At 49.6% G+C, this 129,955-nt stretch overlaps 6 protein-coding genes across 7 annotated transcripts in view; 3 read left to right on the top strand and 3 right to left on the bottom strand.

The window, feature by feature from the left end:
• CLEC4F (C-type lectin domain family 4 member F) overlaps positions 1 to 9,602 on the bottom strand; it is a 9,959-nt gene extending 357 nt beyond the window's left edge. The window contains exons 1-7 of the mRNA XM_033125464.1: positions 9,274 to 9,602; positions 7,848 to 7,964; positions 7,446 to 7,541; positions 5,246 to 6,364; positions 1,872 to 2,023; positions 853 to 971; positions 1 to 69 (exon numbers count right to left, since the gene is read on the bottom strand). The exon at positions 1 to 69 is cut by the window's left edge and continues 357 nt beyond it. Of these exons, the coding sequence (XP_032981355.1) occupies positions 1 to 69; positions 853 to 971; positions 1,872 to 2,023; positions 5,246 to 6,364; positions 7,446 to 7,541; positions 7,848 to 7,964; positions 9,274 to 9,349 (1,748 nt within the window). The 5' untranslated portion in view covers positions 9,350 to 9,602. The remainder of the gene's footprint in view (positions 70 to 852; positions 972 to 1,871; positions 2,024 to 5,245; positions 6,365 to 7,445; positions 7,542 to 7,847; positions 7,965 to 9,273) is intronic.
• A 3,210-nt stretch (positions 9,603 to 12,812) lies between these two features.
• On the bottom strand, positions 12,813 to 18,208 carry CD207 (CD207 molecule). The gene is made up of 6 exons (XM_033125137.1): positions 18,116 to 18,208; positions 17,898 to 18,014; positions 16,116 to 16,490; positions 15,185 to 15,336; positions 14,097 to 14,215; positions 12,813 to 13,624 (listed from the first exon to the last, which is right to left on the bottom strand). Exons 1-6 carry the CDS (start codon positions 18,189 to 18,191, stop codon positions 13,474 to 13,476), a joined length of 990 nt encoding a protein of 329 aa, XP_032981028.1. The 5' UTR covers positions 18,192 to 18,208; the 3' UTR covers positions 12,813 to 13,473.
• A 37,106-nt stretch (positions 18,209 to 55,314) lies between these two features.
• Positions 55,315 to 84,539, top strand: VAX2 (ventral anterior homeobox 2). Its single transcript, XM_033124216.1, has 3 exons — positions 55,315 to 55,552; positions 73,098 to 73,285; positions 84,081 to 84,539. Exons 1-3 carry the CDS (start codon positions 55,315 to 55,317, stop codon positions 84,537 to 84,539), a joined length of 885 nt encoding a protein of 294 aa, XP_032980107.1.
• Positions 84,540 to 87,113: 2,574 nt separating this feature from the next.
• On the top strand, positions 87,114 to 112,189 carry ATP6V1B1 (ATPase H+ transporting V1 subunit B1). Its single transcript, XM_033124936.1, has 14 exons — positions 87,114 to 87,316; positions 94,399 to 94,454; positions 103,848 to 103,946; positions 104,118 to 104,211; positions 104,807 to 104,884; positions 105,814 to 105,953; positions 106,895 to 106,996; positions 107,617 to 107,714; positions 108,761 to 108,884; positions 109,048 to 109,198; positions 109,446 to 109,528; positions 110,318 to 110,422; positions 110,622 to 110,751; positions 110,842 to 112,189. Exons 1-14 carry the CDS (start codon positions 87,199 to 87,201, stop codon positions 111,003 to 111,005), a joined length of 1,542 nt encoding a protein of 513 aa, XP_032980827.1. The 5' UTR covers positions 87,114 to 87,198; the 3' UTR covers positions 111,006 to 112,189.
• Positions 112,190 to 113,982: 1,793 nt separating this feature from the next.
• Positions 113,983 to 120,068, top strand: ANKRD53 (ankyrin repeat domain 53). Its single transcript, XM_033125425.1, has 7 exons — positions 113,983 to 113,993; positions 114,358 to 114,546; positions 114,763 to 114,997; positions 115,326 to 115,525; positions 116,782 to 116,946; positions 117,356 to 117,476; positions 119,328 to 120,068. The coding sequence occupies exons 1-7, from the start codon at positions 113,983 to 113,985 to the stop codon at positions 120,066 to 120,068; spliced, it is 1,662 nt and encodes a 553-aa protein (XP_032981316.1).
• A 1,355-nt stretch (positions 120,069 to 121,423) lies between these two features.
• On the bottom strand, positions 121,424 to 129,224 carry TEX261 (testis expressed 261). Of its 2 annotated transcripts, none has more exons than XM_033124968.1 (6): positions 129,191 to 129,224; positions 127,558 to 127,637; positions 126,225 to 126,378; positions 124,323 to 124,390; positions 123,521 to 123,623; positions 121,424 to 123,356 (listed from the first exon to the last, which is right to left on the bottom strand). In XM_033124968.1, the coding sequence occupies exons 1-6, from the start codon at positions 129,207 to 129,209 to the stop codon at positions 123,241 to 123,243; spliced, it is 540 nt and encodes a 179-aa protein (XP_032980859.1). In that variant the 5' UTR covers positions 129,210 to 129,224; the 3' UTR covers positions 121,424 to 123,240. The 2 variants fall into 2 exon arrangements, with proteins under 2 accessions (XP_032980859.1, XP_032980858.1); XM_033124967.1 differs by lacking the exon at positions 129,191 to 129,224 and adding an exon at positions 128,521 to 128,705.
• Between the last annotated feature and the right edge of the window lie 731 nt (positions 129,225 to 129,955).

Here is a 129,955-nt window from a genome sequence, read left to right as displayed (position 1 = left end):
ATATGGACACAATCTTCATTCTGCCCATCTTTGTGCCGCCAGTTGTCTGGTTGATTATCATCCCAAAATCTGGAGGGGAGAGGGCTCTATTCTACTAGATGAAGAAAGAGTCCCTTTCCCCCACTGTGGCATAAGGAGCTGAAGTGACATGGGTCCCTAATCCCCTAGTGGCCCCAGGATGGGGATGGAGCTGCGGCCAGAGTCACCAGGAGGGTATCTCTGCTGAGGTTGGCCTTAGTTACTGAAGATCAAAGGACAGGAAGGGTGTCTGAAGCTGCAGCCCCCACCCCAGAATTCACATTCAGATACCTTGTGATCAGGGCAGGGCCCCTTGGGACCAGGCCTATGCAGGATATAGATAGGCAAAAACAAACAAACAAACAAAAAAACAGGAAAATCCACTCAGGCTGCCTGCCAAGCCTGGAACATGTCCTCTGTGGAGAGGTCCAGGCAAGGATCACAACTATGCCCATTTATACTCCCACGCATGCACGTGCATGCACACACATCATACACCCATCACACACAGTTATGCATACACACTCTGCACACACACCATACATATATCACATCATACACACACTATACATACACATCACGCATAACTACACACATCACATCACGCACATACACACGCACACATCACGTACAATCATACGCATACCATACACACACATCACACACACACCATACACACATCATATCACACACACATCATACACGTATATCACACACACGACATTAACACTTACTGGGCAGGTTTACACAGACAGGACAGGGACACACAAGAGCCTCTAATCAGACCTGCCTGAGACCATGCCTGGGACAGCGCCAGGCAGTGGCTGGACTTACGCTCTGCTCTGGGCATAATTGAATGGTGTCCCATCTACCCAGTGCCAGGAGCCCTCAGTTTCTCTGTCAGTGAGGCCAATCCAGTGGTAGGTAGTACTTGTGAACTCTTTCAGATATGCCTGTCAAGAAAAGGCAGTGTTGTTTGACCTGTGCGAGGAGCTGGTTCTCCGAGCCATGTAGAAGAGGAGTTCAGGTCATCCCCTGCTGGTCCCGGGGGCATGCGGACCACTCCTCTGAAGGAGCTGGGTCCCTCCCTGTGCCTTCCATGGTTTGTCCAAGATCTAGGGAGCAGCCAGGTCCCCTGAAGGGAAGTCCAGCTTCTCCCATGTTGACTTGATGAGGACTGTGGCTTTCCTGGGAAAAAGAGACCTGGCCACAGTTTATTAAGAAAATTTGTTTTATAAAATAGCATGTCCTTTGACAGACATACAAGAACAGTCGGGAGAACCACCAGGATGGGCAGTTCTGTTAGTTGAATTAGACTAAACCTGTTGTGGTCTTTTGTCAATAACCCTAGTAAGTTCTGATAAGGACCTTCAGCAGACGGGCCACCCAGGGACTATATGGACTTCGGTGGTCCTCAAACTCCTATGTGTATGTCTGGCCTTCCCAAGAAGCCTGGGTCTCCTGCTCGTGGGCCTTCCACAGCCACTGAATTAACTGACGTGAAAATCAAGATTGACAACTAGAGAAGCTGCTGAGGGGTTAAACGAGGGGATGAGGAGGGAAGTATACTCCCCACACTTTACGGGAAGTCATCTGGTGCCACCTCCCTTGGCCCTTCCTCACTGCTGACATCTGTGGGCCTCTGGGGGTCTACCTCATTCCCTGAGGACATTGGGGTTTGCTGTCAGTGCTTCTACTTCCAGTGCAAGATGCTCATCAGAACTCAGTGAATATTTGCTCTCCACTGACAGAAGTGACATGACGATCTCTGCCATGTGTGCTCCAAGAGGGAGAAGGCCAAAGCACCAAAGTCCTTTATCCCACCAGCACCACACCAAGCCCACAGCTCTGACCTGCTCCTCTGCAGAGGTCACTGAGGCCAGGTGGGCTCCCTGGGACACACATGACTGCTCAGCCTCGTGCCAAGACTTCTTGACTTTAGAGAAGTAATATAAGTTGCTGCCATGGGCCCTCCAGCCTTGCAGGATCAGCTGGAGAAGTTGATCTGGAACAAAGGTTGGGGAGGAGAAAGAACCAGGGGCTGGCTGTGGATGTCCAAGAGCTGGCCTTCCTGGCCTCTCCAGGGCCTGGCCACTGAGAATCACAAGCCCATGCAATGCTTGACCCCCAGTACCCCAGGGACGAGGCCTGGGAGGCTGCCCCCTCAGCCCACTACCCAATACTCCAGGAAGCTACAGCCTAAGACACCTGGCTCCATCACTCCAGGGATCCTCAGACAGCTTTTCTACCCAAAAAACATTCTCTTTCCGGACTCCTGCTTTCTGGCTCGACTCCCCTGTTTCCCAACTCATTGCCATCCCTTGACGGTCCTCTGCACCTCAATTCCTGTCATGTCCCTGGGGGAGCTGTCCAGCCATCCCATAACGTCATTCATTGCCTTGACTTCATCTCCGTCCACTTCAGCTGCCCACACCTAGGACCATACCTGGAACCTTGTCGTCACCTGGTCTGCCTGACCTCACATTTTCAGTTAGCTCCTCCCCCGAGCACCGTCCCTCCCTGCCCTGACACTCTGCTCTTTAACATCATCTAAATGTCATTTGTCCGAACTGGTGCCACAACAGACTCGCTTATCCATTCATTTATTCTTTTGTTCAACTTTCCTTAACTTCTACTAACAATGGACTATTATACGAAGATCAGTAAAACAGGATTCATGCCCTCCAGGAACTTCCAGCCTAGTAAAGAGACTGGTGTAAAAGAGGGTGTTGGAGGTGCATTGATTGACGCCTGTCAGAATGGAGGCAGGAAGGAGGTTATGGTCTATTTCACCAGGGCTAGAAGTGGGGCTCAGGAAGGACACCCAAGGTGAGATATAACTTGAGCTGAGTCTTAAAAGACTAAGGAACAGTTTTCCAGGTGGTCAGGGCCAAGGAGAGGATTCCTGGCAGGAGAAAGAGGAGACACAAAAGCATGAAGGTGTGAAACAGCAGAGCATGGCCTGATCTGTTCAAGTATTTGGTGTGATCAATACACGAAGGATAGGAGACGAACTTGGACGGGCTCACCAGCACTAAATTGTACCTCCATTGTGAAGGAGTTTGGGATTTTTCTCCTGTGAGCAGTGGGAAGGCTGATGGCTACTGGTTCCTTTCTCTCACGTCAGATCAAGCCTATCCTAATCTAGCAAAAGCCTCTCAAGGAAGTTCACCAAAATGTTAGCAGTGGGTTCATATAGAAAATATAGAAATTTTCATGCAAATGCAAGTGGTTATTTTCTCATCTTTCTCTTTTTCAACATTTGCCACATTGTCCATAATTAATACATAGGTTTTATAATGTAAATATTAATGATACATTTTTTAAAATCCCTCCCTCTACCCTGCCATCCGCTCACCTTAGCCTCATCTCTCTCCTCTCTTCTCAGCCGAGGTCCTTAAATGACTGGTGCACCTGATCTTTCACTCACACCCCTGGCCACATACCACTCTGCACTGAAACTTCATTCCAATGAAGTTTGCCCAGAGTCAGTGAATGTTTATTGGTTATTTCACCTAACCTCTCTAAGGCGTTTGCAGGACTAGCCACTCCCTTCTTGAAATCCTGCCCTTCTTTGGCTTCCCCAATAGCACATCTGCTGGTTCTCCTCTTGCCTCTAAGATTGCCTTCTCCAGCCTCCTTCAAAACCACCCCTTTCCCTCTTGCCACCTGAAGGTTGACTGCCTGTGTCCACCCTCAGCCTTCTTCTCATGAAGCATTTCATCTCCTGCAAATCCCCCACCGCCACTCCCATTGCCACAACCAGAACCAAAATACCCAGGATTCCCACATCTAGGTCTGCAGCCAAGGCCTGTCTCCTACACTCCAGACAGCCTGCAGGTGACATCCACGGGAATATTCCTCCAGCATCTCCGACTCAGCGTGTCTAAATCTCCCTGCCCTTCTGCCTATTCTATTCCCCGTCTCAGCAGGAGGCCTATCTACACAGCCTCCTTGAAGTCCTTCCATAGATCCTCAGAGGCCTTCCACATCTAGCTGGTGTCTCGCCAGGTCTGCCGACCTTTCTAGCATAGTGTTTTTCAAACTGCAATTATCAACTCATTAGTGGGTTGTGTTGAGGTGTTTTTGTTTTTTAAGAATAAATTATAAAACATCAGAATGCATTCACGCAGTGAAAGTTTAGTTTTTTGAAACGTGTGTGTGTATGGGTAGGTGTGTGTCACATACAGAATTATACTGGGTCACACTGTAAAATGAATTGCATGCTGTGGTTACATTCAAAACAGTTTGAAAGCCACCATTCTGGCCCCTGCCTACTGTCCTTTCAGCCTGCACCTCTTCAACTGCACTCTTGGCCAAAGTCCAGTCAGAGAGACCTGTCTCAAGTTTCCTGAACCTCGTGGATCCACGTCTCCATGCCTGTGAACCTGCTGCTCTCTTCCCCTATTTGCTTGGCAAACACTTACTAGTTTTCCAGGACTCAGTTCAAGGGCCATCTTCTCAACCAGGCATTTTTTGATCTTTTGTCCCCCAAAAGATTTTCCCTCCCAAGAAGATCCCTTCTCTACACCAGAGAATGCCAGCCCTCAGAAGGTCCCTCCTTTCCATTCTTTTGCTCTTTCCCACCCCCAGTTTCTAGATTTGCTCCTAACATAATAACTCTTATGCCTCTATGCATGTGTTTCATGCAAGGCTGCTCTACGAGCCTGTAAGCTTCAAGAGTGGGCATCACATCTCATTCATCTTTATGCCCCAGACATATAATAAAGCCTCCAAAAATTTTCTCAGAGGAATGCATGAATGCTGGGTAGTTTGTTAAATGTGTTAACTCATTTGATCCTCACTGGGAAGCAAACACTATTGTCCCCACTTTGCAGAGGAAAAAAGTGACGCTCAGAGAAGGTAAGCGACTTGATCAGTTACACCCCTTGTGACAGCGGGATGTCAGAAATAAGGCTGTCTGGTCCCACTAGCAGCCGCTGTCCTTATTACACACCTTTACCATACGTAGTTTGTTTCCCAAGTGTTCATTTTATGACTCTGGCCAGGTGACGAGCAACTTGAAAGAAGGGTCTATGCCTCCTGTGCCTCTTGCACCGCTTCCTCAGCACATGGAGGTATGTGGTGGGGTTTGGCCCCTCTCCAGCCCTCGCACTCGTTCCCAGAGGGATGTACGGTGAAGTAAGCAACAGGCCAAAGCGACAGAAGACTCTGCCCTCCCAAGAGACTGCACCTTCCCCAGGTCAACCCCCTCCCTCCCACTTACTTTGGGTCTTCTGTCGCTGCTCCTGTGAAGCAAAGGCCGCGTGGAGGGTCTCCAGGCTCCTTTGCGCCTCCTGGATTTTCGTAGTTAGTGTTTTAGAGTTCTCTAACTCGCCTTTTAACTTCTGGATCTCAGCGTTGGCCTTCTGCAGGTTGCTCTCTAACATCCGGGTCTTAGAGTTTAAGGCCGCAGCCCCCTTCATTCCTTCTTTTAGGGTCTTTATCTCTCGGCTGGCATTTTTCAAATGATCATTTAATACCCGGATATCGAAATTTAAGGCATTGGCATTTTCCAGCTGTGTTTTTAATAGTTGGATGTGAGCATCTGTCTGCTCCAGGCGGCCATTTGCCATTTGGGTCTGGGCAGTGGCCGTTTCCAAACCTCTTTTTAACAAGTGAATCTCATTGCCAGCCCTTTCCAGATGACCTCTTAATAGCTGGATCTCAGCACTGCTGTTGTCTAAACTGCCTTTTAAAAGGGTCTGAGTCTGGGAATTTACAGCCTTTGCATTTTGCAGGCTTTCCTTTAGCTTCTGAATCTCAGTATTGGCTCCTTTCAAACCATTTCTTAAAACCTGATGCTGGGCCTTTAAATCATTGACACTATCCAGATTGCCTCTCAAAACGAGGATCTGAGCATTAGCATGCTTTAAACTACTGTTTGTCAACTGGGCCTGGGAGTTCGCCATTTCCAACCCTGCCTTCAAGGCCTGAATGTCAGTGTTGGCATTTTCTAATCCTCTGCTTAATACGCCGAGCTCGAGACTGGTGTTTTCTAAACTGCTTTGTAAGAAAGTCTGGGTCTGGGAATTTAAGGCATTTGCCTTTTCCAGATCTCCCTTTTGCTTCTGGAGCTCAGCACTGGCCCCCTCCAAGGAACTCCTTAACATTTGGGTCTGGAAACTCAAGGTGTTGACATCTTTCCGAATGCCTGTTACCATCTGGATGTCAGCACTGGCATTTTTCAGATGACCGCTGAACATCTGGATCTGAGAACTGACATTGTCCATTCTGCACATCAACATCTGGATCTCCACGCTCCAGGTGCTGGAATTCTCCACATGATCTTTAAACATCTGGATAGCCTCTTGCAACTCTGCCACCCTGCCAGAGTGGTAGGGATCTGGAGGGAGGAGATGGAGAAGGCAGCCAGAGAGGCCCATTACATGGGGAATTATCTGGGTCCCTAAACTTCCCAAGGGAATGTGTACGGCACAGCCCTGAGTGCCCCTCGAGCAGCCTGCTGCTCACTGCTTCCTGAGTGTCCTGTGAGAGGCCCTGGGGACGAGCCACCCGGGAATGTGGGCCAAAAAATGAAAGAAGTAAATGCTTACTTAGCGATCCCACACAAACTGAGGGGCAAATCACATGACTGATAAAGGACCAAAAAAGAGTACATGCTCTATGAGCCCTTTTATATAAATCTTTGGAAAAAACCAAGTGATCTATATTATAGCCATTACAGTGGTCGCCTGGGGATGAAGGGAGGAGAGAAGAGGCAAGGACGAGAAAGGGTACAAGTGAACTTTGAAGGGAGGATGGTGGCTCCGTTCGTTATGTTGAGTGTGACAATGATTTCACAGGTATATACGTATGTCACAATTTATCAGATTGTACGCTTTAAATATGTGTACTTTAGTATGTGTCAATTATACCTCTATAAAGCTGTTTTTAAAAAAGATCATGCCTCTTGAGAGTATAATGCTAAGAGAAACAAGTCAGACAGAAAAAGCAGAGAACCATGTGATTTCTCTGACATGTGGTATATGAACCAAAAACAACAAAAGAACAAGACAAAAAATGAGAAACAAAACTCATAGACACAGACAATAGTTTAGTGGTTACCAGAGGGTAAGGGGGGTGGGGGGTGGGAGATGAGGGTAAGGGGGATCAAATATATGGTGATGGAAGGAGAACTGACTCTGGGTGGTGAACACACAATGGGATTTATAGACGATGTAATACAGAATTGTACACCTGAAATCTATGTAACTTTACTAGCAATTGTCACCCCAAAAAACTTTAATTAAAAAAACAAAAGGAAAAAACAAAAACAAAACAAAACAAAGATCATGCCTTTCTGTGAGGAGAGTGGAACCCATTCAGGGGCCGAGGAGTGTGAAGGGAGAGGCTCCTCCTAGGACCTGAGCACCCGAATGCCCCAGCTCCCTCCCCCACCACCCACCCGCGCTATGGCTACTCACTGTCAAGTTCCACAGGTAACTGCCCAGTAGTGTTGTCTCCTGGAAACTCTTGGGAGGAGGCAGAGGCTTCTGGTGTAGGTCTTTGGTTCTGTAGAACTGAGACCCCCCATTCCTGGGTCAGCACAATCCCTCAGCACTGAGCCTCGGGGAACAGGCTGCCCCACCCAGCGGCAGGGTTCCGAAATGAGGGAGATGGCACCAAGGACTCCTCAGTTTCCTTCATGGGCCTCTGCTCTTGGAAAGCTCCCCTTTGACAGTGGTCTTGGTTGGGTCCCAAGAAAGCTCTTCTTTGGGCTTGGAGGCTAGAGATGGACTGACCCTTCTGGGATCAGGGTGTGTGTGTCTAGCCTTTATGCAATAAGGAGAGAGAGTCAGTGGGGTTCAGATTACCTAGGAGCTTACCCACAACAAAGAGAGCCATAAGAAAGGTGATGATGGTTACCACCATAAATGCCAGGGTGGCCCAAACAAGCCTTGACGTCTTGGGGGCCGCGGGAGACACTGCTGAGGAGTCCGGGCCTGTAGGAGAGACACCAGTGTCTAGGACAAGGCTATGCTGTGCGACCTGGACAGTCAGCCCTTCAGGTTCAGTCTCCTGGCCTGTCCGATGGAGATGAGAACACCTGCCACACTTATCATGGAGAAGGGAGCTTCAGTGCTTTGAACATTCACCGGAGCTCATGGGGGCATATGGTGGCAACACAAAGGCCAAGAGAAGACCACAGCCCAGAACCTGGAGGAGGTGCATAAGGCACAGAACCCGGCACAGACAAAAAGGACAACAGATGTGTAGTTTGAATGAAAGCAGAAAAGAGGGAGGGTGGAAGGGAGAGAAGACGAGACAGAGCAGGAACCCCGACCTCAGAGTCTCAGGGCCAGTCTTGTCCATGAAGCCTGACCAGAGAAAGACTCACAGCCCTTTGGGGCTGCTGCCGCCCCGCCCCCCAAACTGACATGGGCTCAGTCTCCCTCTGCTGAACTCAGAAAGGCCCCTGTGGGTGTCCGAAGGGCTGTGTCTGGGGGGCTGTGGTTAGGGATAAAGAGTATACAGAGAAATCCACTCAAAGGTGGAGAGACACCAGCCCAGCGCCCCTGAGACCTCACAGGGTCAGCCCAGCGTGCAGAGATGGAATTCAAAACCAGGACCCTCTGAATTCAAAGTTCACCTTCTTTCTCTTACTAGGTTGCCAATGTCAAGGAAAGGGTCTGGGAGGGGCGGCTGGGTGGCTCAGTTGGTTAGAGCACAAGCTCTGAACAACAGGGTTGCCAGTTCGATTCTCACATGGGCCAGTGAGCTGCTCCCTCCACAACTAGATTGAAAACAGTGAGTTGCCACTGAGCTTCCAGAGTGACAGCCGATGGCTCAGTTGACTAGAGAGCGAGCTCCCAACAACAAGGTTGCCAGTTCAATTCCCTCCATGGGATGGTGGGCAGTGGCCCCTGCAACTAAAGATTGAAAATGGCAACTGGACTTGGAGCTGAGCTGCGCCCTCCACAACTAGACTGAAGGACAACGACTTGGAGCTGATGGGCCCTGGAGAAAAACACTGTTCCCCAATATTCCCCAATAAAATAAAATAAAAAGATTTCTCTGACTAGATCTTTTTAAAAAAAAAAGAAAAGAAAAGGGTCTGGGAGATTTCATGTGGAGACTAAGGGTATGCCCTCACCCTACCACCTTCTGTCCTTGCCTGTTTGTTCTGGAGGCTGAGACAGAGATGAGCAGAGCTCTGGCCTGCCACGGAGGGGCTGAGAAAAATGGCAGAGGGCTGGGGGACAAGCAGGCCAGTCCCTGACTGAGGATGGGCTGAGCCTCCAGTTTGCTCACCTGGCGGGTGCAGGGAGACATTCTGGTTGTCTGTGCAGAAGTGGACACTGTCACCATTCATCTCGGCTTCCATCATCCTCCAATGCTTCTCGCTGCCTCTGCCCCTGAAAAGTCGTGTTGTAGGCCAGTAGTGGTGGGAAGAGACGCTGACATACCCCGGACTTATATGCTCCTGAGCAGGTCCTGACCACCCCCAAGCTCTGCCTCCTTCCCCTGCTGACTCTGCACAAGCACCCCAGTGGGGCCCCTCCCCTCAGGACTCCAGGCACCAATCCATCCAGGCTCCCTGAGCGTTAAAAAACCTGCAGCCCACTGCACTGGTGGAGGAACCATACTGAAACTGCTTCCTCCTGAAGCTGGGCCAGGAGAGCAGCTTCAGTGCAGGGAAGCCTGCCTGGGTCATGATGGCCACTGTTAACTCAGATTGAAACTAGCCAAGTGCACAGCTGATCTGCAGAGTGAGGAAGGAGTGGGTGCCGACACCCAGTTCATGATGGCAGAAAAGAAAGGGTGTGTACTTGGTTTCTATTTCCCCACACACAGGAAGGGCTCAGGCCAGGCCCACTCAAGAGCTGATTCCTCCTAGGGCCTGAGAAGCTAAGGAAGCCTCAAAACAGAAATTTAGGCACCCCCTTGTCCAACTAGAAGGGCTGAGTCTGGGCCAGGAGAGGGGCATAGTCCTCCAGATGTGGTGGCCTCAGAGGGTGATCAGCGGGCCTCTTCCTCTAGCCCCTTCTTCCCGGTTCCCATTCCCCTCCAACGCCCAGCTCCAAGCTTTCACTTCTCCCACAAGAACACCACCTGCCAGCAGGAAAGAAATGCCAGGAGCCTATAACATCTTTGCCAAGAGGTCTCTCTGTTCTCTGGCCAGAAAAAATCAAATGGACATTTTATACATTAATATCAGAACCATTCATCAGCTGGGAACTCTCACACATTCGTTTTCCCTATTCCTACTGAAGGGTACAGTGATCCTAGAGATACAGACCACTAGCTTCAGGCACCCCGGAAGTCTTTCAGTCATCCATGTTAACCCCTAACAACACAGGGTGGTCAGCTGTATTCCAGGGAGTAGCGAGATCCGGCAGTTTTGACGGAAAGACCCACAAGCAGGGGTCCTTAGTAGCTGAGAGCTAACAATCTCCCTTCCTCCGGCATCTGTCCTGGGATTTGTCTCGAGAACGACCCTTCCCTCATGCTCAGTCTGGTCGGTAGGGGTGAGGCTGAACCCATACCCAATTCCCAGCCCCAGGAATGAGCGTGAGGCTCCATCAACAGAACCCACTTCCCTAACCTCCATCATTACTTCAGAGATAAGCATGTGACCCAATGCTGGGTTTGACTGGAACTGTTGGAAAAGGGACATTCTTTTCTCTGAAGTTGCAGAACCATGAGGTTGTAAGTGTGGAGCTACCAAGATCACCACGGAGAAGCTTGCATGGCACTAACTCCAAACCAGAGGCAGCCAGAGGCAGGGCAACTTCATGGCCTGATGGGAGCACCTGTACCCAGGTGCACAAAGTGTCTTGACACCGCACATTGAATCCAACAATAGCAACAACAATCGCTCACACCACAGGCCGCAGCGCAGGCCACCATGTCACCTGGTTTTAACTCAAGTAGTCTTCTAACAGTTCTCCCTGCCTCTTGTCTTGCCTCCCTCAAGCCTTGTCACCATATTGCAGGCATAATGACCTTTTCAAAACATAAGTATGCACACACACATTACCTAGCTCTCTCAGCCAAGAAGAAGCAACAACGCTCCAATAGCAGTGGCTGATCTTGGTTTCTAATACCATTCTCCGAAAACAGAAACCAAGTCTTTTTTAGAGAAATGGCTGATTCTAGGATTGGAACAGGAAATACACAAACTGAGTCTGGAATATCTTGTACTGCCAGAAAGTGAAAGAGATGCTTTAAAAAAAAAATGATGAAAGTATGTCAAAAGGACACAGGAGACAGCTGAAATGGTTCCCAATGGCCAAAGCTGGAACAACTTGAACAAGAAAACACATATAGTATTATCAGGTTATAACGCAAAGTATAAAATCTATGAATTCGGGGGCCGGCCTGGTGGCTCAGGCGGTTAGAGCACCATGCTCCTAACTCCGAAGGCTGCCGGTTCGATTCCCACATGGGCCAGTGGGCTCTCAACCACAAGGTTGCCAGTTCAATTCCTCGCGTCCCGCAAGGGATGATGGGCTCTGCCCCCTGCAACTAAGATTGAACACAGCACCTTGAGCTGAGCTGCTGCTGAGCTTCCGGATGGCTCAGTTGGTTGGAGCAAGTCCTCTCAACCACAAGGTTGCCGGTTCAACAAGGGATGGTGGGCGGCGCCCCCTGCAACTAGCAACGGCAACTGGACCTGGAGCTGAGCTGCGCCCTCCACAACTAAGACTGAAAGGACAACAACTTGACTTGGAAAAAGTCCTGGAAGTACACACTGTTCCCCAATAAAGTCCTGGTCCCCTTCCCCAATAAAATCTTTAAAAATAAATAAATAAAAATAAAATCTATGAATTCATAGTGATGTAAATAAAAGTTTGACTACATAAACAAATAGAGAAATTCCCCACGCAGAAAAATTCCAAGTAATTTCTGTAGATAATCCATCCTCAAGAAAGTACAGCATAACTTCCACTCGTTAAGTGTGGGCTACATACAGTGCCTGCTATGGTCTGAATGTTTGTGTCCCCCCAAATTCATATGCTGAAATCCTAACTCTCAATGTGATGGTATTAGCAGTTGGGGCCTTTGGGAGGTGAGGAGGTCATGACGGTGGGGCCCTCATGAATGGGATTAGTGCCCTTAGAAACAAGGCCAGGAGAACTTGCTTGATTCTTCCACCATGTGAAGACGGCAGCATGGACGAGAGCCCATTTCATTGAAAGACAACGTCCTCTTCTCAGGACCCTAATAAATGTCCTAACGAGAATGCTAACGAGGCAAGGGCCGCTCTGCCGAGCCCACCCCTGTGCTCACACCGTATTCCTTCCTGCTCCTCTCTACTTCCCTCCTGTCTGCTGCCACCTGGATTCCTGCCTCAGCCACTGGACTGGGATTTGGAACCAATACCCATGAATAGGGTCTCCGTGAAGAGACCTGAATAGCCTCCCCCTTGGTAGTAAAGCCAGAGAATAGAAGATGGTCCAATGAACATCAGACAGGAGAGACCACCAAGAAAGTCATGACACTGCAGACCTCACTCTCCTTCATTTCAATAAAATCAGGGGTAAGCACTGCTTGTATTCTGTGGCATTTCTGGAGCTGGAAGTTCCCTACTCCTTGTTCATTTTAAACCGTCAGTTGGTTCCTGAGGGTACCCCAGAACTTCGTGTCCAACCAAGCAGATGGCCTTTCCTGAACATTCACCTGTACACCCAGGAATAAAACATGCACAGAGAGGGAGGCCTTCACCCAGGGAGCACTTTATTCTAACGAAGCTTGGAAGCTTTATTCTAATGAAATGCTTCAGGTACTGAAGACCAATTCCCCTGCACAGGGTATAGGAAGAGAAGACATGAAGAAGAAAGAGGACGTGCAGGGTGGTGAGGCTGGAGTGGGAGTGGGGCTTGCTGGGCCTCACAGGTTACGGAGTGAGGGGGAGGGAGAAACAGCCCAGATGCTGGTCCAGCTCTAAACGAGATGGGTTTCCTGACCCCATCCAGGGAAAGAGGAAGTTCAGACCTCAGAGGATGCGGATGAAGAGGATGAAGGGGACATGGCATGCACAGGGTCACTAAGAGCAGAGCTCTTCCCACTGAGAACATGGCCATCTAAGCAGGCAACTGGGAATACGGGGGCATAGACCAGAAAAGCACTGAGTATGTATCAGAATTGCTTGGGTGTCTGACGCAACTTTCATGTGATGAAATTGAGGCTTCTCTGAAGGAACGAGAAACCCCAGGGTGTTGCCCCAAATTATGAGTCCTGATCCACCTTACTGAGGCAGTTTGGACTTCTAAATCCTCTCCACCCTCCACTCCCATTTTAACCTGAGGTCTCCTTTCCATTGAAGCTACCTCTGTGGGGTCGGAGAACGCCCAGCCGAGGCAGACAGATTCCAGGATGCCTTTGCGACAATTTTGAAGCAAGCAAAATCAAGGTGCAAAGTCACCCAGGCGTATGGAGGACAGAGCAGCATTTCCTTGAGTTCATCAAGCGCTAGAGCTCAAAGTGCCAGCTTGGGAGCCAGTCCTGTCAGGGTTCTGATGGCTTATAGGGCCGTTTACAGATGAAAAGGAAACCTGTGTCACAGGGGGCATCATTCCATGACTGAAGAGAGGGCATCTTCAAATTGGTACAGTGTTCATTGTGCCCATAATTGTTGGGCTCACCTGGAATCCAGAACCTACCACAGGAAAATACAAAGAAAAACTTATTTCCAATGAAGAAATGAATGACTTCAATTCAAGCTTTGGTCCTAGGTGATAGCATCACAAGTTTTTGCACCCAGGCCTGAGAGAAAGGGAATTGGTGAGCTGTCAACCTCTAAGCCTGCAGTCACCCCCCTACCCCCAAGTTAGGGCCAAACCCGCCCACCTCTCTCAAGACCCTACACAAACCCACAGTTCTGAGATGAGACTTAGAACAGGGCCCCTGCTGAAACCAAACCCCAAAAGGCAGAGAGGCCACAGATTTGTCCCCAGTCCCACAGCCCATTAGTGGCAGAGAAGAGCTGGATTTTGGTTCAGGGCTCCTGCCATCCGTGGACAGGGAAGAATCACAAACTCTTTAGTCAGAGGAAAATATCACTCCATCCTTTGTGCCCTGGCCCTGGCCCAAAAATGTCTGGCTGGAAAGGAAAGCGCCAGATGGCTTACCTCCTACTCAGGACCTTGTCGAAGGGGGTATCATCCACCCATTTCCAGGTCCCCTCACTCCCTGCTTTGGTCAGGCCAATCCAGTGGATAAGTCCACCAGCTGTTTTGTACAGAAACTCCTGGAGGGGAGACAGAATGAACAGAGGCGCTGCCATCACTTGCCGTTGTAGCACCTGTCTGTCTGGGTCTTCACCTGTCCTCAGTGACAGCCCACAAACACACTGGGCACACTGACCTCTAAAGCCTCTTCCCGTCCCTGCCCAGAATCCCATCTTCCAATTTCTGATTTGTCTCTGCTCTGTAAAAAACAGACTCAGGGCTCAGGCCTTTCTGTCGCTCAGGAAGAAGGTGCTGGAGCACAAGAAAGATTCAGCTAAACCCCAGAGCAAGAACCCCAAGAGAATGGCCCAGATAATAATAGCTAAATTTAGTAAGTACTTAATATTTGCAACTCACTATACATTTAAATGCATTTAAATGGTTTTTTCCTCTGAAGTCTGAACTATTGTCATATGTGTTCCATCTAGGACTACTTAGAGGCAGGATTGGGACTCTAGACTCTAACACCAGAGCCCATACTCAACTGCGCTGCTAGAGCACCTCCCAGATGAAAGGCTTGTCCAATATTCTGCCTCACAAGAAGGAGACTTCTTGGGTTGTGTAATATGGTTAACGCTGTTTACAAATATTTCTGTTTTCTGGGCACACAGAAAGATTGTACCTCCCTGCCCTCTTTGAAGCTAGGAGTATTGGGTCAGTTGCTTTGCAAATGAAATGTGAGCAAAAGTGATGTTTGTTATTTCTAGGCAGAGCCAACATACAATTTTTCATGTTTCCTTTTCTTGCCTCAGCAATTATGGGAATATTCATTGAGATGAAGTCTCCTTTGGCCTAAATCCTTGAGTAAGCACAATGAGTAAAACCCCTTGTTGGCCCTTATTGCACATGTAGTGTAAGTGAGATATAACCCTTCACTGTTAGGTCACTAATATTTGGGGATTTTTGTCACCACAACATAATCTTTCCGATCCTGCCTGATACAGCTACTAATATACCCCCTTTCTAGAGCCTATAGGAACAACACTCACCTGTTCACTCTCTGAGGTCACTGAGGTCAGGTGTGAATCCCTGTATGTACAGAACTGCTCGGCACTGTACCAGGTCTTTGAGACACGAGAAAAGTAATAAAAGTTCCCCCTGAAGTACTTCCAGCCTTGAGAAACCATCTGTATAATGTCATCTGGAGAACAAGGGTGAAATGTGAACACTGGTGTTCCTCTTTTCTCTGGGTTCTGGCTAAGTGGGGGCACTGGAGTGGGATCCCACAGACAGCAGTGAACGGGGCTGGGCTCTGGGGTCCTTGGGTTCTAGTGTGGACTTGGGGACACTGTCTCAGATCCTGAAAGTCGGACTGAGATTAGTAGAGTCTCTGGTCTCAGAGAGGGGAGAGTGAGAGAGGATGGATCAAGAATCTGTCTCTCGTGGCGGCCAATTAGCTCAGTTGGTCAGAGCACAGTGCTCAGAACACCAGGGTTGCTGGTTCGATCCCCGCATGGGCCAGTGTGAGCTGCGCCCTCCACAACTAGATTGAAACAACTGCTTGACTTGGAGTTGGTGGGTCCTGGGAAAACACACCTTAAAATAAATAAAAAGTTTAAAAAAAAAAAAAGAATCTGTCTGTCATGAGAGAGAAGCAATTCTCCCCTGGCCATCACAAGTGGCTGAGCCCCTGGGCTTTAGGTAAGAAACTTAATGAAAAATGGCTCAGTTTGGGCCAGGACGACTCCTAATGCCTTCATAGTCTGTGTCTTTGTGTGGGAGCCCAAGCTTATCCCTGGTTCCCTCTCTTCTGAAAAGCCCCTGAGTCCTCCCTAACCCCAATGCTGCGCCCTCTGTGCTTGCCTTTGCAGTCACGTCTGCTTGCCTCCACAAACACCAACCCAAAGGCCTCGTGCCTGAGACTGGCAAGGCCCCGTGGGCCACTGATCAGTTTTCCATGTTCTTTTCTGAGTCACTTACTTTGCTGTTTGAGCGACTTTCTGATATTCTCCAAACTGCTCTGGAGTCCCCGGACCTTCTCATTTAAAACACTGGCTTTATCCAAATCTCTCTTTAACTCTGGGATTCGGGTGTTTAAATTATCGACATCCTCCCAACTTTTTGTTAATATCTGGATCCGTGCATTGGCTTCTTTCACACTAGTTTCCAACCTCCGGATATAAGAATGCACGCGACCCAGGCTAGCATTCACCATCTGGACCTGAACGCCAGCTGCTTCCACGCCGCCTCTGTTCCTCTTAATTTCAGAACTCAGGGAGCTGATGTTGGCCACACGAGCTTTCAGCAACTGCGCGTTGGTCTTTCCGTCTGACAGCGCGCTCATAAACCAGGGATCTGGATTTGAAAAAATCCAGAAGTCAGGCAAGGGGATCCCTCGGGACGGGAGTGGGGGTGTTACCAGGGTGATTCAAGGAAGAAGAGGGAAGGGAAGAGACAAGCTCCAGCTTCCCAAGGACGCAACCCAAGCTGCCGTTGCCTACCCTCCATTCATTTATAATCTCTTCATTCACCAAACATGCAAGGACGCCTCCCATGTGCCAGGAACCCTGGTAGAGTGGGGAACGCAAAGATCGATAAACACAGGCCCTCTGTCAGAGAACTTCACAGGCGAGCAGAAGCAGGGATTAAAACCCAGTCCAAAACTTTCTTTGAGTGTTCAGGGCACATTTGATAAAGGGATGCCCTCGACCACCCCCTTGTCACTCTCCCTACATCCTCCCGGGCCCCATCACTTGATTCTCAGCCCTCTCCTGCAGTGGCCATCAGCGTGGGCAGCACCACCCTTCCCACATCTGTCCACAGGCTCTCTGTGACCATGAGAGGAGCCAGCCATGCAGACTTCTAATCTGTTCTCTTCTAATCCAGAGAACACGCAAAGGGAGAATTATGAAACCATTTCACCTTTTTCCTTATCCCTCCCACTGTCACGTTCTGCTTGGGCCACAGGCTTAGTGACAGAGAGGAGACCAAACGTAAACCAAGACGACTCCAAGCAGAGGAGACTCTGCTGAGAGGCTCAAAGTCTGAGACCAAATATGTCCCGAGGCCATGAAGGCAGAAGACAGACGTTCCCTCCCTGTTTTCTGTAGACCTGGTGAGAGATGAAGGCTCTGCCAGCAGCAGATGCTATAAGCCTTGACAAAGCTGGAAGAAGAAGAAGAAAGATAAGTCACACATCCAATGAAGAAGTAGGAAGTCTCCCTTGACATGAGCCTCGCGGGAATAGGAGAATGTAAAGAGCATGAAGGGGTCCTGCTGAGGGGAGGAGCCATGGAGATGTATTGGCTTGGTCAGGCTCTCCATCTAGTCGGTTGGGACTGAGGATACAGTCGGGACTCCATCCCTCATGGGATCAGGAAATACCTCATTCACTGTTGGGGGCTGCCCTCAAGGTTCTGGATCAATGGGGTGCAGAGCTCAGAGAGGGAGGCAAAAATGACACAGGATGAAGAAATAGGTGAGCATTTCCTTGGGGCAGAGGAGTATATCTTTGAGCACAAGCATTCAAGTGCTGATCCCATTTAGGAAAATCTCCCCAGAATTGGGAAGGAAAGAGCAGCAGCTCATCTTCCTGAGGACAGGGACCCTGTGACTGCACGTGGAAAGAAGAGAAATGAGACCAATGAAAACGCCATAGGTGGGAGACACCACTGGAGAGCAGGAGAGTGAGGGTCTGGATTGGAGGGAGCTGACTGACCCTGGAGAAGCACCAAGCCCAGCTGATTCACACAGAGGACTTACAGAAGACGGCTTGCAGCAGGACAGAGGCGAGCAGGACCAGCGTCAGGAGAATTACAGCAGCACGGACTGTGCACATTTTCCTCAGAACCAGAGATGAACCCGTCTTGGGAGGAGGCTCTGTCAGAAGGAGAGAACATTTGTTGAAGGACCAGCAAGGGATGGGTGATGGGTTTGTGCGTGGAGCCCTGAGCGGGTTCTAAGCAGGGACTGGGGCTTACCTCGAGGCCAGAGGGAGATATTCTGTTTGTCCACAGTGAAGTGTGCGTCAGGGACCTCGCTCTCTGCAGTCTTCATCCTACACCTTCACCCTTGCAGCACAGATGCTTCTGGTTGGCTGCCCAGGGAACTTTATCTACAGGAAAAGGGAAGTGAGTCCCACAAGAGGTCGTCATGTATCCCAAAGTTCCCCATTCCTGCCTTAGACACCTTCTCTGGCCTGTGTCGTGCCACCGCTCAGTCCTCTCTTCCAAGGTCGGAGCTTTCAGGAAGAGGCCATTTGTCTTCTTCTCTGGAGGAGTCTGTTACATGGACACTTCAACCATCTTGTCCCAAGGCTATCCTACTTCTTTTATTCCCCTCATCCAGCATCCCTCCACCCATCCCTTTATCCCACAAATGCATACAGAGTGCCTTCTAGGTGCCAGATATGGCGCTAGGACTGGGCCACAAAGATAAATACTCACAGTCTTTGCACTCAAGCCGCTCACAGTCCAGAAGGAAAGACAGAGCCAAGCAAATCAATTACAATACAGGGTGATGATTATAACAATAAAAGAATACGCACAGTTCAAAAGAAGTAAAGAGAACGGAGAAAGGGTAAAAAGTTCCAGGTAGAGGGATTAGCATATTTAAAAGACAGCATGAGTGTCTGGCAATTGGAAGCAGTTTGGTGGTGTTGGAGTGTAAAGCGTGGGACAGGAGCCGAGTTCACGGAGCTAAAGAGGCACCTGGGGTCAGAGCATGAAGATCCTTTGGAATCATGTTAAGAAGCTAGAACTCTGGCTTATCGGTGACATGGAGGCAATAAAGGATTCCAGGCAGGAGAGATAAGGACAGGGACGTTGTAGAAAGATCGTTCTGATCATGGTGAGAAACATAGATCAGGGTGTGGAAAACCTGGAAGCAGGGAAACCAGTAAGGAAACCACTTATTGCCGAATATTCTACTTTCTGTTATTAGGGCATCTTAGATGATACAGTATCCCCTTTATGAAGTGGGACTTGGAGATGCGAAATTGAAGTGTAAGACTTGGGTTCGTCTCCCTGTTTCCTGTGCTTGTGAGCTTCTTAAAGTGGGGAGGCTCAGCAACATCAGACCAGGAACTGTTCTTTCATATGTGGGAGTTCCTCAGAGCAAAGAGGAGATGATTAGGGCTCAGTGATTTAGGGCTCACTAAGTTTCCTCCTGGGCCACTTCTCACGCTTTGAAGAAGTCTGCCAAATCTGAGAAGCCTCGTATGTAACAGATTCTAAACAACTATTTCTTGGAAGGTAGAAAAGAGAGAAGAGAAGAAAGGGGGAGGCGGGGCCAAAAAAGAAAAGGAAAGGAATTTAGTCCAGAGAATTGGATGGATGGATGGATGGATGGATGGATGGATGGATGGATGGAAGACTGATGACTGGATAGATGATGGATGGATGATCGATGAGTAGATGGATGGCTGGATGGATCGATCAATCGATCAGTTGATCAATGGATAGGTACATGAAAGATAAATGAAGGGAAGAATTGCTAGCTGATCATTTCTCAGTTTTGAAACCTACAATCTGTGGACTGGAATCTATCATCCAGAAGCTACTGCTTCTTCCCACTGTCTCCAAAAATTCTCATTCATTTTCATAGCAAAAGTATAAGGGAAGTGTGATTGACACCTTACCCAAAATGCAAAAAACACTTTGGCCATGGGACTGGAAAGTTAGCTTAGCCTTACTGAGACTAAGCCAGTAGAGCTGGATGGCAGAGCAGTGTCAGGGACTTGGGTTAGAAACTAAATGAGCAGGGCCAAGGAAGCAGCTACCTAGACTTTCAGGGGGCATTTAGGAGAATCCTACCTCCCTGCTTAGCCCAGCCTTGTCTGGCCAACCCACAGTTCCTACAGGTCTCTTGCTGTTCTGTTTCTGGCTGACGAGGCCTCAGAATGGAGCTGCTTCTCAGACTGGGTGACAGAACCCAGGGAGGACTCCACATCACACTTCCCAAGTGCTGGGAAAGAAGCTAGGTAACAAAGATGGTATCCCATTCATCCTATCTCATCTCCTCCCTACCCACATTCTGTCTATAGCTTCCAGAACGGCTGTCTGTTCTAACCTTTGACATTAGTTAATCATGCAAACTGAAGACCTCACTCTGACTCACCACCTATGTGAACGTTTATCACTATATGTACCTGTTTTCTTCAGGTTGCTCATCTAGTTGCAGAGCCTTGGTTCCCCTGGTTAGAACGTTCTGCTCCTGGACTCTCGTGCTTGATACCCAGTCTAACCCTAGTCATCTCAGCCCTTCTGTACCTGGCTCCTGGCCCTCTGTTCACAACTTATCATAGTCTAGGGCCTGTGAGTGGAAAAGAATCCAAGTTACTCAAGACCCCGTTGGGGTCTGGGTCTCTTCCTGAGGCATTTGAGAGAGAGAAGCTGCCACGTAACACAACTTGGGGGTATCTGGCCCCTTTCCTCTCTGTCAGAATGTTGACTTTTCCCAAACCTCTGCTGATTGGTAGCATGAGTCATTGATGGAAAACCCGCATGCCCTCTCATTGGTCCCAGAAAAGAATCCAGAAGTCTCACCATGCTGACGCCCACTGTGGAAGAGGGAGTGGGGTTGGGGAGCATTTATCCAAGTGATAGAAATAGAGGCCTCAGATAGATATTTTGCTGATTTCTGGGCAAAAGGCTGATCCAGCATGAGGAAGCTAAACATGAAGCAACCAGAAACCTGGGCTGTGGCCCTGTGGCATTTCAAAAACAGTGGGTATAAAAGTCCCAGCTATAAGGAGTTTCATTTCCCATTCATAAGGAAGGAGTGAGTCACATGCTGTCTTCCTATGGCCAGGCCCATCTGCAGCTGTTTACTGAGCACGAGCAACCCTCCCGTGCATCCCTCTGGGGGCTCTATCAGGCCCCTGACCTAACAGTCTTGGAGGAGAAAGGACAGAGCAGGAGACGAGTGCTTCAGGCACACTTGCCAGCCAGAAAAGTGAGCAGTTCTCCTGGACACGCAGGAGATGGCAGTTCTTCTAAACAGAGGAGGAACTGTGGACAAGATCAGGACTGACCAAAAACCAGTGCTGTAATGAGAAAAGGAAAGTCCGTGATCATTTTTCTGTTTCCCCACTAGTCACACTCCTGAGGTTCTAAGACCTTCTCTGGATAAGGGCAGAGGAAGGAAACAGTTTGGCCAACTTTCTCCCTTCTCTGGCTGGGACCCACCTTATGCTTAAAGGTGGGCCGTGGATATAATCAATGAGAGTGGAAAAGAGACCTACTTGTTAAGAAACTAGAATGGACAGAAAAATCAGGGAGAGGGAACTGGGAGACAGGAAGAATGACTATGAAGTGAGAAAGGAGCTATTAGAGCTGGTCAGGCTGGCCACAGGCCTCGGAGAGAATACAATGTGACGGGAGATTTGACCAGCAGACCCCAGATAATCGAAAGATTTCTTCCCACCCTATGGATGTGTGCTTTGGGGATAGAGGATAAGGCAGAGACACCCACAAAGGAGTGGTGGGTGGGACAACTCATTTCCCTTCCCCGAGAATGCCTGCTCTGCCCCAGGCACAAGGAGAAAGTCCGATAGACCCTGCCTGCGGAAACAGCATTCCTCTTATTGGAAAAAAAATGCTTATTTTTTTTAATTCTAGGGAGAAGGGAAGAATCTCCCAAGACTGAAAAGGAGCACAGAGACCGCAGGGAGCCTCCCCAGGTCTCCCTTGAACCTAAGAATGAGTTCCTCTTTTTTAGAACATCATGGGTAAGCAGGTTCCTCTGGAACAGTGACAATGGGTCAGAATAAGCCCTTACGTCTGGTGCCATCAGTTAAGTATTATGGTATGGATATGGTGGGCAATCTGGCTGCATGGAAGGGTCGCTGAATTTCAGGTAAAGGGAGCGGCTCTGAACTATGCAAGTCAAAGAGAGCTTGCCTGTGGTCTTAGTGAGAAAGGCAAATGCGTGTCAGAAAAGTAACAAAGGGCTCTTGGAAAAGGTATGCGTAGTTCTTTTTAAATCTTTTATTTCTTTATTATGTAAATAATGATATTCGCAGAGAAAAAAATCCAGATAAGCAAAAAGAAAAAATTACCTACTGTAACAAAAAAAAGCTATATACCAGTTCATTCTTCCTATCTCTGGGTACATATATCTCTACATCTATATCCATAGCTGTATCTAACTATAACTGTGTATATTTATATAAGTATCAAATGGGATAGCTCCTATTTATTTTCCCCATCATCCTTCCCATCCCCATTTCTGATACCAAAAATCCCCTTCTTTTAAGAAATTGTTCCCCCTTTTAAATCCCACCACTTCTTGGCTCACAGCCAACATCAGCCGTTGGAGTTCTTAACCACACCCCATCACTGACACTTAGTCTTCTGCCTCCGGCTTCCACTTTCAGGACTCTTACATTGGGCCCCACCAGATAATCCAGGATCATTTCCCTATCTTAAAATCAGCTAGTTAGCAACCTTCTTTACACTTTGCTATAGAACTTAATATACTTCCAGGTTCCGGGGATGAGGATGTGATATCTTCACAGTCATTACTCTGCCTACCACACTTCTTCACCATATTAAGTTCGGGTGGCCTTAATGGAACGATTCAGAAAGTTTGGTATATGTCCCTGGAGTTAGAGATATCAAGTCTGGTACTTGACACGTGAATGAAAAGTCTAAGGGCTTCAGTAGGTGAATGGATAAATAAACTGTGGTACATCAGGCAATAGAATATTGTTCAGCGCTAAAAAAAAAAATGAGCCATCAAGCCATGAAGAGACACGGAGGAACTTAAATGCATATTACTAAGTGAAAGAAACCATCCTGAAAAGGTTACATAATGTATGGCTCCAATTATACGATATTCTGGAAAAGGCAAAACTATGGACACACTAAAAAGATGCTTGGTTGCCAGATGTTATAGGGGAGGGAGGGATGAAAAGGTAGAGCACGGAGGAATGTTAGGGCAGTGAAACTATTCTGTATGATACCAATGATGGATACATGTCATTTTACATGTGTCCAAACCCATAGAATGTGTAACACCAATAGTGAACCCTAACGTAAGCTATGGACTTTGGCGGATGTGATGTGTCAATGTAGTTTCATCAGTTTTAACAAATGCACCCCTCTGGTGAGGATGCTGGTACTAGAGGAGGCTGAGGGCTCGGTCAGGGAGTATATGAGAACTCTTGGTACTTTCTGCTCAATTTTGCTGTGAACCTAAAGCTGTTCTAAAAAATAGTCTATTTAAAAGGAGGGGCTGTGAAATCTAAGGCAAGACACTTTCGCTCGCTACTGCCTTGGGGCAGCAGGATGGGGAAGAAAGGCAAAATTCAAAGGCAAAAATCTGCTCTTTCAGAGTTTGGTGGGGAAAAAGATGTTTGTCAATGGACCAGACTTGGGGTCCCCCTGGCAGGAAGCTATTCGTAATTGATTAAGAGGGGCTGTATCGATAAGGACCACCTGGAGGAGTGTGCAGTGAGACCACAGGAAAGCAGGGGCTGAGGTAAGCCCATAAGCAGACAGCCAGAGGAGGCATTGTCTGTGCCAAGAGAATGGCCAGTGAGAGATCCACACAATGCAGGTCTCCTAACAACCCCCAAAACACACCTAAAAAAATGAACTGGCATTTAGAACATGTTCCACCTTGACATCATGAAAACCAGATTTCAACTCTTCCAAGCAAAGAACTCCTTTCTGCCACCTGGAGCGAGGTACAGTTTGGTGTGGGGGAGGGTAGAAGTAAGGAGGAGAGCAGGGAGAAAAATGTGACAAAAAATCAGACCCTCCCTCCACCATCTCATACTTCCAAGACTGAGGCTGGGCAAGGGGAGAAATGCTAATTCAATGAAAGTCTGCACTTTTGTGATTATTTTGACTGGATTTTGGGGGAATAACAATGTGATCAGAAAAGCTGTAATACCTGCCTGAGGTTCCATCCAGGTGTAAGGAAGAACAAAAAAGGAAAGCAGGCTTGAAGGGGAAATGATGCGAAATCACACAGATGCTTGCTAACCAGTGTAGCTCATTCAGTAAACCAGTTGTAGGCTAGTTAACTTTTAGGAGTCCCCAGAGCTCTAGAGACCACAGACCCAACAGGGGACAAGAATCACAGCCTCTCTCATCCACCCCGCACCCCCAGCCGTTCTCAGGATCATACAAGATGTGAGCTCCTGTGGAGAAATGCCCGCTATAGCCTTGAACAGAGAAAAGGACAGAGGTGAAAATAAGTGATGTCTCAGCCTTTGCGGGAAAGTGATGTCATGGAATACCCAGAAGGGAATCTCCAGAATCAAACCTGGTCAGAATTAGCACTAGTTTCTCAGCAAGGAGGAAGTGAAGAACTGACCATGACAACGGTGTAATCCATAGCATGTTTGATAATTCATTCATCCATATTTCACGTTACTCTTGGGTTCCCTCCCCTAGCATTATGGGGACAAGGGTAAGGGCTGAACTTTCACCTCCACACGTAACACGTAATAATGAGTAACACACAACTTAAATAATAATCATTTAGTCCTTGACCGCATGGATACTTCTTGGCAATTAAAGTCAAGTTCCCAGTGCCTGGAATGAGTAATACCCAGCAAGTGTCCAATTCTGTCTTAATGGGACTTTTTTGTGCTCCATGTGCTATTCAAACCTATGCCCAAACCCACAAAAAAGAACAGGATCTCTGGAAACCCCAATCCTAAATAATATCTCCAATACCAAAACAGGACATTCTGTCCTCGACAAACTAAAATCATTAAGCCAGTAAATTACAAAATCCCAACATATGCCCATATTCTAATAAATCATAACACAGTTCACTTTATATACCAATGCTATATATGCTTCCCTCTAGCTTCCTTTTTCAACTTTAAGAGCAGTTTTATTTTTCCAAATACTTTCATTTTGCTCTTTTTCAGAAAGTAAATGAGATAACTGCTTTCAACTGCAATTTTATGCTTTTAGAATTGGTTTTTGTGGGCAGCCAGTTGGCTCAGGTGGTTGGAGCCCTGTGCTCATTGACACCAAGGTTGCCAGTTCAATTCCCACATGGGCCAGTGAGCTGTGCCCTCCACTAGACTGAAGGATGACTTGGAGCTGATGGGCCCTGGAGAAACACACTGTTCCCCAATATTCCCCAATAAAATTTTTTTTTAATTGTAGTTTAAAATGGTGTAAAACATGGCATTTTCCCAAACTACTTCTATTTAAAACACAATACAGAGACATAGGTACAGCCTTTCATTTCCTGCAAATGAATCTGTTTTTGCAACATATGTGACTCTGAACTACATGAGAACTACATGCTTATACTGCCCTTGCTCAAAGCCCTTCTCTGGATGGGGAGAATGAGAGCTACATGTCTAGGGCCTGGTGCAGTGATCCTCAACGCTCCGAGCACATTTGTAAAAATGCCAGCACCCCACCCCAGAGATTCTGACTTAACTGGTGAGGGTTGGGCCCAGGCAGCAGTATCTTTAATAACTCTTGAGGTGAATCCCCTGGGCAACCAGGACTGAAAACCACCAACCCAGTGGAAAAACAATGAGTCCTGGGACAGAATCCTGGCTCTGCCACACCACGGTTGGGTGGATGATTTAGGGGACCCTCCATCACCTGTGTCAGTTCAAGTGAAGAAAGATGGATGTATGTGGAGACATCTTGCCCAGTGCTGCATAACAAGAGTTGCTTAGTTTAGACGATTGTTGAACAAAAATGCCTGGCAGCATTTGTCCAGAGTTAATGATCTTGAACCGGAAAGAGAACAGAGAAGTGAGACATCTTGTGGCCAAAAAAGCCAAACCTCAAGACTCCATAGCTTAACCGCCTTAGGGCTGCAAACAGTATTTGAGAATAGGAACTTGAAGAGAGCACCCCACGTCAGTCACATGCATACCGTGTTTCCCGAAAAATAAGACCTAGCCGGACAATTATTTTAGTATAATATAAGACCTGTGTTATCTAACATAAGACTGGGCTCTTATATTAACTTTTGCTCCAAAAGACGTATTAGAGCTGATTGCCCAGCTAGGTCTTATTTTCAGGGAAACACAGTAGAACACTGAATACAGGCACAGAGAATCAAGAACACACCCAGAACTTCTCACCAGAGAGTCATTCAACAAACAATTATTGCACACCTTCTCTATGCCAGGCCTAAATAGGTGGTGAGCAATAAACATTAGAGTTTTCAATAAATAGAGCACAAATAAGTACATCACATGCTGTGTTAAGTGACAGGAAGGAAAAGTACATGGAGCACTCAGATCATGTAAAAGAGAAGCTGACTTGTCTGCAAGGATAGATAAGACTTCCCGTGAAAGGGACATTTGAGCTGAGAACTGAAGGGAAAGTGGGGGTAAACGTTTGTGTAGAGGCAAAGGCATTCCTGCAAGAGTAGGGTTCAGAGGGAGTGTGGCACATTGGAAGAAAGAAGAAAGCTCAGAGAGACTGGGGCAAAGGGATGGCACAGCATGGTACCTGAGAACAAAGGCTCTGGAGCCAGACCACCTAGGTTCAAATCTGGGTTGGCCACTTTCAGTGTATAACCCCCGGGCAAGTTACTTTCCTGCCTCATCTGTAAAATAGGTATGATAATGATATCTACCTCATACGCTATTAATAGAGATTCAATGAGTTAAAACAAGCACAAGTATATACTAAGCACTCAGTAAATGTAATGATTATAACCATTATTAATAATAACAATACTCTTACTTCTTGACAGCTAGGGGTGGGAAAATTCACCTACTAGTAACATGCTGCTTACGTTGAACCTTTTCCATCAGGAGTAGGATAGTGATTTGGCCCAAAGTGTGAAAACATTTTTATCCCACATCAGTACTCACCAAAGCCCCCTAGAAGACACTCTCAATAATCCGTGGGCCAGATGACCCTTCTGTGGAGGAGAGTCAGACCCTTCGCCCAGCCTCTTCTGTGATTGCTCAGTGGACTCGTGTTCAAGTGTCATGTATTGAGACTCTGCATGGACTCAACGGCATGAATTCTCCTCTCCAGGGCTACCTACCACTGCTGAGTACCCAAACTACCAACACAGCAGCTAACTCTGAGCTCTCAAAATAATACCATTCCTTGGGTGGATCAAAGTGCCACCTAAGAGCAGATTGATTGTTTTGGATCCCTGCCATCATGGAAGGAACTGTTTTGTTTTTATTACCAAAGAAACTTATTCTGAATTTGGGTTTGTTCTCACGGCTTATCACGCTTCTGCCAGCAAGACCACCCATAGTCACTTAATAAATGTCATTGCATCCCATATATCATAGCCCTTTTCTAAGGAACTCACTTTAGAGTGAAAGAAGAAAGACAATGGGCTTGTACCGTGGGATTTACTAGACTTACCATGTATTCCATCACCCAGAGACAGCTGGCCTTGTAGAACAGTGGACTAGTCTATTGAAGAGTCAGTTATAGTATCAGCTGGAAAATAACACCTTGAAATACTGGAGTTCTTCTGCAGCAGGTAGCATCTGCTTTAAGGGATCTTTCTTTTCAAAAAAATCCACAGGTACAAAGGAGTATAAATAGGAAGTGATAGGTCAGACTGTAAAGGAACACGCATGGTCAGGCAAGTTAAGAAAGTTTTTATTGTAAGAGAGCAAGAGTTTATTGACTGAGCAAAAGATGGCTATAGCCCAGGCTTCATGTCTAAAGGAGACTTGCAGCCCCGAGAGAGGGGGTCAGGAGGGTTTTATAGCTGTGCTGACAGGTTAGCATTGTTTAAACAGAAAATGTTGACTGCCTGTAAGCCAGTAGCTGTTTTGTGGCGTTTTCTGTTATCACAAGTTCAGCTCTGTCTGCAGGTGCAGGCCCACAGACATTTTGTTGTTTTCTTGCAGACATGGCTCTGTCTGTAAGTCAAGGTCTCTGAGACCTAACATTCAGAGACCTAACATTAAGTCAAGGTCTCTAATATTCAGAGACCTAATAGGAGTATCTCTCACATTGACTGTAATGAACCGTCGTCAAGGGTTTCATTTCCTATTTCTGAAACTGGATCTGCTGACCTAAGATACCCAGAAGAGAAATATTTCCACCAAGAAACACAACAATTATTCCCGTAAATTAGGAGCTGAGACTGCTACCAGGCTATTTCCAACATCTCATTATACTGGGAAAACAGGTTTTAAAAAATGTTCATAGGTATGGCAGTGTTGCAGACTGGGTTTTTCAAAAGCAGACACTGAGATGGAGTTTGGTGTACAGGATATTTATGAAGGACCAACATCTGTGGAAGGGAATAGGAGAAGAAAGGATTGGGCAGAGAGAGAAGCTGAACTGTTGAACTGTAGTGCAGGCCCAACAAATCTCAGACAGCCCCAGGAGGAGCTCTGGAGCATATATGAGTCACCGGACTTGTCCTATGTTGCGCCAAAATGGCCAGGCCTGATTAGCCCTGGCTCCATCATTCATTGGGTCTAGGCCACCCAGGGAAAGATATGCCCTTAGGTGAGGAGATCTTTGTAACTGAGGCTCCCTGAAGGAGCTGACAGCTGGAGGCCATCTGCTGACAGCCCTCCAAACTGCTGGGGCAACAGGTCCTTTTTTGAAGGGGGCTCTGGGAAGTGTATCTCTATGTCCACCACATAGGATGATTGATCCTGACAATTAAGGGAAGAAGGTCTGCTGACACACAAATGGAGTGTGGTATGTAGTTTCTAAGATGCTCCTCAATGATCTCTGCCTCCTGGTATTCATGTCTTTGTGAGCTTGGAAGTATGAACCTCCCCCACGAGTTGATTCTTCAGATGAGACCACAGCCCCCGCTTGGGAAATTGTCATAATGGGGAAAAGGATATTTATGGATTTGGGACTGTAGAGATCGTTTTCTTTTTTGGCTATACAGGATATAAATACCTTTCTTAATAAAAAGAAATCTCAAAATCAGTGGTAGACAGGACCCCATCTCCAAGTCAAATGTCTAAAGGGAATCAGACATTTCTTCTTCCCAACTACACGACAACTGAACCTCAGGCACATCGCCCAGACTCATGGAATCAGATGTCATTACCTATGTGACTGAGACAAAACTGCACTGTTTCAGAAATATCTGAGATTCTTCAAGGGGCATCTTGGGAGTCATCTCTTATGCCCACCCTTCTTTGGTGCTACTCCACATTTTGTTTTCAGATTTTATTGGGGAAGGGGAACAGGACTTTATTGGGTAACAGTGTGTACTTCTAGGACTTTTTCCAAGTCAAGTTGTTGTCCTTTCAATCGTAGTTGTGGAGGGCACAGCTCAGCTCCAGGTCTAGTTGCTGTTGTTAGGTGCAGGGGGCGCAGCCCACCATCCCTTGCAGGAGTCAAACCGGCAACCTTGTGGTTGAGAGCCCACTGGCCCATGTGGGAATCGAATCAACAGCCATCGGAGTTAGGAGCACAGAATTCCAACCACCTGAGCCACCAGGCCGGCTCCCTGCCCCACTTTCTAAGCCTCCTCATTGAGTCTGAGAGCAAGTGGTTACCTTCCCAATAAATTCCTTTGATGCTTAAAGTGTGCAGACATGGGCTTGTTTCCAATCAAGAACACTGAGTGATATATCCACCAAGGTATCTCCTTTCCTATTAAGACTGATCCAGTTTCTCCAAAGTGCGTTACATGGGACACTAGTCCAGAAATATGCTTTGCCCAAAATAGGTTCTAAGATTAAATAAGTTTGGTGAATATTCCTTCTATATGCCTTTTTTAAAGATTTATGGTAACTACGATCCTATTAAACATTCCAAGAAGTCCTATGTTAAGACAATCTGTTTAACATTGTTTATACCAGAGTTTCCATTATGGTTTTTCGTTTATGCTTATTTAATGGGTGATCCTTCTCTCTCTGAACAACACTGGTCTGAAGCCAAGAAAGGAAGATTCAGAGAGAGACTGCAGTTCCCTTCAAGTTCCAGTTTACTCTATGAGGTTTTGCCACTTCCCAGGTTGAACCACACGAAGAATCATCACCCCCGTCAAAAGCGTCCATGTTACCCACAGAATATCAATGCCATTCCGTTGAGTAACCTGTATTTTTCCCATTAATTTCAGATGCTTCCTTTGACATTAACAGAGTGTTTTATTCTGGGGTCTGCTAACGGTCTCTCTATTCTGTTTCATTGATCTTCACATTTTTTTTAATATTACCAAACTAATAATTGCTTTACAAAACATCTTAAAATATGGCTGGTCTGCTTTTTAATCTTTTTTTTAATTAAATTTTTCTTCGCCATTCTTAACTTGTTCTTTCAAATACCTTTTGGCAAGTTACAATAACAAAGTCCTATTGAGATTTTTTTTTTTTTTAATTTAATTTTTTTTTTTTATTGGGGAAGGGGAATAGGACTTTATTGGGGGAACAGTGTATCAATCTTAGTTGTGGAGGGTGCCGTTTAGCTTCAAGTTGTTGTCCTTTCAGTCTTAATTGTGGAGGGCGCAGTTCAGCTCTGGGTCTAGTTTCAGGGGGCGCAGCCCACCATCCCGTGCGGGAGTCGAACCGGCAACCTTGTGGTTGAGAGCCCACTGGCCCATGTGGGAATCGAACCGGCAGCCTTCAGAGTTAGGAGCACAGAGCTCTAACCGCCTGAGCCACCGGGCCGGCCCCCTATTGAGATTTTAAGTAAAGCTTAATTTTAGTAAATTTAGTAATTTCAGTAAAGCCACAAAATTTCTTAGGAATACTTAATGTCCTTAAAATAGTCTTTATACCTAGATGCACATGTTGTCTCTGTACTTCCTTTATATCTGTGAGTCAACATTTTTTGGTTTTCTTCACGTAAGTCCCAACCTTCTTTTTTTTCTGAAGGGAAGAACACAAAGTTATTATTATTTATAGATGATATTATTTTTTTATCTATGAAATCTGAAAAAAATCTGAAAGGGTTCTTTAAATTGATAAGAGATTTCAGTAATCATATGGATAAAAATAATCCACATGAATAATTTTCCTATATACCAAAACAACCCATTAAAAATCAGGATATGCACCATAAAGACATATGTACCCCTATGTTCATTGCAGCATTTTTCATGGTGGCCAAGACATGGAAACAACCAAAGTGTCCTTCAACAGGTGATTGGATAAAGAAGATGTGGTACATACATACAATGGACCATAAGAATGGACATACATATTTGACCATAAGAAAAGATGAAATACTGCCATTTGTGACATCATTGATGGATCTTGAGATCATGCTAAGTGAAATAAGTCAGACAGAAAAAGTTGAGAACCATATGACTGCACTCAAATGTGGGATATAAAGCAACAAACAAACAAGACAAACAAAGAAACAAAAACTCATAGATACAGACAACAGTTTAGTGGTTACCAGAGGGTAAGGGGAGGTGGGAGAAGAGGGAAAAGGGGGTCACATACATGGTGATTGAAGGAGAACTGACTGTGGGCGGTGAACACACAAAGCAATATGTAGATGACATAGAATTGTACACTTAAAACCTATACAATTTTACTAACCAATGTCACCCCAATAAATTTAATCAAAAATAATTTTTAAAATATGGGTATGCTGAGAAATTGGGAGGATTCCAGGTATTTTTTAAGAACAGAATTAACAGCACTTGGTAACGGGTTTGGTGTAGAGTAGGTTGGGGTGGCATTATCCGTTAAATTTTTCAGAATTTTGTGTGGCCTCTTTCTGCCCTATCACTCTCCAGAAGAACCATGTTGGATTATACAATCTCGTTTCAATTTTAAGTCCAAATTTTTGCCTCTCAATGACACTTTTCAAAGTTCCTGGCATTCCTAGTTTTAGCACTGCTCGTGTGTTCTTTGCTACTTTGATGTATTTTGTTCTTTTCATTTCAGTTGCATGGAACTGGGTTTGGATAACTTGTCAACTTCTCCCTACCATTATTCCCAGAAATCTGCCTACAAGGTTCTCTGTGACTATTTCCCCCTGACTCTTTTCTGGTTGTTTGATGAAGTCAGAGGAAGAATCATCTGCTGGAGTTCCACAGTGGAATGAAAAGAGTGAAGATTTAGAATAGCGGTAGAGGAGAAAGGAAGAGGAAACGTACCAAAGACAAAGAAATGGACAGCCAGCCAGAGACCACATAGTGACCCTGACATTCAGAGTGGCCCTGTACATTTCAAGGGCTCTCAGACCATTTGAAAAAGCATCCATGAAGGTAGGCAAAGGAAAGGCCAAAGCTCCTTTTCTGGACTAACTTAAAATCTTGCAAGGTATGCCCTCAGGGGGAAAAAAATATATCCATGTAAATATTGTTATCAGGGCATCAAATTACTGAGTGACAACCAATCAGAATTATGAAATTTCAAGGGTTAAAGGTTACACTTCACAATACATAACAACAATCTCTGAAGTTCAGGCATCTTGAAAGACTCTTTTGTTATATGAAAACAGACCAAGACTGTACACATTTAACAAGTCTTCCCACTGGGCAGGAGAATAAAACTGATGCTCTTTGTAAATATTCTCAATACACCTCTTTATCGGAACTCACTTTAAATGGGTCTGCTTTCCTACAGTTTAGTGTGAGGGAGTATTTTCTCATGTTTCTAGGATCTTTTTTATGAGCACCATGCTCAAGGTTAAATCTGTTCTCAAAGTTAAATCCATTCGTCCAGGAGAAAAGTCCTGAGAAACTTCAATATGGAAAAAAAAAAAGAGGGGAGGAAAGACCTTTAAACAAATGGACTATGCTACAGAATGCTCGAAGGCCCTCTGGTACTACAGGGGAAGCTTTTGCAATATTTGCCAGTTACCATTGTGTAAATATTCCCACCGTGGCCATCAAATCACCAACATGATGCCACTGAATGCAGAGCTGAGAAGAAACGCACACAATAGGCTCATGAGAACCTGTAAGGGCCATTTCCAGCCCACCACTAAGGGACAAGTATTGTTGTCCTCCTGTGGCCTAAACCTATCCAATTGTGTAGTTTTTCTCCAGCTTTGCACTCCAGGAAACAGAGGAGAATGTAGGTTTCAGGTGGAAGGACAGGGATACTTCTAAATGCTATCAGGGGGACCCAGAGTGGGAAAAAGATGCAAAGACCCAGAATAAAATAGAAGGAATGAGCCCACATTCCTCTTGGGGATCTCCATTCTGAGAACTTATTTGTCCATTTCCACCAGTTTTCACCAACAGTATGCTATATTGCCTGCTTTAAGTTCTCTCTGTAAATTTCGTAATGAACCGTTCCTCTTCCCTGGCCACAAGAGGCCTGGCTACCCCCCACAACCAAAACTCCCTGATGCGGGCATGATTCCCTTTCCTGGGTCGAGCCTATGGTCGCCTGCTCAGGAGTGGCAGATCTAACAGGGAAACCCCCTGGTTCCTGGGTACTTTCCCTGGAGCGAAAGCCACCGAGACCACAAAGGCCCCATGTTTGGCCACCAGAGAGAGAGATTGGGGAAACAGCTATATGTCTACAAAGAACAAAAACCCTTTCCGTGAGGCCTGGGGATATTTCCTGGGGATATGGAAAGAAATGAGATGCATAGTGGGATTTTAAAACAAAAACATGATCACGTCAGTCCCTTGCGTCAAAGGATTCTCATTAGCCTTAAAACACTACTGCCACAGCCCGTCAGCCTGCCACGAGCCGCACTCCAATCTCAGGCCTGTGCTCCCGTTGTGCTTTCATCTGTTTCCCTCTCTGTGGTATCCGAACAATGTAATCCACTCAAATAAATACCTGTTGACTGAATCAGCAGCACTGAAGTCAGACAACTTTAGTTCAGATCTTGGCTCCACTATTTCCTAGCTTTATGACCTCAGAGCAAGTCATCTCAGCCCAACGGGGTTAGTAATCAATAGTACCCACCTCCCAGAATTGTAAAGATTGACTCTGGAGACTCATAAAAATCACTAGCAGTGTCTATTACAATAAGCATTGGACAAATGTCTAAGAAATTACAATAAGTAAATAAAGGAACCTACTAAAGGCTCCCTGGCCACTTGTCTTGGCTTTATGCTCATGGGAGAATTTTTGTCCTTCACGGTTCTTTACTTTCCTAAAATCAAGGCTATGGGGGCCCTCACTTTTCTGTGAGGCCTCCAAAAGGGGGGCTGACGGTGGAGAAGGAGGGAGCTGGGAAGGGGTGCAGACACCCTTGGAAGCTCCCCTTACCACCCAAAATGAGGCAGTTTGAGAGAATGGCTGAAGTCCAAGAGCAGTGAATGAGAGGAGAGAGGCAGACAGTGAGCGCAGAGGGACACCGAGGCCCTCCGTCCACAGCCAAGGTCACAGAGCAGCTGCCTCACTGAACACAGGGTCTCCTTGCTTTGGAGATCCTGGTGACGGAGACTGGAGGGTGGGCCTCTGCTCTGGGTACCAAGCACCTCAAAGGCCTCCCTGCTCCCCAACACCCCTCACGGACAGCAGCTCAGTGAAGGTGGGGATTTAGACTGGCATCCAAGGGAGGAAGAGTCCAAAATGGGGCTCCCATTTTTGAGCAAGGGCAGTGTGTTAGTCCAAGCAGTCAAAAAAACAGAAGCCAAGACAGAATGAAACATGCAATAGATTTGTTAGGAGATTGCCTGGGATGGGTGGGGGGAATCTAGAGGGACTGGAAGAGGCTGGGGAGACGTCCAACCACCAGGCAAGTGTGACCCCAGTGCAGGAGAGAGGAGGGGAGCTCGAGTGGAAATGTCCCAGGCTGCTGGTCATCGAAGGAGTGTTCGGTGAGATCCATGGGGAGTCCTGGAACCAGTGACCCATCAAAGGAGTTTCACATCATTTAGGGATCCCCTTGGTGCCCTGCCTTTGCCTGGAAACAGCTACAGGAAGTGAGGCCTCAGAACGAGGAAGTGATGGATTTCATCAAATGAGCAAATGAGGACCTCCATCAATTACACTGCCTGGAGTTGGAGATGTGACAGGTGAATTTGCAAGGTCACCACAGGGAAGGTGTGGGGACAGATCCAGGAGTGCAGTTTCCAGGCTCTCGCCCTCACGTGGAAAGGTGCTCACTCGGGTAGTAAATGGCCATCAACTGTGATTGGATGGCCATCAGCTGTGGCTAGTCAGCCGTCAGCTGTAACCAGTGAGCCATTGGCCACTAATATAACTGCCATGGCTTTGCTAGCAGAAAATGGGGGCTAGCAAGAAGACGGTGGCTGAGCCTGCAAGAGCAGCGGATTGCAGTTAGCAGGGCGGATTGCAGCTAGCAAGTGAGGTTGGTTGGCAGAGACAAATGGACGGCAGGTTGCAGATGATGTGGCTCCTGCTTCCTGTGTCTCCAACCCAGCTGCCAGCAAGAATATAGTGGTATGACTCCCCTATCTATGGCTCCGTGGGTGTTCCTTTTTGGCCTCACCATATCCTGCGTTCTTATGTGGGGAGCGGGACAAGAGACCCCATGTGACATCCCGCATGACAGAAGGTCTAGCAAAAAGTGGAGGTTAAGGACAGGAAATAAGTAAAAGGGCTCTTGCATAAATCCTGAAGGGAGTGAAATCTCCCTGAAGGTCTCTGGGAGCTTCTACCCAAGCTGGTGGCTCAAATCTTTCTGCCAAATCAGGACACCTCCTCTTGGAGACCTCCTTGTATCGGATTCACACTGCACAAAACAAAATGAGAAATAGAAAGAAGAAAGAGGACCAATCCAGAAAGGACATATGAGTCACTACCTCTACGCCATCAAACTGCTTCTGTGGTTGGGGGAGGGGAGCAGATCTCTCCAGGTGTTGGGATGATAGATCCCCGAGGAGACCACAGCACTTGATGATGGAGCTCATGTCCCCATCAGACTGTTCCCACCCATCCTCCAACTAGGGCTCTGCACTCTAGACAGGGAGAAGGAACGACCACTCAGGAAAACCTGCGAAAGACCCATTCTTCAAAATGTACCTTCAGCTGCTGCTAGATCCTTCTTGAGGTCAGCAACATCTCCCTTCTCACAATCTTCCCCTCTCGACACTCTTTCACACTCCTGCCTTTTCTTCCACGTCTCCCGCTGAACCCAGTGCTAGAATGATAGCTGTTAAGATGCTTAAGCATAAGGCTCAAATCCTCCCCCAGTGAACTTCTTAGAGCTACAGGGGGAAAGACAACTGCTAAAGGAGCTGAGAAAGGAAAGCCGTGTCCAGTAGGTACCCCAAGGGAGGACCATGCCTTGGGAGCACTTTGAGGAAGGAAGGAGGAGAAGCAGTGCCTGGCCAGACTTCCCCTCCTGAGTCCCCTGGGCCTTAGACTGGCCTCTTCTGAGGAGTCTTCACCCTAGTTCTCATCCTAAGATTGCTGGAGAAACCCGCAGGACTGTTTGCCTGGGGCTCTGAGCTCTCTGAAAGGGCTGGGCGGGGTTGCCAGCAGGACTAAGAGGTAAGGTGTCTCCAGGGTACACAGCAACCACCACCATCTGCATCTGCTCCATCAGGCAGGCACAGGCCCCACCCTACATCCCCAGTCAGCAGCACCAGGGCAACACACAGATAGAATATGGCATCTCCACTGGGCAGAATGTCACCAGAGTTCCCCAGCCCCACTCACATAGCACCAGTCCTTCTTCCAGCGAAGCGAGCTGAAGCGAGGGCAAAGTCCAATGGCCAGGCAAGAAAAATGGCACTGTTTTCTGGAGGACTGTGGCAGGACTCAGTCACCTCGGGAGGCACTGGGGGCAGATAACAGAGGATAAGAGAGAGGGTATTTGATTCCAACTCCCCTGGGTCCTCCATGCCACTCTCCTCCTCACTCACAAATCCCCCTGAACCAGTCCCCGGAAGCCCGACCAGGAGAGCACACCTCTAGCTCTAGCTTCACAGTCATTGCCAGGTCTCCATGTCCATTACCCTTGGAGAAGACCTAATCAGTTTCTAAAACCTAAATTGGACCAAGTTTCTCCCCTGCTTAAAAGGCTTCCATAGCTTTCCATCCACCATGGGGAAAGTCTACTAAAAATAGACTCAAGAGCCCCAGATGACCTGACAGCTGAGGGCCATTTCTCAGCAGCCCTGAACCCTGAGCTGTGTTAGCGGGGTCTGGGGTGATGCACCCTTTCATCCAAACCATCAGTACAGGCATATTTTACATCCCTCATACTCCATTTTAAAAGGCAGGGTACACGTAATGCATTTTAGCAGGATATGGAACAGATGTTGGTGGCAGACGTCAGAGAAGTAGGCAGTGCAATGATTAAGACCAAGGCTCGAGAGCCAGACTGCCTAAGTTAGAGTCTTGGGTTCCCCATGCTGTGTGGCCTTGGACAAGTTACTTAACCTCCCTGGGCCTCAGTTCCCTTACATATAAAATGGGGGCTAAGATAGTGTCTAGCTCACAGAATTGTTGTGAAAGTTAATGAGTTAATACGTGTTTCGAGTTGTTTAGGAGAATATCTGGCACTTGGTAAGCAAGTATTGGGTATTAATAAATAACTGAGGCACACACACGTCCCAAGCTGCATTTGATTGCATTCAGCTCTAAACTCATCCCCAACCTGTGATCAACTGCTTCTCCCATGGGAACACATACCCCACTGTGGGGACAGAGTCCCAGAGAGCAGTTTCCAGGTTCTCAGCCTCATGTGGAAAGGCGCTGGTGTGGGTAGTAGATGGCCATCAGCTGTAACCAGTTAGCCAATTAGCCACTGATATAACTGCCGTGGCTGAGCTAGCAAACGGGGATTGCAGTTAGCAAGTGGGTTCGGTTGGCAGGCAGGAAAGCACACGGCTGATTGCAGATCGTGTGGATCCTACTTCCTGTGTGTGTCTCACCCAGCCGCCAGAAAGACTGCGGAGCAGGAAGACCCCTTGTTGAGGTACTGGAGGATGTTTGCTCCCTGTGTCTCCAACCCTCCGCCAGGGAGAATATAGTGGTATGACTCCCCTATCTATGGCTCTGTGGATGTTCCTTTTTGGCCTCACCATATCCTGCATTCTTATGTGGAGAGCAGGAGCTGAAACCCTGCATGACACCCTGCGTGACATCCACCCCTACCACTCTTTTTGTCATATGCTGAAAAGGAAGCCTTTAGCATTGCTTTTGTAGGACACAGACATCCACAAGCTTGAGCTTCCCTCCTCCCTAATTCACAACCAGGCTCACATATTGGTCCATCCATCTCTTGTATTGCTTTCAAACACCCAGTCATTAAACAAAGATCAAGTTCACTTCTCATTAATCAACAGGAAGAGCATAGAACCCATTCCTGAATGTGCTGCCACTGTTGCTCCCTTTGTTATGACACCCATGCTTTCTCCTTCAATGACCCATAGATGGCACCATTACCCTTGGTTGGGGACAGCAGGGCCATCTGCTGTTTAGAGTAATGTTTTTACTATGTGTGTGAATCTGGTCCTCCTTGAAATGTTGTAGGACTGGCTGATAGTTATAACGGAACCCTGGCCTTCGAGGGACACTAGACCCCCTCAATAAATGGAGCCAGTAATCCTAGCGATTCCATCCCTATCCCTCACTCCCGAGACCAGGGCTCATGAGAATTCCGTAAATACCGAGGGTGCCAAAAAAATGTATACACATGGTTTGTATTCATCTCTTGTTATCGGTACATATTGAGTATTATGATTTTAATACAGTGTTTTTCCTTTCTTGTAGTGTGTATTTTTTTTTATTTTATCTTTTTGCGCCCTCTGTATATGAAGTTGCCAGATTCTTTGAGCAGAGAGAGACAGGTGATGGCTTCATGGAAAGCAGACAACTGCGGGCCTTGTCCCCAAGGAGCTGACACAGATGACCAGTCTTGGTCTTTGGGACCTAGCCAGACTGCAAGTGACCTCTCTCCACCAGCTGGTGACTGTTAAATACACCAAGCCCTGACAAGTTCAGTCCTAAGAGTCTAGACCCTCTAGAAATGCCAGGGTTGCCAGTTTTGAGGAGACCCTAAAAACAAGAGTCAGGTGGCTCCACATATCCCCTGCACCACAGCTGTTCCTGCCAAAGTCATGGTGAAATGACCCTTTGGTTTCTGTTATGGGCTGAATGTTTATGTCCCCCAAAATTCATATGTTAAATCCTAACCCCCAGTGTGATGGATTAGGGGGTGACTGGGTCAGGAGGGCAGAGCCCTCATGAATGGGATTAGTGCCCGTGCAAGAAGAAACTCGAGAGAGATGGTTTCCCTCTCTGCCATTTGAGGACACGACAAAAAGTGGCTTTCTATAAACCAGGCCTTTGCCAGACCCCAGCCATGCTGGCACCCTGATCTCAGACTTCCAGCCTCTAAAGCTGTGAGAAATAAATGTTTGCTGCTTAAGCCACCCAGTCTGTGGTGTTCTGTTACAGCAGCCCAAACTAAGACAGTTTCCAAATTCAGCACTTTCCTCCTTTTTTCGTTGTTTTAACCTCTGGACAACATTCCTTCCCATCCCCACCCCCTTGAAACTCCTTGTACCCGTGGATTTTGTGGCCCCGCATGCTCCTGGAGTTCTCCTATCTCCCGGGCTGCTCCTACTCAGAAGCCTGCGCGAGCTCCCTACTTTCACCTTCCCCTGCATTGGTCTTCCTTGTAAGTCTGTTCTTCACGCTCTTCCCTGCTCCCCACACAAGCTCTCCTCGGGTGTTCTCCTTCCTCCCTCCTCTCTCCTCTATTCTATCTACATCTAACTCAGTCAACCAGACTCATAAATCCAGTTGCCACAATCCTCTTCACTTGCTTATCACACAGACTCTTCAAAGGCAGTTTACCCAAACCTGAAGCAACCCTCAACATCTGTCCCCCACTGTTCCTATCCCCACTCCAGCCCCCAAGTCCAGGGTCACTCACCTGAGCCAGAAACTTGAGTACCATCCTTGACTCCTGCATTAGATGACTAGGGCTGCTGGAACACAGCACTACAAACCAGATGGCTTAAAACAACAGAAACGTTTTCTCTCACGGTCCTAGAGGCCACAGTCTGAAGTCAAGGTGTTGGCAGGGCCACCCCCTCCAAAGGATATGGGAAAGGATGCTTCCTTGCCCCTTCTAGCTTCTTGTTGTTCCAGGTGTTTCTCGGCTTGTGGCAATGTAACTTCAATCTCTGCCCCTGTCTTCTCATGGCCTTCTCTGTGTCTCTGGGTGTTGCTCTTATACACACTCTCATCGGACTTAGGGCCCACCCTAAATCCAGAATATTCTCATCTTGGTAATTACTTTAATTATACCTGCAAAGACCCTGTTTCCAAAGAAAGTCACAGTCTGAGGTTCTGGGTGGACGTGTATTTGGAGGGGACATTATTCAATTCACTACAACTCCTCTACTTCACCCCACAACGTATCTTCACCAATTCTACCTGCTTAACACATTGGATCTACTCACACCTCTCCATCAGCATGATGAGGCCACCGTTCCCTGGGTCATGACACACAGTCCTGGTCTCCAGGCCTCCAGCCTTGCCTTTTAGCCACTCCTCACACAGAGTAATTGTTCCAGAACAGGTCAAATCCTGCTCCTCACTCCTCACCTCACAACCTTCAATGTACACACACCACACTCACACACACTCTCTCACACACTATACTCTCACACACTACACACATAACACACACACACTCACAACTCACAGTCCTTGGGAGAAAGCTCAAGCTCCTTAGTCAGAATATCAGCCCTTCCTGCCTTCCTCTCTGGCTTAACCTCTAACCTCTCCCCACCTAGTCTGTACCTCCCTTCTGAACTGGACCAGAAGTGCTCACATTACCCATGCCCCAGGTCTCTGGAGATGCTGTTCGCTCTGCCTGAAATGCCTCTCACTGCCCAGCCTAACCTCACTGCCACCCTTCACCACCTCACTGACTTCTTCAAGTCTCAGGTCAGACATGGCTTCCTCTGCTCAGAGATCCCTGACCCCCAAATCAGGGCAGATTCTCCTTGGGGCCTAACACTTATAACCTGGCTATTTTTATAGATGCATTTTTATTTTTATTTCTTTGGTCATTTTTTTTTTGTCTTTTTTTGTTATTATTGTTTGCCCTCAATCTTTGGTAAAATTCTTTTATGACAATTCCAGCTACCTTCATATGTGGTTAGAGGAACCAAGGGAAGTTGGGTTTGTCTACCAAAAGTTGAGACTTCCCCCACTGCTATGCCCAGCCTGCTTCTCCTTCTGGCAACCTGGCCTTTCCCTCCAAGCAGGAGACTCAGAGAGACTTCCCTGGAGAATCTGACAAGCTCAGGAGAAATATCTTCAAGGCAATAAAATAGATAGATTTTTCTAAAGGCATTAAGGGGTGTTTTGGAGTTGGCAGAGTTTGAGGCTGAATTATATTTAAGTACATAGAAAACCAAGGAAACGATTATTAATTCAAATAAAAAAGTACTGCAGGAAAGGAAAATATACTTTGTGACTCAGCTGTGAATAATGTTTACATACTCATACTATTATAAATACTGAATTGATATGCCAAGTGTTATTTATTGGTTTTGAGCATCCATTATGAATGCAAGGCTCATAATTGCAGCATGGGCCAGGGAGCTGTGTCCTACTAGACTGAGAAACAACAGCTTGAATGGGAGTGGAGAGGGGGAGGCGGAAAAAGGGGAAAAAAAAAGAAATGAAAGCTCCCTTTCAACAAAACACAATTTTAAACAATAATGCTTATGTAATTATACCTCTATTAATATAGCAATTTTAATATATTTTCATATATTTTATATATACTATATATAAATATATAGTATATAATAAATATATGTTTTATATTTTTAGATATATATTTAATATATTTTATATATATTTAAGTTTTATATATTTTTAATGTATATTTAAAATGGTGCAAATGCCCAAAGGTGAGGTTGTCAATTTCCAATTCCCTTGCACAAGATGGTGAGCGTCTCACCTTCCTGGACTTTTCCCACCCACACTCGACACTCTAGCAAAGTATAAACCACTATGTGCCTCTCCAAACCCGCAAAGCTCTCAGCTGCCCAACCTGAGCACGTGAAGGTCCCTATATCCCACTCTCAGTTTCTACCTGGCAAACCTGTGCCTGAGTCTCAGGCATCACCTCCACTGTGAAGTCTTACCTGACTTTCTCCCAGCAGGGGAAGGAACCCCCTGCCTTCCCTCCACCCCAGTGCTCTCATTGCCTGGTGTTGCGTCTCCCTAGAAGGCTTTGTGCAGTAAGTCTTTCCTTCCTCAGAGACCCTGGGGGCGAGGGTGGGGGGAAGCTTTAAGGCCTGACCTCTAGCACCACGCCTGGCCCATAATGACCCGAAAATAAATGCCTGTGCAAATTGCTTTGGAAAGCAGTTCGGCAATATATTAACAGTAATGGAAATATTTCTATCTTGTTGACTCAGTAAGGACCCTGAAAAAAGCAATCTTCCGCAAAGGAGAAAGCTATATATTTGACCATTTTGGTTTCACTATTATTTTAATACTGAAAAACGGGACACACCAGGGAAATCTAACAATTGAATCGTTAAGAAAATCACACAGTAAAAAGAAAAGAAAAAGAAAATTACACAGTAACATAATAAACTATCACTTGACCATTGAAAAGTATACATAGCACATGGCAAATATTTAGGTCAGATCTCAAGTAGAAAAGGTTGAATACATAACTGAATGTTCACCATGACTAAAATGCAAATTAAGTATGCAATGAAAAGAGAATACCTTATTATTTTATTTTATATTTTAAAGAAAAGGGGTCAGGAATTTAGGTTTGGGTACTGGGTTGTTTGTTGGTGGTGGTGTTTTTCCTTTCAATTCTATTATCGTCGTTCTAACCGTCTGAACAATGAGCAGAGGTTGGGAGCGGCGTTAAGAAGAGTGTCAACGATTTAAAAGCTAAGAGAAGAGGTATTTTCAACCAAAGGATTTCTAATGAAGGGTTTCCGGCACCTTGACCAGCTGGTAGGGAATGGGGGCCCACAATGAGATTCCCAGGGCCATGCAGAACAAAGCTACAGCCAAGGATTGCATCTGGGCCAACCAGTAGGAGAGGGGCCCCTCGCCCACTATTCATGGACTCAGCACCTGCTACGCGAGTCCGGAACGGAACGCCGGTTGGTTGAGTGAATGGAAATTCTCCAGCGATCCGTCCCTTTGACTGGCTTTCCTATTAGCAACCTTCACGTCCCCACCAAAACCAGCCAGCCCGCTGACTAAAATCAAAGGATTCGAGAGAAACTGGGGGAAAGGCGGATCACTCCCGATGGAGATCCGGCTGGCTTTGTTAGGGTGGCGCGCGGCCTCCCCATTTCCGTCTCCGCCCCTCCCACTCTCCCACCCCCTCTCCCAGACCCCCACTCTGTATCCTGGGCTCCTGCGACCCAGCTTTCGCGACTTTTCCCCCTTCGCCCGCCTCTTTCTCCCGGCCCTCCTTCCCTCGCTGCCCTCTTCACACACGCCTCCCCGGCCCCCATCACCACGACCTCCAGCACTGCTTTCGCCACCACCATCACCCCAAGACTTTGCAAACTTCGTCCCTAAGTCTCTTCAGTAGGGCTCTCCGCAGAAAATCAGCCGGACTCACTCCAGTGGGGCCGGCCTTCGTGGAGACGAAGATGCACACCTGGGCATCCCGGCTCCATCTCTCCAGAGCTCCGGCCTCGCCCACGGGGAAGGGAAGGCGAACGACCGAAGCAGAGAAGGGCAAGGCAGGTCCCTGGAGAAGGAATGACCGAACGTGAGGACACTGGAGACGACGGCCAGGGCGGAGCTTCCTCCGTCCAGCGACGCTGAGCGCGAGCCGTCGTCTCTCCGCCCGTCTGTTTATTGGGGTTTGGGGATCTTCCACCAAGGCCAGGATTTCAGAGTGGAGCGCCCACTTGGCATTTCGCAATATCCCCAAGTTTGTTCTCCAAGAGTACGGGGGTGGGGCGGAGAGAGAACCCTCAAGTAATATGTGACTACATTTTTATTTTAAAAAAAAACACACACATCAAGTCGGGGACTCACAGAATGACACACACTCCCCCAACTCCTTTCCGGGAAGAGCCGTCTCGCTCAGCGGTCCTTCCAGCTCTCCCTCATACACGTACAGGAGTGTGGAATGTGCGTCGTGATTACTTTTACACGAACCGTGTGACACTCCTCGATTGTTCCGCGCGGAGGCCGCAGGAGTCTACCGCGGGAAGGGAGACAGACCTGCTCGTGGCAAGAAATTCCTTTGCACTGTTCAGTGCAGCTTGTTTAACTATTTGTTTGCCTAAGAAATGTTCTACCTTGCAAGAAAAGGGGGGTGGCGTTAAGAAAAAGAAATGGAATTAAAACCTAAAAGAAAAGTGAGTAAACCCTGTTCCGCAGATACAGGTGCGCGCGTGGGGAGTGCAGACACACTTGCTCTGTATTCATTGAACTTGTCTCGGACTCGTCTCGGGGCTCCCCTCGGCGCCCCCTCATTCCCCGTGGCCGAGGCCTAGATGGCTGTGTCCTAGTCCCGCGGCCGCCGGAGGACACGGCCTTCTCTGAAGTACGCGCTCGGAACTTGGGTTTCCGGGTGCAGCTTCCCCGCATTCGAATTTCCCCGCTGCGGTTTCGGCACCGGCCCGGAGCCCGCCTCCACCGGGGACCTTGACCTCGCGCGGACCCGGTCGCCGCGTTTAGCTCGCCCTGACCTGCTTTTGAACCTGCTAATCCTGTCTCGAACTCTCGCCCCGCGGCGATCCCTTGCCTGGTCCCGACGCGTTAATGCCCGCTGACCCTGCTGCCCCGCCGCCGCTCTCCGCTTGCTGGGCTTTGAAGGGCAGGCCGGCGATTTGGTGCGCACCCCGGACCGCCCCGCGTCGCCCCAACCCGCGCTCAGGCGCCGGCAGACCGTAACCAACAGCCTCCTGTTGCAAATAGTCTTTTTCCTTTTCTTGCTCTTGTTTCCCCTTATTTTAGTTCGTTTCTTTAAGAAACCTATATTCACAAAGAACAAAATCTTAGGTAACATCCTAAGCTGGCGACGCTGTGGGAAGCTGGCAATGAGGGCGCAACGTGGGCGCAGAAAAGGAAAGGCGGAGACCGGTTATCAGAGCAAGTGCCAAGGCGCTGGCGGAGGCGAGAAAGGTCGGTCGAAGAACAGGACAGCGAGACATCATTCCTATTTTTAAGTGGGGGGGAGGGTGTAGATATACGTCCGAGATGGGGCAAGAACTAGGGGCCTCTAGTGATGAGGATGAGGGTCTAAAGAGACACCTGCTTGTCATTTTATAATCTTTTGTGCTGTTTAGAGATTTTTTATCCCCCAGACAAATGTTTTCCTTTTGAAAAAAATTAAAGCTGTTTTAAAGGTAAATGAATAAGTCAGACAGAAAAAGCAGAGAACCATATGATTTCACTGATATGTGGTATATGAACCAAAAACAACAAAAGAACAAGACAAACAAATGAGAAACAAAACCTCATAGACACAGACAATAGTTTAGTGGTTACCAGTGGGTAAGGGGGGTGGAGGGTGGGAGATGAGGGTAAGGGGGAACAAATATATGGTGATGGAAGGAGAACTGACTCTGGGTGGTGAACACACAATGGGATTTATAGATGATGTAATACAGAATTGTACACCTGAAATCTATGTAACTGTACTAACAATTGTCACCCAATAAACTTTAATTTAAAAAAATAAAATAAAGGTAAATGAAATTAAGGCACTTATTTTTTTAAAAAGCCACACACACACACACACACACACACACACACACACACACAGGCATGGGTTTGCATGTTTGTTTAGGGATTCTGTTTGTAATTTTGTTTTGTTTTGTCAGCCAACTGAACAGGGAGCAGTGCGGTTCTCCTTCTTGGACCTTGGTTTATTACAGGGCAGCTGAGGCTGCGCAAAAGCGTTGCTTTAGAGGGAGTGATTTTTAGAGGCAGTTTTCTAGCCAGAAAACAAAGCTGTGTTTAGTCATCAGATGGCGTGTGCATCTCTGTGTACCATGTGGAGTGGCCCCACAGGATCAACGCCAGAGGTCCCCGCTTTGACCCACGTTGGGTCTGAATGTCCAAGGGAAGGTTAGCTGTCCCAGGAGGTGTAGGTTCCACCACTGAGGGGGATTTAGGTCTGTTTGGTTCACAACTGTCCCCCAGTGTCCTGCATATAGTAGTAGCTTAATAAATATTTGTTGGGTGAGGGATACCCCAAAGACTGTGCAGCAGCTCCTGGAGAATCATTCCCAGTAGATATAAGTCCCTGGCAATATCTAGGGTAAGGGGACAGACTCCCTAAGCCACCATCTAGTGGTCAGGGCGTTTCTGCATTCCAGCAGAGGCCCAAGAGTCACCCAGCAGGGCTGTCTCAGAGCTCCTCAACCCTCCATTTCAGAAGTCCTTTCCCAGGGTCAGGAGATAGAGAATTTCTGTATGCTCGCCCCACCCTCATCTCTGGGTAACCCCCTGTCCTTCTCAGCTGGCCTGGGGGCCACATCGTGGAGAGGCCTCAGACGCTGGCTTCTGGACCACCTTTACCCAGAGAGCAAAGAGTAAAGCCAGTGAAGTAGGGGAGACCCTAGAAACAGGGCATCCCAGTTCCCTCAGTTTCCCTTCTTTGAGCTCAGCCTGGAACCCGCCCGCTGGTGACACTGATCTCAAATGATCACTTCTTGGGGTAGCAGGACCCAAGATTCACAGATTCCCTGGTGCTGAGGACTAGGGACAGGGATGGTTGGTGACTTTGAATGTGCAGGGTTGTGGGTATGGCAAAGATAAAAAGGAGCTTTGTCTACATGGGAAGTCTCTGTGGCTGAGCTCTCGCGGGGCGGGGGGGGGGGGGGGGGGGGGGGGGGGAGGGGGGAGGGGGGGGCAAAGTCCGGGCGGGAACTGGAGCAGCAGCCCTGGATGGAAGCATCGAAACAAAACTCCTTTCCGACCTCTTCTAACGATATTTTAAAAGTTGTTTTCCCAGATTCGTTTGAATCATGATACCCCACACATTTAAAAGTTATCAAAGGCTATACAAGCCACCAGTTCTTGCCGTCAGGGTGTTCCCCAAGGCAGCCCTCGGAGCCGCCCCGGCTCTCTCCTGGGGCGCCTGGAGGAGCGGGAAGAATGCCCAAGAAAAAGTTAGGGCACTATCCACCCACATCCCCCTGCTCGCCAGTCGCTGGACTCGAATCCTTCTTGGGCTCACATTGCTGTTCCTTCCTGGTCACATTCCTGAGTCGTCCTGCCTGGACCTCCCAAAAGGCTGCTGGCGCTGGCCGGCTGGGGATCCTGTACTGCAAAGGAGAGAATCTAGCTTGGGGGCAGAGGAACGCCTGGCATTATAAACGCGAAGAGCTGGGCAATGTTGGCCCCAGGACCCAGAGTTGGATGACTGCAAGCAGGGTTCAAGTGGGGCCTCACAGCTCACTGTCTCCTCTGAGCTCAGTGTCTGCCTGCTTTGGAGAAGCTCGAGGTTTGGCAAGACCAGCCGATTTGCTGTCGCCAGGCTTTAGCTGTTGAGTCCTGTTTCTCCAGCACCCCCACACTGACTCCACCGAGGAAGCTGGGGTCCAGAATCCTGGCTTGCAAGGCACATGCCAGACAATCTCCCTTTGTTCCCTTAAGGGTTTTGACCTGAGAAACTAGTGCTATCTGTGCACTCTCAGCTTTAAACCTTAAATGATACACGCTTAAATTTTCTTTCCTCAGCACCAACAAGATACTTGTATATAAAATGCTCTACACAAATTAACTCTTTATAACAACGCTAGGAGTTTGGTACCAATATTATCCCCCCATTTAACAGATAAAGACACTGAGGCACAGAGAAGTTAAGCAACATATTAGCAACTGGTTGGCGGATTCTAATGCAACCTAGCTGAGAGTCAAGAATGAATCTTTACTCAGGAGCCTGTAATTTCTAAAAACCCTTTGGTCCCATGGGCCCCTCCTCATTAGACAGAAACAGAAAGGCTTCTGAGAGGTGACCTATCAGCTGGCGACACACAGACAGACAGTGTATGGTCCTTAGGGAAGGACCTCATCAGGCTTCTCCAGTTGCTTCCAGAAAACTTCCCCCCTCTTCTGGTTGAGCTGCCCAAAGGGTACCCCGAGACACGGACACACCGTCACTCTCATGAAGCTAAGGTGGAAACACCCTAAATATCTATCAATACTGAATGGATAAACAAATGTGGTATAACCCTACGGTGGAATGTTATTCTGCCCTAAAAAGGAATGAAGTACTGACACATACGAGTACGACACCATGAATGAACCTTGAAACATGCTCAGTGAAAGAAGCCAAATACAGAGGCCACATATTGTATATTCCATTTATATGAAATATCCAGAATAGGCAAATCCATAGAAACAGAAATTAGATTGGTGGTTGCTTAGGGCTGACTAGTGATGGGAGCTTGGGGGTGATAGCTAAAGGGCACAGGTTACTTTTTGGGGTGATATAAATGTTCTAACACTGTGGTGATGGTTGCAATGTATATCTTTGCCTATGCTATGTATTGTAGTGTACCTGTGAATATATTAAAACACCATTGAATTGTACACTGTAAAGGGGTGAGTTGCATGATACGTGAATTATATGTCCGTAAAGCTGTTGCAAAAACGAAACAAAGCACACCTACATAGTTCTAGGAGGTAAGACCACTGCCAGTCACTACACAGGTTCTGCTCTGCAAGCATGTGGGTCCTCCTAGACTAGGTTTCCTTCCATCTCCACAGAGGCCACAGCTCCCCATGAGGGCGTGGTGCCACTCAATCCTAAAACCTGCCCAGGCTGCTGTGCCGAGAACTGCCACACAGCGCCAGGCCAACGCTCCATGGTGTGGCTTTGGGAAGGAAGTCCAGTTCTCAGAATGAAGTGAGAGGGAGATGAAGAGAGTTTTGCCTTGGCGGGGGGCTCCTGGAATCTGACACCTGGGTTTGAATCTACACAAACTAGCTGTATGAGCTTGGTCTCGATTTCTTCCTCTGAAGAATGGGGCAAGCGGGTCCTACCCTAAGGGTTTTTGTGACAATTTCATGATGGTCCAGCAGAGCTTTGGGCAGTTAACCACATATCCCTTGCTAGAAAACAAATGAAGGGGCAATCGATTTAGGGGATGATCCAGATAAAATCAGAATGTGGTAGGAGAAAACGGATTTTGTTTGTTAAGAAAGCAGGAAAAATTTTTAAAATTTTGCTAGATTCTCTAGCATCTCTGGTATTCCTTCCTTAAACACTGCACCTGGATTGGATGGTAATTTCTAATGAAAAACAAATAAAAAAGGGTACTCCTGCCCCACTGGGGAGAGGTTTGTGAGGAGAAGGGAAATAAGCGTGTGAGCTAGAGGAGAGAAGATGGGGAGAGGAGATGGAGGGAAACTGGCAGAGGAATTCCTAGGTGCTGGATGGGGAAGACTGCACAGGGCAGGGGTGGCTAAGAGAAGGAAGGAGAAAAGAGGCGAACAGAGAAGGATGAGGTGGCAAAATCGTCTGAGAAGGGGGGGGGGCAGGAATATCCACACAGAGAACTACCAGGGAAGAGGACTAAGAAGCCAAGAAAGCTCTGGGGGAAATCTGGAGGTAAGCAGGTAGGAAGAAAAGATCACCAAATTGGGAGTCCCTGAGCCCCCGTCCTAAAACCTGGGGACACCCCCTCCCGCACTGGCTTCTGACTCTTCTGACTCCACATCTGTCACTTCCCCACTAGCTGCCTCCTGCCTCACCCTTGGGCGGCCTGTCTACAGGAGAATGCTGAGTCCTATGGGTGGGGGGAGGTTTACACCTGCTGGTTGGATCCAACTGTGTCCTGTCCAGGCCTGTTTGCTTTCTCTTATCCCCCTACCCCCAAATTTTCCCCACCTCCAGATCCTACCACTTCTGGCTTTCCCTCTCCCCCACCCCACCCCCTGCCAAAATAAGCATTTCTCCTTCCCTGAATCACCACTGATTGGCCACTTTCAGACCTTTGCTCCGCCTTTCTCTCATGCAGCAATGCCTGTTTCCCCCACTCTTGGCCCAATTTGGTGGTTTGCTGGAAGCCTTTTAAATATAGGGAGCCAGGCCACCCGGTGGCTCAGGTGGTTGGAGTGCCCTGCTCCTAACCTCGAGGTTGCCGGTTTGATTCCCACATAGACCAGTGAGCTGCGCCCTCTACAGCTAAGATTGTGAACAACAGCTCTCCCTGGAGCTGGGCTGCCATGAGCGGCCGGAGGTTGGCGTGAGCTGCAGCGGTCTGCTGTGTGTCTGTGCTGCTGCGGGCTACCCTGTGCCGCCAGCAGCCAGCTGCTGTGAGTCGCCTACCAATGTCGGGCAACTGACTGCCACAGCCAGGGGAGCGCAAGGCTCATAATACCAGCATGGGCCAGGGACCTGTGTCCTACCCAACTAGACTGAGAAACAACGGCTTGAACCAGAATGGGGCTCGGAGGCGGAAGAAGGGGGGAAAAATATAGGGAGCCCAGATTTGAAGCCATTTAGTCTGAGCACTAGTGATTTTTCTAAGTTCTCTGGGTGATTTACTATGTAGCCGGTCCTTTGCCTCCCCCTTTAAGCCTTCTTGGCCCTGGTCCAAGGCCTGAGTCCAGGTGGGAGCTGCCTGCTGGTACCAGCTGGGTGGTAGGTACCTGGAAGATTTCATCAGACCTAGCTGCTGGTGAGTCATTCCTGCGTGGCACTCTTTACAGTGAGGCCCTGGACCCACAGCCTTCCGTGGGCAACCCTCCTTGTGGGCCTCCAAAAATCACAGGCTCAAGAAGATACCAGCAGGGTGTACCAGGCCTGGAGCTGGTGACAGATCTTGGTGGCCCTAGAGCTCCGCAGTCTAGCTAGGATCCTTGCCCAAGAAGAGGAGGGGACAAAGCACAGCAGGGCAATGCTGACAGGGATGGAGGGGGGTCCAGGCTGCACCTGGGAGGTGGCTTCAGGAGTCCAGGCTCACACCTACAGGACCCTAAACTGGACAAAGCGGGTGTGGGGGGAAGGATTTGGCAGTGGCCAAGGCTGCCTGTCCTGAGCCCAGAGAGCACAAGTCAAACTGGAGACAATGGGATGCCAGAGCAGGTAAATGCCAGCTAATAGGACAGACAGCCTCCCCCATCTCCTGCACTGGTCACCCCAGCCCAGCCAACTGGGGTTCCCTGCTCCCCCAACCCAGGGGTGACCTCAGTCTCATGATGGGCACCCCTAGAGCCCAGAGGATCCCACTCCCTGTAGTGTCCTCAGACACTGGCAACTAGCAGACAAGCCTCAGTCACCTTGTGTGGCTTGAAATGAGTCAGTGACTAACTACAGTGACTGAGCCTGCAGACCACCAGCAGTCTAGTCTGGAATTTGAGGAGGCTTACCCTGTCCCCAGCACCTCTGCCACCATCCAAATGAACCACCTGTCTCACCATGAGAGTTGCCTCCTTCAGCATTGCTACTCTTCTCAGAAATAAATACAGTTGATTGTGCTTTACAAAGATAATAATGCTCATTGTAAAAATTCCAGCAGCATCCAATCTCCTTTTAAAATGTCTCTCCCTAATGTGCCAGTGCAGAGGTGTGGCCCCCAGGCACATGGGGTAGCGTGGGGGGCACAAATGGGTCAAGGAAGGAAGCAATGCATGGATTGTTCTTGCCAGCTGGGTCTCGTGCTCCCCACCTTCGTCTTTGAGGAGTGTCCTTCCATGTTCACCCCAAACTCCTAGTGCCCTTCAACTGCAGGGGAACCAATCCCCATCCCAGCAGTGATGGCGAGTTCCACCCAGGATCTCCCAGGGACCTTTGGGTGGGGCCCCAGAACCAGCAAGAAGAAAGGTGGACAAGAGACACAGACGAAAAGAGGGTGAGGCAGGGCAGATGAACCCAGACTCCCGAGCCTTTGGCTTGGGGAATGAGCTGGGAGTTACATAGGCTGAGAGAGGGGAGCAGAGTGGTAGAGAAGAGAGACCAAGGGGGAAGACAGGAAGGAAGCGATGTCTGCCAGGGAAGGCGCCTGAAACACCCGTAAGCTCAACTGCACGCTCACCAGCAGCTCTGGAAAGCGGCCTGGCCCCAGCCTCAGCAGAGGGAAGAGACACCAGAAGGAGAGGAGCTGAGCTGGGGCCAGGCGTCCAAGCCTGGATAAGTGGCTTGATGTGCCTGCCAGAGCACCCGAGAAATACAGAAGAAGGAAGAACAGCCCGACACAGAACCAGGCATCCCAAATTCCAGGTTCTGAGCACCCGAAAGGGGCTCATGAAGTCTCTAGCCAGAGCACCTGGGGGAACCCAGGCTCCAACTCCCACCCAACCACATCCCCTAGAACCAAGGACAGGCTGCACATTTCCCACCTAGAGGGTCTGCTGCAGGTTGTGGGCATGGGGTGGGGGCTATTTACCTGAAGGCTACTGGGACCCAGCCCTCAGCAACATGGGGGGGGGGGGTTGGGAAATCAGTCCCAACCACTGAGCCACCAAAAGGTGTGCAGAAGGTGAGTGGGGAGGGACTGGAGGGTCTCTGGGAAAAGATTGGATCAGTCCCACACATTGAAAAGAGGCAGGAATTAGACGGTGGCAGATGGGGCGGAGCAAGGTGAGGCCAGAGGACCTCACCTTCCCTGACTCAGGCTGATCCTTGTGGAAACCCTCAGGCGACCTAGTCTTGAGAAACATCTGACTGGAGCTCGGGTTGGTAGCATCCGTTCCTGACCTGCCTTCTCCCCACTCTTTCTGCTGTGCGTGGAGGACCTGTACCACCATGGGGAACTCCTTGTAGCAGACTGTCACCTGATTCTAGCCCAGGAGGAAATAGCTCCCTGTGCCCAGACCCGCTGGTTAGGCAAAGTTGAAGCCCACGAGTTCCCTGGGACCTGCAGAGGCCATGGAGGAGACATAGCAGGGATCCTAGCTGGGCCTCAGGCTGTAGTGGCCCTGTGTGACCCAGAAAGCGCCAGAAAAAACCTGGAGTTTGTCTACACAGGAACTGCAGCAGGGCGAGAGCCACTGAGAAAGCAGTTTAGGCTGTCCCCCTGCCCCCTTCAGGCTGGGATCCCCTATATCCCACATGCTAAGGTTCCTGAATCGCTTTACAAAAAGGAAGGGGCCATAGAGAGGCAGAGGCCATCTCCGGGTCCCTAGGATCTTGGCCGGATTGAGATGGCAGCGATACAGTCAGTGTAGACCGTCAGTGAGAGCAAGGGCAGCAGGCATCACCAGCTTCAGAGTGAGGACTCCCAGATCCTAGCGAATTCGTGCCAACGATCTCAGGACGTCTGGAGCGCTGCATCCAGATTACACTGGGCAGGAGGGTTCCCCAGAGTCAAATAGCGTCCCAACATGCGTGCACACAAATGCGCTCCCGTTCACACGTTCAACATGACCGATTCTACACATCCCTGCCACGTGGCGATACCTGGGTACAGGGGCAGCCAGCCTTCTCACCCAGCAGGCGCAGGAGGTAGTCTAATAGCCCCGCACGACCTGCCTGCCTCCTGGGCGGGGAGCGGGCCGCCCGAGCAGTGTGTCCCAGGAGGAACGGAGGGGAGCGACGCGCCCTGGGGTTGGAGAGCTTGGATTCAGGCACCGCAGGCTCCTGGATCCGCCTAGTCCGGGTCTCCAGCGGGCCAGAGCCCACTGGATCCCGGCTCACAGTCACCAGGGCCGAGGCCCCACTTTCCAGGCCTGCGGAGGAGAGAGCGCCGGGACTCCTGCGGGCCGCCCGCTCCCATTGCGCCTGAGAGATTGCGAGGAAAGAGTAAAGGGCGCGGGAGAAAGGGGACTGAGAACTCCCCAAGAATTAACCCTCAGCACCCTCCGGCGCTCCCTGCCTGGAAAGCGCAAGAGGCCCCACTTCCCGGTCCTGTCTCCGCGGGGCTCTACAGGAGGCCACCCGCCTCTCCCGATGGAATGGCCCTCACGCCGTGAGTGTCCGAGCGCCGGGAAGCCCATCCACTGACCTTAAACAGGACACAGGACGGCGACCCGAGTTACCGACACAGAATGACGTCATTTGTGAAATGAAAATCTTAAAGGGTGAAAACAAACAAAACCCGGCAGGGTTCAGCCGGTGCTGATCCAGTAGTAGTAGCAGGAACAGTAGTATTTTTTTTTTAACAGAAACCCCGGCCTCGCTGCGTGTGGCAAGAAGAACAATTTAGGGGCCGCGAAGTTTCTAACAGAGGGTTTGCTTTCTGCTTAGAATTTTTCCATACTAGACGTGTCTTACTTGTATAGTAAAAATAATTAAACTTGAGAGAGCCAGGAAAGAGAAAGACTGGGCACACGTTTGCACACACGTCGCTGGACTCTCTCAATCTTTCTTCCAAGTTCCTTTCTGAGTCAAAGGAAGGGAAATACGGGCCGGGCCTGTCCTGGCGCTGTCAAAGGAGAAGCACCGGCTCCTCAGAAAATGCTGGGGACCTGAACGCCTAGGAGGGCTGAGCAATACCCAGCGACCCCCGCCGCTCAGCTCCACGGCCGGGCCTGGCCTCCAGCCGCGCTCACCTCGGTCCTTGCCTCTCCCCTGCCAGGAGAAGGCGAGACCTGGGACCTGGGACTAAGGAGTGGGGTGGGGGTGGGAGGGTTCAACGTTTGTGGGGCTTGACACAAGGAAATGCCCACCTTTAATCGCTGTCTGGGGGTGCGCGGTTCCCTGTGTGAAGGCCTCAGAGCCGCAGGGGAACCGCGCGTTTGCTGCCTATCACAGTCTCGGCCACCCTCGACCCTCTCGGCTCCTGCACCTGGTCGTCTCTCTACACTTCCGTTTTCTTTCCCCTGGTGGGTGCGGGTCATTCCATCAGTCCCCTAGCCTCAATCTCTCCTCTCCTTTACAGCATTCTTGGCCTTGCTCTCCCTGGAGCGCCGAGAGCGCCCTGCGGTCTGAGTTCAAGAGTGTGGCTGCAGGCGTGGATCTGGGGGCGAGGGTGGAGCGCTGAACCCCAGGTTTGAGCCCCCGCCAACAGCCTCCCACTTCGCCAAGCTCCCGAGCAAGGCCAACCTCCAGTTTTCTGCTCGGTCTCTCCGGAATCTCCTTCATGGAGCATTTTGGTTACAGATCCCACTGAAAGCCGGAACGCGAAAGCTGAGCTTCTCTAGGGACGCAGAGATTGGAGAGGAGCATAGGCTGGAGGTTGAGGGAGGGAGCTGATAAACTTCAGAGGATGTAGGGCGTTCCTCAGTACCCCAGGGCCGCCCCAGCCTCCATCTGCAGGCTGGGACTGGGGCTAGACTAGGGGTGGAGGAGTGGGGCCCCGGGACCTCCGCCACCGGTGCGAGCGTTTCCCTAGCGCACTGCTGGGAGCAGTAGACCGGCGACTTGGGCCCAATCAGCAGAAAGGGGTGGAGCAGCCGGCGGGGGCGAGGCGGAGGAGGAGGAGTCAGGCAGGGGGCGCGAGGGGCGGGGAGTCGCGGGCTTGGCCGGCCCTAGCTGGCTAGGTGGTGGCTAAGGCAGCGGCGGCTGCCGGCATGGGCGATGGGGGCGCGGAGCGCGACCGTGGCCCCGCACGCCGGGAGTCGCGCGGCGGGCGCGGCGCGGGGCGCGGCGGAGCAGAAGACTCGAACGCTGATGCCAGCGGCCGCAGCCCAGGGGAGATTGCCGGGACCTCCGCCTCCAGCCCTGCGGGCTCCAGGGAGAGCGGCGCAGACAGCGATGGGCAGCAGGGACTTGGCGAGACGGACCACTGCCGCCGCATTCTGGTGCGAGGTAAGAGGACAGCTCGCGCGGCCCTGGATCCCCACCCTACCCAAGGGGTCTCCGACCTTCCTGTAATCTCCACCTCCCAATTTATATATTAATTCAATCAGTCATCATTAAGTCATTCAGTAAATATTATTTTGAGTGCCTATTGTGTGCTGGCCATTGAACTGAGTTCAGGGGACAATGCAGCGAATGGGACCAAAGAGATCTCTGTTTCCCTATCTTATAATTCTCAGCCTCTAGGGCTGGCCCCTCACCCTCATCCCTGCTGGTTACTGTGGCAAAGACAGAGGTGGGAGTTCGGGAAGCGGAGAGTCGGGTCTCCGCCCCGAGTGCCTCAAGGCAGGTACAGAGAAAAGCGTCACGAGCGCTCCGCGGGGTCAGGACTGGGAGGGACCAGAGTCCGAACCCACGGAGGGGAAAAAGCCCGGGCTCCGCTCAGCGGCCGGGGAGCTTCCCCGCCTCTGCCCAGCCTTGTTTCCCATTCCCTGTGACGCAGACCACACGGGTTGCTCTCGGGAGAGGTCACCGGGACGCGGTGGGTGGCTCGCGTGGCTCTCGCCTGCTTATGCTTAGCTCTCTCGGTACCCACTTCCTCCCGGCGCCTGGGCCCAGCCGGCTCTCGATGCGGCCTTCTCCCGACCTCGCTTTTGCGTCTCCCCCCTTCTCCCTCGCCTTTCGTCCTCCTTTCTTCTTTCCTGGCCATTTCTCTCCGCCGAACTCGCCTTCTCAGTGCTGTCTTCCTACAAGCGCCTCCGGACTGCGGCCGAGTACCCAGTTCTCCCTGGCCTTCTCCCCGCGAGAATGAGGCTATTTTGGCCCCCCACGCCAGCCTCAAGAGCTCTAGGCTCGGCTTTCGGCGGATCCGGGCTTCAGTAGCGAGATGGGAGGAGAAAGGGGTTTCCGGGGGTCTTGCTCTCAGCCGGTTTGTAGGCCTCCGCTGGAGCCTGAAGTCTGTTTCCCCCAGCATCCCTGAGCCTGGGACCGGGAGACCCAGCGCCCAGAAGAGGCCACTCGCGGGTAACGGTTTCCCTGGCCGCCTTCTCCAACTCCGTCGCCCGCCTTCCTCCCTCTTTTCCAGCCTCTTCTATCATAAGAGCCGGTTCTGATAGCTGCGAGACTCAGGAAATGTCCTTGGTCTCCGCCTGGGCCTAAGGGAAGGGTAACCAACCTGATGCCGGCTACAGGTCGCTCCAGCGCCAGGATCCCTAGTTTGTCTGATCTGACTTGGGCTACCCACACACTGACTGAGACATCTTGGCCTCGTTGCACACAGCCTCCCCACAGCTGCTAGGTTATGGTGGCTCAGAAATGGGAGACAGAGTGAGGGTCTTGGACACAGACTTGGAGACCCTGGTCTTGGGAAACACTCCTGGTACCAGGTGTGGTCACCTAGACATGGGGTGCCCAGTGCTGTTCTGGGGGCAGGCTTGAGTTCCAGGAAAAGGCATGGGGGATCCAGTAGGGATTCCAGCAGGTGTGAGGACCTGTTGGGCACATGGGATTAAATTAGATCCCATTTCATAGACTGTGGGGTGTCCTGGATGCAAGGCATTAGCAGCCATCTTGGAGTTCCATTGAGGAAATCTGCAGGGCTTTCAGAAATGGAGAAATCAGGCTCCTAAGCCCATTCTAACAGATTAAGGCCCTCAAATCCCTGCCTGTGACACTTACCACCTCACACCCCATCTATGGGTGGGCATTTCTGTCTGCCTGGACAATTGTGGGTTCTATGCCCACCTACCATCCCTCCCATAGAGTTCTATGAACTCTGCATGTAGAACAAATAAATTTTATGTATAGATGTCCGTTAAATAACTCTCATGTGTAGACTCATCAAAGGTAGGAGTCAAAAGTGACGCTCCACCTTGTGGGGTGCGGGCCACCCATGCTATGAGCAATCCACAAAAAGTAGGGAAGGACTTGTGTGCATTGTCAGGGGTGTACTTTTATAATTGCAGGCACATACAGCGATGCCATAACTTTTGTACACTATGATGGAAATACAGCCTAGAGAATGTATTTATGCACCTAAAGGAAATAAAAGGTAAACAGGGTTCTCATAAATCCCTCTGCCCTTTTCCATTTAATGACAAGGAGGTTATTATAGGCCTCGCCAGATTCACCTGCATCACTCCAGGCCCCACCCAGGGCACAGGGCAGAGGCTCCGGCATATGAAAGGCCCAGCATTGGTGAAGGAAAATTGGGAGTGCCTTAGCCCCAGAATGAATGTCCCTCCAGTATGCTCTAAGCACAGAGCACATTTTGCCCTTGACCTCTAGGGACACATCCTCCCTAAGTATCTTTGGGCAAAATCATAAAAAGATGGAAGGGAGGCTTTTGCCTCACAGCTGTCGGGTTGCTGGTGGGGTGAGGAATCTGGGAAAGAGCCCTGCTCTCTGTGGGTCTTTGCCTTTCTTTCCGCCTTTTTTCCACTCTGAACTTGCTCCCCAAGCAAGTTGGGGCCCTGAACTTGGGCCCCAAGGTAGCAGATCTGTTGGTGGCATCCCATAGCACAGGGGAGTAAGAGGGAAGCTTGGACACTGGAATTCAGTGAAGTTGGTTTGGAATACTGACCTTACAGTCCTTTGAATTTGAACCCGTTTTTTTTTTTGCCTCTCTGCGCCTCTGTTTCCTCATCTGTACCAAGAAACCCCTAGCTCTTTACCTCGACGGGCTGTGCTAAGGGTCAGAGGTGATGTCTATAAAACTGCAAACACCCAGCAGGATCTTTGTAAATATTCCATTTAATGAAAGGGGGGGGAGCTCTGAGGTGACCCACAAACCACTTCTGGGAGTAGGCCTCCTTCCTCAGAAGCCTCCCTCAGCAGCCCACCCTGTAGAAAACCTGGTCTCCTTGGGGCCTTGGGCCCAACAGGGTTGGGAGGTGAGAGGCCAAGGGGGTCAAGAACCGGTGGTCAAGAACGGGAATCAAGAAAGGAGGATTCCGGACACCTTGTATACCACATGTGCGGCCTCCCCCAATCCCTTTCAGGAACCCTCGCTCAACCAGTCACTCAAGTTTCGGACTTCCTCTACGAAATGCGGTTCAGAGTGCCAGGGAGGCCGACCTTGCATTGTATCCCCCAGCCTCAAAATGGAGGCTGCTCCATGCTACCCACGCACAAACAAGGCTGCGGGATAACAGGCGTGGGCACACAACAGGCATCCCGCACAGCTCACTGCAGACATAGCCAGGCTTCCCCGAGACTGTACAGCCGTGCAGGCCGCCCCACACCTCTCCGTGCACGGCCCACTGGCTGGTGAGGGGTAGGGATGGGGGATTCTTTTGTTTTATATTTGTTAATGGCGCGCCAACCACCCGCAGGAGGCAGCTGGAACAGGCCGCCTCCCTGCCGTGGCTCTAACCGCACCAGGCAGCCGCGGTGCCATGACCTTTTCGGTGGAACCCGGATCCCGGCACTCACAAGAGGGGGGACAACTCTCACTTAAAACTCTCCGCAATCTCACTACGTACGCTCGCACTCGCACACTCAAATGTGCCACCGTGATTCCCAGATCAATCCAGACGCGAATTCAACAACCCGTTTGGATAGAGCCTGGAATGGCCGTCTGCCAGCGTCACCCAAACAATGCGTGGTGCTGGTTCCTGCTCACCCTAAGCGGTCCCTTGGGCCTGCGGGTCTAAAACTCCATTCAGGCCTCACCCTCTGCCCCCAACTCTGTGCTGCCACCTTGGCCGGGATGGGTAGGACTCAGGCTGCTGCCCCGAAAGCGCTCCTGCAGCATGAGAACTGCGGCGCTCCCCGCCTTGCCCCACACCCCTCTTCCTGGGAGCAGGAGGACAGGAAAACTGCAGGATCTCCGACCAAGTGAAGGGCTGCCCTCCTCCTCCCTCCCCAACACCACCACCCACTAGCCCAGCAGTTTTCACCTGGGAGCCTGGTGGACGTGCTCGGTGGCTGGGGTCGCAGGAGGACGCACAAAGGCCAGGTCCTCTGGCTGCGGCTGGACCATTCCCGCTGTGGATGTGAGTGTGGGGGAAGGGCATTGAACTAAGTGGGGTCCAGGCCCCCTGAGAGTTCGGGAACAGTGCTGGACCCGCGCTCCAGAAGCACGAACGTCTGAACCTTTACAGACAGCTGAATGGCGGACACCCGGAGAGGCCCTGGCTGCCACAGATGCGACTGAAGACGCCTGGCAAGGGGCCACGGCTTCGGGGGCTTGAGCTGGGAGTGGCCTGTGGGAACAGACACCCCCCCCCCCCTCCAGCAGCCAGGTCTGGACTAAGCGTCTCCAGGCGTCCGCTAGCTTTCTACTTGGGTTTACAGCAGCCACTGGACCTAGGGTGAGTAGGACCGGTCCACGCAGGCCTCGCCCCGCAGATCGCAGCAGCTCACAAGGGTCCACCCAGCCCGCGTTTTGGAAACGGAGAAACATCAGCGCATTTGAGTATGCGAGTGCGAGCGTAGATTGTGAAGTTGCAGGGAGTTTTGGATGAAAGTTGTCCCATCTCCTGTGACCGCCGGCATCCCGGCTCCACCGAAAAGGTCATTGCACTACGGCCACAGAATTGTGTAGGAATGGGCACTGGATTGTGAGTCCCGGCGCTTAGACTCGGGGTGGACCGCGGGACCACAGCCTCAATATCTGAATTTGTTAATAGACCCGATAACCCAGGACCGGCCCCCCAGACAGAGGCTGAAAGGTTTAAAATGATTCTTGCAGGAGACTGCACTTTGGGATTTTGGGTTTTTTTACATTTTTATTTTTGGGTGTATGTAGTGGGGCCATTGCTTCCCCCCCCCCTTGAATTGTTTTGGTTTATATTTGTTATGTTTTTCCTTTTGTTATGTTTGATTTTGGCAAAAGAACGCACTTTCTCATCGCTGGTTTATGCTGGGCCCTATCGTTTTGGTCTCTATTTCTCCCTTTATATATGTATATGTCTCCCTCGACCGCCCCCACCCCCCCACCCCGACACACAGAAGCAAACCAGCAACCAAATGCATCGTCTTGTTGGTGTATCTGTGTGGACTGTTTTCATTTTTAGGGGACTGAGCGGTGCATTCTCGGTTCCTTGAGTCACGCTTAAGTCCTGCCGCCCTGGGTGGTCGCTTGGACTCGGGTGCCCGTAGACCCGCTACCGAATCCCTCCTCCCCCCCACACACACACACCTGCAGGGTTGGACTTCCAGGTGTTACCTCCAGGTGACCCGGCCGGGCAGGGAGACCAAGTCCTTAGAAGGTTGAGACAGTGAGTACTCTAGACTAGACAGGACGACAGCCGAGTGTGTCCCTGGGCCTAAGATGGCACCGAACAAATTCCAGTCTTACCCCACTGCGCACAACCTGTACGGAGAGAAGGCGTCTAAGGGTCTTATTGGCTCTACGCCATTTCCTCAATTACCCCCTACTCTTTAGAGTCTGGGGCGGTAGTAGCCCCCAGCTCTGCTCTTTTCGCTGTTTCTTTGATTTGTATTTTAAATGGTGTGTGTGGGGGGGGCATATGAAACAAATGAATTTTGCCTATTTCCTGTTTGTTTAATATAAAATAAAGATCGGCCTGACTCTCCTCGGAAAGCCTGTAGAGGGCTACCCGGCAGTGTGTTGGGCGAGTTCGTACCCGTTTGAGAAACTCAGAGGATACCGAGCTGAAGTGGGCCTGCCCGGGAATCCCCGGGACACTAGGTGACCTAGGCACCTGGTTCGCCCCTCCTCACCTGGGAGGGAAATTGGAGAATCTCTGCCGGGCGTATCAGGGTGGCTTCGGAAACTGTGGAAAGAGTAGCACTCGAGGACCAGATCTGGCTACAAACCCGAGCTCTGGGCGGACCGGGCTGCGATCGCCGCATGGGGATGGGGTCAGCTGTAAGGTGCTCGCTGGCGGCGCCGCAAAGGCCCCTCCAACCGCGTCTCCCATGTTGTCTCCTGGCCTTGCCCTTCGCTTGCTCGTTGGCTCATTACACAAGCATTAATGAGAACCTACTATGTGCCAGACCAACCCGGCTGAGGATGCTGGCGCTCGCTTACTAACCGAGACTGACTCGCACGCGGGGACTTGCGAAGTTCAGGCGGCCGGGCCCTGGGGACCCGGGAGTGGTGTCGGCGCTAAGTTCAAGGGAGCAGGGAGCCCTTGATGCGGTGCGAGGGCTACGTAGAAGGTGTTCACCGCGCCGGCCAAATCCACGCGATCTTCCTGACGTGTTCCTAACACACAGTAGGCGCTCAGTATTTGTCGAATGAATGAAAGGAGACAAGGCCGACCGCATCGCGTATTTCACTAAGTGGCGGCATTGGGGGCTGCAACGCCCTTCGCCTAGAGGAACGTCTGTTCTAAGGTTACCTCCTTATGTTTTGACGTTACAGCGTCGTTCCTGATATGAAATGGCGATGATGCCAGAACATAGAATAATTGTTAAAATATAAAGTTGACAACGCCATATTGTTGGAATTTTCTGCAATCCTCAACTTTGGGAAGCACTGAAATATAAAACCTGAAAAACCTGTCGTTCTTTTACTGGTAGCTGGATCCCCAGGGCCGGGGAGGCCGCCTAGAGGCCTGCGGGTTTGGAGCAGGAGGCGATGGGAAGCGTAGAGCCACGAGGTCGGTAGCGAGTCTCCCGACTCTTTGTCACTGCTTAGTGTGAGGTTCCACCCGCAAAGCCCGCCAGTGGGGAGAGAAATAACCAGATAAATCCGCGCCCCTCCGCCTCGCCCAATTCATACCCCCACCCCTCAGTCCTTCTCTGGAACTTGAAATAACCGGGTTATTAAAACCAGGGTTTGTTTTGAATTTTGCTGCTTTCGCGCACTGGGTCCAGGAGCGGAGCTGCGTGGAGCCAGGGCCCGGCGGGTGGAGGACACTTCGCGAGGAGCTAGCCTCTGGCAGGGACTCCCTCACAGGTAGATAAAGGATTTGAAAACAAAAAAACCCGAAGCAGTAGAAGGCTCCCAGTTTCAGGTGTGTTTTTCCAGATTTTCACATTTTCAGATGCAAACATTAGCAAAAGCAGAATCATTTTACATAATCTGTTTTGCAATTTACCTCTTAAAATTTTTTAATCCGCAGGGGTCATCTTTTCAGACTCAACCATTTCAAGCTGTTCCATGACCGTAACGTATTCCTTTGGTTGGGGAAAGCCGAATTCTCCTTACCTCTAGAAGGATGTTCCGTTGTTTTCCCCAAATATAAACACTGTGAAATGAAGTCGCAAGTCACAGGTCTTTGCGCACTTCTTTGAGTGTTTCCAAGGATACATTCCTAGCAATAGAAATGCTGCTTCAAAAGGTTTACAAACACTGAAATAAAAAAAAAATTTTAACGTGTTTTCTTGACTTTTAAAATAATCACATGACTCAAGCCTCCAAAAGTTGTTTTTGTTTTTAGTACGCTGTCTCCTAGTCCTGTCCCCTATTCTCAGGTTCCCATCTGGTCAAGGCAACGGCGGCTTTTTTTTTATTTTAATTTTTTTTTTTTTACTGCTTTCTAACAAGTCCTTCCAAATAATTGTTATGCTATGTAAGTCAGTGTAGCTATATTCTTTTTTCTTGCTTGTAATTTTTACTCATATGGTAACATTTCTATGTTTTTCTGCTATATTCACTTACCAGTATATCTTAGGATGTAAATCATTTCTTGCTTGTTTTTTACAGATGCATAGTATTCCGTTTATATGGACTGGATGAACCATAATATAAGTTATAGAACCCATGCCCTATTAGTAGACATGTAGCTTTTTTCTTATCTGTTCCTATTATATACTATGCCACAGTAAGTAAACTTGTTCCTTGGTCATTTCTACATGTATAGATACATCTGTCAGAGAAGTTCCTAAAAGTAGATTACTGGGTCAAAGAGTATCTGTGTATGTAATTTGGAAGATAATGCCAAATTGCCTTCCATAGATGGTACCCCCCCAACACCCACCCCAAGCAATGCCTGAAAGTGCTTGTATCTCCAAATTTAGCCATCACAGTTTACACTTTATATATTGATAGCTATTGTCAAATTGTTCTTCAGGAAAAAATGTTTAACAATTTATGCCCCCATCTTTGCCCTCTCCCCACATTGGACTTTCTCTCTCTCTAAAAATATATACATATATTTTACCTTTGCCAATCTTACAGGCAATAAGTTGTACCTCGCTGGCATTTTATTTTTTATTTCTTTGACTATTAATGAAATTTCTTAATTTTCTTGTCATGTTTATTGGCCAGTTGTATTTCTTCTGCTGTTGTCTATTAATTCATCTCCTTTAACCAGTTTTCATTTTTTTTCGGTTTTAATTTTCAAATATCCCATTCCTTATTGATTTAGAGAAACTCTGTATAATGGGTCATAACTCATTGCTTTCCGTTTGTGTTGCAATTTTTTGAGTTTATAATTTGTCTTTTATTTTTGTTTCTGATATCTTTTGTTCTCTGAAGTATAAAATGACTTTCTAATTACAAACCCAATCCATGCATTTTTGCTATATCATGTAAAAATTCAAAGTTCTTTATTTCCCCCAAATAATGCACTTCCACTCCCAAAATATAACTTCCCCAACTTTCCTTAGTAACTGAAAAACATAAATATGTTAAGGTATATATTACGAAAGTGGGATTTTTTCTTTTTTGCAAATTGCTTTTTTTCAATTAATAAACATTTGTGGAAATCTCTCTATGTAGAACTTCCTCATTCTTTTTTTTAACATCTGCATAGTATTCCATTATGCAGATATAATTTTTTTAACCAGTTCCCTATTGATGACTAGGTTGGTTCTACTCTTTCACTATTACAAACAATGCTTCAATGAACATCTTTGTATAACAATTTGAACAGATGGTTGTTAAAATTTCGTTTATTGCAAATAAAAACCACAATGAGATATCACCTCACCCCAGTTAGAATGGCTGTCATCAACAAGACAAATAGTAACAAGTGTTGGAGAGGCTGAGGAGAAAAAGGAACCCTCCTACACTGTTGGTGGGAATGCAGACTGGTGCAGCCGCTATGGAAGGCAGTGTGGAGGTTCCTCAAAAAATTACGAATAGAATTACCATATGACCCAGCAATCCCTCTCCTGGGTATCTACCCAAAAAACCTGAAAACATTTATGCATAGACATATGTGCTCCAATGTTCATTGCAGCTTTATTTACGGTGGCCAAGACATGAAAACAACCAAAATGTCCTTCGATAGATGAATGGATAAAGAAGTTGTGGTATATATACACAATGGAATACTATTTGGCTGTAAGAAAAGATGATGTAGGACCATTTGTGACAACATGGATGGATCTTGAGATTATAATGCTAAGCGAAATAAGTCAGACAGAAAAAGCAGAGAACCATATAATTTCACTAATATGTGGTATATAAACCAAAAACAACAAAATAGCAAGACAAACAAATGAGAAATAAAAACTCATAGACACAGACAATAGTTTAGTGGTTACCAGAGGGTAAGGGGGTTGGTAGATGAGGGTAAAGGGGATCAAATATATGGTGATAGAAGGAGAACTGACTCTGGGTGGTGAACACACAATGGGATTTATAGATGATGTATTACAGAATTGCACTCTTGAAACCTATGTAACTGTACTAACAATTGTCACCCCAATAAACTTTAACTAAAAAAATTAAATTAAGTTTAATTCTACCGATTAAAATTGAATTTAAGTTAGTTTAAATAAATATTTTAAAATTTAAAAAATTCATTCATGAGATTATCTGAAAATATGACAACAGGTGGGACATTTTATTATATTAAGGAATTATTAATTTTTTGGTTGTGATAATAGTATTGTGGTGGTTTATTAAAGGAGATAGAGAGAGAGAGATACATATAGAAACTTTCCAGATGAAAAGATATAATGTCTGAGATTTGCTTAAACTTACATGGACAGAAGAAATAGGATTGTTCCTGAGTTTATAATTGTTGAAGTCAGGGGATAAGTATATCTGGGCTCATAATACTATTCTCTCCAATTTTATATATGCTTAAAATTTGTCACAATAAAATGTTTTAAATGATAAACATCATTTCACATATATCTGGGATGAGTATAATTATAGGATAAATTAATAAAGTGAAAAATTGAAATCCAAGTCTATACACTTAAAATTGTCATAGATATTTCCAAAAGCCAAAAATGTACTGATTTATACTCCCAGCAATTGTGCATAAATGTGGCAATTCTCCACATCCTCCCAACCTGGGTTATACTCAATCTTTTAGAATAAAATTCTTTTCAAGTGAAAAATGATGGGGTTTTTTGGTTAGCATTTTTAATTACTAGTGAGGTTAAACATATTTTCATATTCTTATTCTTCATTTGTATTTCCTCTTCTGTGCGTTTTTTATTCATTGGCTTAGCCACTTCTATATTGGTTTGCTCATTGCTTTTTTATAGTTGTAAACACTATTTATACACTAAGGAAATGATCCCTTTTTCTGCGACATGTGTTGTAGATGCTGATCTTTTCCTTTTTTTAAACTTTGCTGTGAATTTTTTTTTTCCTGAACTCAAATTTAAACTACAATTACATCTAGTGGTCATTTCCTTTTGGGGCTTCTACATTTTAGTTCTTGATGAGAAAGTTTTTCAACCAAAGATTTTACATATATATACATATATATACATATATATATATATATCTTATCATTCTTGTTACAAAAATGTTTTTGTTAGTCTTTGCAACAAATCAAATAATAAAGTACACAAAGTAAGAAGGAATCTCTGACCAGTTTCTACTCCCCAGAGCAATAGAAGAGAGGTGTTCATCCTACCAGACCCCCTAAGCATGTGCATGTACACACACACACACACACACACACACACACACACACACACACACACAATTATTAGTTTTACTTTTAGTTCTCTGGAAAAATGGGTTTATACATACATACTTGCTGTTTTCACGTAGCAGTGTGTAATGGGCAGTATATGGAGATGTACCTCCTTCTTCTTAATTCCTGCATGATAACTGAAGACATGTGACTGAACTGTGATTTCATCAACATATTCCTTTGATAAACATTTAACTTTTCTTTTTCTTTATTTTACAAACTATGTTCAAACAATGGATCTGTCTTTATCAAAGTATACCAATGTTTTTCTGGGGTAGAAACCTCTATAAAACTTCCAGGACACAAAATTTATGTATTTTTAAATGAGCAAGACACTGTGAAATAGCCCTCCAAAAAAAAAAAAAACCCTCATATTGTATTAAATTATATTCTTAATAACAGAGCTCCAGAGAATCTATAGTTTCCTTCACATTGGCCAGCACAATTTCCCCAGCCTGATGAGATATGGCATCTGAAAAAAAAATCGTATCTCATTGCTGTTGTAACTTTCATTTTCTTTGATTCCCTTTAAGCTTAAGTATTTTTATATTTATTAGCCACTTGCATTTCTCTTCTCTAAATAACCCATTATATAATTTGCTCAGTTTCCCACTGGACTGCTTCACTTTATTCAGTCTATAGAGCCTATAGAGCCTCTATAGACTGTCTATAGAGCCTATATCAGTCTATAGAGCCTCTGTGTGTACTAGAAATTAAGACTCTGTTATAGATGTATTATGAATATTTTATCCCAACCTGTCATTTGTCTTTTAAATGTGTCTCATCCTACAGAAGCTTTTATTTCTAGGTACTTAAATATGTCATTTGCTTTCCTTTTAAAAATTATTTTAAGCTTTTTTTCAATTTTTAGAGCTTTATATTTTGCACTGAAATTTTTAATCCATCTTGTGTTTATTTTTGTATGCAGTATGAGATAAATTACTTTATTACAAATAATGAGCTAATTGTCCAAAAGCCATGTCTTTAATAATTCTGCCTCCTTCAACTAATTTGAAATGTCATCTTTATAACATACCAAATCTTCATTTATGCATGGATTTGGTTCATAATGCTTGTGTCAGCGTCATACCATTTTAGTTGCTATAGATTTGTAATATAGTTTGCTGTGTGATAATGTAAGTGGTTTCTCCTCATTCTTTAACATTTTCTCTTAACTATTCTTTCGTTTTCAATTTTCTTAATAAACTTGAGAATAAATTTTTGGTAAGGAATTTTCATAGTAATCCCATTATATTTTCAGATTAAGGCCGGAAGGACCTTGTCACACTTAAAAATCAGCACATTAACAGCTTATCATGTAAAGGAACTTCCTGGGTGCTAGGGGATGAAGTCAGGGCTTTGAGGGAGTCTCTTGGGACAGGTACCAGAAGCGAGTAATAATTGGTCTGGGAGGTCAGGAGCATTAACTAACTACGTATTCTCAGGCAGGGGTCATCTCACCGCTTTTCCCAGGGCAAAACTTCCTTGGACAGAATCACCCTCCCCTGCGCCCCTAGGGCTCACCCCTCTTTGAGGAGACCTGAAGGGCAGCAAAACTCTGGTCTCATTCCATTTATACTTAAGCATTTCACCCTAACAAGAGCCTATCTGCAAGGAGGCCTTGGAATGAAAGCTGTCCCTACTTCTTGGTGCTTCTCCCAAACTCCACTCAGAAAAGGAATGATTCCGGGAAGGAGGCTATGTCAGTCAGGATGTGCTAGCTTTTACTGCAGAGACAACCCCAAATCTCGGAGGTTTAACAAAACACAAGTAAGTATGTTTCTCACTCACATGATAAGTGTATCACAAGGGGGCAGTGGTTCATCCGGGTACTCAGAAACCTAGGCTGATGAAGCTCCATCTTGGCTCCTGCTTCCAGGACCATCACATTATGAACCAGCTTTTAAAGTGTTCACCTGAAAGTGACTGCTTCCATTCCTCTTGGCTAAAACAAGTCACGTGGTCATATCTAATCTCAAAGAAAATTAGTGCAGCCTTACCTTGTGCCTGAAAGGAGTTGGAGACACTGATGAACAACATTCATGATTTATCCACTAATTTAACTTTAGTGAGTGGCCTTCTCTGACCATCCTAGGTAAAATAGCACACGCGTACACGTACACTGTGGTTATTGGGTTTTGGTTATTTGGAGAGGGTTAGTAATATCTCCTTGTTTTATTCTCACCCCAGCATTTATCATTACTTTATATGTTATTTTTTAAATTTTATTATCTGTCTCTCTCTCCAGTACAAGGTCTATTCTATGGGAACATGGACCTTGTTTATTTTGCTCCTTTTTATATCTCCAGACTCTAGAATAGTATCTGGCACATAGTAGGTGCTTATAAAATATATGTTGAGTGGTTGAATATATGCAGTTGTTTTACTTACATAAATATTATTCTAGAACACTCTACTTACTGTCATTTCATATAGATATTGCCCCATTCTTTTTAATTACATGGTATTTTATAGTATGAATTACCATGATTTGTTCAGCCATCTCCCTTATGGGGAACATTGAGGATGCTTTCAAATTTTCAATATTTTGACCAATGCTGTAGGAAACATCCTTACATATACATTGACACACATGAGCCTGCACTTTTCTGCATAATTACGTACTAAAATAAAATTGCCGGGGTAAAAATTATATACATCTTTAATCTTGACAAATGCAGTCTTAAAACGTCATGACAATTTATGGTGCTACCAACAGTGAAAGGGAGAGTGGATTTCGCTACGGAGTGTCATTGCTTTATTAATCATCTTTTAATGTGTTTCCAACCTTATGGGAGATAAATGATTTTCCAATGTTGCTTGAACTTGGATCATCCTGGTTTCTGTGAAGCTGTGCTTACCTTTACATTTGTTTGTTGGCCATTTGGAATCTTTTTCTGTGAATAGCCCAGATAAATTACTTGAGCATTTTTTTCCTACTACACTGTTTCCCTTTTTAAAAACTCATTTATTTGTAATTGCATTTTATACCTTCTGGTAGTATTTCTTTGCCTTTTCCCCCCCTCCCCTTCTTTCACATCCCCCCCCATGAGCTGCCGACTGCCTCAGCTGGGGGTGGGGGGGGCAAAAGAAGGGGTGGGGGGAGTTCAACATTCATAATACCAGCCTGGGCCAGGGAGCTGGGCCCTACACAACTAGACTGAGAAACAGTGGCTTGAACCGGAGTGGGGGGGTGGAGGCGGAAGAAGGGGGGAAATTTTTTTTTTCTAGTAAACATTAAAATAAATGCTTAACTATTGAAATTACAAATGTTTATTTCTGTGTCATTTTGAATCATCTTAAAAACCACAAGTGGAATGCTGAGGCACTTTGGGGAAACACTACTGCCTTCTTTCCACTAATGGATTTGTCCATTTCTGTGACAAAACATGCTAGCTTCAGAGCATGTTTTGTTGTTGTTCTTGTTAGTGCCTTACCTTGAAATAATTTCAGACTTGCAAGAAGGTAAAAATAGTACAGAGAGGTTCCAACAGAGAGGTCCTATGTATTTATTACCTAGCTTCTCCCAATGGTGATACCTTACATATCTATAAAAAATTATCAAAACCAGGAAATTGACACACTGGCACAATATAATTGACTAAACTCCTCCGATTTTACCAATTTTTGCATGAACTCCTATTTTTGTCTCTATATATAGTTCTATAACACTTCACAACATTGATAGATTCATATAACCACCACCACAATATAGATACAGATCTCTTCTATCACCTCAAGGAATTTCCTCACACTAGGCCTTTGTAGTCACACCTTCCTTACCTAACCCCTGGCAACCAGGGATCTTTTCTCACCTGTATAACTTTGTCATTTTAATAATGCTATATCAATGGAATCATGTAGTACAGAAACTTGGGGACTAACTTAGGTGTGATTTTTTTCCCACTCACCGTAATGACCTGGAGATTCTTCCAAATTGTCCTGTCAATCAGTACTCATTCCTTTTGATTGCTGAGTAGTGTCCCGTAGTCTAGCTGTCCCACAGTTTGTAACCATTCACCCATTGACGGACATCTGGGTTTTTTCCATTTGAGGGCTATTACAAGTAAAGCTGCTATAAACATTTGTGTGCAGGTTTTGATGTGAACCTAAGATTTTGTTTCTCTAGGATAAATTCCCAGGCGTGTGGTCGCTGGGTTCTATGGTAAGTATATGTTTAACTCTAAGAAACTGCCAGGCCGGTTTACAGAGTGGCTAAACCATTTACATTCCCACCAGCAAGGTCTGAGAGATCTAGTTTCTTCACATCGTCACCTGCCTTTGGCAATGCCAGTGTTTTTTATTTTAGCTATTCTAGTATGTGTTTCTCGTGGTTTTAATTTGCCTTTCCCTAATGGCTAGCGATGTTGGACATCTTTTCATGTGCTTATTTGCATGGCATGTTTTGGTATCTGGCAGGCAAGTCTGAGGTTGCCTTTTTTTATATGTTTCCTGCCTCCCCCAACCCTGAGGGAGAGCTGACCTTGGCTGCTCCCTGAGGTGGGAATACTCTTCTTAGCTCTTCTACAAAGAGGAAAAGAGTGGTGGTGGTGGTGGTGTATGGTTTGACCTCAGGTAGGAGCACCGGCTCAGAGCTTCAAGTAGACTTTGGGGGGCTTACTGGGGAGAGGATGTGAAGCTTCCAGCACCATATATGGCACCCACCACCTTCCTCCCGTCTACACCCCCCAAGACCCTTTAAATAAAATCAGTGCTTTTGGAGATGGAGTCACTTGGGTCTTGTGAAGTTCTGAGACTGGGCTCACAACTGGAAATAGTGGGACCTGAGCAAAGGGGACCCAGTCACAACAGGGTCACAAATATTAGCCTACCTTTTTGGAATGTAGAAAGGATTGGAAGGGGGAAGCTTGAGTTGTCCCAAAAGGCTTGTGGTTCCCACCAACACTCCAAAAGCAGGGCCCCCATCTGTTTGTTGTGCTCTCACAAGACCAGCCTAGTGGTGGGGGGAGGGCCACCTCTAAGCACTGTCCCCCCAACCCAGACTCACCATCTCCCTAAGGGTTGACTGTATACACAACGGTGCTTGAGGACCTCTCAGATCAGGGGCAGGACCTGGGAGTCAGGAGCCCATGAGGAGCTGAAGCACACCCTGAGGAGTGAACCAGCCCTGGCAGGAGCCAGGAAGAACTGATCTCATAAATCCTATGGTGGGGCGTTGCGAGGGAGAGGTCTCAGGTTCACCCTCTACAGCAGGGATTCTAAAGGTGGGTTCTGCAGCTGTGTGGCTCCCAAGGAGCCTCCTGACAGACAGCATATCCCAAAGCTGGTCCTTTCCTGTGTCTTCCAGAACAATGATGAACCCCTCCAGAAGGTTCTATTTTTAGCCACGACCAAAGTCCTCTTCATTATACATCAATTGAATCATTAATAATTACTAAAAGAGGGTATTCATAAAGTAAAATTAGGGTGTTTCTAGAGCTTATTGAACACTGTCAGTCAGTGCGACCTCGGGTAAGTTAATTAAAATTTGTTCCTCCATTGTCCCGTCTGTAAAATGGGGATAATAATAATTGCAATTTCATTGGGAGGGTTAAAGTGCTTGAAACAGTGCCTGGCCCAGAACAAGGTTTGTAGAGGTGTCAGCTGTTACTATGACTAAAAAACATAAGCAGCGACGGCCATACCACTTCTGGGCACCTTGCAAACTCCAGTTGTGCACGCCACCTAGAGAGGGTTGGAATTCCTGCAACTGTGGAGGGTGTCGATCAGGGCAGCCTTGAGTTGGTAAGTTTGCCATTGACACTAATCTTCCTATGTTATGGTCAATTTCTGTTAATTTGGCTTTTTATTATCGACATCATGTGTTGGGGGTGGTTTGGTAAATCCTACAGAATACGATGCTTCATATTTCCATACTCTATATTTTGACAGATTTTCTAATAACAAAGATTTCAAGCCATCAGTGTGTATGGTTCAAACATGGGTCATCTTTGCCTCTGTAGTTTGTTGATGTATATACCCTCGCCCCCAAATATCTGACTTTTGTTGAACACTTTGTTGCTATTACTGAGTTCTTTGAGTGGGACTATCTGGGCTGCAGGGTTTTCAGTCTCTCAAGTAGGCTCTAAAATATTGGACACCCTGCACTAGAGGGTCCAGGAGGGTGGCCCTGTTATTCAGAACTAGGTACATGAGGAGTGGCAGCAGTCCCCCTCTGGAAGGCACCTCAGCTTGACGTAGTGGCAATGGTTTTTGGGTTCCTCCTAAGGAACCCTGCTTCCACACCAGCTGGCCCTTCATGGACCCCAGAAGGGTCTGTGGACAGAGTACTCACCCATGCACACACACATACTCACTCACACACGGCTTAGGACCTGGCTATGGACATCTCCTCCAGCAAACCTTACCTCATGGATCATACCCAAAGCTAATCCATCCTTTCCTCTGCACTTGAAGACTTGGTATATCTTTCCATTTGTTCCTTACTCTGCTGAGGGAAAAGAATCCTGGCTGGGTCAGAGTGTGTCCTTTCTGCTCAGGCTATGACTCGTACTGAGACCCATTCCCATACATATACCCAGTAGATACAACATACTGCATTAAGTGATTAAGGAAGCTAGGCCCAGAGAGGGTGCACAACTTGTCAGAGGTCACACAGCCAGACCCACCCCCGAGGAGCTCCTGGTTAGGTCCTAATTAAGGACCTAACTGCTTCTAATTAAGATGCTTGTTGGTGGCCTAACTCTGTAACTAGTGAACTAACCTGCCTCCTTTCATGTTCTCTGCAGATGCCAAAGGCACCATCCGGGAAATTGTCCTGCCTAAGGGCCTGGACCTAGACCGGCCCAAGCGGACACGCACATCCTTCACAGCCGAGCAGCTGTATCGCCTGGAGATGGAGTTCCAGCGCTGCCAGTACGTAGTGGGCCGTGAGCGCACTGAGCTGGCCCGCCAGCTGAACCTCTCCGAGACCCAGGTGAGAAGGCATCTGGGCTCCTCCACTCCTGCCCTGGAAGCCTGAGAACTCCTTGGGTGTGAGACCCAATTTTGGAGTTGTGCAGACATACATTGGGGACAGACTTAAAGTTACAGGTAAACCAGAGCAAATAAATACAGGGCTGACAAGAGAGAGTCAATATATGCCAACCGGGGGGCTTTGGGATGCATCAGGCAATTTGGGTAGAATATGGGAAAAGGCCAGAGAAACCAGAGGGAAGGGACACTCAAGATGCAGGGAGTGGCTTAGAAGGATGGTAGCGTGTTAGAGGAGTCTGCAGAAAGGGCTGGTGAGGGGTTGGATTTGGGGGAGAGATGAGATTTTTACAAAGATGGTTTGGGACCTTGTATTCCCTGTTCTGGGCCTTTCCTATCCTCCATCACCTTCCCGTCGTCCCAGTGTGGCTCAGAGCTTCTTGTTGGAGAGAAGGGGTCTGAACAACCCCTTCATCCAAGAAGGGCTTAGCATTTTAACACTAGTATGTTTAACCTAAAGGAAACACTTTTGTACACTGAGTACCTTCTCTGTGTGAATGGAGGCATTTCAAGCTGGCAATAGAGCTATATAATGATAACTACAACAGCCGCAATAATAATACTGAGTACTTGTGCCAAGGCACTGCTCTAAGTGTTTTGCATATGTTAATTCACCAACCCCTTCCCAAACACTTTGAGGAAGCTGCCAGTATTATCCCATTTTACAGATGAGGAAAAGTTATCCCCAAGGTCATACAAATAAAAAGTTCCAGAGCTAGGATTTGGGTAAGCAGTCTGGCATCTTTATGCTGCTTATAAACTGGGCAACCCTCCTGGAACTTGTCGAACGGTGGCTTAGAGACCTTCGTTTAGCTACCGCTCTAGTAGTTTAATCTCACGTATGAGGGAGCTCAGTCAACAGATGCATTGCAAACAACAGCCAAAACAGGATTTATGAGGGGAAGAGAAGAAGAGTAAGGAAGCAGACAGGCTGGAGGGGTGAATTTCCGGGGAAAGGCCGCCGGACGATGAGTGAGGCTTCTCCCTGTGCTGCCTGCTGCTGTCCTTTCCCTGGCACCACAGGGGCTGCAGTTAAGTCAAGATCACATCACTTCCCTCATCAGAATTCCTCCAGCTCCTCAAGTCACACTAATAGAATGCTGCCTCGTCCACCTCTCGTGAAGGGGCATTCAGATGCACTTGGACGTCCGGGTTCCCTTGAGGGGTTTGCAGGCTCCTCCTGGGATAAACCCCTAGTATGGTATAGGGAGAGGTGAGAAGGGGCAAGAAGAGGAAAAGGAGGGGAAAGCAGGGAGGATGGGGCGTGCTGGGCAGTGGCTGCTGTCCTGCAGGCACGGGTCGCATCCACCGGGACCTGTTTTCCTCCAAAGGCCGCTGCAGCGCCCAGAACAACCCAGCAGATGGCCGGGAGCAGCTGGGCCAGGCGGCTCACAGAGGGGCTGCAGTGTTTGGGCCAGGCCAGTGCTCCCAGGGAACATCAGAAGTCACCCTCAAACCCTGAGCTCGAGGCACAGAGTCACCCTTCAATACCTGCCCCGCTTCTTTGTTCTAACTATCCTCTGCCTCACCTAGTTTTGCCCCTAAACTCTCCCCTGAAATTTGCTCTTCCAGGGCACCTCCGATGTCCATCCCAGCAACTCCTTCTCCGTCCTCATCCTTTCCCTGCTCTGTCTCCCATACACCCTACACTTCCCTGCCTTTGAAAGTCAAGGCCAAAACTGTCCTGTTCCAGGTAGCCTTCCCTAAGGCCTCTTGACTCCTCCCAAGAGAGCTTTTCCACATGGCTTGTCCTATAAAGTGTGTGTGTGTGTGTGTTTGTGTGTGTGTGAGTGTGTGTGTGTGTGGTGTGCACCAATCAGTACGCACGTCCCAAGGACAAGAATGTACTTGAAGGCCACGTCTCGTCAGGCTTCCTTGGAGAGCCCAGCACAGAACTGGGCACCCAGCGAGCCCTCAAGGATTCCTCCCCTTACTGATGGCTTACCACCCTCCTTTTTCTTTCCCCAACCCTGGGGTTTTAGAGATAATATAAGGTATGGCTAACATTCATTGAGAGCTTACTGTGCACCAGGCACTGTGCTAAGTGTTTGGCATGTGCTAACTCCTTTCGCCCTCACCACAACCTTTTGGGATAGGTGTGAGATTTTCCTTCCGACACCACTTCTGATACTTCCAACCCCAACAGCAATCAATTCTCCAACACCAACTGGGTGTCCAACCGTTCAATTCATTTTCATTCTTACACTAATTCCTGGAGTTAGCACAGACCCTACAAGTTAAGGGCTCAGTCTCACAGGACAGGCCCACATTAGATGACCAGCTATAAATTTGGGGGCTCCCACATCCCCCTCCTTAGGTTGGATAATTCACTAGAATGACTCATAGAACTCAGGAAAATGCTTTACTTACATTTATTTGCAGGTTTATTATAAAGGACACAACTCAGAAATACCATATGGAAAAGATGCACAGAGCAGGGTGAGGGGAGTGGTTCAAAGGCTTCCCCACCCTTTCTGGGTGCGCCACCCTCCCAGAGTTTCCATGTTTTTGTGTTCATCAACCCAGAAGCTCTCTGGATCTCATTGTTTAAGAGTTTTTATAACGCAGTCTCTGTCCTCCTCCCCTCCCTGGAGGTCAGAGGTGGGGCTGAAAGTTCAACCCTCTGATCACAACTTTGGTCTTTCTGGAACCAGCCCCATCCGGAAACTATCTAAGGGCCCACCCCGAGTGACCTTATTAGCATAAACTCATGTGTTCTCAAAAGGGGCTTCTATTCTGCATGAGAAAGACAAACACCATTTAAAACTGATGAGTGCTGTAAGTTTTACTTTTTAAAAAACAAACTGGAAGGTCAATCAAATTTAAAATGCTTAAAAACTAAAATAAATAAATAATAAATAAAATTGATGAGTGCTGTTAAATAACAGAAATTCAACTGAGTAAATTTACAGATCGTATTGGCTTTGTTGAGTGATTCATGAATTGGGCAACGTTCCATCCAGCAAATAGGAAGGAGAGCCAAGGAGCTGTGCAAAATGGGAGGCTTTTACAGGCAGAAAGGGGAACGAGTGGATTTTTCAAGCTTAGGTAACCTACCGATGGAGAATGGAAGGGGACTGGCAGGTGTATTATTACTGCAGACCAGAAAATTCCAGACTGGTTAAGATTACATTCCTGGGAGAGGCTAAAACTACAACTAAGAAAGGTATGGAGTCTCATTTTGGTGACATGGGCTTAGCACAAGTGACTCCATTTTGGGCTTGTCTCTTTTTTAACAGTGCTCTGAGGGAAATAAAACATGATATGATAGAGACTAAAAGGAAATCTTTTATTAGGGCATTCAGGAAAAGCCTCTTTGAGGGAATGACATTGAGCTGAGGTGTGAATGACGGAAGAGACAGCTAGATGAGGAGCCAGAAGAGAAGTCAAGACACAGGGTAACTGTGAAGACCTGGGGGTGGGACCTGGCATAGAATGTTCTGGAAGTGTCAGAAAGCCAGTGTGGCTAGAGTTGGAGGGTGATAAGCATACATAGATGGGGCAGACCATATAGTGCTTAGAGGCCGTGGTGGCGTGTTGAAGGGAGACTGGCATGAGATGACTGGCATTTTACAGAGGGCACTCTGGCTGCCATCTGGAGAATGGGGACAAGAGTGGACCAGTTAGGAGCTACTGTATGGTATCTTGAACAGAGTAGTGGTGGAGGGGAGAAGTGAACTGATCTCAGATGTACTGTCATTTGAAGATAGGACCTGCTAGGACTTGCTCATGGATTACATGCACAGGGCCAGGGAAAGGGACGTGGTTTGGGCTTAAACAACAGGATGAATGGTGAGAAATGGTTACTGACGCTACTTCACGAGTTAAGAAAGTTGGGGGGGAACAGGATAGTGGGAGAGGAATCTAGAGTTTTGTTTTAGATCAGTTAAGTTTGAGGTCCAAGTGGAGATGTCAGCAAGGTATGTCAGCTGTTTCTCTGGGGGCTGGTTTTTCTCTAATTTATCTGAGGATCTTGGTCAGCGCTCTTTGGGAGAAAAGATAAGCGATTCCTTCAAGTGTGCTAAAATAATGGATGGACTCCTAAGCGATTCAAAAGAGGAGGTACAGTCTTATGGAAATCCAAGAACAGGGACCATCGTGTAACAAGGCCTGATGGAGACTGGAAGCCAAAATTTGTTGTAGACCCGTGGCTTCAGCTCCGGGTGCTCACAGATCTCCCCTCTGGTGCTCCACTGAATACAGGGCCCAACTCCTCTCCAAGCACCTGCTTCTCTCTGTGTCTGCCTGCTTCTCTTCTCTTCCTGCTGCCAGGGATGAGCATCTTTACCCTCATCCCTGGATACCAGGAACGCCCGGGCATGGTCCTAATTCAGGCAGAGAAAGCGTAAGGCTTTTTCAGCACCCATTCAAATTCCTGGTCTTTTCCTTAACCTCTATGTGCACAATTAAGCTGAGTTGTGTGAACATTTCAATGAGAAGCCCATTTACAGGATCTGGTAGACAGAACAGGAAAGACCTTCTTTCTGTTCCCTCCCTACCGCCCACAGAGTTCTGCAGGATGAAGGGTCCTTCCGATGTAGGAACAGTGAACAAGACAGCACGGCCAATCTCTCCCTTGGCCTTGCCTAGAACCCGAGGTTGTGCAGTGAAGGAAGGCCCTGGAGAGTAGGAGGGAGTAGGAGGGATCTCTCTCTCGGAACCATCAGAAGAACCCTCCACCCAACCCATCCCCACAGAGTCCATGTGCTGAAAGCTCCTCTCCTGTCAGAAAACAGGGAGGGTCCCATGGAGTCCAGTTCCCCTTGTTTTCAGAAACCACCCCAATACACTTTGTTATCATGCTCTGTTTCAAGGAAAATGTTTGGTGTTGGACTAAAGCAGTGTTTCTCAAGGTATGGTCTGTAGACCACCTATATGCAGAACCCCTGGGTTCTTATGAAAATACAGATTCCTGGCTCAGATTCCATGCTCAGCCCACAGGTTCCAAGTCAGAATTTCTAGGGAAGACCCAGCCCTTATATATTTTCTCAGCTGATGTTGTTGCCATGCTGCTTAAAAGCCTTCAGTATCTGCCAGGCACTTTTCTACTTCCATGATTGTTAGCTCAGTGAGTCATCACAACAAAGTGATAAGAAAGCATGATTACAATCCCCATTTTATAGATGGGGAAACTGAGTCACAGAGAAGTTTAAGTAACTTCTCCCATGTCATCCACTAATTAAGGGAAGAACCAGAATTGAACCCAGGGCTGTCCCACCTCAGGGTCTTCATATATATATATATAGAGAGAGAGAGAGAGAGAGAGACTTATACATACACGTCATATACATGTATATACACACTTCATCTATATACACCATATACATATATAATATACATATTATATCAAAACACTCACCACGTCATAGGACTTGCTGACCTGTCTATCTTCCCCACTACTCGTGTCTGAGATGTAAGTGGGTAGAGATGGATTTTTATTTATTCTTTTCTCAGCACCTGGCAATGCTGGCATGTACTGCATGGTTGGTATTTATGTGTTGTCTGAATGAATGACCAGAGTACCAGGGTCAGAGCAGAAGATGTGGCTGTGGAAGAAAGGAAGGTGAGAAGCTGGCTCCAGGATCCCCCTCACTCAGCTGGGCGGGGGAACTTTTTCAGGGCCAGGGATGAAGGATCAACAATGAGTCCCAGAATTTAACACTGACCATGCATGAGCCTAAAGAAGGTGATGGATCATCATCCAGAAAATGCCTCCCCGGTCCTGGCAGTCAGGTGGAAACCATATCCCTTTCCTGGTGTGCAGCCATGGGTCACAGTGTGGTCCAAAACAGATCAGAGGTGACGCCACCAAGCACACTGAGTTCCAGGGGACCCGGGAGAGGGAGGAGGCAAGATGGCAGCCCCCAGGGAGACCACAGCAGGTACCTAGAAGACAAGGGGAGGGTGACACCCCAGGAAGTGCACTGTACTTCAGGATAGGACCTGTGCCCCAGAATTGGGAGGCAATTGAATTGAGCCTTAAAAGGACCAGCAACTTTGGATTTAACCTTGGGAAGACGGTGACCCCTGAGCGGCAATTGAAGGCTTCCTAGAGGAGGAGGGGTGAGTTCAGGGGCTCTGAGCCTGTCTTTTACTCAGTTTGTCCCTTGTTTGTTGTACCTTATGAATCAACTACTTAGGAACTGTGGGGACAGAGTCCCAGAGAGCAGTTTCCAGGCTCTCGGCCTCACGTGGAAAGGTGCTGGCTCGGGTAGTAGATGGCTGTCAGCTGTGACTGGTTGGCCATCAGCTGTAACCATTTAGCCGTTAGCCACTGATATAACTGTCGTGGCTAAGCTAATAAGCACAGGTTGTAGTTAGCTCGGCGGATTGCAGTTAGCAAGTGAGGTTGGTTGGCAGGCAGAAAAGCAGATGGCGGATTGTGGATTCTACTTCCTGTGTGGATCTCGCCCAGACGCCAGAGAGACTGGGGTGCAGGAAGACCCCTTGTTGGGGTACTGGTGGATGTTTGCTTTTGTATCTCCAACCCAGCCACCAGTGAGACTATAGTGGTATGACTCCCCTATCTATGGTTCCGTGGGTGTTCCTTTTTGGCCTCACCATATCCTGCGTTCTTATGTGGGGAGAGGAACCAGAGACCCCGCATGACACCCTGCATGACAGGAACCGTGGGATTGATGGTGGGAAGTAGACAGGCAGGTATTCTCACTCCCACCTTGGCAGCTCCAGCACCCACCTCCACAGTCTGCAAATTAGAATCACCCACAGAGCGGGTACAAATGCCTAGGTCCCACCCCCTCGAGATTTTAGTTTAATGGGTTGGGATGGGGCCTGGACATAAGAACTTAGGGAAAAAAGCCCCCAGGTAAATCCAAGGTGCAGCAGGGTTTGAATTCCTGACCTAGCACATAAGTGCCCGACAAATGGGCATGCGAGACCCAGCCCCCGCCCCACCTGCCCCTCTGCCTTTTCCCTCCTCCCCTTCCAGGCCCCTTTCCCCAGGAGACTCCCGTACCCAGTGCCAGCCCATGCCTCCCTCTCCCTGCTACACTCCCCTGTGGGAGAGCCCCTTGAAAAAGCTTTCCACTCCTCATCAGTCACACCCCTTGCTACTGCCACTCCCTTCGTACCTAAGTGCCCTCCTTTTGCTGGGAGTGGATTAGTGTCACTCTCCCACTAGACCCTCAGCTTCCTGAGGTCAGGAACCATGACGTCTGGGTCCGTCCTCTCCCCCTGGTTCAGCGCTAGGAACGGAGAAGTGAGCAATAAACAATAATTAACTCACATTGAGTGTGGGCCAGGCACCATGCAAGGCCTTCTGCATGGATTTCCTTATTTGGTCCCTGCAATATCCCAGGTGTTTTTGTCCCCATTTTAGAGATGAGAAGCTAAGCTCTGGGTTCTTGGGGGTGGTGCCTGGCCTGAAGTCCTAAGAGGGGAGGTGCTAGCCAAGCAGAGAAGCCAGGAGGCTTCCTAGCAGGGGAAAGGAATGCAGCAACCTAGTCACGGTCCCCAAGGAGCTGGTGGGACTGCTTCATGGGCAATTGAATTCCGGAAATGACACACCTAAAGGGTTTTCTTCTTCCCAATAGCTTCCTTCAGCCAGACCTGGTCATATCTCCCTTGACCTTATCTCCCTATCCTGACTGATATTTCCTTCAAATGTCACCTCTTCAGATAAGCTGTATCTGCCACTCATTAATAAAATAGTCAACTCCCCGTCTCTCCCCCTCTTATCCCGCTGCCTTTCTCTAAAGCGGTACCCTCAAAAGTGTGATCTGTCCGTGATAAGTGCAGAAATGGAGAATGTTTAGATAAAAATACAGCAATTTTTCTAGTAATTCATTATAATTGTATTTTACAAAAGAATTGGTCTACAACAAATTGGAAAATTTAAAAAGTGATTCCCCGCCCAAAATAATTTGAGAGATACTGCTCAAAGTGCTTATTGTTACCTGACAGTCATTTTTTGTTTGTTTTGTTGTTGTTGTTGTTTTTTATTGGGGAATATTGGGGAACAGGGTGTGTTTTCCAGGATGTCAAGTCGTTGTATTTCAATCTAATTGTGGAGGGATCAGCTCAGCTCCAAGTCAAGTCGTTGTTTTCAATCTCGTTGTGGAGGGCGCAGCTCATTGGCCCATGTGGGAATCGAACCAGCGACCTTGATGTTAAGAGCACTGTGCTGTAACCACAGTGCCAACCGGCCGCCCATGCCTGTTTGTTTTTATTTGTTGTTCATCATCTCCCTTCTATACTGTCTATATAGCAAGATTTGCTCTACTTCACTGCCGATTCCCCCAGCCTAGAAGAGCACCTGCACACAGTAGGCCCTCAATACATATCTGTTGAATGAATGAGTGAATGAATAAAGCAATCAGTCTCAAGTGGATCCTGTAACTCTCTGTTCACTTTTGGTTATTGAAATTCAATCCAGTCCAGGTTAAAACAACAAAGCACATCTGTTTCAAATTTCCTCTGCTTCCTGCCCTCCCACCCCAACAGAGCTGGAGAGACCTGCAGGGGAAGGACCCTGCTGTCTTTAACACTGCCCATTGTAGCCTCTGGAACAGAGTCCTGTCTGAGCCACCTGCTCCCTCTTCTCCCATCAACAAACTTCCCTAGGGTCGGAGGGCAGGGAGGGTAGTGGCAGGTAGGCAGAGATCTTCTGAAATAACTGGGCACCTTGTGGTGTGAGGAGCCTCACCGGGCAGAGGCCCGGGCTGTCCTCACCCAGGCAACCCTCCCGCTCCTGCCTCCTCTTCCTCCTCACCTCTTTGCTCCTTCACCCAGAGTCACAGGAGTTGCTGGCCTCCCTGACATCCTCCAAAAGCTGGAGGGAACCCCTGAGTCCACCCTATCCTTTTCTTTCCAAGCTGTCCACTCATTGGTCCCTATTCATCCTGCTGGCACGCACTGCCCCAGCCAGCTGCCAGCCTCCTGAAACCTCCAGGCCAGAAGCAGGCCCAGTCTCTATGCCCCTGGGACTCAAGTCTGGGTGCTGCAGGGGTGGCACCAGTGACATGGGCCTGCAGGTGCTGTGGCCTGACACATTTTCCAGCCAGGGGGCAAATGCCAGTCTCTCCTCTCGGGCACTTCCGGTCCCTACAAGTGATTTTTTTCGGTGTGGGGGCCCTGACTTCCCTTCTGGGGGGGGCCACCCTCTCCTCAGATAGTGGAAGAAGTCCCCTGTCACCATCAAAGATCCCATAAGGCTGACTGTTGAGCCTCCCTCCCAGCCTTTCTTTTCTTCTACAGACTAGTTCTCCTCCTCTCATCAGCCTTGACAATGGGTCTCTCTCTGCCCTTTTGTTGGTGGCACCATTTAGGATATGAGGTATTTGATACCTCTTTGTCCCCAGGTTTGAGTGTGTGGCCATTGGAAGTCCCCCTCAACATGCTGCCATGTCCTCTCACACTTGATATCATGTTGAGAAGCCCAACATGGGGTGGGCGGGGGCTGCGACAGGTTCAAACGGGAATGGCCAGATAGGGTTAGAGTTCATGGCCATGGTGGGAGAGGTAAGACTAGGCTCCGACCAGGCAGGTGGCCCCTGGCCTCGGCTCACATGTTACAGGGCCACACTTCCGCCCTCCTCTGGTCATGCCCCTCGCTGGAGTGAGGACTCTGCAAGGCCAAGGGGCGTGCCCACCACCAGGAGCCTGTGCCCACCTTCTAGACCATACCCAGGTGTGGCGGAATTCCCTGCCAAATGGCCCGAGCCCACTTCTGGCGCCTTCCTGAGCCTCTCCCCGCAGCAGTCCTCCCAAAGGCAGACCATGCAGCCCTTATTCAGAACCCTAGGCCCAAGAAGTGGTCAGTGAGGGCTGTTTGCAGAGTGTGAGCAGACGGGGGTACCCACAGAGGCAGGACAGGGCAGGCCATGAGCCAGAGCCTCCCAGTTTCCTCCTGCCCCCGGCCCTGCAAATGTTAAGGTTTAAATGTGCAGCACAGAGACCCCTAAAGCAGTGCTTCTCTCACCTTGGGACAACCTGGTGAGCATTAAAAACTCCAACCTGGTGACCATTAAAAACTAGTGTCAGAGTCCCAGACACCTTATTCTGAGTAGATTGAGCTGAGGTAAGAAGGGTGTTTGGCTCCCCAGGTGGCTCTCATGGGTGCCCAGAGTTGAGAGGCATAAATGGAGAAACCAGGCCGTAGTCCAGGCGAGAGGGGCAAAGGAAGAGAGGAGGGCCTGCACTGCAGAACAGGAAGGGGACCTCGGGAGCTCACACAGGTTTTTGTGTGGCTGGGTGGCGATGTCTTCATGGAAGAGGGAAGGTGAGGAGGGGTCCCTGTGTGGGGGAGCGGATCTGAGCTGGGTCTGTATATGTGGAGTTTAACAGGCAGTTGGATAATGGCCTGGATCTCGAGTTGGGAATTATCAGCACATAAATGATGGCTGAAGCCACGAACTTGGCTAAGAGTGGAAAGTATGTTGGGCCAAGAGGGGAACTTCATTTGTGCCCTCCAAACTCCACCCTCCATTTGCTAATCCATCCCTTCATCCTAGGCCAGAGTCACTTTAGCAGTATGTGTGTGGGGGGGTTCCCTAATATGGGGGGCAGTGTCCCTTATCAGTTCACCCAGAGCTGGCTGGTTGTGGGAAGACCTTAATGACAATCTGAATGCCCTTCTTTCCCTCTCACTCCACCCTTGATCCCCCACGCCCACACCACTACACCCCCACGCCCTTCCTCTCCTTTTCTCCTCCCACCTGCCCCCTTTACTTTGCCTGTCCCCTTTCCCTTCCTGACACCCTGACCCCCACTACCCCAAGGTGAAGGTCTGGTTCCAGAACCGCCGCACCAAGCAGAAGAAAGACCAGAGCAGAGACCTGGAGAAGCACGTGTCCTCCTCAGCGTCTGAGGCCTTCGCCACCTCCAACATCCTGCGGCTGCTGGAGCAGGGCCGGCTGCTATCTGTGCCCAGGGCCCCCAGCCTCTTGACGCTGACTCCCAGCCTGTCGAGCCTGTCAGGCCTGCCTGCCGGCCACAGGGGCACCTCCTTGGGTGACCCAAGGAACTCCTCCCCGCACCTCAACCCCCTGACCTCGGCCTCTGGGCCCCCTCCGCTGCCACCCCCTGCTCCAGCGCTCTGCTTTTCCACTGCCCCACTCCTGGACCTGCCTGCCAGCTGCGAACTGGGTTCCTCAGCCTTTGAGCCCTACAGCAGGCCCTACAGCCGGCTAGAACGGAGAGTAGGCAGCCCTGGTGACGCCAAGAAAGCTAACACTTAAGCCTCCACCCCCATGTGACACTTTGTCCCCAAGCACAGCACCATCCGCCTCCCAGGCCCAGAGGTGGGCAGCCTCATGCCCCTGCCCGCCCCCAGCTCAGAGACTCGACCAGGACCCGACAGCCTTGGTCATGCAGCTTGTGTGTGAGTGCAGTGTGTGTGTGGGCCTCTCACTGAAATAAAAGGAAAACGATGACAAGAAGGGAAACGGAGTCCCACAGCACCACCACTGCCCCTGTATCCCTCTCCTCAGTGGGAAGGAAAATGGGCTAAGGTCAGGGGGACCTCTGATGGGAGGGGGCAGAAACGGGGGCCATGGTCACAGTTCTGGGGGGATGGGGATTCCTGACTCCCTCTCCCACTCCCACCCACCCCCCCACGACATTCCCAGGCCCACAGGAGCACCATCAGTGCTTTCCTGGGTTAAGCATTGCCCTTTGCAAGCTCCTCTTTCCAACATAAAACTACTTGAGGGGGCAGACGTGAAGTCCTTCCAGAGGGTGGATCCAGAGAGTCTGAGGGAGGGCATCAAAGGTAAACCCAGGAGAGACCTCACCTGCTATCGAGGGCCTGCCCATCACAGACACAGCAATATGAAGCACTTAAAATTGTTTTTGCTCAAGTAAGACGTGTTTATTTAACTTTTTATTTTGTAAGAATTGTAGATTTATAGCAAGTTGCGAAGACAGTCCAGAAAATTCCTTGTACCCTTCACTCAGCTTCCCACCATGGTTGAATCTTTCATAACTGTGGTATAATATCACAGTCAGGAAATGGACACTGGTACCGTGTGTGTGTGTAGTTCCATGTCGTTTCACCACTCATGTGAGATTCATGGAACCACCACTGCAATCAAGAATCAGAACTGTCCATCATCACCAAGTTTTCCCCGTGCTACCACTTCCTAGTCACAAGAGAGTTCTTTGAAAGAATGGGGATTGTGAGAGAAGGATCAGAGACCTGAAATGGGTCTTAGGCCAGAGGATGCAGGGTAAGATTTGCACTCCGTGGAGAGAAACACATATTCCAGTCTGCTCTGGAAAACATATTTATTTGATTTCAAATTGGCTCTCCTGAGTCACCTAGAATGGGGTGCTGGGAGGGAAATCCTGAGTCTGGAATGAGACATGTGGATAACCAGGGCAGACCTTGGGTTGCACTGGTCCAGCCACTACCCAGTGTCCACCCTGCCTTGCCCGGCAGAACTGTGCCACACTCCATTGGCCCAGGGGCTAGAAAGCACAACTCCTTTATCCACTTGGCACAAAAACATTCCTCCATTTGTACTTTCTCCCCTCTGCTAAAATTGTCAGGGGAGGCTGCTACATGGAACCCTGGAGGGGAAATATAAGAAGGTGAGACAGGGTCCTATGATCAGATGGAGAGAGACCTGCCCTGGTACTCAGGGAGCTCTCAACGTTATGAAACAGAAAGGCTTAAGGAACCCAAGTCTGATGGAGGAGACAAGCTCAGCTCTGGGGGCTCACAGACCTGTGGTGGCAACAAAAGAGAATTCTCCAAAAGGGTGTGGGGGCTAAAGGGAAAAAAACACTTTTCCTCCCGTCTTCTAAGTTCTTCTACCTGGGCTAACAATCAAATTAACATACAGATTAACAGGAGAAAATCAAATTTTGACATGTAAGTACGGGGAATTCATATAAGCATGAATATTCCAAAGACAGGAAAAAAATTGATATGTATGTCATTTTGGACAAAGGAGAAGAGGCGGGACTTGGATTTTCAAAGTAAAAAGGGGCGATTTGCAGGTAAATTTTTGCTACGCAACTCAAAAAACAATGGGGTGGGTGGGGCTCCTGCTTGGAGCTTTCCTGTCTAATGGCTAAGGTGATTATGCTAAGGTTCCCTTCCTGAAGCAGTTTTTTTCCATCTGATCTCTTACGCAGGAAAGGGGGGAGGGTAAAAGGTTCTAAGTCTTTTGTTTCTTAATAACCAGCTTAAAATCAATATCCCAAAAGGCAGAGTTAGAGTGGCAAAACTTTGGTCTCCTTCAAAGGCATGACACAGGAAAGAGATCTGATGTGTGGTGAATCCAGAATGCTGGAGGATCCAGGGTAGACTTCCTGTAGGAGGTGGCACTGAAGCTGGCCCAGGAATGATCCTCTATAGATGTTCAAAAAAAGATGATGATGGAATCATGCAGGGGAAGAAGTACCCTGGTATGGTCAGGGCAAGGGGTGCAGTGTGAGAGCAGGTTGTGGGGACAGTGAGGAGAGAAGATCTGAGGAGAGGGCAGCCTGCCAGAAACCAGGGAATGGGGACGGGGGAGACCAGGAAGAGATGTGGTAAGGGGCATGGGGCTGTGAGAGCACCTGAAGTTGCAGGGGGAGGAACTGAGTTCACACTGGCTGCAGATTGGGGGCAGAGGAACAACCAAGAACAGAGGGAAGCCTGCCGACCCTTCTGCCCCTCCCATCCCCCATCCTCCTGTTCCAGATGGCCTAGGGCACCTCTCAGGTCTGGAAGAGCTCCAGGAAACCAGGTTTCCCTGTTTACACTCAGCTAGGGGGAGGAGAGAAGGGAAGAGGGGAGGGGTGGCCGCAGGGGCAGGCTGGTGAGCTTGCTCCAGCTCCAGCTGGGCCTGGAGTGTTGGACCTGCCTCAGCAGGCTCAGGCTCTCTGCTCCCCGCCTGATACTTCACCATGGCCACGAAGGTAGACAGTAGACTTGGGGGGCTCCCCAGCAGTGGCTGCGACATGGGCACAGCCCGCGAGCACATGCAGGCAGTCACCCGAAACTACATCACCCACCCCCGTGTCAGTGAGTACGACCCCCAATGGGTGAGGCTGGGGTGGGCTGCTGTGTCCTCAGGTGCTGCTTTTTAGCCTCAAGGAAAGAGGAAGATCAGAGACCTGAGGAGATCTGTAGGGCTTTTGGTCCAGTGCAGTGATGCTGTAGGTGGCCTGGATAAGGGGCCACCTCTGCAGGAGGAGAGATGGGGTCCCCCAGCCCAGGCTACCCCAGGGGAGAGGGCAGCGGAGTAGTTGCAGGAAATTTCCTGCCATCACTCTGATCCTGCACTGAGACCCCAAGCCCAGAGAGAGCTCCCAGCTGCCCCTGAGAGTGTGTGTGTCTGAATGTGTACTCAGGGTATGTGCGTGTGTAAACCAGAACACTCAGCATGAGGAAATGGATGATCTTGGGGGATGTGTGGCAGGACAGAGTTTGTGTGCATTCTCAAAATGGGGAAATACAATACGTGACACTGTGTGTGTCGTGTCAGGTCTCGTGTGTGTGTTCTGGGGGAAGGTGTCTGTGTATAACCAGGGGAAGGCATGTACCTGGCTGTGTGTGTGCTCCCTCTTGCACTTGGGTGAGGATATGTATGCATATATGTGTGACAGCTTGAGTGTATATGATCAGAGTGAGGAAACGTGGCTGTGTGCACGCTTATACACTCAGGGTAAGAGTGTATGTGTTTGCATGTGTGTGTGTGCGTGTGTGTGTGCTCAAGCGTGCATGCTCATGGGGAGAATATGGTGAGTGTGTAGTCAGGTGATGTCACATGTCTGTGTGTGTAAGGTCAGAGGCAGAGTGAGTGGCTGGCCTCCAGGTATAGAGGTGTGTGTGCTGGAGTGCACCCTTGTAAGCTTCGGAGGGGGCCTCCAGGGGTGGTTTGAGTACCTGTCCTGCAGGGGTGGGCCAAATCCAAATGTCTGGGGCAGAGAACCCGGTAAGGCCCACCAAACGGAGCCCTCTCCCACCAAAGGGAGCCCTCTACCCCTGCCATCTCTCCTTGTTCAAGGTCACTGTCCCTGGCCTGGCGAATTCTAGAATTCTCAGACAGCGCAGCTCACTGGAGTAAACCGGCCTGGCCAGCACTAGCTAAGCAGACCCAGCGGCTCCTAACAGGGTGTGAATGGGGAGAAGCTGGCCTAGCACAGTCTCCCTCACTCCCTCTGCAGTCACACAGTCCCATGGGGGGAGGAGGAATGGCCTGAGAGGGTAGCTGAGAGCTGGGTCTGCCCTCCAAGAGGAGCCCACAGAGTATATGGCACCTCCTGAGGCCCAAGCAGACACTGAGGGGTGGAGCACATTCCAGCGAAGGAGAAACCCAGAGGTGTGGTGTCAGATTGATCAAGGTGGCCCTGCGGGCCCTGCCCTGTGGAGGTACAGAGAAGATGGAGGCCCAGATTCACCCCTGGGGCAAAGCGGGAGTCACCAAGGCCCAGAAATATGCAGTCTGTGTCCCCCTTGGGTCCAGAGCCCGGGCCTGGAGACCTGAACAGAACTGGCTGACTCTTGTCCATCCCGTGTGACTCTGCCCCTGCCCCTGCCGGCTCCTCCCCCATCACCCCTCTTCCCTGGGGGAACAGGAGAGCTCCCAAGGTCCTCAGTGCAGCGTGGGCTCTGCGGTCCGGAACTACCTGCTTTGCTTTCCTTCTACCTGGAATGTGCCCCCCCAGGAACCCCGCAGGGTGCAAGCTCACCCCACAGCCCCCTCCATCCGGTTCCTTCCCAGCCAGTCCCTTATTTATAGTCAACAAGTCCTGGGTCACACACTCCAGGTTTGTCCCAGGCTGGAACTCAGGGGTGGCAGCACCACCAAGTTTGCAAGTGTGTTGCTGCACATGGCCCCCCTCCCCCAGATGAATGGGTTCACACACAACAGCTGACCCAGACACAAGGGTGAGCGCAGGGGGGGCCCCTTCGGCGCATGGGCTCCGTGGCTGTATTAAAGATGTTACTGCAATGACAAAGGCCACCACCTTTGCTTTTCCTCCCAGGGGCCAGCCCCAGTCCAGCCCTGACACCCTCCCACCCCCAAGCTGGATTCCTCAGTGTGCTTCCACACCTGCAGCTTTCACCAAGTTTCCCCTCTTTCCTCCTCAGGTGCCTGAGGGGTTTTCTCCCCGTGGTGCAGAGGGCACCAACAGGTGCAAAATCCAGAGCTGCTGCCCTCAAGCGGGAGGCAGGACTTCTGTGTCCCTCTCTGCCCTCCTCCCCAAGCCTGGCCTCCTACTGGGATCTCTAAGCACTTCCAAGCAGAACTTTGTGTAGTGACCGAAAGAGCCTAGGAGAAGGGCCGCTAGCTCCCAGCCCCAGGGCTCCCTGGGCCAGGAGAAGGCTTCCTGGAGGAGGAGGTGGATTAAACCGGCCTGAGGCACTGCAGTGGGGAGGGAATGGGCCAGAGAGGAGGGAGTGGGATAGAATCATGATGGGGAGTGAACCTCGGCAATATCCACCCCAGGAAAAAAGGGGCCCCTTTGCCTCCCTCAGAGCTGGAGCTGTTCTCCAAGGGGAGGAGGTGGCGTGGAGCTGGTCATGTGGGGCAGAAGTTGCTAGGCTGACAGGGTTAGGGGTGCAGTACACATGCATGAGCAAAAGTTAGGCTGGACAGGCTGGCAGTCTGGCTGGAGGGATGGAGTCAGGTCGGATCGCACAGGGGTTTGAGTGCCACACCGCTGGCTGCCTCAGAAAGTTCCACCGGCTGGGTCTTGGGCTGATTTCTAAGAACCCTTGGCTTCCAAACCCTCCCCCGCTCCCCTAATCCCTTCAGCGGGATCAGGGAGGAGGTGAGGGACCTGTTGCCCCGGCCTTGCCCCCACCCTGGCCTCACGCATGGACGCGCCTGCCTCAGCCCGCTCCCAGGACGCTGCAGGTGTGGCTGGGCCGCCCTAATTAGTGGGCCGCCAGAGCCCCTGCTGAGTCTTTGACCAGGAAGGCGGTGGGGACACAGGGGCAGGGAGGGGCTCCACCAGCCTACAGCCCAAAGTGCAACCCGAAGTGTCAGCTAAGACAATGGAGAGGGGGTGGGAAGAGCAGCTGGAGGGAGAGTCTGAAAAGTCTCAGGAAGGCCTATTGAGGAAGGGCCCCTCAGAGGGCTTCTGGTTCAGCACCCTGCCTCAGCACTACCCCCACCCTTCACCTCTGCAGGGTCAAGGGTGTGTCCCAGGGCTAAGGTAGTAGCCATTTCCTTGAGTGCCACAGGATACTGTCCTGATTTGTGGTGTGCCCCAGGAGAAATCGGCTGACTTTCCGGGCCTCAGTTTGCCACTCCATGCAATGGACTCAACGGACAGAGTTGGGGGTGGGTACAAACAAAAGGTCTGGCTTCCAATCAAGGACACCCTTGTTGCTCAGCTACCACATTGGCTGTGTCCAAACCAGGCAGCGTCTCACAAAAGATAGAGCCTAGTTTGCTGGGGGGACACACTAGTCTGAGGGGAGAGACACAGTCTGTGTTGCTAAGGAACAGATAAGCTGGAGAACAGGATGCCCCCTAGGGTACCAGCCTGGAGCCCTGCGAGGCTTCAGAGGGGAGAGGGCCCAGTGGGCTGCAGTAGTTAGTCAAGCGCACGGCCTTGAAGGATGTGAAGAGCCAGATGCTGAACCAAAAGAGCCACATAAATGATTATCTGCATCGAAGGGCCAGGCTATGGAGCAATGTATTCAGTCAACAACTATTTATGAAGTCTACCTAGAGCCAGGCACTGTACCTTCCGGAAGCCTGGGAAGGCGACGTATAGACCAGGCTGGTGCGAGAGATACATGGGGGACTTAGAGACCTCGTGCTGGTCACCTACGTGGGCTTGGCTGGGAGAGGCATAGAACAGCCTGGCAGCCCAGTGCCTGGTTCTGCTGCAGGCAAGCACTTTGCCCCAGCCCTTCCACCTCCCGCATCGGGCCAGCCCCTCCTTCCTGGGGGCTGGGGTGGGGGACAGGTCCAGATACCTTCTTTGTGCCCACCACCATCACCACTCTCCCCGACTCCTTGGGTGCCCCAGCTCCCAAAGTAGAGTTGTTGGATGTCAGGGTTAACGGGGATTTCATGAGACAGAAGCTGTGAAGTGGGGAAAGCCCCCTGTTAACGCAGTGAGGAAGCTGAAAGACTTGTCTCCCAAGCAGAACTAGAAATGGTTCCCTGGGGATCCCTGGACCTGGGGAGGGGGGGCTCTCCGTCTCACACCCATGCCCCCCTGTGAGACCCAGCCACCCTGTATCTTTCTTCTGCCATCTCAGCCCTTTTGGCTAGTCTGCTGTTTTCTCTACAGGGCCAGCAAGATGTCAGATCCTCTGGGGCTTTTTAAAATGTAGCCGTTTCCCCACCCCCATGCTTATTCCCATGTTCTCAGGATCCATTTCCTCCTCCTTCAGCTGGGCTTACCTGCTCCACTTTGCTTCACACAGTTCTAGCAATCCAGAGAATTTCATCAAAAAGCCAGGTCGGCCGGAGGGGGAGTGTGTGGCTGATTGGTGTGGAGGGTGATGCCGCAGCCTCTGACCTGCCCCCCTCCGTGGTGTCTTCCTATGTCCCCCTTAGCTCTGTGCACCCTTTCTCTCATCCTTTCCACCATATGTCTGCACAGGCGTGGCAGGGGCCAAGGGAACAAGCTCTCGGGCTGGAGGACAGGACCCTCATCTGGTTTGAGTCTGGGAAGGTGGCAGGAGGGGAATACACCTGGGTTCTGACGTGGGAAATATGGGGATGAGTTGGTGGGATCAAGTAACACCTTTCATAAATCATCCAATGAATATTCAGTGTGTCTAGCATACACCCACACTCTTCTAAGAGGTGGGGACTAAGCAGTGATCACTGCAGACACCCCTGCTCTCATGAAGCTGATACGTCCTCCTGCACCCAGGAAATGAGCCTGCACATGCCAGCCAAACTGCCCTTCCGTCTGTCTCACCTCTGCCAGATGGGCCCTTGGCCAGGCTCTCTGGGCGCTGGCTGATGAACTCCACCTGACCTTGAAGTCTCAGCTCAGATGGCCCTTCCTGTAAGGTGCTTCCTCGTGAGCACCCAGTCTGGTCTCTGCCTTCCCTTCATGGCACCTACTGCAGTTCGTAGTTAAATTGATTTATCTTTATCCCCTCTTCTTAACTATAGGCTCCCTGTTTATTTGCCACCTTTATTTACATAGTCTAGTACCTAGAGGGCATCCGAAACATATGCTTGAAGAAAGGAAGGGAGGAGGGAAAGAAGAAAAGTAACCATCGAGGGTCAGGTGCCCGGTGCCATCCTTGAGTCCCTCCAACATTCAAAGTTCCTCCACGTAGGCTGAGGAGCAGTCAGAGGTGGCGGGAGGGGTGTGCAGGGCCTCCCAGGAGCTGCAGGGGGACAGTGCATTCAGGCTCTGGTCCCTTTGCATTTAGCAATCTGCAGGCCAGAGGTGGCCAAGAGAGGAGGCAGGAAAGGGCAAGGGGTGGTGGAAGGTAGAAGGGAAGAAAGCAAGAGAGCCATGCTTGTGAGAAACTGGACTGTGAAGGCAGTACCTGGAGAAGGACTGGGGCGGAGGGAGTGTTTTTAAGATGGGAGATGCCAGAGCTTGCTGGATGGGGAGACCACAGAGAGAGAGCGGTGCTGGCCCTTCACTCCAGAGAGCAGTCAGCTCCAGGGCCTGGTCCCTGGTACCGAGAGGAGCTGGCCTGAGATTGAAGGTGCGACACCCCCTCCATGGGAAAAGAGGAGAGGGTAGTTCAGTAGGTCGATACTTTGAGGGTAGGAAAGTAATGGAATCCCCGCGCCAGGCCCAAGCCCAAGAAGAATTTATCTTCTGCTGCCCTCCGCCTGTTCTTAGGTTTTCCAGTGTTTAAGCTCAGAAAAGCCTTGCAATTATCTATGCAATGATCTGCTAGCCCAAGTCTCAGTGAAAGAAACTTATGTTCAAGAAAAATAAGGAATCTGATCATTGAGCCCTAGACTCGGAAGGGTGTACGCAAGGAGTGTTTAGTTTCCCTTGGCGTGGGGTGGCTTGGCACCAGGCTGGCCTAGAAACAGAGGGCAAGTGGCTGGGAGCCAATGTGGTCTGATGAGAAGGCCAAAGAGTGGGGTCCTGGCCGCTGCTCTGCCACAAGCATGCTGTGTGACCCTGGGCCAGGCTTTTCACCCTTCTGGGCCCCTTTGGACTATTGTCCCCTGTGAGGTCCTTCCAGCCTGTGAGTGACCCAGCGACCTCACAGATACCCGGCCCATTCTGCTTTGCCAACTTCCTTTATCTCAGGACCCCAGGGAAGGACTACGGTATCCCAGGGTTATAAGCAAGAGAGGGTTCCAGGGTCCCTCAGCCAGCCCCTAAGGAAACCAAAATAGGCTTCCTGTCTGCCAGTCCATGGCTTCCTCTGTGCGGCCCCAACACTGGAATCAGGAAGTATTTCCTGATGTCTAACCCAATCGCTCCCTGTAAGTGGAGCTCATTTCCCTGCTTGTGGGTCTCAGCTCAGCAGCCGTTAGGACAGAGACATTCTGCTGCCTCCTCCTTCCTTGTCACTTTCTCCCCGCCCCCAGGAGCACCCACTGGGTCCTCGGGAGCCTGGGAGCCTCATGGCACAGCAGAGGTGCTGGCTGGTTTTTCTCACTAATGCCTGCACACGTTCCCCAAAGTGTTCAGTGGGTGTGGGGTGATGAAGAGGAGTGTGGTGCTGGCGAGGGGCAGGGGAGGACAGTTCTAAGCCACAGCTGGGGGCCAGGAGCTGTTGGGAAACACTGGGGGTCAGAGAGGACGGAATGGGTAAGTTGGGGGCTGAGGCCGGAGGGAAAGCTGCCTCAGGGATGAGAAAGGCTTCTGCATGGCTGAGGGAGGGAGGACTCTGAGGGGCGTCTGCCCTTGCCCTGGCCCTCCCCCAGTCTCCTGCAGGTGTCCGAGGCAGCGGGGGCCCTGCGGGCAGGGGCATGACCCTTACAGCAATGGTGGCTGGCCCTGTCACAGCTAATGACCCTGACAACCCAGGCTGAGGAGGGGTGGAGGTGGTGCTTAGAGGGAGGGAACTGAACAGAAGGGAAGGCAGAGGACACCCCGTGTGTGTGTGTGTGTGTGTGTGTGTGTGTGTGTGTGTGTGTGTGTGTGTGTGTCTGGGTATCTGGGTGTGAGACCCTCACCCACCCACCCTTTTCCCAGCCTACAGGACTGTGTGCAGTGTCAATGGGCCCCTGGTGGTGCTGGACCAGGTCAAGGTAAGGCTTCTTCCTCTTTCTAGACACCAAAGCAAAATCCCAGGGCCCCCCAGCTCCTGTGCAGGATTTGCATGATTTGCAGGATTTCTTCTAAATTGTCTAGATGGCTCCCATGGGTCTACCCTATTCTTTCTAATCCTGTCACCCACCCCCAGATCTCCCTCCCAGCTGACTTCCTGCCTTTTCAGCGCACCTCCCACTTTGGGCCTTGGGAGACCTCCTTCTCCACCAATGAGCTGGGACATCTGGGCTATTATGCTTCTTTCTCCATCTGTAGAATGGAGTGTCTAACTTTCTCATAAGGCTGGACTCTCCCAAATGCCACTCTCATGGCTCTTCTTTTAAAAGGAAGAGGAGGAGGAGGAAGATGACTGCCAGCTAACTTTTCTCCAGAGCTTGAGGCCTCTGGAATATCTCATCCTGGGAACCAGTGTGTGAGAAGTGAAGTGGACCTCATGGAAGGAAATGGGATTGGGGCTACTTTGTGTCCCCTGGGGAACTGCAGGGCCATGCAGACACTGGCAGTATTTTGAGCCCCGGGGTTGGGGCTTCTTGAGGCATAAAGAGCCCTGCAAATGTATACGATTACTCTGCTATTCTGCTACCTCCACCAACGACATGTACCCCCATCGCCCACCCCACGCCCCAGCTAAACAAACTGGAAACCTTGACTCCTTGCCACCCTTGACTCCTCCCTTCCTCGCTGCGCCATCTGTCAGTGCACATGTGCTGTCAGCAGTCCCCTACCCCACCAATGCCTTATTATGGCCACGGCCTCTGGACCCCTGGCCTGGCACCCTGCCACCCTCGACTCTGCAGCCATATAGTCCTGACACCTTCAGTCCCCAACTCAAACTCACTTAGGGCGCCCAGTGTCCTCATCTTACAGGCTCTATGCTCCATAAGGCTCTGCCTACCTTTCCACTCGCATGTCTCATCACTCTCCCTTGCCACTTGGAAAACCATACTGTCTCTGCATGGAGCTGCCACTTGATGTCTCAGGGCCTTTGCACATACTTTTCCCTCTGCCTCCTGTCTACCATTTCCCCATGCCCTCTGTCCGACTCATCCCCGGCACTAGGTGAGAGCAAACCTTCTCCTGGAAGCCCCTCCCAGCCCCCTGGTCACTGAGCCTGTCCTTCTTCTCAACTTTGTACTGCCTTGTTGGCTGCATCTATTGAGACATTTGGTCACCACCTGGCCACATGTCTCCTCCCTGCCCCCTCCCCCCCCACACTGTGCCCTCCTATTGGACATGGATGGTGTTTTATTAATCCTGAGCTCCCAGAGCCCCACGTGGCACTTTCACTAAACCTCCAGCCCATTGGAGGTTCTTCGTGTGTTCAAAGGAAGGGTGAGTAAATGAATGAGCTGAATGAATGAATAAATGTTAGTATGACTAAATATGGACCTGTCAAAACCATGGACCTGCCAACTGTATTAAAGAAATAAGACCCACCGATTTCTGGAAAACAGATTCCATGTTCATGTGGACATTACTGTTTGACCCACTAGTGTTGGGGACGCCCGGGAGGAAGCGTGGTGGAGCAGTTGTGTGTGTGTGTGCAGGTGGTCTGACTCAGGCTTCTGGAATTTTATTCCCAGTCCCCCACCCACCCACCCCTCCTAGCTACCTGTCAATTCTAGGTCAGCAACATCAGCACCCCCTGGGAACTTGTTAGAAATACAGCTTCTTGGGCTCCACCCCAGACTGACAGAATCGGAAACTCTGGGTGTAGGACACCGAAGTCTGTTTTTAAAGCCCTCTGGGTGATCAAATGTTCCCTGAAGTGGCAGAACCATCTATACAGGATTGTAAATCCCAGTTTCCTCATCTATTAAATTATCATAGGATTATTATGAGGATCAAATCAGATAAATGTCATAGTATTATTCTCCTTTGAGAACAGTTAGCAATAGCTCCACCCGGCATGCAGAAATGCCTGATTAGACAGATAGTGCCAACTCCTGGCCCCTTGCCCACCTCCACCACACTCCCTACATACCTGTTCGTCTGTATAGGACCCAGTGCTGTATGAAGAATCAGAAGCTAAGCAGACACCCATTTTCTGAACTGTCAAATGGGGCGGGACTAGGAAACTGAAGATAGATCCCCAGACCTATGGTTCTGTGATTATTGGATGCATCTGGAACTCTAGCAGAACAGAATAAATGGGTGATGGAGACAGCCAAAGAACCCTGGGCTTGCAGAGGGAAGGAAAGGAATCAGTAATATATATATAGTCCCATAAGTTCAGAAGACACCTTTATGCATTGCTCTCCGCTGCCCCCACCCCTTTCCCGTGTTCTAAAATTGCTAGGACAAAATGCCCCGATTCCTCCACTACAGCGCCACCTTCTGCCCGCATTGAATCACGCAGGCAGTTATGCTTCCTGCTTCCATCCTTCTTAAATGGAAAAATATTTGGGGGAAGAAATTTGTACAAGTCAGAGGTTCTTAGCCCAGGAAATAAGGGCCTTGAAATTGTATACAAATCTTTGAAGGTGTGTATTGTGTATTCATGCGACTGTGCATTTTTCTGGGGGTAGTTTCCACAGTTTCATCTGATTTTCTGAGCTACAAAGTCTTGCCAGAGTTGCTTAGAACTTCCCGGTCCTCCGAGTACAGCAGCTTGCCTGTGCCTGACCCCTTGCTGGTTGAGAACTCAGTTGCATCTCCAGCAGAGAAGATGGGTCGCACTGTACCATCCCCATTCCCTGCAATGCTCTTAGTAACCAACCGTGAGAGCTGAGATAATCAGGCTTGCTCAGTATTGTGGCTGGGAAACAGGGCTCCTTTGGGTAAAACTGATTGGATGGCCATCAGCTGTGGATAGTTAGCTGTCAGCTGTAACCAGTGAGCCATTGGCCAGTAATATAACTGCTGTGGCTACGCTAGCAGAAAATGGGGGCTAGCAAGGAGATGGTGGCTGAGCCTGCAAGCGGCGCAGTGAGGGTTGAGAATTGTGTGGCTCCTGCTTCCTGTGTCTCCAACCCAGCCACCAGCGAGACACAGTGCACCATCTCCTCTCCACTCTCTTCCTCTCCTTCACCCACAAAAACCCACATAAAAAGGATTGCTTTATAATACCCTGCTGCCTTGTTTTTATTGGGCTCATTGTCTGATTTCTTTTGGGCCCACTATGGCCTGTGCTCTGTCCAGCAATTTTCCTCCTGAGGTTAGCAGCCCACCATCAGCTCCGCAGACAATAAGGCCAGTGGCACTGTGGGGACAGAGTCCCAGAGAACAGCTTCCAGGCTCTTGGCCTCACGTGGAAAAGTGCTGGCTCGGGTAGTAGATGGTCATCAGCGTGACTAGTTGGCCATCGGTTGTAACCAGTGAGCCAATTAGCTGCTGATATAACTGCCGTGGCTGAGCTAGCAAACAGGGATTGCAGTTAGCAAGTGAGGTTGGTTGGCAGAGAAGCGGAGGGCAGATTGCTGCTAGCAAGTGGGGTTAACAAGCGTGGATGGCGGAACGAGACTGGGGTGCAGGAAGACCCCTTGTTGGGGTACTGGCAGATGTTTGCTCCCTGTGTCTCCAACCCAGCTGCCAGCGAGAATATAGTAGTATGACTCTCCTATCTGTGGCTCCGTGGTGTTCCTCTTTGGCCTCACCATATCCTGCGTTCTTATGTGGGGAGCGGGACCAGAGAGCCCGCGTGACACCCCGCGTGACAGGCACTTTCAGATAGGGAGGCCCAGGCAGAGAGGCAGAGGGAAAGGAGCCAGTACTCTTCTTGTTTAACTTGTTTCCCAGACCCCGCCATCCTTGCTCTTGGGCTCCCTCTTGTGGTTGTGAAGCCAAAGAGCGCTGGGCATTAGCCTCTAGGCCGACCTCAGAGCATTCTTCTTGGGCCAAGCCCCTCCCCCAGAACCCCTACTCCCCAGGGTCTGCGGGGTGATTAGGAGACCTAGGTCACCTTCCTGGCATCCTCTTCACAGGACGAGGAGGGGGGGTCAAGCCAAAGCTTCCCTCAGTGACCGTCAGCTGCAAGCCCTCCTGTCTTAGGTTTAACCCCAGCAGGTGTGCCCTGGGGGAGTGGGCTCCACGCTGGTCACACTCCAGCTGGAAAACTGAGCCATCCCCCCCACCCCCCGACTCCCTGTCCATTAAGGTCACTAGTTTGTGGAGAGCTGGCGATATAATGACAGTAATGATGCTGAGTAACCACTTGCACTGTACTTTAACATGTCCTAAATTGTTATTACATTTTGATTTTCTAAAAATGCTCCTTTGGAATTAATGAAACAAAGAAAAGATACATAAAGCGAACTATCTGCCCCTAACATATTGAGATAAGCAATGTAAAGATCCTGCTGTATATGAGCGAATATACACGTGTCATGCAGGGTCTCTGGTCCCGCTCCCCGCATAAGAACACAGGACATGGTGAGGCCAACCAGCTGTGGCTAGTTGGTTACAGCGGACGGCCAACTAGCCACAGCTGATGGCCATCCAATCACAATTGATGGCCATTTACTACCGGAGTGAGCACCTTTCCACGTGAGGGCGAGAGCCTGGAAACTGCACTCCTGGCCTCTGTCCCCACAACACGGGTCAGAGGTTTACACGGGTGATTAGTCTCTTAAAACATATCCAGTAGATACACATTTAACTCGTTCTTTTTGATAGCACGTAGGAGACAATAGTATGGATTTACTGTGACTTATCCCATGGTTCCACTATTGATAGACATTCAGCATGTTTCCAGGCTTTGCTGTCCAAATAGTACAGCAATATAATATATTTTTTATACGGATGCTTTTATTGCTATAGGATAGATGCCCCCAAATGGAATTGCTGGTTCAATGTGTGTATTTATTTTCAAATAGATATTGAGAGTTTGGAGCAAGATTGCTTATCCCAGCAAGGTTGGGGTAATTCACATTCCTACCAACCTTGAAGAGAGGACCCACTTCTCAACACCCTTGCCAGCCCTGAACATGTTCTCTTGTAATTTTATCTGTCAAATAGATGAAAATCAGTACAGCCTTGCTTTTGTGTGCATTTCTCTGATGACTCGGGGAGTTGAGCATCTTTTCACCTGTTTAGATTTCACTCCCTCCTTGGTGAAATCTTCCTTGAGGTGTACAGATTGAGTTGTGGGAACGCTTTGTTTATTGTTCACATTTGTGTGTGGTGTCTTTGCCATATAGATATTTCAATTATAATCAAAACTTTCTATGTTTTCATGTATGGCTTCTGGAGTTTTCGTCTTGCTTAAAAACTTCTCTCTTCTCCGGCTTTTAACTGGATTATTCAGGAAGAAAGGAAAGAAGGAAAGCTCTTCTAGGATTTTTGTTCGCTTGTTTTAGCTTTATATTTAAAATCTTTATATGCCTGGAATGTATTTGTGTTACTGATGTAGGCGTCTTCTAAGTAGATACTGAGTTATGTTAGCACTGTTTATTCAATCAATTCTTTCTTTTCCCTGTGAACTAATAATATGCCACATTTGTGCTGTAACAGTCCCTGAAAACCTGGCTTCTGTCGCTGGACTCTATCGTCTGTCTCACTTATCCATTTGTCTGCCCCAGACCGACACTTAGCTCTTGACTTCAGTAGTTTCAGAACGTGTTTTACTATCTGATAAGGCAAGTCCTCCATTTCTGATCTTTTCTATAACTGTTTTTGGATATTCTCAGACATTTATATGAATTTTAAGATTTTTATTAAGTTCCAGAAGAAACAATAATCCATTGGGAATACATTTAATTTATATACTTTTGAAAGGATTTATATTTTTATGATAGTAAGTCATTCTGTCTTGGAAAACAATATTGTTCTCCATTGGTTCAGAGTTTGTTTCATGTCCTTCAGTAAGATTTTATTGTTTTCTTGTACCTTTCTTGGTAAATGTATTTCCAAATATTTAATGGGTTTTGGCCCTATTGTTGGTAGAATGTTTTTCTGCGTTTCCCCTTTCTGTTTATTGCTGGCATAGAAAAAAGGAGATTGAAATATATATATACATATCCAAATCCTCTTATTACTCCTGTTTTGTTTTTACTTGTTTTGTTTTAACTAGAGCCTCTTGGGTTTTTCTACATATACACTGTCATCTGCAAGTCAAGGGAATTATGTCTCTTTTTCTGTTGGCCTACTTTAATTTTGCTTTTTATTTCAAAACAATTTCAAATTTATAAAAAGTTGCAAAAATAAAATTAGTTCAAGGAACAGCCATATACCCAATTGTCAATATTTTATCCCATTTGTCCTATCATTTGCCCTTGAGTGTATGCATAATTTTTTTCTAGATCTTTTGATAGGTTATCCTTGAATACCCCAGTGTGTATTTACAAAGAATAAGGATATTCTTTTACATAACCACAGTAGAGTTATCAACTTCAGAAATTTACAATGGCACATTTATCTAATCTACTATTTATTATCAGCTGACTCAATAAAGTCCTTTATAGCTTTTTCTCCTCTCCAGGATAGGACATAACTGAGGGCCAGCTATTACATTTAATCATCATGTCTGTTTAGCCTCCTAAATCTGGAACATTTCCATAGCCTTTCTTTGACATTTTTGAAGACTACAGTCTCCTCCCATCACCACTGATTTTTTTTTAACTTTTATTTTTTATCTCTTATTATCTTTTTTTTAACTTTTTCTAAAATTTTTTCAGATGATCACAGATTTTTTAATCCTTTAATCCACTAATAAGGATATTATTACATGAATAGATTTTCTAATATTAAACTAAACTTGAATTCCTGGAATAATCTCAATTTGGTCTTTATTATTTTTATTTGTGTGTGTGTGTGTGTGTGTGTGTGTGTGTAACTTCATTTTTTGTTTTTTAAATTTTTTTTCTTTTATTGTTTGGTTTGTTTGTAACTTGGCATTTTTTATACATTGCTGAATTTGGTTTGCTAAAAGTTTTGTTTAGAATGTTTTGTATCTATGTTCATGAGTGAGATTGCCTATAATTTTCCAATAATTAAATTGTCTTATTTTTGTATCAAGGTCATGCTTGCCTCATAAAATGAGTTAAAGATCGTCCCTTTTCTTCCAGTCTTTTGAACAGCTTAAGTAAATTTCAAACTAGTTGTTCCTTGATTGTTAGAACTCACTGGTAAAACTACTGAGACTAGTGTTTTCTTTGTGGAAAGACTTTAAACTATCCAAAATGTTAAGGATTATAGGAATATTCTGGTTTTTACTTTGTTTTTAATTGGTTTTGGTTTGAGTTGTATTCTGCTAGGACTTTATTCATTTCATCTAAGTTGTGAAATATATTGCATAAAGTTATTCATGGGTGGCCGGATGGCTCAGTTGATTAGAGCATGAGATCTTAACAACAGGGTTGCCGGTTCGATTCCCGCATGGGATGGTGGGCTGTGCCCCCTGCAACTAAAGATTGAAAATGGCGACTGGACTTGGAGTTGAGCTGCACCCTCCACAACTAGATTGAAGGACAACGATTTGGAGCTGATGGGCTCTGGAAAAACACACTGTTCCCCAATATTCACCAATAAAATTGTTTAAAAAGTTACTCATAATTCCTTTTAATATATTTTTAAGTACTATTAGCACAGCTAGATTTGACACTTTTATTCCAACAATTATTTATTCATGCATTTTCTCTTTTTTAACCAATGTTGCCAGAGATTTGTCTATTTTATTAGGCTTTTCAAAGAACCAATTTGGCTTTGTTGATCTTCTCTATTATATATTTGTTTTCTGTGTTAAAGATTTCTGCCCTTTTATTATATCTTCTTCTTTCTTGGAGTTTTAGTACTGTTTGTTTTTCCGTAGTCTTTCTTTGACATTTTTGAAGACTACAGTCTCCTCCTGTCACCACCTTTTTTTTTTAATAAGACATTCTCCATTTATGCTTATTGATATAGTTTTTAATTTCTTTTTTTTGTCTTATTGTATAAATGAAAATTTCCAAAGCAAAATTAAGTAACAATGGTGATAGAAGCATATTTTTAAGCTTCTTTCTTAAGACATCTCAATTGCATACTTTTAAGCTTCCCTGACCTTTTTCCTTTTCTAATGTAAAGCTCTACATGCATCACATATATGTTGACATATAGTTTTTCATTATTGTTTAGTACCAAATGTTTTCTAATTATTATGAGTTCTATATTTAGAATACTTTTAGATGTCCTGATGCATGAAGTTTTTCTTTTTTTTAATTGATTTCTACCTTACTTTGATTATAGTCAGAAAACATGGTACAACTTGATGTGTTCTATAGGTCATAGTCATAGCATGAGATGATGCCCCTTCATTCTTTCCTATTTCATTTGTCCTTCCAGTTTTGATTTTCTCTGATGCCCAAGGAGTAATTTAGACAAGTACTTTGATTCCCCAGAATATTGGGAACACTGTGGGGAAGGGTGTCATCTTTTTGCCATTTATTTCTGTTGGATTAAAAGTACGACTTCCTCTCTGAAGTAAATCAACAACCAGGGAAGCAAGGTGAGGGAGCCTAGACTATGCTAAGCATTTTCTCCAGTATTTCCCCTGGGAAGATGGAATATGACTTCGGTCTCTAGGTTCGGATGAGAGCTGAGGACCAGTGTCAGTGTGGAGGGTCTGCTGTGCCAGCCCAGCTCGCCTGGCCTGGCTCGTAGCCTCCCCTAGATGTGGGTAAAGATTGGGATCCTGATACCATGTTTCCCCAAAAATAAGACCAGGTCTTATATTAATTTTTGCTCCAAAAGACGCATCAGGGCATATTTTCGGGGGATGTCTCACTTTTTCATGTACGACCATCTACAATCTATATTTATTTCATGTACAACAATATATAGCATCTTATGGAACATCGTCATAATGTACTAAATGCGTCCGTCTGGCTAATGATCTTAACTGGCGCTTATTTTCGGGGTAGGTATTATTTTTGAGGAAACACGGTACCTGGAGTGTGCACAGTGTGTTCACCATCTATCCTCGGGCAGAAACGACGGTGCCATCCAAGAGACCTAAACAACCATAACAGCTGCTGCACTTTATTGAGCTGTTACAAGGTGCCAGGCACTAGCTAATGACTTTACATCTATTATCTTACTTTCTCCCCACAGCAGCCCTGTGAAGTGTAGGTATTATTATTATTATCCCTATTTTAAAGATGAGAAAACAAAGGCTCAGACATTACATAACTTCCAAAGGTCTCACAACATCTAAGCATCAGAGCTTCCATGTTAACCCTGGTCTTCCAACAAGTTGGTGCTCCTACCCATTCAGGTATACTGCCTCCCGAAAAAGATCCAAACTTCCCACTTCTTATCCCCTGAAGTTTATTTCTAAGAGTGTCTGAGCACAAGAGGGGAGATTGAAACTTGAGATTGGATCCAGGAGTTGGGTTGGGGGGGACCAGGACTTCACCTCTGATCTCACTGTCGCCTGGGCTGCTCTCCCCTCCTGCCAGTTTGCCCAGTATGCTGAGATCGTCAACTTCACCCTGCCTGATGGGACGCAGAGGGCTGGGCAAGTGCTTGAGGTGACTGGGACCAAGGCAATTGTTCAGGTAAGGGGAGTCAATGAGATGGTGGCTGGTTGAACAAATGGAAACACCCACCAACGTCCCACATTATCTTATAAACTCCAAAGGCAGGAAATGTCCTATTTCCCCAAGATCACCTTGCCCAGAGCTGGGCACAAATGAGAGAGTGAGGAATCTCATTCTCTTGTCCCATAGGTTTTTGAAGGGACCTCTGGGATTGATGCCCAGAAGACCACCTGCGAATTCACAGGGGACATCCTACGGATTCCAGTGTCAGAGGACATGCTGGGTGAGCTGTGGGGGTGGGACAGCGTGGGGTGCTCCTCTGTCCCGCCAGCCAGCTTCTCTGACCAAGCGCCGAGCACCCTGAATCGTTATTGCCTGTTCACACATCTGCCTCCCCTGTGATCTCTTTGAGTTCAGGGGTGATCTCTTCTCTCTTTGACCCCCAGCCCCAGCTCAGGGCTTGACATACAGCAGGGGTTCAATAAATGAGGAAGGCACAGGGGGTAGCCATCCATCTGCGGTCAGGCTGAAATGGACTGCACATTCCCTAATTTCCCCCCAAGATCTACCATACCTGGCCCTCTCCTCTTTTTAGCTCCCAAATCACCCAATTAGAGTAGCTGTCCTGGGCCAAGGCCTTGCCTATAAAGTTTTTCAGGGGCAGAAGGGAGACCCCCAAGGAGAAAGTCACCATAGCCAGCTCCCTGGAGGTAACTGAGGGATGAGGAGGAAGGGGACATGGGGCATTTGGGATGTGGGGGGCAGGTGGGAGCTGGTAGTGGTGTGGGGGGTGAGAGCCCCCACATGTGGGGGGTGAGAGCCCCAGGGCTGGCCCTGGGCATCTTCCAACACCCCTGCCCACCCCCGCCCACCCCCAGGTCGGGTTTTCAATGGTTCTGGCAAACCCATTGATAAGGGGCCAGTGGTCATGGCAGAGGATTTCCTGGATATCAATGGTAAGTGACCAGGGGCTCTGGGTGGCTTTAGGGATCCAGTCCCCCACGACCTTCCCCACCCCCAGTCATCATCTGTACCACCTTGCCCTTGGAAGTTCTGCGCCAGACACAGGTCAGGGTAATAGGCCAGGGCTCACCTCTAAGACACATCTCCAAGGATGGTCAGACAACAGCAGGTCAGGTGTGATATGAGAGCAGCAAAGGCCTCTCTGTCCCCAGAGAGCCACAGAGGCTGAAATACTGCCATCAGCACTCCATGTCCTGTACAGTGCCATCATCGTTGTGGCATTGTCCCATGCGTGCCCCAGGAGCACCGCTCTCTTGCCTTCCAGTTCTCTGTCCCCGCCCCTGAGAGCTAGTTGGGGTGGCTTTCAGAAGCAGACACAGCCCCTCCCAGCCTCTCACCCCTTTCAATGGGAGGCCATCTTGAGCCTTCTAACCCCACCGTCAGTTTTCTGAGGACGTGATGGAGGCCCAGGGAGGTTCACGGCTAACTCAAGCCCACACAGCCATTTGGAGGTAGAGCACGGGAGGGCTCCGATCACCTCAGTCCTCCAAACCTGCACTGCACCTGCAGGTCTTGAGGAGGGTGCTGGCCCCGACGGGGGGGGGGGGGGGGGGGGGCGCTCAGCCTGAGCGCCCGCCCCTGCCGCTTCCAATGCTCCAGGGCAACGCTGTCCAAGGGGGCGCTGGACATACGGCTGTTTACACACAAATTCATTCAAATGAAATCAAACTTCATTTCCAAACCACAGTTCACGTGCTCAACAGCCACATGTGGCTAGGGCCACCATATTGGATGGCGTTAGAGCCCATTTCCATCAGCGCAGAGAATTCTGTTCGCAGGGCTGCTCTGGAGTCAGGGAGAGGGTGGGGGAGGGCGGGAAGCACCCACCCCCTGGAGCATGCGTCCACTTGCCCTCCCCCAGGCCAGCCCATCAACCCCTACGACCGCATCTACCCGGAGGAGATGATCCAGACCGGCGTCTCTCCCATTGACGTCATGAACAGCATTGCCCGTGGTCAGAAGATTCCTATCTTCTCAGCAGCCGGGCTCCCCCACAACGAGGTGAGACCTACAGGAGCCTGCGGCACATCTGTGGGCCGGGGGCAGAGCGGAGGCGGGGCCGAGAGGGGCTTCCTGTGCCGAGTAGGCAGGGGCCAACCCAGCTGGAGCGACCAACAATCCAGACGGGCAGTTGTCCTCTGGCAGCTCAGGACGCCCTCATTGTCCCCCAGCAGATCTTCAGGCCGCTGCCTGAGTGAGTGGGGCGCTCACTGGCTCATGAGAGGGCCCACGCGTGGCCCCCGTGTTGACAGTCTGCTGAGCTGGGCTGACAGCGCTACCCACTGGTCCTTGTATTGGTCTTGACTCGCTGCCCAGAGCCAACGCCTCTGATGCCAGCCCCACAGCCATCTGAGGTCTCCCTGTTAAGGTTCCTTGCCCCACCCCTGCCACCTGGAGTGAACAGTTCCTCTCAAAGCAGCTGGTGTGACAATGTTTCTAGATGCTCCTCCCCTGACCCCCTACTCACCCACCCAACCACTCCCGGATGTGACCCAGCTCACCTCAAAATGGTGTGAGTGATCAGATGGCATAAACCATAAACGCCCTCTACCCTACACACACGCATCCTAATCTGGGTTACGGGAACTCCATGCGCTGTCGGCTTGGGACAATTCTGTGCCAAGATAAACCCCAGCAGTCGGAGGGGAGGGGAAGGGATTCCGAAGGGCCAAGCTGCCCCAAACCTGCGTCGAGGCTGTTGCTCTTTGGAGCTGTTATTCTGTCTGCTTTTCATAACAGGCACCTAGGCCCTCAGTGGTGCCAGAACAGGGCAGCCCCTCCCCTCAGAAAGGCTGTAGGACCTGAGGTTGCCCTTTCGCCTTTGTGGGTCCCTCCTACAGAAGGCCCTGGCAGGAGGATGTACTGGCAATTGCCCGTCCATCCTCTTCAACGCTCAGTGGGGAAGGCTCTGACGTCCTTCCCCCTAACCCCCTCCACTCCAGATTGCCGCCCAGATCTGCCGCCAGGCTGGGCTGGTGAAGAAGTCCAAGGCTGTGCTGGATTATCACGACGACAATTTTGCCATCGTCTTTGCAGCCATGGGGGTAAGAGTGGCTGGGCAGATTGGCAAGTTCTGGAAGCTGTGGGTAGGCAGCCTTGTTTCCTTTGTCCTGGCACGGCCCGATCTGATGGGGGAGGCACAATCCTTCTCCTTGAGAAGCTGTCAGAGTGCGGGCCTGTCTGGTGGGAGAGGTAAGAGCGTGACTGACGGGATGCAGCGGGCTCAGTGACTAGCGCAGTGTGTCCCTCAAGGCACCCAAAGGCCATGGCATCTAAAGATGGGCGCAGGGTGACCTGGAGGAGGGGAAACTAGGGAATTTGAGGAGACAAGACAGCTTGGGGAGGGGGAGACCAGCGCTCCCACACAGGTCCCAAGGTGGGAACAGGGAGGTAACAGGAAACAGCTGGCGAAGGGAGGAGCAGAGCTCAACCTGGGGATGTCGGAACCTCTCTGGGGGGATGATGAGACCCTACCCAGGACTGGGCAGCACGCCGGCCCTGCCCTCTTAGGTCCCGGGACCACCCCAGGGACCACGGCACCTTCCCCCCCAGTGACTGTTAGACAGTTGGTGGGTAGGCTTTACTGAGAAGAGATAGGATGGGCCTGGGCCCGTGTCCTCGAGTCACAGGACCCTGCCTCCAGCCCTCCCTGTTGTGTGTCCAGGTGAACATGGAGACAGCCAGGTTCTTCAAGTCTGACTTTGAGCAGAATGGTGCTATGGGGAATGTCTGCCTTTTCCTGAACTTGGCCAATGACCCCACGTGAGTCCTCCCCTCACACGTGTACTGTCCTCAAACAGCAGGCCTTGTCCTATTCCAAGACTCAGAGTACCACGGCTCAGGGGTTTCCAGAACTACAGCCATGGGCCAGGGCTGGGAGAACCATCCCTTGTTGTGCAGATGGGGAAACTGAGGCTGGTGATGGGTAAGGATAGCTCACGAAGAGACAGAAGGAGCAGGACCAGGACCCTGTCTGCCCCCTGCGGTCCCTCTGCTTTTCCCACAACTTGCATCGAACCCGTCCCGAGTCAGGGCTCTTCATCCTTCAGTCACTTCCATGGTCACCACTACAGAGATATGTACCTAAATCCTTCGTTTAGAAAAGCTGCTATTTTAAAAGTTTAGAAACTGTGAGTTTAAATCTGGGGGTCAAGTGGATGGAAAGAAAAATAATTCTAATAAACTGTGCTGGGTACTAAGAATACTCCAAAAACTAAGTAATAGAATTCTGGAGGCTGCAATGACATCACCAAAGGAGAGACCCCCAGGCACAGAGCCAGGGACCCAGGGGTGCTCACAGTGGAAGGGGGCGGCCAGGGCAGGCAAGTGTATGCACTGTGTACCCTAAGTGTACTCAGGAGCAGTGAGAGGAGCCGCAAGGAAAGAATCCTGAGGAAACAGAGTGCGGGTGCTCCAGCTGACCCAAGGGCAGGTGCCCCAAGAAAAAGGGCGCTAGAGCAGAAGCGCTGACCTGCCTCCCGCTGATATGCCAGAGTCCCTCACCTTCAGGCCACGGAGATGGGCCCCTGTCATCCTCATCAGCTGTCCCGCTCTCCCCTAACTCTCCGCCTGCCCCTTTTCCTACCTCTGCCCCTTTTCCTACCTTGAACCACAGGACAGGGGAGTGTTGGACCTGGCTGAGTGCCCATCCCCAGGAAGCACAGGCCTGACCTGGGGGCCAGGAGCGGGGGCTTATGGTAGCCACGCCTCTGCTGCTGTGTGCAGTCCCAGCTTTCCCCTCAGCAATGGGGCTACAAGGAGCACAGGCCTGGGCCTCCAGGCTCTCTAACTAGCGGCTGTACCTCCAGGATTGAGCGGATCATCACCCCGCGCCTGGCACTGACCGCGGCTGAATTCCTAGCCTACCAGTGCGAGAAGCACGTGCTGGTCATTCTGACTGACATGAGTTCCTACGCAGAGGCTTTGCGAGAGGTGAGGTGGCTGGGAAGGGGTGACAGTTTCATCCCAGCCCCTGCATCCCAGAATGTGCCCACCCAGGCTTGCTTCTGTTTCTCAGTCACTGAACTTCCCACTCACTCTTCCTTCTCTCAGCCCGTCACCCCCCTTCTTATACCAATGCCCACGGATACTACAGGTCTCAGCGGCCAGAGAGGAGGTGCCCGGGCGCCGAGGATTCCCTGGATACATGTACACAGACCTGGCCACCATCTACGAGCGGGCGGGCCGCGTGTCGGGCCGGGGGGGATCCATCACTCAGATCCCCATCCTCACTATGCCCAATGATGGTGAGGCTCCTCGCTGCCCACGACCCTCCGCAGGCCGCCCGCCCTCCCTTCCCACCCGGACATGTAAAGGGCCCGTGCTTCCTTGCATAGATGTGCAGTAGCTGTGTTCCTCCTGCAGGGTAGACACTGTCCTTTCCTTGTCCCCATCCATTCCTATCACTCCCATGAGGGGCAGAGCACCCCCATGACCCTGAGTGGGTGGAGACCTGGGCCCCAACTACACTGAGGCCAGTGCGTTTCCTTGTAGATATCACCCACCCAATCCCAGACCTGACGGGCTTCATCACAGAGGGACAGATCTACGTGGACAGACAGCTTCATAACCGACAGGTGCTGTCCCCTCCCCACCCACTCTCTGCTCTCTCCACCACCCCCTGTGCTTCATCTCTCCGTGAATTAGGAGGGGCCAGGCAGGAAGATATCCCAAACAGGAGATAACCCCCCAGGAAGACTGTGTGGCTCACAGACAGAAGACAGGTCTGGATGGAATCAAGCCTACCTGGTTATGAGAACTTCAGAAAATAATCTCATCTCTCTGAGCCTAGGTTTCCTCTCCTATAAAATGGGAATGATACTTATCACACAGTTGCTTTTTGGAGGATAAAATAAGTTGGCCTACAGAAAGCATCTAGCCCATAGTAGGTACTAAAGAATTACCATCTCCTCTTTCCAGTAACTTGCTTTGGCGAACAGAAATCTATGGGTAACTGACACACATAGATGGTTAATAGCATGCTAATGGGTTAGAAAATGTGTCTGTCCCATCTGGGGTGAAAAGCAACCCCTATGAGTTTTCCCTCTTCGCTCAGCTGGTCCTTTCTTTGTAGCTATTAACTTAAGCTTCACCCTGGTGTTGTCCGAACAATCAAAAGTTTCGAAGCAGCGAGCCTTTCGTTAATTAATGTGGTGTCATGTCCCGCTCCTCCCTCCTGTCTGGGAGCACACATGTAGATACACACACACCCGAGCCCTAGAATCGATGGGAGGTAAAGGAGCCGGGTGTAACCCATTTCTCTGTAGCAGGAGGACCGTGAGAACCACGGGGGAGGGGAAAGAAGCAGGGTTGGAAGGAAAGGAATGTTCATCGCGTGCCTCCTGCCACCCCTTCTGCTTCCCCAGATCTACCCACCTATCAACGTGCTCCCTTCCCTGTCACGGCTGATGAAGTCTGCCATTGGGGAGGGCATGACCAGAAAGGACCATGGAGATGTCTCCAACCAGCTGGTAAGAGCAGCAGGCCCAGGGCCTGGCGAGGAAGGTGGTTTCAGATGCTGGAGGTGGGAGCCCTATCAGGACCACGGGCTTTTCTCCTGGCAAAACCCCTCTTCCAAAAGTGGTCCTCCCAGCACAGCCCGATTGAGGGCCATTGGGTTCAGGTGATAAACCTGTGGTGACCGCCCACCCTCTGTACCCCCTCCCCCAGTACGCCTGCTATGCCATCGGGAAAGACGTGCAGGCCATGAAGGCAGTGGTGGGGGAGGAGGCGCTCACTTCGGAGGACCTGCTTTACCTGGAATTCCTGCAGAAGTTTGAGAAGAATTTCATTAACCAGGGTGAGGCGCTTTGGGGGTGTTCAGGCAGTAACCCCTTTACCCCGACAGACACACATACACACACCCCTCACATTCCTGCTCTGTCCCTAGGCCCTTACGAGAACCGCTCAGTGTTTGAGTCGCTGGACCTGGGCTGGAAGCTGTTGCGCATCTTCCCCAAGGAGATGCTGAAGCGCATCCCGCAGAACGTGATGGATGAGTTCTACTCCCGCGAGGGGGCGTCACAGGACACCGCGATTGACACTGCGTTCTAGCCCCGCCTGCAGCGTGGCCCGGAAGCAGGGTCCTGGGTTCCCTGCCTTCGGCATCGGTTCACGCAGCCCTCCGTACCCTCCATGATCCCACACCTGAACCAATCGCCTCTGCGCCCACGCTCAGCCCCCGCTCTATCCCTCTCCCTGACTTCCTGGCACTGGGAAAGAACATATTGTTAAACCTGTATTCTATGTCTTGTTCTTATAGGAGCATTTGTATTTTTATTTTAAAAGCTCCCCAAATAAGAAGTAAGTGAGATGAAGACGTTCATCTTATGTGAAAATGATTGGCAAAGCTGGGGGTGATGGGTACATGAGTTCATTAAACTATTCTCTCCACTTAAAAAAAGAAAAGAAGCCACATTAGCGTCTTAACAGCTGACAACAGAATTCCTCTTTGGGAGTTATTTGTCTTTGTTAAGAAATATGTTGATAAATTTCTTAGGTGGAACATGTGCTCAGGGACCATGGAAAGGACAATCTCCATGACAAAAGATGTGTCTGACTCTGACCAGCTCCAGAGAGGAGGGAGGAGAGTTGCTGGGGAGAGAGCCTGGGGGACGTAGAGGTGGTGTGAAATGGTGAGGAGAAAACCCTTCCGGTTAAAGAAAACGGGTGAAGAGCATCCTAAAAACCAGGATCTGGATTTTGCTTTGAAAGCTCCCTGTCCTTCTTTAATGTCATCCCTCCTGTCTCCTCTGCCCTATCAGCTATGAGGTCATGAATTCTTCCTAAGAGTCAGGGCTGGTTGAAAGGATGGAACTTCAGCAAAGGGCTGAGTTCCATTTCTGGGTCAATGTGCTGTGAAACCAGCCAGAATTCTTGGATCAAGAGCTGACACCAAAGGAGGCCCTAAGAATAAAGTTCCATCCCCATAATAATTCACTGCCATTTGGGGGAAAGCTTTTGGGTGTCCACAAGGCACAGAGTTGTTTATTTAATAAGTTTTATTGATATGTAATTCACATACCGTACAATTTACCTACTTATAATTGTATAATTCAACAACTTTGTATATTCAAAGTTGTGCAACTGTCACCACAATCAATTTTTAGATTTTCAAAAAGAAACTGCACTGCTAGCCATCACCCGTCCAATCCCTTGTCTGCCCTTTCCCCAGCCCTGGGCAACCATTAATCTACTTTCAATCTCCATAGCTTTGCCTATTCTGAACATTTCATATAAATAAATGGGATCATACAATATGTGGTCTTTTGCGTCTGGCTTCTTTCACTTCCCATAATATTTTCAAAGTTCATCCACATTGTAGCATGTATCAGTACTTCATTTCTTTTTATTGCCAAATAATATTCCATAGCATGGATATACCTTTTGTTTATCCACTTACCAGTCTAGGGACATGCTGTTTCCACTTCTAGGCCGTTATGAATAATACTGCTATGAAAACTCATGTACAAATTTTTGTGGGGGCATATATTTTCATTTCTCTTGGGTATATACCCAGGAGCAAAATGACTGGGCATCAGATTATGGCTTTATCTGTAATCTTTGAGAAACTACCAGACCGCAAATCCACTTCCAAAGTGGCTACACCATTTTACATTCCCCCCTGTAGTATATGAGGGTTCCAATTTCTCCACATCATCGACAACACTCATCTGTCTTTTTGAGTATCCTACTGGGTGTGAAATGATGTGTGGTTTTGATTTGCTTTTCCCTTATGATTAATGTGAGTTTCTTATCGTGTGTTTATTGGCCATATGTATATCTTCTTTGGAGAAATGTCTATTCAGATTCTTTGCCCATTTTCAATTAAGAAGGGGTGATACCGGGGCCGGCCCAGTGGCTCAGGCGGTTAGAGCTCCATGCTCCTAACGCCAAAGGCTGCTGGTTTGATTCCCACATAGGCCAGTGGGCTCTCAACTACAAGGCTGTCGGTTCAATTCCTCGACTCCCGCAAGGGATGATGGGTTCTGCCCCCTGCAACTAAGATTGAGCACGGCACCTTGACCTGAGCTGCCGCTGAGCTCCCGGATGGCTCAGTTGGTTGGAGCGCGTCCTCTCAACCACGAGGTTGCCGGTTGGACTCCCGCAAGGGATGGTGGGCTGCGCCCCCTACAACTAGCAATGGCAACTGGACCTGGAGCTGAGCTGCACCCTCCACAACTAAGAGTGAAAGGACAACAACTTGACTTGGAAAAAGTCCTGGAAGTACACACTGTTCCCCAATAAAGTCCTGTTTCTCTTCCCCAATAAAGTCTATTAAAAAAAAGGGGGGGTGATCCTGTAGATTATTCAGTAACCATCAACCCTGATTCAAGCAACACTGATTGCTTGGCTACTGTATAGTGTAAGAAGTTAAAAGGCAAACTGAGGAAAATATTGACCACAAAAATACATAAAGGGTTACCATGTTAATAAGTTTTACAAATCAATAAGAGACACATTAAGACCCTCAAAGAACAATGTGAGTAAACAGATAAGTCCCAGAAGAGAAAGAAAATACTGATTAATCAACCGCTTAACCCTTGCTGGTAATCATAGTGTCAAATTAGAACACCATTTCCACTACCAAATTAGCAAACGTTTACTTAAATCATAATATCCAAAGCTAGTGATGGTTGGAATAGCTCCTCTTTTAATAATAGCAAATTTCTCAGCGAGGCTGGTCTCACTGTTTGCATCCCTTCCCCCCTCATGAAATAGGTACAATTATACCCATTTTGCTGATGAAGAAACTGAGACACAGCGGTCAAATCACTTGCCCAAAGTCACACCGCTGACGTACAGTACGTTTCACTGCAGGTGGATGTGTCAGTTAATATAAAACCTTGCTTGGAGGGCAGTTTGGAAACACACATCAACAGCTAAAAAAATGTTCATTCCCTTTTACCTAGTAATTCTGCTTCCAGGAATCCGTGCTAAGCAAACAACCAGAGACTAGCCATTTTGCTGTTTGCAGCACATGTGAAATGACAGGGCATCTATTCTGATGTTGGGCTAGAGTTGCATCACAATGCACGTTTGGTACGTGGAATGGCGGTGGAAGTTAGCTCATAATACTGATAAAACGCGAAGTGAAAAGAGGTACAAAATGCCTATATGATAGTATATACATATTGTAATAGGCTGTGATTTCTGTGGGAGGTGGGATTGTGGTTTTTAATGTCCTCTTTGTCCTTTTCTCTATTTTTTACAATCAGCTTACTAATTTTATAATCGGAAACAAACCCTAAGTATCTTTCAGTACGGTGTGTGTGCATTTGACGCTGAGTTTCCAGGACGAGCGGGGAGCGGGCCCGGGCGGTTGGGGTGGTGGGATTGGCAGAGGCTGGAGCCCTCGGAGGAGCCCGGGCACTGCCCCTCGACACGCCCCTGGCGGCTTTCCCAGCCCCACCGCGGCTCGAGTTCCAGCCTCTGCTGGCGGCGGGGCACTGCAGGCGCCCGGGTGCCCCTCAGTGGGAGGGAGCGAGGGGAGGAGGGACGCACAGCCGCCGCTAACAACACGTGTCTCCGTGAAGCCTGCGGAGAAAGTCTCCTCGAAGGTCACCTGGCGTTACTCTGAGTCCAAGCAGCCCAGGTGAGCCGGGGACTAGGTGGCCCCTCTGCGGGCGTGGGAACCCGCTCAGCGCCTCCCTGGAGGAGCAGCGTCGGGAGCGGGCAGGTGGAGGCTGTTGAGAAGCCCGGAGAGCCGGGCTGGGGCACGGGCTGGCCTCTAGAGAGGGGCTCGGAGCCCTCGACGTTGCCCACTTCCTCTCTGCCCTGCCTGTCAGCGAGACCTGGCCCAGCCTCCATAAATGCCTCGTGTGCAAGTGATGGCCTCGCCCACGGGGGACCAGGATCAGCCGCCGCTTCCTCGCTCACTGACCCCTACCTCCTCCTGTCTCCGCGCTGACTCCAGCCGGGGCGGTGAGTGGGACCACAGGGCGACTAGGAGCTGTTGCGAGTTATTTGCAGCCTCCTTGGGCAACCTGAAATGGTTGCGGTTCTGTCTGGTTGCGGATCGTGAGGAAATCCCCACCAATAACAAGGTAAGGCCTTGGCGTGCAGGCGCAAGGACCGAGGTCCACCCCTCCCCACCAGGAGCTGCTAAGAGCAGCGGTCACCCAGCAAAGAGCATCCAGAGGTGTCTTTTTCTGGGTAGGTCGTCCTAATTAACCTTCCCACTAAGGGAGAGTCATCTGGGGGCAGCCAGGAAGAGTGAACACATATGCGAGTGGGAAAGGGGTGTGAGCGACTCTTGAGGGCACAGGGAAGAGGGGGAGGGGAACCCCAAGAAATTGCTACCTAGGTGAGGTTGTGGAGCCTGGGGCCCAGATCGTGCTCAGCCTCCTCCTTCCCTCCTCTGGCCCCCTGCAGGGTTTCACTGCCATCCACTTTGCAGCGCAGAGCGGCAAGCTTGAATGCCTGCAGGTCTTGGTAGAAGAGTACAAGTTTCCGGTGGACCTGCCTACCCACAATGGCCAGACACCCCTGCACCTCGTCATCCACAGGGACAACAAGACCATCCTCCTCCCCTGCATTCACTATCTGCTTAAGCACGGGGCGGCCGTCAACACGTGAGTCCAGCCTGCATCAGAGTGGCTTAGAGGCTGGGCAGATAGGAACCGCTTCCAGGCAGGCAGAGCCATGCAGGACAGGCAGAATTGGGTCCCATCTAAAGCAGAGAGCCCACGTGGTGTACAAGTTAAGAAACCGGGCTCTGGAAGAGGACAGACCTGGTGCATGTCCCAGCTTTGCCACCGGTTAGCAAACATGGAGACCTCAGGCAAGTCACTCAGCACTGAGCCTCGGTGCTCTTCATTACACTGCAGTCACCGGGGGAGCTTCAAAAACACCAATGGTGTGTTCCAATCCAGAGGCTGTAATTTAATGGGTCTGGGGTGTGGCCTGGGCTTTGGGAGTCTTAAAAGGTACCTGGGTGATTCTAATGTTCAGCCAAGTTTGGGAACTACTTGCTGCCTCAGTGTCTTCAAGTGAAATTTGGGGGGCTGCCAGTACCTATGACAGGAGACTATTGTGATAAGTGAGAAAATGCATGGAAAGTGCACAGGTGCCATACAGGAGACTGCATTCATTCAGAATGTTTATTGAACATGTACTATACGCTAAGCACTGAGCCAGAGGTGAGGGGTAGAGAAGTGCACACACAGAAGTGGCCCCTGCCCTAGTGAAGCTGATACCCTAGTACAGAAGCAGATAGTAAATGAGCACACTAATAAATGAACAAAATGACAGAGTGGTAAGTGGTTAGGTAGGGACTAAAAGGGTGGTGGGGTAGGGAGTAAAAGGGGCAGGGAGAGGATCTATTTTGGAAGGGATAGTCATCTCTAAGGCAGTGACGTTTGAAGCGCAACCTGAAGACTGAGCCAGCCACGCAAAGAGCCAGAGAGAAGTGTTCTGGGCAGAGGGAACATCGTGGGCAAAGGCCATGTGCTGCTCAGAGGATGGGGCGCAGGAGGCAGCCCCAGGGCGTGCAGACCTCGTGGGTGCTGGCCAGGCATGGGCAAGGGGCAGGAGCGTCCCTTGATTAAAGAGGATGAGTTAGTGGTCCCTGAGTTCCCGCCAACCTAGCTCTCCTTTCACCTTCAGCAGCTCTTCACTGTGCCATACCCCATAATCAGACTGTGACTGTTCATTTAGTCCAAACCCTCCTTCTACTGCTGAGGAAAGTGAGGGACAGAGAAGGGACAAGCCAGGGTCACCCGGAGGGCTGGTGGCAGAGCAAGCCTGGAAGTTGGTTTGCCCACCTATTTGAAAGGCAGATGCTCTTTGTCCTTCCTCCCCGCCCTCTTCCCCTTGACGGGGACTCCAGTCAGACATGCAACGGCTCCACGCCTCTGCACCTGGCAGCCCGCGAGGGCCTGCTGAGCTGTGTGAAGGTCCTGGTAAAGAATGGTGCCAATGTCCATGCCCAAGATGCCACGGGCTGCAAGCCCATCGACTACTGCAAAATATGGAACCACCGCGCCTGTGCTCGGTGAGGGTGTAAGAACCACCTCCAACCTGCCACCCCTTCCCTCTCCCAGCCCTGCCCCTGGGGCCCTCACCCAAGGTGGAGCCTTTGAGAGGAAGGGCTGGGAAGCCAGATGATTATGGATTAAGTCTGCTGAGGAAGCCCTTTCCCGGGATATTATTCCCAGAGGCTTTCCATAGGCCTCATCCCTTTGGGTTTAGCACTACCCTCCTGCCCCTGGAGGCTCAGCAAGAAGGGTGGTGATCAGCCCGTCACTTTCCTCTCTCACCTCACTCAAGCCTCACTCCAAGTAGTGAGCCAGAGGGGCCAGACGAATGGGGGTGGGTCATGCTCATCTCACTTCCGGCAGCCCCTCCCAGCCCAGGTTGAAGCCCAGTCACTGGGGGGTGACATGCCTCCACCTTGGCACCAGGTTCTTGAAGGATTCCATGTGGAAACGGGACAAGAAGGACTTTGCCTGTGAGATGAGGAAACTGAAGAGGCTCAAGGGCCAGCTGGCCCTCATGGAGCATGACTACCTGACTGAGTTTCAGGTAAGCAGGAGGGCTGCAGGGGCACCGGGCAGCAGCCGCCATCCAGGAGTGTGAGCTGAGGCAGTGACTCACGTGTGTGTTTAACAGAGTGGCTAGAAGCAGTCCCATTCTCTCTCCTTCTCTCTCCCCCCAGACTGCAATTCTACCCTTAGAAGCTACCCATTTAGGTCAAAAGTCTTGTGTCAGAAAGCAAACGCAGCTTAAATCAGCAAGTATTCACGGAGCTCCTCCCAGTGCACTGCCCCCTTCGGGTGAGGAGGAAAATCTCTAATGCGACCCAGGCCCTGCTTTACTGGGATGCACACTGGGTTAAAAGGCCCATCCTTCCTTCCTACAGACACTGAGCACTCCCTCTCTGCGAGGCACCTGCTCCGTAGACCCTGAGGTTCCAAAGAGCAAGGAGAGGTGGTTCCCTCACTCAAGGAGCTGAGTCTAACAGGGGAGGTGGGTCATATTCCCAGAGGAGGACAGGGCTCAGGAAGTGCCAGAGGAATAATGCTTAAGAGGAATCTTTCAAGATGGGCAGCGGTTGGCCATCGGAAGCAACAGTGAAGGGCTGACCAGGCAGAGGGAATAGACAACCCAGTGGGGGCACAGAGGCACACGGAAGCATGGTGTATGCTGAAAAGTGCAAATTCAGTACAGCCAGGCTGTCCGATGTGAGTTGGAGATTGACAAGCTAGAGATTTGGCAAAGCCCAGATCAACGACAGACCTTGGTGGAGTCACTAAAGGATTTAAGCAGGTATAATTACGTAAGATGCAGGAAAACCCAGCAAGAAGACGCTGGAATCCTAAGGGGGTACAGAAGTGGGGAAGGCGTCAGGGCTGGCCAAATCCGGGGCTCCAGCCGCACTTCTCACCAGTTCTCAGCCCTATTCTTCTCTGTTGTCCGTGCCACCCAGGCCTCACAGTCACTTGTGTGTCCAGAGGAGGCAAAGTCCATCTGTTCTGTGGCTCTAAACTTTCCCAGAAGCCCCTTGCAAATCTCCCCTTATCTCTTATTGGCCTCAGCTGGATCATGAGTCCACTCTTGTTCCAATTCCTACAACGTGTGCTGACTGACCCAGGTCTCGGCCAAGGCTGACAGAATTATGACGAGAGGCTTAACCTAATCAGAGCCTACCTCCTGAGCTGGGTCAGTCTCCACACCACCTAATGGCTTAGCAACGGTCTGGGAAATGACCCTGAGACGGCGGTGGGAAAGGGACAGTTCTGTGACAAGTTGAAGGTTTAATGGTAGTGGAAGCAAGAATAGAGAGCTAGATCGAGTTATCACCACCCAGCAAACTGCATTCGCCTACATGACTCCCCAAGGCCAACACTTCCAAGAAGCCTGCCCGGATTAGCTCTACCCAGCTCCAGGCCTTCTAAACCATTCTGCTTTCTCCTTCCAGGGTCAAGGATGTAGTTTGCATTTCTCATTTGCCTTTCCCCTCTATCAAACCAGAGACTCTCTTAAGGCAAGAGATGTCTCCACTATCAAAATGGGTCCCCCCCATAAGACTCAAAGTTCTCTGTAGGGCAAAGACTGTGTCTCCCCCTTCAAGTTGAAGACCTCATCTAAGGTGAAAGCTGTGTCTTCATCAGATTGGAAGACTTCCCTATGGGAGAGGCTCTGTCTGCGCCATCAGCCCAGGGGCTCCCTTCAGGCAATAGCTGTCTCCCCATCAGAACGTGGGCTCCCACAAGGCAGGGGTTTCTCCCATCAGACTCAGGGCTTCCCTGAGGTGGGACGGTGTCTGGCCAATCATGCCTGAGGTTTCCAAGGGCTATAACCACAAGGCCTCCTTCCACAGAAGCACAGGGGGAGCAGCCCTTCTCAACTATCTCGTGCCCTCTGATGTTGCAGAAAGAGCACCAAATTCTGAGAGAAGCTGATTTCAAGAAGTGGCTCCATCGCAAGCTGCTGCCCGCAGGCCAATCCCTGATCTGCAATACTGAACAAGAGCCCCAAGCCCTACCTCAGGCCATCGCCCTCTCCAAGCCCCCCAAGAGTTTCTACCCCTCCCCAGAGGCGCTTCTGCAGCAGACCCCACAGCCCAAGCTGCATCGCTTTGTGACGGCCATGCCCATCTACCAGCAGACTCCAGTCAGGAGGCCCAGGCTGTGGGATCTCAGCACCAACCCCGCCAAATCCCCCACTGCCCAGATCGGCTACCCGCAGGGCATCCGCCTGGGCGTGCACCCAAACCCTAGCCTGGAGCACGACTTCCGCAGATTCCTCGAGGTCAGGTCTGATGGGCACGGTGGTGCTCGGCTGCACACGGTGACCGGCCACGAGGTGACACCCGTGCCCCGGCTGCCTTTAGAGGTGATAGTCCGTGAGCTGTACCCTCCGGCGCGGCCATGCAGGATGAAGGTGCCCCAGGGCTTTTACTCTGTCAGCATGAGGGGCTTGGCCCGGAAGCGGCACTTGGGCGACACCACCTTCTGGACCGATACTCTGGCCATGAACCTGCGTGAGACATTTGACGAAGCCTTCCTGGCGGCTGTGCGAGCCCATCAAGGGCTTCCCGCTCTGCCCTCCCCCATCCCAGCCCACCCCCATAAACTTAAGCTGGTAGCCTCTCGACCTGAGGCAGCCCCGTGAAGGCTGACATGTGTCCATTCGTGTTGTGCCCAGGGACGGGGAGGGGTGCCCACAGGCTCAGCTCTCAGCTCCTCTCAAGGACCGGAGCCTCCGCCCCCAACAAAAGGTCCCAGGGCCCCCTTCTCTCCACCAAGAAACCTCTTGGACCCCCCAAGAGATTAAAGTTAGGGCAGTGGTCCAAGGCTCAGAGTGGGGGTCAGTCTCTATCGTAGGCCCTCGCACTGTAAAAGCAACACACTGGTGTCCCCTTTTGCTCCCCAGGGACAAGGCTTCCAGGATGAAGGACCCTGGGGAAATTGTGCCTCTTGTTCAGATGAAGTCCTGCTGCTGTAGGCTCTGAGCCTCACACTTCACCTCCAGATCCACGATGGGTGAAGACAGCTAATGTCGCCCTGCCATGGGCTTCCCTGCCACCACGGGCTGCCACTGGGCTGTCTGCAGGTCAGGGAAGCGTATCTGGGAGGAGGGAGGGAAGACCGATGGCTTCAGTTTGAGACGATGAAAGCACCTGTACTTCCTCCGGGAAGCTAGCCCGCACCTCCTGCTAGCCCCTGTACATATCACTGCAAATCATTCATTAAACAAACATTTATTGAGTGCTTTCCATGTGCCAGGCACCGAGTCAGGTGCTGCTGATACAAAAATTGAGGGACAGGCCCTGCCCTCAATGAGCTTACAGTCTAGTTAGGAGACAGACCAGTACGGGGGCAGGTAAGCCCAGAGTGACGTGTGGTGTGCTGGGGGGGGGGAGGGGCAGTCAAAGCTCCTTGGTCGAAGGGAAATCTACGTTGAGAATTGACAGAGAAGATACCCAGGTGAGCAGCAGAAAGGGGAATCAAAGTGGCATCTCTGGATACAGGAGGCTGGGACCCAGAGTGCAAGGTGGCGAGTGATGAGGCCAGAGAGGCGAGCAGGAAGCAGGATACCACGAGTCTCGCAGCCATGCTAAGGGGTCTGGGTTTATCCTGAAAGCAGTGAGGAGCCACGCAAGTTTGTAGGCCAGGGAGGGACTTGATCAACTATGCATTTGAGAAAAACACCTCTGGCTGTGGGACAAGCCTGAAGGAGAAGGCTATCACGATAATCCAGGTGAAAGTCGATGGCAGTGTGAGTGGCTCTAACCAAGAAATGTTGAGGAGGCAAACTTGACAGGTTTTAGAGACTGGATGTAGGGGGCAGGCTTCTGGTCTGGCTCCTGGCTGATCTTGGGGCCACAGCAGGTGCCCAAGAGGCAGGTTTGCGGAGGACAGCAACAAGAGCCACGAGAGGTGTCTGTGTCCCCAAAGGCAGCAGAACTATGGTTCAGAAGCCCAAGAGGGACGTTGGGGCTGGAGGTCAACTCTCAGTTCCTTGGCTGATTCACAGCCATCAGCATGGACGGGTTCCTCCAGCGCCCACGACAGAACCCTGAGAAACCCCACGGTGCATGGGGCGAGTGGAGAAGCCTGCACAGGGTATCGCCAAGAGAAGCCGCAGAGGTAGGAAGAGAATAGCCGCTCGAGTGCCAAGGAAGTGCGAGTCAAGAAGCTGGGGGGGACTGGCCCTGTCAGATGCTGCAGAGACCCAGGAAGATGGGAAAAGGGTCTGCTGGATTTAGCACAAGAAGGCCGCTGGCGACCCCCAGGAGAGCACTGGCAGTGGAGCAAAGGGGGAGGGCGAAGCCACGTCATGGGGGTGAGAAGTGGACAGCAAGCGAGGGCAGAGCCAGCTGCCGGCCCAGCAGTGAGGAGGACGCTGGCCCCCAGTGTCCTCCACCTTGTCATTCACCTGCATAGGATAAAAAGGCCTGACCATCTCATTCCCACCAAGAGACCAAAATGTGCTGCTCCTCCCAGGGCCAGGGGAAGCTGGTATTAAGAGACCGTGGAATGCTAAAGCCAAGGAAATGAAGGCTGTGGTGGGACTTGAGGCAAGATGTGGAAGAATTTCAAGCCCAGGGGGTCTTTGCGGGGGCTTAAAGGTACCATGTGTGTGCAGTCCCTCTCTGCACCTGCCAGCCTTGCTTTGAGGTATCATTATGGCCAATAATGGCTCTCATGGGGAATCTACTTTAATATGTACTAGTGAGTACTTGCAAGGCACTGTAGTTGGAGTGCAAGGTCAACAAATGCTGGTCTGTGCTCAGAACCTGGCCTGCCTTCTAAAAAGCCTGAGGTCATCTCCCCAGGAACCAAGCACACAGAAGACAGGGCCAGCCCTTGTGTGCTCTTAGAGTGACAAAGAGCTTCTCCCACTAGTCCCATTTCTTTAAAAACAGGCCGTAGCCCAGGGTGCCTGTAAGCCAAGTCTTACTTTGTTTCTCCTTGAGCCTGACATAGAATTCTGCCAGAAACCACTCCTTTTCCCCAGGGGAAGACTTATAAATAGGGTATTGTAATGTTGCTCTGAAAATCTAACCCGTCACAAACTGTCACAAACTGTCCCCATCTGTGCCCCCAGCTTGACAGTCATGGAGCCTCAGGGATAGAAGAGATGGAAGAAGACGGAGGGGCATAAGGCACCTCCCCCTGCTACTCCCCATCCCCTGACCAGGCTCACCTCATCTCTGCCCTCTTCCCACTACCGGCCACAAGAACAGTCCCTTCAGAAAGGCAAGACCCAATCCCAGAAAAGGAACACCTGGAGCAGAAAAGTCCATCCAGTCCAGGGCAGAAAGTCAGCAGAAAGAAAGGAAGATGAACTTTCAGGGTATTAAGGCAAACAATGCCACCTAGGATCTTTATTCAAACAGGAATCAGTCTTGGACAGAAATCACAGTTCAACAGCAAACTCTCTCTCGGAAGTGGCAAGCCATGGCCCTGCCCCACGGCCATCTGCCCAAAGAATTCATCACTGTCTGTTCTCCAGCTCCATGGCCCCTGCCTGCCCCGGCCGAGCCAGAACTTCCTGACTCAGCACGGAAGGGAGTGGGGAGGACCACCGAGAGCCCCGCTTCCACACAACCACATGGACCACGGCCCCCCAGCCAGGCAGGCTCTGCCACCCCGTGGTGCCCCCTGAGGTCACAGCCTCTAGCAGCGTCAGATCTGAGCCTCCCAAGGAGGGTAGGGAGGGGGCTTCAAGGAGAGTGGAAGAAGTCAGGGAAGGTGCCTTCCGGGCTCACTGCCCCCACCTAGTGGAGGCCCAGGGGCCTGCCTCTCCTGACCTTGCCCCGCATCCCCTCCCAAGGGGATCAGTACATCTTCTGACGACTGGGTAGAATGGCCTCTTTGATGAAGGAGAAGACAACCAGGATCCCTAAGCGTTTGCCCCGCTTGCCTTTGGTGAAGTAATTGGAGACCACGTCATCTGTGGAGACACAGGCGGGGGATGAGTGTGTGTGTCTGACTGTGAGCACAGCTGTCCCCACCTGAGCCCAGGTGTCTCCATCGCAGGGCTGGGCTCCAGCCCCCCAGCCGACGCAGGCCTTGCTGGTGTCCTCCCACCGTGACCCCTCGCAAACCCCTTCTCACCTCCTGGCTGCATGGTAGAGGGCAGGACGTTCTCCCCAGCCGACAGTGACACAAAGAATGCAAATGGGATTATCCACAGGCAGAAAGTGAAATAGGCCAGGACCTGGCAACAAGACACATTGAAAAGAGTGTGCCCCTGGCAGCGTGGGCCGGGCATAGTGTCCGGGTACCTTAGAGCGGCGATCACAAGTACACAAAAGACTCTACACCTGATCTCTGAAGGGGGCCGGGGTCTGGAAAGCATTGACAGGACATCCTCAGACGTGGAGACAGGGAAAAGGGGAGCTGAAGCTGACTGGCCACAACGCCCACATTTTGCTAGGACAAGCAACTCCTCTGAACTGAAGGAGGCAGGTGGAGAGCAAAGCCATAACTGACCCACACTCCCCAAAGAAGTGACTTGTTCTTCCCCAGGGGTCTAGACTAAAGCGGCCGGGTGTGGAGAAATCCTCAGGGAAAAGCCCTGGTGGGCCACTGCGGGGGGCCAGGGGCCGGCCCAGTGAAGTCCAAGTCAGAGAAGGCCGCCCTGCTGCCCCCTCCGGACCTCAGGGTTTTAGGCTGCGATCCTGGGAGACCCAAAGGACTCACTGGGGGAGAGCGGCGTCCTCCCCACCTCAGCCCAAGGGATCCCTGCTTCTCATCCACACTACTTTCTAAAATCACCTATACTAGGTTTTTAAAAATGTGTTATCCCTAAAGGGACACAGTTTCAAATCATAGCTAAGTTCACAAAGCATATCATGCAAATCCCCTTTACTCCCTCTGTCCCTGTTACTAGTTTGATGAACTAAACACTTCTTACCTCTGAGAAAGGATAATATTCTTCCGCAAAAAACTGAAATGCTAGGTAATGATTCACCACCACTAGCCCTGTTGAGGGAATGAAGAGTCAGTTAGTTTTGGGGGAATAACATAAAGCTGGATAACTTTTAACCTTCAAAAGGCCCCTGGGAGTTTTAGTCCTGACTTTACACCCAACTCAGTATGGCTTTGGGCCAAGCACACCACTCTCCAGGACGGTTGCAAACGGGATCTGTTAAAACGGGCGAGTTAGGCCAATCTGCCCACTGCAGAGGGCATTTAGGAGTAAAATTAGAAGCAGGTAAGAAAGCTCTTTGAGAGTTATAAAAGAGACTTCACTGTTACGTACTCCGGAGCACCAGGACAATTAACCTGATTTTTAGGGGATGTGAGTCCTGAAGAGAACGCGCCCATGGGCAGTGGGGGGAGGAAGTCACGGGTGTGCAGGTCACGCGCTCCCAAGAGATTCCACCCCAAAATGGGCAGCAGGGAGGCCGCCTCCTCAAATAAAAAGGCTCTCACAGAAGAAAAGGGCAGTTTGCTAGACACTTTGGGGGGTGCAGTCTTAGGGTCCCTCAAAATTCTGGAGAAGGGGGTCCTTCCTTAAACTGCCCCAGGGTAAAGTACGCTGTTCTGAACTGGTATGTTCTGGATCCCCACACAGCTCTTCAGTGCACAGCTGAATTTATGGGACAGGCTGCTCAGAGACAGGTACCTCTGCTTAATCCCATGGTTGAGGCAAAGGGCAGGAATCCCTTTGGGAGGGGGACAAAGCATCCCCCCCAAACTGAACAGCCCTCACCCCTCACAGCCAACTGCCACATCTCTTTTCTTCCTCTCTAGCCCCTCCCCTTCTAAGGCAGAGACCGCAGCTCTGCCACACCTAGCCACACTCCAGCACTAGGGGTCCTTGGAAGATAGGATGCTGCCTGATGCCCACAAAATCCTGCAGAAACTCTTGCAGGCATCTAAAGGGCAGGTTGGGGGAGCCTGCTACTGGGGGAGGTGGGGAGAGGGGTGGAGGGCCCCCCGCTAGAAAGATGCAGAAGGGGGCCTGGTCTCCAGGGAAGGGCTCCCACACCAACCCCATTGGACAAATCCTTTGGTGAATCACACCAAGGCACGCAGAGAAAAGGCCAGCCAGAGCTTTAACACTGTGCCCTCCTGTGGATAGTATTCTTCCCAGATTCTCCCACAGAAATAGGAAAGTAGTTCTAAAAACCTCCCAATCCCATGTGATATCCTGACCAAAGATGACCAATAATGATTAAATGGGAGAAGAGGCAATCCTGGTAACCAAATACTTTCCAGAACCTTTTTCGTTCAATCCCTGAACCGTGTGCCAACTCAGTCTCCCAAAACTCATCTTTGAACAGATGGAGAAGCTAAGGCCCAGGGAGGGGAAATGACTCCCAAGAATCAGGTAGCAGAACAAAGGCAGGAAGGCCAGGGTCCTCCAAACATGCAGCTGTCTGCAGTGGGCCCCCAGACCCAGGAGGCTCGTCTTCATCATGACACTGGGCCAGAAGTCTGGATGGGGGATACCTGCCTGCCAGGGAAGGGCTTTGGGCTTTCCCTGGCCGAGCGGTACCTTAGGGGCTCTCACTACCCAGCCAGCCCACCTCTTCTCTCTTTCCAAACCCTTCCTCATACTTAGCTCCCTGGGAAAGCCCTCCCTGTCTGAGTACCCCACCCCCACCCCCACCCCTACTCCCACCCAGTTCTAGTTACTTGAGCCAAGGTGGGCTCTGGGCTCCTTGTGTGAGAACACCACCTCCCCAACGGCCTGGCCTCCGGGCAGACCTCAGCGGTTCGCCTCTTTCCTCTATAACCCCTCCAGTGCCCTGGACTGAGCGGCCATATCCAGCCCCCTCAGCTGCCTCCTCAGCTCTGCCCCTCTCACCGCACGACAGGATGAAGTTAGGCGAGGTCAGCATGATGAAGGGGAAGGTCTGCAGAAGGCCAAAGTAGACGAGGTTGGTGAAGAGGCCCACGCCAATCATGCAGGTGGGGAAGCGCTCAAAAACGTAGAGGCCAATCAGCACAGCTGTGGAGAACTGAAAGAACCAGAGGCACACAGTGCAGGGTGCCTATTCTAGGCAGCCTTCCTGGACTCAACCCCCAGCCCACTTGGGGCAACACGAGGTTCACGCTTCAATCTTTCCTCCTTCTAATCACAGGTCTGATCTCCCCAACTAGATGCTCAGCTCCCAAAGGGTAGCATCTTTAAATGCCATTCTCAAGGTTTGCAAAAGCAACACCCAGGAAGAAAGTTTACACTGTGACCCCAACACAAACATACATACATGTGAACAAAGTTCAAATTTCAAGTCTAGTCTTTTCTCCCATTTTTATGCTGATCATGACCTAGTGACTTGACTATATAACTCAGTAACGAATCCTACCTGCAGTTTCAAAACGCTGCTCTGAAGGACTTATAGTTGTCGATGCTTAACAAATGGCAGTAGGTTGAATGAAGGTCTAATTCCTGTACCAACACCCGCAAACTGGACCTCGGAACCCAGAGCTGAGAGCCATGGTCTCGTCTCCACCACTAACTCCCTACCCCAGTCCATGCCCAGAATAGAAGTGGCTGCTGACACTGGTGACTTGAAAGGTACTGACGATCCTGTCCAAATACGCTCCCACTGCCACCACCCCCCCCCCCCGCCTTTCCTACAGCGGGCAGAAATCTATCCACCAGCAGTCACGCTGTGGCTTTGACATCAATGGCAAGGATTATGTCTTCAGAAGCAGCTTTCCATGAGACCTGGGGAGGGCAGGGCCTGGGACAGGGAAGGTGTCCCCCTCTTAGGACGAGTTGCTTGATCCAATGAGAAAGAGGGCAATGAACAAGTACTCAAAACTGCCCTCCAGGTTCCTCTCAGTTCTAAATGCTGTGAGCAGAGCAAGGGGCTAGAGACAGTGGAAGACAGCCAAGCAAAGTCAACGCCGTGGTCCCGTCAACAGAGAACGTGCACTCAGCTGTCCTCTTAAGGAACCAAGAACGGGGTCTGCAGTGAAGCGATGCCACTTGGGGAGGAGGCAAAGAAAGACCTGGGCCCAGGAGAGCAGACCCAGGGGACAAGGTACAGGGCTGGGTCATAGGGGTGGTACCCTCAGCAAACAGCAGGGACAGAGGTCTCATCATCCGTGCCACACTTTCCCCACTTCCTCCTTTTGAGGCAGGGCCAAAGAGTGAGGGGGACCTCACCCTCAGGAAGGCGGCCACTTACCCAGATCATGTATTTTATGATCCTGCTGGTGGCCACTGTGTATTCTTCTATCAGTTCCGCCAGGTAATACAGTCCAGCCGCTGGGGGGACAAGAAGAGGGGCAACAAGAGAGAACATTACCCAGTGTCACTCCCACCATCACGCTCACCCCTTTATCTGCAGCTGGGGGCTCATCACCCCTCATAAATTCTAGAAGGCAAGGAACAAGCCAAACAATTTATGTGTTGCCCTCCCAAGTCTGAAGAAGTAAAACGATCAGGGAGTGATAGTTTTTTAAGGGGAGATTTCATAGTAGTGGAAACTTGTTATCTGACCCTCAGCACAATGCTAACTTCTGGCCCATAAAGAGGCCTTTCATTCACACATTCGATAAGTATCTGCAGGGCACCTGTATGGGCCAGGGGCTGGGCTGAGTGCTGAGAATACAGACAAGTTCCCTTCTCTGACCCAGCTGGGGGAGGGGGAGCGTAATCAGACGATCCCGTCGTGACAGTGCTCTTCCAGGGAAAGTAGGGGCACTGCTGGACCATCAAACCCCACAGGGAGGGCTTCCCGGAGGAGGTGAGATATCAGCTGATAGCAACAGTACGAACTAGCCCGAAGGAGGAAGCATGTCAAAGTCAGAAAAAGTAAGAAGTTCGAAGGGCCGGAGGCTAAAGGGCGGCAGAAGATGTCGGGTAAAAGTTCAGCGCGGTCCGCCGTGCGCCGAAGCGGGGCGCTCGCGAGCCTCTCCCGGGAACTGCTGGGGCGGACTTTGTGACACCTGGAAGGGCTCGCGGTCAGGATGGGCTGCTGGGGTCAGCAGGAGGAGCAGGACCGGGCAGGGCAGGAGCGGGGAGCGCGAAGGCAGGGAGCACCCGGCAGGGGGGTCCCCCGGTCGCCCCGGCGCACTCGCGGTGTAACCCCCGGCGAGCACAGATGCCGGGGTGGGAGCCCGCGCGGGCCGGGGTCGCGCACTCTCACCGACGGCCAGCGTGATGAAGGACACCTGGATGAAGAGCGACAGCCAGCTCAGCACATACATGAACCACATGGCGCCCCCGCCCCGCCCGGCCCGGCCCCCAGACAGCCGGGACGGGCCTGCGCGCTCCGGCTCGGGCGACACGGAGCCGCCGCCACCGCTACGGCGTCCCCGCCCCGCAGACGGCCGTGCGCCGCCGCCGAGAGGAGCCCGGCCCGAGCGCCGACCCCGGCAGCGTCCGGACTAGCGCCGCCTATGGGCGCGGAGGGCCGACTGCTGCCCCGTGCCGCGCGCGTGCTCGCGCACCGCCAGACTTCTACTAGAGACAGTCAGCGGTGCAGCCTGGGCGAGGCAGGAAGGTACCGAGGGGCGGGAAGGAGGCACCAGTACTAGGGCTCCGAAGGCAGTCTCCGGCCCTTCCTTGTGCACTCCCGCGCCAGCCTGGAGGGCTGTCCAGGGCAGGGGAGGGCTGCAAGACCCCCTCCCCGGCAACCTCGGGCCAGAAGCCTCCACAGGTTGTCCACAGGGCTTTCTCTTGCTACCGCAGGTAACGGACAAAACTAACGTGTTCCAGGAGGTGTGCTAAAGGCTAGGCGATATGTTCATGATGGATATTAATCCGATGATGTAGATCATTTTATGGATGCGGGAGCTGCGGCCAGGGAAAGTTACCTTGCCTCAGGTTATACATCTAGAAGCGGCACAGGCAGGAGTCGGAGCGGCGCCTTTTGATCAGCCATCCTCAAGCGCAACTCTCCTCTGGCTGAGTTCCTTTGGGGTACAGTCCGCACCTTTGTATCGCCTGCAACACGCCCAGTGCAGGGCTCGCAAGGCGCCCACTAGGCGCTGAATGCATTTACTACATATACCTCTGGGAGAGTTACTCGGGGGGCACAAGGAGCCGGGCAGCCCTTGTGAAGAAGTCCCCCATCTAGTGGCTGCGACAGGCACTCAAAAATAAAGTATGTCTACCGGGAGTCTGCGTGCTTCTCATCTCAGAATAATATTTTTCATGCATAAAAATAAATACATATTCCTCAAAAGAGTATGCAGAATTACCGTATGATCCAGCCATTCCACTCCTAGGTATATCCTGAAAAGTATGGAAAGCAGGAACTCAAAGAGATTTGTACATAACGTTATTCACAATAGTCAAAAGGTAAAAACAACTCAAATGTCCATCAGCAGATGAATGTATAAACAAAATGTGATAGATAAATACAATGAAATATTATTCAGCCTTAAAAAAAAGACATGAAATTCTGACAACTGCATCAACATGGATAAACCTTGAAGACATGATACTAAATGAAATAAGCCAGACACAAAAGGACAAATTTTGTGTGATGCCACGCATCTGAGGTATATAGAGTGGTCAAACTCATAGAGACAGAAAGTAACATGGTGGTTGGGGTGGCGGAGGGGACTATGGGGAAT

Source organism: Rhinolophus ferrumequinum, chromosome 13 (genome assembly GCF_004115265.2).
Source record: "Rhinolophus ferrumequinum isolate MPI-CBG mRhiFer1 chromosome 13, mRhiFer1_v1.p, whole genome shotgun sequence".
In the NCBI taxonomy this organism is placed as follows: domain Eukaryota; kingdom Metazoa; phylum Chordata; class Mammalia; order Chiroptera; family Rhinolophidae; genus Rhinolophus; species Rhinolophus ferrumequinum.
This window is presented reverse-complemented; position numbering and strand designations above follow the sequence as displayed.

Excerpts from the sequence above, each read along its gene's own strand:
- CD207 (XM_033125137.1), bottom strand. The coding sequence starts at position 18,191 with ATGAAGACTGCAGAGAGCGAGGTCCCTGACGCACACTTCACTGTGGAC. Across the intron at positions 18,015-18,115 it reads TATCTCCCTCTGGCCTCGAG|AGCCTCCTCCCAAGACGGGT; the intron begins GTAAGCCCCAGT and ends TCCTTCTGACAG. Across the intron at positions 13,625-14,096 it reads GACAAGGTCCTGAGTAGGAG|GTTCTGGATTCCAGGTGAGC; the intron begins GTAAGCCATCTG and ends TTCCTGTGGTAG.
- VAX2 (XM_033124216.1), top strand. The coding sequence starts at position 55,315 with ATGGGCGATGGGGGCGCGGAGCGCGACCGTGGCCCCGCACGCCGGGAG. Across the intron at positions 55,553-73,097 it reads CCGCCGCATTCTGGTGCGAG|ATGCCAAAGGCACCATCCGG; the intron begins GTAAGAGGACAG and ends TGTTCTCTGCAG. Across the intron at positions 73,286-84,080 it reads TGAACCTCTCCGAGACCCAG|GTGAAGGTCTGGTTCCAGAA; the intron begins GTGAGAAGGCAT and ends CACTACCCCAAG.
- ATP6V1B1 (XM_033124936.1), top strand. The coding sequence starts at position 87,199 with ATGGCCACGAAGGTAGACAGTAGACTTGGGGGGCTCCCCAGCAGTGGC. Across the intron at positions 108,885-109,047 it reads ACGCAGAGGCTTTGCGAGAG|GTCTCAGCGGCCAGAGAGGA; the intron begins GTGAGGTGGCTG and ends CGGATACTACAG. Across the intron at positions 110,423-110,621 it reads GAGATGTCTCCAACCAGCTG|TACGCCTGCTATGCCATCGG; the intron begins GTAAGAGCAGCA and ends CCCCTCCCCCAG.
- ANKRD53 (XM_033125425.1), top strand. Across the intron at positions 114,547-114,762 it reads TCTGAGTCCAAGCAGCCCAG|AATGCCTCGTGTGCAAGTGA; the intron begins GTGAGCCGGGGA and ends CCAGCCTCCATA. Across the intron at positions 116,947-117,355 it reads AACCACCGCGCCTGTGCTCG|GTTCTTGAAGGATTCCATGT; the intron begins GTGAGGGTGTAA and ends CCTTGGCACCAG.
- TEX261 (XM_033124967.1), bottom strand. The coding sequence starts at position 128,590 with ATGTGGTTCATGTATGTGCTGAGCTGGCTGTCGCTCTTCATCCAGGTG. Across the intron at positions 127,638-128,520 it reads CTTCATCACGCTGGCCGTCG|CGGCTGGACTGTATTACCTG; the intron begins GTGAGAGTGCGC and ends TTGTCCCCCCAG. Across the intron at positions 123,624-124,322 it reads AATATTATCCTTTCTCAGAG|GTCCTGGCCTATTTCACTTT; the intron begins GTAAGAAGTGTT and ends TCTTGTTGCCAG.